The following is a 144,179-nucleotide window of genomic DNA, read 5'->3' as shown; positions in this document are numbered from 1 at the left end:
GACAGTAGCAGCAGGTTTACAGGACTTACCACAAGATCCTCACGGAGTGGTGGAGACGCCCCTGCCTCTGAACCTCGCCACACAAAAGGACTGCAAGGAGGGTCCTGTGCAAGAACATCTAGCAGGGGCCGCAGCCGACGGCAGATAGGTAGACTTACCTGCCGTTGCCTGGGAGATCCATTTATTTAAGGCATCACCTGTAAAGGGAAGGTTTTCTACACCCTTTTTGGAATTAGCGTCCGCTGACCATTGACGTAACCATAAAGCTCTGCGTGCCGAAACAGCCATAGCAGTAGTGCCCCCCCCGCATAGTGCCAGATACAGAAGTAATATCCCCCCAGCAGTTCCAGATACAAATAATGTCCACCAGCAGTGCCAGATACACAAATAATACCCCCAGCAGTGCCAGGTACACAAATAATGCCCCCCCAGCAGTGCCAGATACACAAATAATGCCCCTGAGAAGTGCCAGATACACAAATAATGTCCCTCAGCAGTGCCAGATACACAAATAATGTCCCTTAGCAGTGCCAGATACACAAGTAATGTCCCTCAGCAGTGCCAGATATACAAATAATGTCCCTCAGCAGTGCCAGATACACAAGTAATGTCCCTCAGCAGTGCCAGATACACAAATAATGCCACTCAGCAGTGCCAGATACACAAATAATACCCCAGCAGTGCCAGATACACAAATAATGCCCCCCCAGCAGTGCCAGATACACAAATAATGCCCCCCAGCAGTGCAAGATACACAAATAATGCCCCTGAGCAGTGCCAGATACACAAATAATGTCCCTCAGCAGTGCCAGATACACAAATAATGTCCCTCAGCAGTGCCAGATACACAAGTAATGTCCCTCAGCAGTGCCAGATACACAAATAATACCCCCAGCAGTGCCAGATACACAAATAATGCCAGTCAGCAGTGCCAGATACACAAATAATGCCACTCAGCAGTGCCACATACACAAACAATGCCAAATAATACCCCCAGCAGTGCCAGATACACAAATAATGCCACTCAGCAGTGCCAGATACACAAATAATACCCCCAGCAGAGCCAGATACACAAATAATGCCAGTCAGCAATGCCAGATACACAAATAATGCCACTCAGCAGTGCCACATACACAAACAATGCCAAATAATACCCCCAGCAGTGCCAGATACACAAATAATGCCACTCAGCAGTGCCAGATACACAAATAATGCCCCTCAGCAGTGTCAGATACACAGATAATGTCCCCCAGCAGTGCCAAATACACAAATAATACCCCCCCCCCCCAGCAGTGCCAAAACAAACTGTACAGTCACATTATGCTCCAATATGCTCCATTAGCAGGGGCGGATTGGGAACAAAAAGCGGCCCTGGAAAAATCTGTACTAGTGGCCCCACATGGGCAGCACCAGAGGTGTAAGGTCTAGCCATGGGCCATGGCAGCAGCACTCTCCCCCCAAGACTATCCAGATAGCGGGCATGTCCAGCATCAAGGGGGAAGTTAAAAGGAAATAAAATTAATTATTATGAGCACATTATATGATACACCGTCAGAATTTAGGAAACTATATAATTCTTTAGAAAGATATATTTTCTTGCTTATTACACCAACCGTATCCCAATCACTATTCACTCGATCTTATATGTCAGCCAAGCAGGCAGACAGAGCATACACTAGATCATCTGCAATCACAGGCCAAGTGGCAAAGTCATTTTCATATATGCAAATTATTTTGCATCTTATTCATTATGTCTATAAAAAGGACCACATGTCCTGAAACAAAACAGGCCCCACGGGTGCATCGGCCCACCGGGAATCTTCCCTGAAAACCCTATGCCCAATCCGCCTCTGTCCATCAGTATACACCTGCATTGTGCTGATTTTTGCAACCATTGCCACACCTATTTAGACTCTAAATATGTGTGGAAATGGCTGCAAAAATCAGCACAATGCAGGTGTATACTGATGGAGCATATTGGAGCATTATGAGGTTGTGGCACAGCCACATTATGCTCCATCATAATACACAGGCATTGTGCTGACTGCAGCTGTCACACACACAGAAACCTTGAATAATACTGTATGACTGCTGGCACTAACCGACTACTGTAAATGCTGCTATCTGGGGTGCAGACTCCATCACTCTCCATGTGGCAGCTCAGGGGCACAGATGGAGGATGTATTGGTGGTGCCATCAGCTCTCCCGCGTACACCCACTCCTGGCCACGCACAGCCCCTGCTGGCCACGCACAGCTGCGCATGGATGCCACCCACTCCTCGAGTCCCTGCAATGTCACTATTCTGGGTGAGATGAGCGGCTGGATAACGCCCGCCGCAAGCAAGCTACTTTGATTAGAGCGGCGAGCTACCCATCGCTCGCGAGCGACGGGTTTGGCGATTGCTGGTCTAAACCATCAATAACAGAATCAGACCACTTTACCATTGCCCTGGAAATCCACCAACAAACTATTGTGGGGCGCTGTGCCGCACCCGCTGACGTATAAATTGCCTTGAGAGTGGTCTCAATTTTATGGTCAGCTGGTTCTTTTAGGGATATAGGGCCTAATACAGAGTTGTTCGCAGCAGCAAATTTGTTAGCAGTTGGGCAAAACCATGTGCACTGCAGGAGGGGCAGATATAACATGTTCAGAGAGAGTTAGATTTGGGTGGGGTGTGTTCAAACTGAAATCTAAATTGTAGTGTAAAAATAAAGCAGCCAGTATTTACCCTGCACAGAAACAAAATAACCCACCCAAATCTAACTGTTTCTGCAAATGTTATATCTGCCACACCTGCAGTGCAAATGGTTTTGCCCAACTGCTAACAAATTTGCTGCTGTGATCAACTCTGAATTAACCCCATAGCCCCTGGTACCGGCAGTACCAATTTCTTAGACAGTTTGGTCACAGACATATCGACCAACAGGGTTTTTTCCCAGACCTTCCTGTCCTCAGCGGGGTGGGGAAAGGTAGTTAAAAAGTAAAAACCTCTGAGGAATTTAACATTTCTTATCCGGGTTTAAACATACTTCCCTGGCCAGGGAGTTTAATTCTCTAGACACAGGAAAAGTTGCTGAGGTCTTTGGTCTAACATTAAAGTACAACTCTTCATCCTGTTCTGACTCCTGATCTGGGATTTGAAGGGGGACAGAGAGCTGTCCTCATCCATATCATCATCATCATCCACATCAGGCTGAACAGAGGGCCTAATTCTGAGTTGATCGCAGCAGCAATTTTGTTAGCAGTTGGGCAAAACCATGGGGGTAATTCCAAGTTGATCGCAGCAGGAATTCTGTTAGCAGTTGGGCAAAACCATGTGCACTGCAGGAGAGGCAGATTTAACATGTGCAGAGAGAGTTAGATTTGGGTGGGGTGTGTTCAATCTGCAATCTAAACTGCAGTGTAAAAATAAAGCAGCCACTATTTACCCGCCACAGAAACAAAATAACCCACCCAAATCTAACTCTCTCTGCAAATGTTATATCTGCCCCCCCTGCAGTGCACATGGTTTTGCCCAACTGCTAAAAAATGTCCTGCTGCGATCAACTTGGAATTACCCCCCATGTGTACTGCAGGAGTGGCAGATATAACATGTGCAGAGAGAGACAGATTTGGGTGGGGTGCGTTCAAACTGAAATCTAAATTGCAGTGTAAAAATAAAGCAGACACTATTTACCCTGCACAGAAACAATATAACCCACCCAAATCTAACTCTCTCAGCAAATGTTATATCTGTCCCCCCTGCAGTGCACATGGTTTTGCACAATTGCTAACAAACTTGCTGCTGCGATCAACTCAGAATTACCCCCAGAATCAGACTGGAGCACCTGTGGCAGTGAGCGTTTATGTGAAACCAAGAGAGGGGGCTGAGAAGACTTTCTGGTATCTGCTGCTTTGGCCATAGAATCAATAGACTGCTTCAACACCTGTCTCTCTGTTAGGCGCGGCGGTTTTTGTCTGCGCTCTGACCGAGCAGCGGTCACGGCCGCTGCGCCTCTCGCTCTGTATGCTCCCGCACGGCGCCTAGCAACGCCGGGACGCCGTGCGCGCGATAGCCGCTGGGTCCCTGGCAACGCTAGGACGCCGTGCGCCCAGGGCCGCCGGGTCCATGGCAACGGGGACGCCACAGGCGGACCGCGTTCCCCGTTGCCATGAGAGTACTCACACCTGTTCTCCCCTGCTCGTGCAGCAAGGCAGCTGCACGACATTCATCAATCAGGCTCTGCACTGCCATTGGAGGGTTCCCTGTTATATGCCTCCTCAGTGCCTCACACAGACGCCGGTGATAGCTTCCTGCATGCTGTTCCTGCCTGGTAACGTCTGTTCCTGATTTAGCTGTATCTGGTCGATCCTGCTCCCTGTGCTCCCGAGTCCTGGAGTTCTGAAGCCGGTCCTGGGAATCCTTCCTGTCCAAAACGAACCTGTTGCAGTCATCCGAGGGTTCTCGTTATTTGGGGTTCTCTCCCGGTTTCGTGAGTAGCGGCTTCTGCCGCGAGTTGCGGCCTAGGCCGCTTTTACTTTGTATTACTTTTGTGTTGGAGGTTTTTGCGGCGGTTTCCGCTTTTCACTGTCCTCCCCGGAACTCGGCGGTGCCGTGTGGGGGAACGGACAGTGGTATCTTTTGTTGTCCTTTTTCCTTGGCGGCGTGCCGCACATACCTTTAGTTTTAGGGTTGTTAGTAGCCCCTAGCTTCTGTTTGTTTTAGTTAGAGGTCCCCTTGTTATTACCCTGTCTCGGTTCACGCTTTGTCTCTCTCTAAGACCTGGGGGCATCGGAGTTGGGCAGACCTAATCCGCCCTTCAAACGCGGCTGCCGTGGGCCCAAGAAACCATAGTCGTTCAGGCGTGAGTCGACCACACGGGTGAGACAACGGAGGTAGGGTGCTAGGGGCAATTCCCGTACCTCTCCTTAGTTCAGCGTCACGTTCTGGTGCTCTGAACTTGCATCACTACATCTCTCCAGTTCTGAGCATCAGGAACGTAACATTATCACCGGCCATAAAAAAAAAAGAGAGAGAGTTAATTTTTTCTTTTGTATTGGTGGGCCTAGAAATTCGGCCTCATGAATCCGGCAGTTTTAGGTCCAAATCCCAGCCAGCTTTTGGCCAACCAGATTCAGGAACTAACTCAGATGGTTCAGGACCTTACTCTTCGGGTGAGATCGCAGGAAGATCTTCTGCGAGCCTCCCCGAGTATGGTTCCAGAACCAAAAATGCATTTACCTGACCGTTTTTCGGGTAACCGAAAGGATTTTTTTAATTTTAAGGAAGCTTGTAAGCTTTATTTTCGTTTAAGGCCCCGTTCCTCTGGTACTGAGTCTCAACGGGTCGGGATTGTGATGTCTTTACTCCAAGGTGATCCACAGACCTGGGCTTTTGGGCTAAGAGCGGATGATGTTGCCTTGCTATCAGTAGATGCCTTTTTTAAGTCCTCAGGCCTTTTGTATGATGACCCTGATAGAGAAGCATCAGCTGAGAGCCACCTGCGTGCACTTAAGCAAGGGAAAAATCCAGCAGAGGCGTATTGTACCGAGTTTCGCCGTTGGTCGAACGACTGTGGCTGGAATGACCCGGCCCTGCGCAGTCAGTTTCGCCTCGGTTTTTCTGAAGTTATTAAAGACAGTCTCCTTCAGTACCCCGCTCCTGAGACTCTAGACAAACTCATGGAGCTCGCTATTAAAATTGATAGTCGTCTCCGAGAGCGGAGGGCTGAAAGAGGAGCTACTTTTAGGCCTAGTCCATGTGTATATACTTTTCCTGAGGACATCGAGGAGCCCATGCAAATGGGTCTCTCCCGGCTGTCCCCAGAGGAAAGAACCAGAAGGCTAAAATCTGGTCTTTGTTTGTATTGTGGTGGCAAGGGACATATCGCACGTAATTGCCCGAATAAGCAGGGAAACGCTCTGACCAAGTGAGTAGTGAGGGGGTTCACTTGGGTCTGCAGTTAATCTCCTCTAATGATTCCTTATTAGTTCCTGTAAAAATTTCCTTTGGTAGCCTCAGTTCGTTGGTGTCGGCCTTCGTCGACAGTGGAGCTGCGGGAAATTTCATGGATCTTGGTTGGGCTCAGGCTTTAGGCGTTCCACAGATACCCTTGGATAAACGTATCACCATGCACGGCTTGGATGGTGGTCCGCTTTCTAATGGGGTTATCACTCACCGCACACCTCCAGTACAACTGACAGTGGGGGCCCTACATTCAGAGAAAATCGAATTTTACCTTACCCATTGTCCGGCTGTCCCCGTAGTTTTGGGTCACCCCTGGCTTGCCTTTCATAATCCCACCATAGATTGGCGGTCTGGGGAGATTTCCCAATGGGGTCCCTTTTGTGTTAAGGAGTGTATTTTCCGTCCAGTCCGGGTTGCGGCAGTCACCCCAGAACTTATTCCTTTGGAATATCAGGACTTTGCCGATGTTTTCTCCAAGGGTAATGCGGATGTACTGCCTCCCCATCAGTCCTATGACTGCGCTATTGATTTAGTTCCCGGTGCCTCTTTACCTAAAGGGAGATTATATGCCCTGTCCGGGCCGGAAACCACGGCAATGAATGATTATATTCAGGAGAGCCTAAAAAAAGGCTTCATTAGGCCCTCGAAATCTCCATTAAGTGCAGGGTTCTTTTTTGTTGAGAAAAAAGATGGGTCGCTCAGACCATGTATTGATTTTCGGGCTCTGAATAAAATTTCTGTTAAAAACACCTACCCCTTGCCATTGATTTCAGTACTGTTTGATCAGCTCCGGTCTGCCGTTATCTTCTCCAAGATCGATCTTAGAGGGGCTTACAATCTCATCCGAATAAAATCTGGGGATGAGTGGAAGACGGCTTTCAGCACACAGTCAGGTCATTATGAATACCTGGTGATGCCGTTTGGGCTGTCAAATGCTCCTGCGGTATTTCAAGATCTCATTAATGACGTCCTTCGTGACTTCCTAGGAAAGTTCGTAGTCGTTTATTTAGACGACATTTTGATTTACTCTGAGTCTGTTGAACAACATATTACCCATGTGCGACTGGTCCTTCAAAAATTACGGGAGAATCATTTATACGCCAAACTGGAGAAATGTGATTTCCACATCACAGAAGTGTCCTTCCTGGGGTATATTATTTCTCCCAAGGGGTTTTTCATGGAACCAAAAAAACTCCAGGCCATCCTAAATTGGGCACAACCCACGAACTTAAAAGCAATTCAGCGCTTTTTAGGGTTTGCAAATTATTATAGGCGTTTTATTCATACCTTCTCTGATTTGGTCGCTCCTGTAGTAGGCTAGTAGCATTGACTAAGAAAGGAGCGGACCCTTCCAATTGGTCGCCTGAAGCCGAGTCTGCCTTTCTGGCCTTAAAGCAGGCCTTTGTCTCAGCTCCTGTTCTCAGGCACCCCAACCCGGAGCTCCCCTTTATTGTCGAGGTAGATGCCTCAGAGGTTGGAGTGGGGGCTATCCTTTCTCAGGAAGACCCGGAGTCTCAGGAATTACACCCTTGTGCCTTCATGTCCAGGAAATTCTCCTCCGCAGAATCCAACTATGATGTTGGTAATCGAGAATTGTTGGCAGTTAAATGGGCTTTCGAGGAGTGGAGGCATTGGCTGGAAGGAGCTAGGCATACCATTACAGTGTTTACTGACCACAAGAACCTGCAGTATATTGAGTCAGCTAAACGGCTTAATGCTCGACAGGCACGTTGGGCGCTGTTTTTTACTCGTTTCAGGTTTATTATCACTTTCAGGCCCGGTTCCAAGAATACAAAAGCTGATGCCTTGTCACGTTGTTTTCTTCCGGTTCACAATAACCATCCGGCTACTTCCCCCATAGTTCCGTCGTCTGTCATCCGGGCAGGCCTCACACAGGATTTATTTACACAGCTAGTCCAGCTTCAGCAGCAGGCTCCCAAAGTTACTCCTGCGGACCGTCTCTTCGTCCCTGAATTTCTGAGAGGCACTGTTCTAGCGGAGTTTCATGATAACAAAGTTTCCGGTCATCCGGGTGTTACTAAAACCTTGGAATTAATTTCTCGCTCGGTGTGGTGGCCTAATCTTTCCAAGGACGTAAGGGAATTTGTCCTTTCTTGTCAGGTCTGCGCTCAGCACAAGATATCCCGATCGTTGCCAGTCGGGCAACTCATGCCTTTAGCCATCCCTCTTAGGCCATGGTCACACATTTCCATGGATTTTGTGGTGGACCTTCCTCTTTCATCTGGATTCCGGGTCATTTGGGTGGTGGTAGACCGTTTTAGTAAGATGGCCCACTTCATTGCTCTTCCCCGATTACCCTCCGCTCAAGTTTTGGCAGTTTTGTTTCTCCGCCATGTCTTCAGGCTCCATGGTTTACCCATGGATATTGTCTCTGACTGGGGACCACAATTCATTGCCCGTTTCTGGAAATGTTTTTGTGCCTCATTAAATATGAAGCTCTCTTTAACATCTGGATACCATCCACAGTCTATCGGACAAACTGAACGTGTTAATCAGTCATTAAAGCAGTATTTACGGCTGTATTCGGCCAAACTTCAGAATGATTGGTCTGAATTTCTTCCTTTGGCCGAGTTTGCCTATAATAACTCTTGCCATTCTTCCACCAAGGAGTCTCCTTTCTTTTCGGTCCTGGGCTTTCATCCTAGAGCCAATTCCTTTTATCCTCATTTTCCGGGCTCTTCGTTGACCTTAACTTCCCGCCTCAGAATAATTTGGAAAAAGGTGCACCTTGCCCTGAAGAAGGCTGCCTTCCGAGAGAAATTTTTTTCGGATAGGTTCCGACGCCCGTGCACTCTTAAGATGGGAGATAAGGTGTGGTTGTCAACCCGTAACATCAAGCTCCGACAACCCTCGGCTAGATTGGGACCCAAATTTATTGGACCGTTTCTTATTGTCAAGAAAGTCAATCCAGTGGCTTTTTCGGCTGCGGTTGCCTAAATCACTTAAAGTTGGCAACACTTTCCACTGCTCTCTTTTGAAGAAATATATTGTTTCCAGGAGGATCCCCCGGAAGATTTCCCAGGGTAGACTTCCGGTGGATGTTCAGGGTCAACAAGAGTTCCTGGTAGAGAAGGTTTTAGATTCTAAGCTTTCTCGTGGCCGACTTTATTTTTTGGTCCACTGGAAAGGTTATGGCCTTGAAGAAAGGTCTTGGGTGTTGGATAAGGATTTACATGCTCCTAAACTTAAAAAGATATTCTTTCAGGAGTTTCCTCAGAAACCCGGCTCTAGGGGTTCTTTAACCCCTCCTCAAGGGGGGGGGGGTACTGTTAGGCGCGGCGGTTTTTGTCCGCGCTCTGACCGAGCAGCAGTCACGGCCGCCGCGCCTCTCGCTCTGTATGCTCCCGCATGGCGCCTAGCAACGCCGGGACGCCGTGCGCGCAATAGCCGCCGGGTCCCTGGCAACGCTAGGACGCCGTGCGCCCAGGGCTGCCGGGTCCATGGCAGCAGGGACGCCACAGGCGGACCGCGTTCCCCGTTGCCATGAGAGTACTCACACCTGTTCTCCCCTGCTCGTGCAGCAAGGCAGCTGCACGACATTCATCAATCAGGCTCTGCACTGCCATTGGAGGGTTCCCTGTTATATGCCTCCTCAGTGCCTCACACAGACGCCGGTGATAGCTTCCTGCATGCTGTTCCTGCCTGGTAACGTCTGTTCCTGATTTAGCTGTATCTGGTCGATCCTGCTCCCTGTGCTCCCGAGTCCTGGAGTTCTGAAGCCGGTCCTGGGAATCCTTCCTGTCCAAAACGAACCTGTTGCAGTCATCTGAGGGTTCTCGTTATTTGGGGTTCTCTCCCGGTTTCGTGAGTAGCGGCTTCTGCCGCGAGTTGCGGCCTAGGCCGCTTTTACTTTGTATTACTTTTGTGTTGGAGGTTTTTGCGGCGGTTTCCGCTTTTCACTGTCCTCCCCGGAACTCGGCGGTGCCGTGTGGGGGAACGGACAGTGGTATCTTTTGTTGTCCTTTTTCCTTGGCGGCGTGCCGCACATACCTTTAGTTTTAGGGTTGTTAGTAGCCCCTAGCTTCTGTTTGTTTTAGTTAGAGGTCCCCTTGTTATTACCCTGTCTCGGTTCACGCTTTGTCTCTCTCTAAGACCTGGGGGCATCGGAGTTGGGCAGACCTAATCCGCCCTTCAAACGCGGCTGCCGTGGGCCCAAGAAACCATAGTCGTTCAGGCGTGAGTCGACCACACGGGTGAGACAACGGAGGTAGGGTGCTAGGGGCTATTCCCGTACCTCTCCTTAGTTCAGCGTCACGTTCTGGTGCTCTGAACTTGCATCACTACATCTCTCCAGTTCTGAGCATCAGGAACGTAACACTCTCCTTTTAGCTGCAGCTTATTCTAAATTGACATTGTGAATCATGCATTTAAAATTGTCTAACCAGTCAGGTGCCTGTGAACTGTGCCCCTGTGGAGATAAGGAGCATTGAGGGACCCTGCTGATGAAGGGGTAGAGTTACTAGAAGCACACATAACCATGTCCACAGACATATTGACACAAGTGAAAATACAGCACAGCTCACTGAAAACGCCTCCACACAGAACCTAAAGAGCCCTTGGAGTGACGCTGAGGAAACGGAGACCAGCACACAAACGCAGCTTCAGTGAATGTAAGTATATATCTAATATAAATGCTGCTGCACTGTCGCTGAAGAGCTCCTCCCCTACTATGACCCCCTGGTACCAGGACAGAAGTCTGTAACCGTGCGGGTCTCCGGAGGAGCAGCGTACATGCAGCCTTGATCCGCAGCATTAGGAAATGGTGCCTTCCCGCCTCTGGTCCCGCTCCGGGAAGCCCCGCCCCTTGCAATGGCGCGCGGTCCCTGTGATATGAATTATTTACATAGTAAAAATCTGACAGTGCACACAAAGCCTTTCCTGACAGTGAGTACTGCTGAGGAGAGCCAGTTCTGTCTGCGGCGCGCACCGCAGCTCATGGCCCGTGACCGCCGCGTGACCTGCCACCAACTGCACCGGGGACCCGCTAACCAGGACCCCAGTGTAACACTCACCACCCCTTGAACTTCAGCAGCTGTTAGAGGGTGGCAGCAAGCTGCCAGTGTGGGCACATATACTATGTGTGACCAGCACCTCAGCAGCTCAGTGTCCTGTCAGCTGGGATTACGACCCATTAACCCTCAGGAGGTTGGTTCGGTCCCCCCTCTAAGTCCCACGAAGTAGGTAGCCTGGTTGCCAACCATGGCTACCTGAAAATAACTAACTAAAATAAAAAAAAAATAAAGGAAATTCTCTGGAGCTCCACCCGGAGAAATGCACCCGGCTCCTTAGGCACAGTTTCCTAGACTGAGTCTGGTAGGAGGGGCATATAGGGTAGGAGCCAGCACACACATACACACACTAAAGGTTTTAAAGTGCCAGGCTCCAGTGGACCTGATCTATACCCCATGGTACTAAAGTACAGAGCCCCAATATCCACTAGGACGCTAGAGAAAATATAACTATATACTGGTAGGTTAACCGACTCCTAGCAAAATTAAAACCTGGGGTGAATGTGTGTGCGTGTACATGTGATAGGGAATATAGAGTGTAAGCTCCATTAGGGCAGGGACTGATGTGAATGGCCAAATATTCTCTGTAAAGAGCTGCAGAATATGTATGCGCTAAATAAATAACTGGTAATAAATAATTGCCTTTCATATCCAGTACTCAATATTCTTTATTTAACACCACTTTAGGCATTGACAATCTTAAGTAACTTTCGGAGGATCTGTCAGCTACTTTCACATTAGTCTCCTCTTTGGCCAAAGTTACAGTAAAGGGCCCCATACACTAGACCGATAATGCCCGATTTCAGCCCAATTCGGGCATTCGGCCTGATATATTGGGTGAAATCAGGCATTTTTGGTGTGATTTTCCCCCGATCCGATGCGCGTTCCCGTGTGCATCGGATCGGATCCCCCTAGATCCGACATATCACGAGTGCTGCACTTGTTATATGTCGGATCCCGCAGTAAATGGATGGGAAAGTAAAAGATACATTGTATGCAAAAAAAAAACTGCATATGATATATCTAATACTATCCTGCCAACTGGGAGGCTGCCGGGAGGTTAGAGGAAATCTTTTATGACATGACGTACCGTCAGGGGCGTCAGAACGTTTTTCAGTTGGGGGGGCAAGATAAAATCTCAATTTGGCGCCCCTAATTTATGGCTACCTTAGACAGGTCACACGTACCTGTACGAAACTCTATGGAGTAGCAGTTGAGTGAGTGACCCCTTATATACATTATGTCTGGTAGAGCTCCCTTACACACAATATCCTTTTAAAGGGCCTAATTCAGATCTGATCGTAGATGTGCTAAATTTAGCACATCTACGATCAGTTTCTCATACATGCGGGGGGGATGTCCAGCACAGGGCTAGTCCACCCAGCATGTCTGGCTCTGCCCCCCCCCCTCCCCCCACCTGCACGGGTGCGAAAGCATCACACAGCGGTGATGATTTTGCACCTGGCTAGTATCTCCCTTCCAACGCAGCCGTCGCGTCCCACCCCCACAACGGGCCGGACACACCTGTGTTGTCTGGACCACACCCAGCCAATGGTGTTCTTACGCCGTTGGCACGCCCTCTCACGCCCTGCAACCACCTCTGCCTATCAATCAGGCAGAGGTGATCGCAGCCCAGAGATGCTGTCAGCATCTCACTGGGCTACCGAGGTGCGTGCGCACTCCACAAAGAGATTCAGACTGCGATCACTGCCGCTGCAGCAATCCAGTCTGAATTACCCCCTACGCCCCTTATATACATTATGTCTGGTAGAGCCTCTTACACACATTATGCCTGACAGATTCCATTATATACACTGTAGAACGTCCCCAGTGCCAGATATACATATGCTCCCAGTGCCAGATATACATATATGCCCCCCATGCCAGATATACACACATGCCCCCCCGTGCCAGATATACACATATGCCCCCCGTGCCAGATATACACATATGCCCCCTGTGCCAGATATACATATGCCCCCTGTGCCAGATATACAAATGCCCCCAGTGCCAGATATACAAATACCCCCAGTGCCAGTTATACATATATCCCCCCAGTGCCAGTTATACATATATCCCCCCAGTGCCAGTTATACATATGCCCCCAGAGCCAGTTATACATATGTGCCCCTCATGCCAGTTATACATATGTGCCCCCAGTGCCAGTTATACATATGTGCCCCCAGAGCCAGTTATACATATGTGCCCCCAGTGCCAGTTATACATGACTCCAGAGCCAGTTATACATATATGCCCCCAGATCCAGTTATACATATATGCCCCCAGAGCCAGTTATTCATATGCCTCCAGAGCCAGTTATACATATATGCCCCAGAGCCAGTTATACTTATGTGCCCCCAGTGCTAGTTATACATATGCCTCCAGAGCCAGTTATACATATATGCCCCCAGAGCCAGTTATACATATATGCCCCCAGAGCCAGTTATACATATGTGCCCCCAGTGCTAGTTATACATATGCCTCCAGAGCCAGTTATACATATATGCCCCCAGAGCCACTTATACATATATGCCCCCAGAGCCAGTTATACATATGTGCTCCCAGGGACAGATATACATATGTGCTCCCAGTGACAGATATACATATGTGCCCCCAGTGCCAGATATACATATGTGCCCCCAGTGCCAGATATACATATGTGCCCCCAGTGCCAGATTGTCACGATCCGGGTATCTGGACGCCATTTCTTACCCATCAGATGCCTCCTAAGGCTGGCTCAGCGCTCCAGGACCGGATCCCATCTGTTATCCTGATGTGTACATTCCTGTATCCTCTCCTGTCACTCTGGGACGCTGTCACAGTAAACGCCATATTACACCTGGCATGGCGTCTCCCGCGGCCTCCGCCGCCGTCCCTGAACTTCTGCATGCAGAGTGTCTGAGTGGCGATTACGTCAGCCGCGGCCTCCGCTGTGTCCGCGTGGTTGGATGTGCATCTGTCAGCCTGGCGCCTCCTGTCTCCGGTGGCCGGCGCCGCCATTACTGTTTTCATTACCACATGGATTACAAACCAAACTTCCCTCCAAGTGTCTGCATGGGCGCAGCCATCTTGGATTCTGTCAGCTGATCATTTCCACCAATCTGTTCTCAGTATTGATAATCTGCATAATTGCCTAGCCAATCCCTTCCTTGCTGCAGGTATAAATACACTGTGCCTGAGCAAGGAAGGCGTCAGTGCTTTGGTTGTCAAACCTAGTTCCTGTTTGTCTCTCTCCTGTGATTGTCTTCCAGGTTCCAGCTCCTGTCTCAAGACTTCCACCATAGAGACCCGCACCAGCATTCCACCTGCGGTGTAGCCTGACTCTCCAATCCATTGTGGATTCATCTGTTTCCAGCTACAACATTACCTGCTTCCAGCTCAGCTTCCAGCAGAGTACAGCTTCCCTTAAAGGGCCGGTGTCCTTTCTACACTTTACCACTCTCCACCGGTATTATTATTTCTCCGCTCTCAAGTTCTACATTTCAGTTCATATTTCATCGCTCCCAAGTTCATTTATTATTTAACTGGTTCCAGCCAGTGTCCACTCCGTGCTAACAACAGTCTGGTTCCAGCCAGTATCCACAGCAGCTGTTTTATCTTCAGCAACCCAGCTTTTCCTGGAACACCAGCTGGCACAATCCTGGGTTATCTCCATTGCTACAGTCGGGCCTGGTAAGGACTTTCCATCTAGAAGATCATAAGAACTATCTCACACTACCAGTGCCCTGTGGCTCCTGCCATCCTGTAGTACCCAGGAACTGTATTTATTCTTTGCTGACTTTTACGTTTTCTTTTACTGCTGCTGTGTTGCGGAGTTGTCATAATAAACATCATTGACTTTTATCCAAGTTGTCGTGGTCACGCCTTCGGGCAGTTATTATTCATGTTACTTACATGTCCAGGGGTCTGATACAACCTCCCAGGTTCCGGTACATCTCAGCCCCTACAACTGAGGCTGCCTCCCGTCAGCTCAGGCCCTCAGTTGTGACAGTAAGCACTGACCTAATGAATCCAGCCGGAGACCAGGATCAAGCGGCCAGGCCGATGCAAGAACTGGCAGCCCGACTAGAACATCAGGAGGCTGCACAGGGCCACATCATCCGCTGTCTCCAGGATCTCTCTACTCGGCTGGATGGGATTCAGACAACTCTCCGTGGATCAGGCGCGTCTGGTGCGTCAACCACAGTGACTCCAGCTATAACCCCACCCACCTTACCCATTTCTGCTCCACGTCTTCATCTTCCAACGCCAGCAAAATTTGACGGATCTCCAAGATTCTGCAGGGGATTTCTCAACCAGTGTGAGATTCAGTTTGAGCTACAACCTGGCAATTTTCCCTGTGACCGTACAAAAATTGCCTACATTATTTCTCTTCTCAGTGGCTCAGCCCTTGATTGGGCATCACCGTTATGGGAGAGGTCCGACACCCTGCTATCTTCCTACACTGCCTTCGTGTCAACATTCAGGCGCATCTTCGACGAGCCAGGCCGGGTAACCTCAGCTTCATCCGAGATTCTCCGTTTACGCCATGGGTCACGTACTGTAGGACAATATCTGATACAGTTCCAGATCCTGGCATCCGAACTGGCATGGAACGACGAGGCCCTGTATGCTGCATTCTGGCATGGCTTATCTGAGCGTATTAAAGATGAGTTAGCTACCAGAGACTTACCTTCTAAGTTAGATGAGCTAATCTCACTCTGCACGAAAGTTGATTTACGTTTCAGAGAGAGAGCAACTGAGCGTGGAAGATCATCTGCTCCAAAATCTTCTGCTCCTCCTCCTCGTCAACTGTCACCATCTAAAGATGAGCCCATGCAACTTGGCCGTTCCCGTTTAACTCCTGCTGAGCGCCGAAGACGTCTCTCCGAATTTCTCTGTCTCTATTGTGCAGCTCCGTCTCACACCATTAATGCCTGTCCCAAACGTCCGGGAAACTCCAAATCCTAGCTCGCCAAGGAGAGGGCCGGCTAGGAGTAATGATCTCCTCTCCATCTCCTCAAGATTGTAATCTCCCAGTCTCGCTTCAAGTTGCTCAACGTTATCGGAACGTCATTGCCCTCCTTGATTCCGGAGCAGCTGGGAACTTTATTACCGAAGCCTATGTTAAACGGTGGTCCCTACCCACCGAGAGACTTCCTTCGTCCATTTCTTTAACTGCCGTGGATGGCAGCAAAATTTTTGATGCAGTTATTTCTTTAAGGACTCTACCAGTTCGTCTGAGAGTGGGAGTTCTTCATTCCGAACTTATTTCTTTTTTAGTGATTCCAAGAGCCACACATCCTGTGGTCCTGGGCCTTCCATGGCTCCGTCTTCACAATCCTACAATTGATTGGACGACTACGCAAATCCTGGCATGGGGTTCCTCCTGTGCTGAGACATGTTTGTTTAAAGTATTGCCTGTCTGTTCTTCCTCCCCCAGGTCGTCTGATGTTCCACCTCCTCCATATCAAGATTTCACGGATGTGTTCAGTAAAGCTTCTGCTGATATCCTTCCTCCTCATAGAGAATGGGACTGTCCGATTGATCTCGTTCCAGGGAAGGTTCCACCTCGAGGCCGAACTTATCCGTTGTCTCTGCCTGAGACGCATTCTATGGAGGAATATATTAAAGAGAACCTAGCAAAGGGGTTCATTCGACCTTCTTCTTCTCCAGCCGGCGCAGGCTTCTTTTTTGTAAAAAAGAAAGATGGTGGTCTGCGGCCGTGCATCGACTACAGAGGTTTGAACGACATTACCATCAAGAACCGTTATCCTTTACCCCTGATTACTGAGCTCTTTGACAGAGTTAGCGGAGCTACCATCTTTACAAAGCTGGACTTGCGAGGTGCATACAATCTCATCCGGATCCGTGAGGGTGACGAGTGGAAGACCGCCTTTAACACCCGTGACGGACATTATGAGTACCTCGTCATGCCCTTCGGATTGAGCAATGCTCCAGCTGTCTTCCAGCATTTTGTCAATGAGATCTTCAGAGACATTCTATATCATCATGTCGTGGTCTATCTAGACGATATCCTCATTTTTGCCAACGATTTAGAGGAACATCGTTTTTGGGTTAAAGAGGTTCTGTCCCGTCTCCGTGTCAATCATCTCTATTGCAAATTAGAAAAATGCGTCTTTGAAGTCAAGTCCATTCCGTTTCTAGGGTACATTGTGTCCGGTTCCGGACTAGAGATGGATCCTGAGAAACTACAAGCAATCCAAAATTGGCCGGTACCCTTAACCCTCAAAGGGGTCCAAAGGTTCTTAGGGTTCGCCAACTATTACCGAAAGTTTATACGAGACTTTTCCACCATTGTGGCGCCTATTACTGCTTTCACTAAGAAGGGTGCTAACCCGTCCAAGTGGTCTGAAGAAGCCATGCAAGCATTTCATCTTTTAAAACAAAGGTTCATCTCTGCGCCTGTTCTGAAACAGCCTGACATCGACTCTCCTTTCATCTTAGAGGTGGATGCCTCCTCCGTTGGAGTAGGAGCGGTGTTATCTCAGAGGGCTAAAGATGGCCATTTACACCCTTGCAGTTTCTTCTCCCGGAAGTTCTCCCCAGCTGAGCGCAACTATGCCATTGGCGACCAGGAGTTGCTAGCCATCAAGCTCGCTCTAGAAGAGTGGAGGTATCTGTTGGAGGGAGCTTCTCATTCAATCACCATACTTACAGACCACAAGAACCTTTTATACCTGAAGGGCGCACAATGTCTCAACCCTCGTCAGGCCAGATAGGCACTTTTCTTTTCCAGGTTCGACTTTAAACTCCAGTTCTGTCCGGGCTCTCAGAATCGCAAGGCCGATGCCCTTTCCCGCTCATGGGAGCAAGAAAATAAGTCAGAGTCTTCAGACAAGCATCCTATTATAAATCCGTTGGCATTCTCCACGGTAGGGATGGACTCTACGCCCCCATCAGGGAAAAGTTTTGTGAAGCCGATGCTAAGGAAGAAGCTCATGCATTGGGCCCATGCTTCCCGTTTTGCCGGACATACAGGTATCCAAAAAACCCTGGAGTTTATCTCTAGGTCCTATTGGTGGCCAACTCTGAAAAAGGACGTCTTGGAGTTTATTGCATCTTGCCCAAAGTGTGCCCAACATAAAGTATCCCGCCAGTCGCCTGCGGGGCAACTGGTTCCACTATCCGTTCCCCGTCGACCATGGACCCACTTGTCGATGGATTTCATTACTGACTTACCCATGTGCAAAAGTTCAATACCATCTGGGTGGTAGTTGACCGGTTCACCAAGATGGCACACTTCATTCCTCTCACCGGTCTTCCGTCAGCTTCCAAGTTGGCTCAAGTATTCATACAAGAGATCTTCCGACTCCACGGTCTTCCTGAAGAAATTATCTCAGATCGAGGAGTTAAATTCACAGCCAAATTCTGGCGAAGTTTATGTCAAGTCCTCCAAGTCAAGCTAAAGTTTTCCACGGCTTACCATCCTCAGACCAATGGTCAAACCGAGAGGGTGAATCAGGACTTGGAGGCCTTCCTCCGCATCTATGTGTCCTCCTCTCAAGATGACAGGGTTCAATTACTTCCCTGGGCCGAGTTCTGTCATAACAACCAGTATCATTCTTCATCTGCTTCAACACCATTCTTCACTAACTTTGGATTCCACCCTAAAGTCCCTGAGTTCCAACCGCTTCCAGCAACTTCTGTTCCCGCAGTGGATATCACCTTGCATCAGTTTGCCAATATCTGGAAGAGCGTACGATCAGCTCTGCTCAAGGCATCGTTCAGGTACAAGAAGTTTGCGGATAAGAAGCGTCGAGCAGTTCCTGCTCTCAAGGTGGGTGATCGGGTATGGTTATCCACGAAGAATTTGAGGTTAAGAGTTCCCAGTATGAAGTTTGCACCTCGCTATATCGGTCCTTTCAAGATTGAACAAGTCATCAATCCTGTTGCTTACAGACTCCAGTTGCCTCCCTTCTTAAAAATACCCAGGACATTCCATGTTTCCCTGTTGAAACCGCTGATCTTGAATCGGTTTCATTCCTCACTTCCTCCAACTCCGAAAGTCCAAACTCAACGAGGCGTTGAGTATGAAGTGGCCAAGATCCTGGACTCACGTCACCGTTACGGTCAACTACAATATCTTATTGACTGGAAGGGTTATGGTCCTGAGGAACGTTCATGGACCAATGCTTCTGATGTCCATGCTCCTGCCTTGGTCCGGAGATTCCATTCCAAGTTTCCTCAAAAGCCAAAGAAGTGTCCTGGGGCCACTCCTAAAGGGGGGGGTGCTGTCACGATCCGGATATCTGGACGCCATTTCTTACCCATCAGATGCCTCCTAAGGCTGGCTCAGCGCTCCAGGACCGGATCCCATCTGTTATCCTGATGTGTACATTCCTGTATCCTCTCCTGTCACTCTGGGACGCTGTCACAGTAAACGCCATATTACACCTGGCATGGCGTCTCCCGCGGCCTCCGCCGCCGTCCCTGAACTTCTGCATGCAGAGTGTCTGAGTGGCGATTACGTCAGCCGCGGCCTCCGCTGTGTCCGCGTGGTTGGATGTGCATCTGTCAGCCTGGCGCCTCCTGTCTCCGGTGGCCGGCGCCGCCATTACTGTTTTCATTACCACATGGATTACAAACCAAACTTCCCTCCAAGTGTCTGCATGGGCGCAGCCATCTTGGATTCTGTCAGCTGATCATTTCCACCAATCTGTTCTCAGTATTGATAATCTGCATAATTGCCTAGCCAATCCCTTCCTTCCTGCAGGTATAAATACACTGTGCCTGAGCAAGGAAGGCGTCAGTGCTTTGGTTGTCAAACCTAGTTCCTGTTTGTCTCTCTCCTGTGATTGTCTTCCAGGTTCCAGCTCCTGTCTCAAGACTTCCACCATAGAGACCCGCACCAGCATTCCACCTGCGGTGTAGCCTGACTCTCCAATCCATTGTGGATTCATCTGTTTCCAGCTACAACATTACCTGCTTCCAGCTCAGCTTCCAGCAGAGTACAGCTTCCCTTAAAGGGCCGGTGTCCTTTCTACACTTTACCACTCTCCACCGGTATTATTATTTCTCCGCTCTCAAGTTCTACATTTCAGTTCATATTTCATCGCTCCCAAGTTCATTTATTATTTAACTGGTTCCAGCCAGTATCCACTCCGTGCTAACAACAGTCTGGTTCCAGCCAGTATCCACAGCAGCTGTTTTATCTTCAGCAACCCAGCTTTTCCTGGAACACCAGCTGGCACAATCCTGGGTTATCTCCATTGCTACAGTCGGGCCTGGTAAGGACTTTCCATCTAGAAGATCATAAGAACTATCTCACACTACCAGTGCCCTGTGGCTCCTGCCATCCTGTAGTACCCAGGAACTGTATTTATTCTTTGCTGACTTTTACGTTTTCTTTTACTGCTGCTGTGTTGCGGAGTTGTCATAATAAACATCATTGACTTTTATCCAAGTTGTCGTGGTCACGCCTTCGGGCAGTTATTATTCATGTTACTTACATGTCCAGGGGTCTGATACAACCTCCCAGGTTCCGGTACATCTCAGCCCCTACAACTGAGGCTGCCTCCCGTCAGCTCAGGCCCTCAGTTGTGACACAGATATACATATATGCCCCGAGTGCCTGATATACATATATGCCCCCAGAGCCAGTTATACATATGTCCCCAGTGCAAGATATACATATGTCCCCAGGAACACATACCCCCACAGGACGCCGGCTGGGCGGGCGGGTGGACGGACAAGCAGGAGCGGGTGGCCCCCGCATTTTCAAACAAGTCTCCTAGTCTCAGTATCTCCGCTGCGACGTCCGGGGCCGGCCCCAGCACAGCTTGCGCATATGTAATGAGCGGCTTGACGTCATGACGCTCCGCCGCTCATTACATATGCGTGATCATCAGAGCGCTACATGGGAGGAGGGGAGCAGAAGCACTGGCTGTCACTGTCAATGACCGTGACAGTCAGTGAATCGCGGTCTGCGTGCGGCACCTATCTCAGCCGCGTACTGTACAGGGATGGAGCGGCGTGTAGCGCTGCCGCTCGTATCGGCGGCGGCAGGCGCCTCTCTCATGTTTGGGGGGAGCGAGCTGCCCCCTTGCCCCCCCCCCTCCCCATTCCGACGCCTCTGCATACCGTCATGTCGTATAAGTGTATGGGGCCCTTAACATCCTCAACCTTGTGTTCCTCTGCTATATCCAATTTACTCACAATTGCTGGCTTTTTATCTGCTGAAATAGCTTGTTGGCTATGCCTTACATGGAGCACACACAGTACTGATTTACCATCTTCCATATATTTTACTGCTGCTGACTTTATTTATAAATAGAAAAGGTGCTTCTTTATGTGCAGGAGCACAACTCTTCACAAGACAGTTAACTTAAACTTCCTTTCAGCTGCAGTTTGTGACCTCTTCATATTCATATACAGTGACGGACTGGGGTTGTTTTACAGAACTGCCATTTTATTGTACGCGCATGAAAAAGGAGCATGCTTACAGCTCACAGGTGCGAGCTACAAATCATGGGGGCATGGCCTTGTACCATGCCCCACCTTCCTATGCCAAGCAGCCAGAGTGCCGGGAGGCGGAGCTGCTGGGCCAGCCTTGGTCTCGCTGCATGGTCGGACTGGCCCATCAGCCCTTCTGGCATTTGTCAGAAGAGCCAGATGGGCAGTCCAGTCAGGGACGGATCTAAACTGTTCCTTTAGGAGGGAAGGGGGGCTTTAAAAATTAATAGACTCCTCTCTCTACTCATAACTCCTCCCACTTCCAGTCCAGCTCCTCACATTTTTTAGACTGTCATGTCATCCCCTGTTGTTGCTCCTAGTCAGTGAGGAGGAGGCTGAGAGAGAAGGGCCCTGGGAGGAGCAGGCAGTTCCAGATTATGGTTCACATGGGCCTGGAGCTGAAATTTATGAAGGGCCTTATTGTGTGCTACCGCCGGGACTGTGACCTGTGCCGTGGTGATATGACCAATGTTGTGGGTGGGGTGTTTCTTTTTACTTTACAATAATTTGTATATTTAAGGAAGAACATGTAAGCAGTGCACTAGAAAGATTGATAATATTGTGTCTGAAATAATCTACCTTTGCAAACATAATTAGTGTACACTACCCTCTGTGAAACAGCGGGCAGATGGACTGTTCAACTAACTCACAGCAGGGGTCTGTATAGATAGAGACATCTGGTTACAACAGTTACGGTCCGAGTGTGAGCTAGCAGGTATGAGGTCTCCGATGCCAGAATCCCAACACTGGTTAGAAAACCGATGCCAGGATCCTGACATTGATTACAATGCTTGCGCTGGAATCCAGACTGTCTGCATCCCAAACGTAAGTATGCCAGGGCTGGTTAGGGTTAAATTTAAGCACTAGAGGGAGAGTTAGGGTTAATCTGCAGGGAGGGAGGGAGGGTTAAGCACAAAACAGGCAGAGTTAGGATTAAGCATTAAGGGGGAGGGTTAGGGTTAGGCTGTGGGGAGGGAGGGTTAAGGGGCTAGAGGAGGAGGTTTAGAATACTTACCTAGCAGGTGTCGGGATTCTGTGCGTCAGGATGCCACTGTCGGTCTACTGACTGCTGGCATCCCAAGCGTCAGGATAACAATACCATCCCGTTATGTGTCCTGGACCATGTCATGGGAAGTAAGCTGTCTGTGCATGCCGAGAGAGCTTACCTGAGATTTATATTGGCAGTAGTGGCTTAACAAGGGAGCTGTCTAGTGAAATCATGCAGTATAACTGCCACCCATGTCACTGCTAAGGGCTTAATGCAGGGGGCAGATTTCTAATACACAGAATAGATTACCACTGAGTAATATACTCTGATTTTGTAGTACCAATATGTGATGCAAATACATGTACTGATTGTTCTTGTATCAGGCATTTTGTTTACCTGCTAAAACCCCTTTCTCCTTCTAAGAATTTACAGCACCCATTAAAAATAGCTTAATGGGTAAATGACAACTGTCTAGTCTGACCGGTGAATATCTGTAGAAATAAAACCGGGACAGGGCTACAGTTTGATCACTCACATTGTACTGTAGCCATAATCGTTGCAGGCAGTCACAGCACCATCACAGTGGGTTCTGTATATACTGGGGTCATTCCGAGTTGATCGCTCGCTAGCTATTTTTTGCAGCGCTGCGAACAGATAGTCGTTTCTGAAGCTCTCACTTCAGCCTGTCCGGGACTGGAATTGACTTCAGACACCCACCCTGCAAACGCTTCGACACACCTGCGTTTTTCCAAACACTCCCAGAAAATGGTCAGATGATACCCACAAATGCCTTCTTCCTGTCAATCTCCTTGCGATCGGCTGTGCAAATGGATTCTTCGTAAAATCCATCGCTCAGCAACGATCCGCTTTGTACCCGTACGACGCGCCTGCGCACTGCGGTGCATACGCATGCGCAGTTCTGACCTGATTGCAGCGCAGCAAAAAATCCTAGCGTGCGATCAGGTCGGCATGACCCCCATAGTTCATTACCTTCTTTCATTCTCTGGAACTTACACATTGGAGAGACTACTGTTATAAAATACCAGCACATGCACTGAATGGGGATACCTGATTCTTTGTCCTGGAGAAGCATTTAGTTGGACAGGACTAATTCTTGCAAATGATGATGGCTGCACTTTATAAGGAGGGAGAGGACGACTTACCGCCGCCTTACTTTGTTCAACCAATAACGGAGACAAGACAACTTTGTTTCTTGGGTAAATCAAAAGGTCACCGCTTTATTGATTAAATACATAATCACAACCAAAACAAGCGCAGGTCAAGGAAAGGGAAGCGGTGCGTCAGGCTCACGCAACATTGTACCACCTGGGTCATGCCCGTCCCCACCTTGGGGGTACGCGACCATGCCCCTTACAATTTTGGTACTACCCGGGGCATGCTCAACCCCTCCATGTGGTTGTGGGACCACGCCCCCTACCATTTTGGGACCAGATACCATCCGCATAGCACCCTACTCTGGCGTGCAACCAGTATGGCCCCTGCCGTATTAATGCTGGAACCAGGCGTGCGGCCACCTATTGGTGAATATGCGAGGCATTCTGTAAATCCCCTACTTTCATGCCTTGTGCACCGCTTCCTCCCCGCCACACGAGGTCCCCGCAGGTCGGGGACCGAAGCCCCACCCCGCGCTAACAATTTACTCGCTCCAGGGCGTCCTGCAAGGAGTTGTTGAAAATGTCCAGGCCTATGTCAGACAGGTGCACCCCATCGCTCCTGTACAAGCCTCTGCTTTTCCCGGCCAGCTCGCTGTGCTGAACGACACTACCACCACTGGATGTCACCTACTTGCTGATGGCTGCATTTACAGTACCTTCTTACGGGCCCTGTCAAAGCCTGACCAAAAACTGGTTCCTCTCCAGGCCAGCATTGGAATGATTTTTGACCACACTATGTGTACATTGCTCCACTGCCCCTTTATCCATATAATATCCTCCCAAGCCATCCTAATAATGTCTAGCAACTTGATCTTGCCCAGATCATTCCCGCCAAGGTGCAACACTATCATGTCCGGCCACCCTGCCGTTCGCACAGCCTTGCGCAATGTCTCTCTAGCCTGCTTCCATGCCATGCCCCTGTTGCCGTACCAAAATACCTTCCCTGCTTCCTGTTGCAGCCCTAGCTGCCGCCCATATGGCCTTATTGCAGCATGCTACCCTGCCCAATGCACGTATGAATGGTCCATGATCCAAATCTTCCTCTTCATACCGATCCCTATGAAGCACGCGGTGGGGGGGAGAGGGAGGTGTCAGCAGGTTACAACAGTAGCTCTTGTGACGTTGGCGCTACCACTGGCCTGACATACATTTTATAACTGTCTGACCTCCGCCTCCCCAGTCCCTTTATTTCTTTCATGGAGCGCCCTTGATTGGCTGCGGATGTTGCCGCGCCAATCCTGAAGGAATGTGTACCATACTTGCATGCGTTCCAGCCCAATGCTGTGAAGCATCTCTTAAAAACTGCTGCAAACTGTACCTGGTGAGGGCCGCCCTATCTGCGTGAATAAGAAAATTCTCCTCCCCTGCCTGGCCTGACCTCCCCGAACTTGAGCACTGCCACGACCGGTCAAACTGCTGTGTCCCGATGCCTGGCAAGCCGGATCCATCTCCCTTTTCCCCCTGGGTCTGTCTTTGACCTGTGAAACCTGCACAAAACCATGTCTTCATTTACCACCACGTTTTTGAATAGCAGGCCGGTTCCTCCTGTCCTGCCTGATTCCGCTACCAGCTCCCCCACTCTAAACGCTCTGCCAAACGCCATAGTAATAGCTGTCCTGAACAGCTCTGCCTTGTACTTATTGCTGCACACACCCGGTATGACGCGGGTAGTACTCCTGAGCCTTTCCTCAGTTATTGGCTCGCGCGTATCCGGCCTCCTTGGTTCTGTGCTGGCCCATCCCCTCATTATGGTGCGCACTAAAAAAAACTTTAGTATCATTTCCTTTGCCATGCAACTTGGAAAATAAGGAAATACCTGCTAGTGTGGTACTGGCCATGGCTTTAGACACCCCTTCCTGCCTCATCTTACCCAGGAAGGACAGTAACTGCCGCAGGGGGTCTTGCCCTTCCAAGGCTCCTCTCCCCTGAAATTGCTGCCACTTCCCCCATGCTGCCCTGTAGGCTTTCCACGTCTTGGGTGCCAGGGACCTTTCCACCAGCTCACTTAGACAGGCTCGACTATCTGCCAAAGATGAGAGTGGCAAGTTAAGCCTTTTTCTTGCTCAAGCGATACTGCTGCCCTAAATAGCTCTGTCATATTACCGCCGCGGCCGCCGGGGTTGTCCCTCCGAGGCTGCTGGCTGCCCGGACGGCCGTCCCCGCTGGCGGCCTCTGCCTTCCGGCGCTCCATCCGGCGCCCGTAGTGAGGACGTCACGGGTGCGCCCGACGCTCACTGGGGACGGGTGACGTCATCAGCGCCTCACCAATCGGGTGCTGGCGGGAAGTACAAATTCAGACGCCGGGCAGAGCTCCGGCGCCTGAGTATCATCGCTACTACTGCTGTACCTGTGATCTCCAGACCTCCGTGCCTCAGCATTTCCGTGCTTCAGCATCTCAGTGATCTATCTCCGTGCCTCAGCACCTCCGTGCCTCAGCACCTCCGTGCCTCAGCATCTCCGGGCCTCAGCACCTCCGTGCCTCCAGCACCTCCGTGCCCCAGCACCTCTGTGCCTCCAGCACCTCCGTGCCCCAGCACCTCCGTGCCTCCAGCACCTCCGTGCCCCAGCACCTCCGTGCCTCAGCACCTCCGTGCCTCCAGCACCTCCGTGCCTCAGCGCCTCCGTGCCTCAGCACCTCTGTGCCTCCAAGCACCTCAGCGTCTCTAAGCGCCTCAGCGCCTTCAAACACCTCAGTACCTCTTGCATTTCAGTGCCTCTAGCACCTCAGTGCCTCTAGCACCACAACACCGCTCACAGCGAGCTTTTGGTACTCTCCACCAATTCATCAGCACCTTTACAAGTCTTGTCTTTCAGGAGTCCTTCAAGCGCCCACCCGTACCTTCTGCCTACCGTCCGAATCCCGCATGAGGAAGACCTACATCCGTCCTTCTCTTCTGCGACCCAGTAGCGGTTCCTCTTCCCGGTCACCGGAAGAAACCCCGAGTCCACAACCCTTCCAAACCAGGTCAGTGATAAGCTCCCATTTCTGACGTGACAGCGCGTCTGCGACCACATTCTGCTCGCCGGGCACATGCATTGCCCTGAATGTGATGTTGTGACGGAGCCATGTCGCCACTATGGCTCGCAGTAATTTTACTACCGGGCAGGGCCGTCTTAACAGCAGTGTAGGCCCCTGGGCACAGCAATGCACTGGGGCCCCTACCCATCCTCCAGTTTTAGGGGTGGGGGGTTCTATCAGCAGCAGCTTTGATGTCCCGTGGGCAGTAGGGGGTGTTCTATCTTCCGCTCAGCATGTAGGACCTGGAGCAGTAATTTCTGCTAATTACTCCTTTACTGCACAGATGCGGCTAAACTGTAGAAGGGGGCATTGGGCTGAATGAAGAAACCCTGGTACATGACTACCAGGGTGGTAGGGCAGGGTTTAATATGCAGGGGAGGGGTGTATAGTGGAGTGGGCTTAATATTCATCATTTTCTGGTGGGAGTGCAGCTTGCTTGACTGCAGATATTTCAAGTTCCTGAAAATAGATTTCTTAGCTTTCTTTTTTTTTTCAAAAATGTTTTTATTTTCAATTTTCCTTTTAAACATTTTCATTACAATGTCAACAAAGCAGTAATTGGAATAATAAGTAAGAAAGCAATACAGTAGAAAATGACTGTAGTACAAAATGTTGTATCCAGAATATAGAGTCCGTACAGTATCAAAACGTTATGTAATCGATCAGGAGAGAAAAAGAAAAAAAAAGAAATAATCTTCCAAGGAGAGAGAGTAAAGAAAGAGAAGAAGATGAGAAAAAGGTATAGAAGAGTGGGAAAAGGAAAATGAACAGATGTATGATGTAAAGGAAGGAGGATAGGGAAGGGATCGCCTGTAGCCCCGCAACACCAAAAAGGGGGGGGGGGAGGAAGAGGATGTTAACTCAATCGAATGGGGGGTTCAGATAGAAATACTGCAGTTTCATACCATAGAGTTGTACGAAAACAATTATGAATCTGAGTTTTTGTTGAAATGTTTAAAGTATCAATACAGGATTCCCAAACCTCGAAAAATTTCTCTATGCGTTGTTCTTCGTGTAGTGAAGTTTCCATCCAATCCATTTTGAACACGTGAAAAAGTTTATTTTTAAACATTTGTAAGGAAGGGGGGGATGGATGTATCCATTGTTGTAAGATACATTTTTTCGCCACAGCTGATAGGATCAACAATAGCTTGCGACAACCCGGAGATATTCTAGAAGTGGTTGTCAATATGCCAAAAATGGCCCATTCAGGGGACAATGGTAGAAAATTATCCAAATCTGAAATGGCGAATTGTTTTATTTAAAGCCAGAATTTTTTAATATAAGTACAATCCCACAAGCAGTGAAAAAGAGTAGCCTCAGGTCGAGTACATTTTGAACATGTCGAAGTGGAAGACATCCCCACCAACTGACAACGAGACGGTGATAAGTATCCCCTATAAAAAATTTTGAAGAACATTTCCTGGTACATACTGGCTGGAAGGGTACGATTGGAATATAAAAGCGCTTTTAGAATGATTGCTTCACTAAGATCAGGAAAGTGTCTCTGTCACATCCCAGCGAGTGAGACCGGCGTTCTGAGTATAGGTTGAAGATGGTAACTGCAAGGGGGGAGTGGAGAAGGGCCACAGGCGATCCAGGAGAAGAGGAGAAAGAAAAAAAAAGAAGGAAAGAGTAAAGAGCACCAAAAATAACACATAAACAAACTGTAATACATCATAAAAATAGTAAGCATGTAATTATTGTGATAATTCCAATAGCGTATCAATAGGAGGCCAACCCCTCCTTCATAATGGGGGTAGGAAACTATTATTTTTCCGTGAAACCAGAGTAAAGTGTAAATAGCCAAGATGGTGAACCATCAATTCATCCATTTGGAGGTGGATTTTTAGAGGAACCTTGCAACGGAATCTTAAGATGATCTCTAGCTTGGTCAGGAGTATCAAAAGTAAGGGTCTTCCCATCAGTGAAGACCCACAGTTTAGCTGGGTATAGAAGGGCAAATTTAACATTTTCAGTGAACAGATGTTTGCATATTGGGGTGAATTCTTTCCTACTCTGAGCCACAGAGGCCGAAAAGTCCTGAAATATCAGCACTTTAAAGTTTCGCACTTCAAGAGTGCGCTTTTTCCTGTATGCCATGAGTATGTTCTCTTTATCCCTAAAATTGAGAAATTTGGCAATGACAGGACGAGGGCGTATTTGGGATGAGGGGGGACCTCTATCAGGGCTGATACGATGCGCCCTTTCAATAATCACTGTTCCCGAGGTACTAGGAACATTAAGGATTTGAATTATATCAACACTTAATAAATCCAAAAGATCTGAACCAGATATTGATTCTGGGATGCCTATAAATCTAAGATTGCTCCGCCTATCTCTGTTTTCAAGTTCATCAACCTTTGAGGTCAAGAAAGCTATTTGTTGATAGTGGGAGTCATCAGAATTTTGCAGAGATACAATAGCATCTTCTGCCGTACTAACACGTTGTTCCACTTCCACTAATTGTTTGGTATGTGATTCTAAATGGGACAAGACCGTGTTTAAAGTTGTTTGGATTGCATCCAACTTTTTCTCCAGAGTTGGGTTTAAAGGTACGGAGCCTTCCACAGAAAGAGAAGGTATAATGGGTGAGGAGGAAAGATCTTGAGAAGCTGAGGGAGGTGAGCGGTTGGGCTGGGGTGTATTTACCTTTTCCCTAGCAGAAGGGGTTTTGGATTGAGATTTCCCGTTCCTGACCATAGTATCAGTTGGATATTTGTCTACAAATTTGTCCATACTACGGGACAATAACCAGGTTAGCTAGAGATTCTGTACCACCTATGGATGAAGACCTTTGAGACAGTTACATTACTATAAATATACAGAGGATCAAGGTTAAATTCAATCACTGAATCTGTAAAGATTAGGCTGCACTTATTGGGTTAGGTGCTACTTATCAGGATCAGTACCTTTGGGTCACACACAGCAACACAGTTAATCTGTAGCAGTCCTGTAAAGCCTAAAACCAATAAATAAAGGAGATAAAAAGGGGGAGAAAGGGGGATGGGGGGGGGGAAAAGGGGGAGGGGGAGAAAAATAAACCACTAAAACAGTATCCAATGGGATCCACACAAATATGTAGCTGAAAGTAAATGTAGTATATAGAGGGTTATGATCCTGGAATCAGCGTAGTTTGCAATGAAGTAACAGTAATGTGGAGTATACTATTTATCCACAAATCACGTTACACTTGCCGAGATCCTACCAGTATAGTTGAGCGACACAAGACGGTAACGTCTGTCCCCTGTGATCAGTACTATTTATCGTAGTAAGAGGATAGCACACAGCACAGTTGGTAATCCCTGTAAAATCGTTATTCGCAAGCTATTACAAAGTAATGGGGGAGAAGTATATATTACTAGAGACTACAGTAATGACTGCTTCGCAAATTAACAGTAGCTAAGGCAATCACAAATATAAAACAGTATAATATGTGAATATGTAGTAAAGCGGCCTTATAATAATAAAGAAAAAAAAAATTAAAAGCCACCAATATATATATTAGCTTCCAGAAGGAAACAAATGATCCCAACAATGAACAATAGGTATACATATATATATATATGCACTAGGTACTAGAGATGTGCACTTGAAATTTTTCGGGTTTTGTGTTTTGGTTTTGGGTTCGGTTCCGCGGCCGTGTTTTGGGTTCGACCGCGTTTTGGCAAAACCTCACCGAATTTTTTTTGTCGGATTCGGGTGTGTTTTGGATTCGGGTGTTTTTTTCAAAAAACCCTAAAAAACAGCTTAAATCATAGAATTTGGGGGTCATTTTGATCCCAAAGAATTATTAACCTCAAAAACCATAATTTCCACTCATTTTCAGTCTATTCTGAACACCTCACACCTCACAATATTATTTTTAGTCCTAAAATTTGCACCGAGGTCGCTGGATGACTAAGCTAAGCGACCCTAGTGGCCGACACAAACACCTGGCCCATCTAGGAGTGGCACTGCAGTGTCACGCAGGATGGCCCTTCCAAAAAACACTCCCCAAACAGCACATGACGCAAAGAAGAAAAAAAGAGGCGCAATGAGGTAGCTGTGTGAGTAAGCTAAGCGACCCTAGTGGCCGACACAAACACCTGGCCCATCTAGGAGTGGCACTGCAGTGTCACGCAGGATGGCCCTTCCAAAAAACACTCCCCAAACAGCACATGACGCAAAGAAGAAAAAAAGAGGCGCAATGAGGTAGCTGTGTGAGTAAGCTAAGCGACCCTAGTGGCCGACACAAACACCTGGCCCATCTAGGAGTGGCACTGCAGTGTCACGCAGGATGGCCCTTCCAAAAAACACTCCCCAAACAGCACATGACGCAAAGAAGAAAAAAAGAGGCGCAATGAGGTAGCTGTGTGAGTAAGCTAAGCGACCCTAGTGGCCGACACAAACACCTGGCCCATCTAGGAGTGGCACTGCAGTGTCACGCAGGATGGCCCTTCCAAAAAACACTCCCCAAACAGCACATGACGCAAAGAAGAAAAAAAGAGGCGCAATGAGGTAGCTGTGTGAGTAAGCTAAGCGACCCTAGTGGCCGACACAAACACCTGGCCCATCTAGGAGTGGCACTGCAGTGTCACGCAGGATGGCTCTTCCAAAAAACACTCCCCAAACAGCACATGACGCAAAGAAGAAAAAAAGAGGCGCAATGAGGTAGCTGTGTGAGTAAGCTAAGCGACCCTAGTGGCCGACACAAACACCTGGCCCATCTAGGAGTGGCACTGCAGTGTCACGCATGATGGCCCTTCCAAAAAACACTCCCCAAACAGCACATGACGCAAAGAAGAAAAAAAGAGGCGCAATGAGGTAGCTGTGTGAGTAAGCTAAGCGACCCTAGTGGCCGACACAAACACCTGGCCCATCTAGGAGTGGCACTGCAGTGTCACGCAGGATGGCCCTTCCAAAAAACACTCCCCAAACAGCACATGACGCAAAGAAGAAAAAAAGAAGCGCAATGAGGTAGCTGTATGAGTAAGCTAAGCGACCCCAGTGGCCGACACAAACACCTGGCCCATCTAGGAGTGGCACTGCAGTGTCACGCAGGATGGCCCTTCCAAAAAACACTCCCCAAACAGCACATGACGCAAAGAAGAAAAAAAGAGGCGCAATGAGGTAGCTGTGTGAGTAAGCTAAGCGACCCTAGTTGCCGACACAAACACCTGGCCCATCTAGGAGTGGCACTGCAGTGTCACGCAGGATGGCCCTTCCAAAAAACACTCCCCAAACAGCACATGACGCAAAGAAGAAAAAAAGAGGCGCAATGAGGTAGCTGTGTGAGTAAGCTAAGCGACCCTAGTGGCCGACACAAACACCTGGCCCATCTAGGAGTGGCACTGCAGTGTCACGCAGGATGGCCCTTCCAAAAAACACTCCCCAAACAGCACATGACGCAAAGAAGAAAAAAAGAGGCGCAATGAGGTAGCTGTGTGAGTAAGCTAAGCGACCCTAGTGGCCGACACAAACACCTGGCCCATCTAGGAGTGGCACTGCAGTGTCACGCAGGATGGCCCTTCCAAAAAACACTCCCCAAACAGCACATGACGCAAAGAAGAAAAAAAGAGGCGCAATGAGGTAGCTGTGTGAGTAAGCTAAGCGACCCTAGTGGCCGACACAAACACCTGGCCCATCTAGGAGTGGCACTGCAGTGTCACGCAGGATGGCCCTTCCAAAAAACACTCCCCAAACAGCACATGACGCAAAGAAGAAAAAAAGAGGCGCAATGAGGTAGCTGTGTGAGTAAGCTAAGCGACCCTAGTGGCCGACACAAACACCTGGCCCATCTAGGAGTGGCACTGCAGTGTCACGCAGGATGGCCCTTCCAAAAAACACTCCCCAAACAGCACATGACGCAAAGAAAAATGAAAGAAAAAAGAGGTGCAAGATGGAATTGTCCTTGGGCCCTCCCACTCACCCTTATGTTGTATAAACAGGACATGCACACTTTAACCAACCCATCATTTCAGTGACAGGGTCTGCCACACGACTGTGACTGAAATGACGGGTTGGTTTGGACCCCCACCGAAAAAGAAGCAATTAATCTCTCCTTGCACAAACTGGCTCTACAGAGGCAAGATGTCCACCTCATCATCATCCTCCGATATATCACCGTGTACATCCCGCTCCTCACAGATTATCAATTCGTCCCCACTGGAATCCACCATCTCAGCTCCCTGTGTACTTTGTGGAGGCAATTGCTGCTGGTCAATGTCTCCACGGAGGAATTGATTATAATTCATTTTAATGAACATCATCTTCTCCACATTTTCTGGAAGTAACCTCGTACGCCGATTGCTGACAAGGTGAGCGGCGGCACTAAACACTCTTTCGGAGTACACACTTGTGGGAGGGCAACTTAGGTAGAATAAAGCCAGTTTGTGCAAGGGCCTCCAAATTGCCTCTTTTTCCTGCCAGTATAAGTACGGACTGTCTGACGTGCCTACTTGGATGCGGTCACTCATATAATCCTCCACCATTCTTTCAATGGGGAGAGAATCATATGCAGTGACAGTAGACGACATGTCCGTAATCGTTGTCAGGTCCTTCAGTCCGGACCAGATGTCAGCATCAGCAGTCGCTCCAGACTGCCCTGCATCACCGCCAGCGGGTGGGCTCGGAATTCTGAGCCTTTTCCTCGCACCCCCAGTTGCGGGAGAATGTGAAGGAGGAGATGTTGACAGGTCGCGTTCCGCTTGACTTGACAATTTTGTCACCAGCAGGTCTTTGAACCCCAGCAGACTTGTGTGTGCCGGAAAGAGAGATCCAAGGTAGGTTTTAAATCTAGGATCGAGCACGGTGGCCAAAATGTAGTGCTCTGATTTCAACAGATTGACCACCCGTGAATCCTTGTTAAGCGAATTAAGGGCTCCATCCACAAGTCCCACATGCCTAGCGGAATCGCTCCCTTTTAGCTCCTCCTTCAATGCCTCCAGCTTCTGCTGCAAAAGCCTGATGAGGGGAATGACCTGACTCAGGCTGGCAGTGTCTGAACTGACTTCACGTGTGGCAATTTCAAAAGGTTGCAGAACCTTGCACAACGTTGAAATCATTCTCCACTGCGCTTGAGACAGGTACATTCCACCTCCTATATCGTGCTCAATTGTATAGGCTTGAATGGCCTTTTGCTGCTCCTCCAACCTCTGAAGCATATATAGGGTTGAATTCCACCTCGTTACCACTTCTTGCTTCAGATGATGGCAGGGCAGGTTCAGGCGTTTTTGGTGGTGCTCCAGTCTTCTGTACGTGGTGCCTGTACGCCGAAAGTGTCCCGCAATTCTTCTGGCCACCGACAGCATCTCTTGCACTCCCCTGTCGTTTTTTTAAAAATTCTGCACCACCAAATTCAAGGTATGTGCAAAACATGGGACGTGCAGGAATTTGCCCATATTTAATGCACACACAATATTGCGTGGCGTTGTCCGATGCCACAAATCCACAGGAGAGTCCAATTGGGGTAAGCCATTCCGCGATGATCTTCCTCAGTTGCCGTAAGAGGTTTTCAGCTGTGTGCGTATTCTGGAAACCGGTGATACAAAGCGTAGCCTGCCTAGGAAAGAGTTGGCGTTTGCGAGATGCTGCTACTGGTGCCGCCGCTGCTGTTCTTGCGGCGGGAGTCCATACATCTACCCTGTGGGCTGTCACAGTCATATAGTCCTGACCCTGCCCTGCTCCACTTGTCCACATGTCCGTGGTTAAGTGGACATTGGGTACAGCTGCATTTTTTAGGACACTGGTGAGTCTTTTTCTGACGTCCGTGTACATTCTCGGTATCGCCTGCCTAGAGAAGTGGAACCTAGATGGTATTTGGTAACGGGGGCACACTACCTCAAGAAATTGTCTAGTTCCATGTGAACTAACGGCGCATACCGGACGCACGTCTAACACCAACATAGTTGTCAAGGCCTCAGTTATCCGCTTTGCAACAGGATGACTGCTGTGATATTTCATCTTCCTCGCAAAGGACTGTTGGACAGTCAATTGCTTGGTGGAAGTAGTAAAAGTGGGCTTACGACTTCCCCTCTGGGATGACCATCGACTCCCAGCAGCAACAACAGCAGCGCCAGCAGCAGTAGGCGTTACACGCAAGGATGCATCGGAGGAATCCCAGGCAGGAGAGGACTCGTCAGAATTGCCAGTGACATGGCCTGCAGGACTATTGGCATTCCTGGGGAAGGAGGAAATTGACACTGAGGGAGTTGGTGGGGTGGTTTGCGTGAGCTTGGTTACAAGAGGAAGGGATTTACTGGTCAGTGGACTGCTTCCGCTGTCGCCCAAAGTTTTTGAACTTGTCACTGACTTATTATGAATGTGCTGCAGGTGACGTATAAGGGAGGATGTTCCGAGGTGGTTAACGTCCTTACCCCTACTTATTACAGCTTGACAAAGGCAACACACGGCTTGACAAATGTTGTCCGCATTTCTGTTGAAATACTTCCACACCGAAGAGCTGATTTTTTTTGTATTTTCACCAGGCATGCCAACGGCCATATTCCTCCCACGGACAACAGGTGTCTCCCCGGGTGCCTGACTTAAACCACCTCACCATCAGAATCCTCCTTGTCAATTTCCTCCCCAGCGCCAGCAACACCCATATCCTCCTCATCCTGGTGTACTTCAACACTGACATCTTCAATCTGACTATCAGGAACTGGACTGCGGGTGCTCCTTCCAGCACTTGCAGGGGGCGTGCAAATGGTGGAAGGCGCATGCTCTTCACGTCCAGTGTTGGGAAGGTCAGGCATCGCAACCGACACAATTGGACTCTCCTTGTGGATTTAGGATTTCGAAGAACGCACAGTTCTTTGCGGTGCTTTTGCCAGCTTGAGTCTTTTCATTTTTCTAGCGAGAGGCTGAGTGCTTCCATCCTCATGTGAAGCTGAACCACTAGCCATGAACATAGGCCAGGGCCTCAGCCGTTCCTTGCCACTCCGTGTGGTAAATGGCATATTGGCAAGTTTACGCTTCTCCTCCGACAATTTTATTTTAGATTTTTGAGTCCTTTTTTTACTGATATTTGGTGTTTTGGATTTTACATGCTCTGTACTATGACATTGGGCATCGGCCTTGGCAGACGATGTTGCTGGCATTTCATCGTCTCGGCCATGACTAGTGGCAGCAGCTTCAGCACGAGGTGGAAGTCGATCTTGATCTTTCCCTAATTTTGGAACCTCAACATTTTTGTTCTCCATATTTTAATAGCCACAACTAAAAGGCACCTCAGGTAAACAATGGAGATGGATGGATACTAGTATACTTATGGATGGACGAGCGACTGCAGACACAGAGGTAGCTACAGCCGTGGACTACCGTACTGTGTCTGCTGCTAATATAGACTGGATGATAATGAGATAAAATTAAAATATATATATATCACACTAGTACTGCAGCCGGACAGGTATATATTATGTAATGACGGACCTGCTGGACACTGTCTGTCAGACTCAGCACTGCAGACTCCTAAAGTAAACTACTAGTATCAAGAAGATAGAAAAAAAAAATTAACCACGGGTAGGTGGTATACAATTATGGATGGACGAGCGACTGCCGACACAGAGGTAGCTACAGCCGTGGACTACCGTACTGTGTCTGCTGCTAATATAGACTGGATGATAATGAGATAAAATTAAAATATATATATATATCACACTAGTACTGCAGCCGGACAGGTATATATTATGTAATGACGGACCTGCTGGACACTGTCTGTCAGCACTGCAGACTCCTAAAGTAAGCTACTAGTATCAAGAAGATAGAAAAAAAAAAAACCACGGGTAGGTGGTATACAATTATGGATGGACGAGCGACTGCCGACACAGAGGTAGCTACAGCCGTGGAATACCGTACTGTGTCTGCTGCTAATATAGACTGGATGATAATGAGATAAAATTAAAATATATATATATATATCACACTAGTACTGCAGCCGGACAGGTATATATTATGTAATGACGGACCTGCTGGACACTGTCTGTCAGACTCAGCACTGCAGACTCCTAAAGTAAGCTACTAGTATCAAGAAGATAGAAAAAATAAATAAACCATGGGTAGGTGGTATACAATTATGGATGGACGAGCGACTGCCGACACAGAGGTAGCTACAGCCGTGGACTACCGTACTGTGTCTGCTGCTAATATAGACTGGATGATAATGAGATAAAATTAAAATATATATATATATCACACTAGTACTGCAGCCGGACAGGTATATATTATGTAATGACGGACCTGCTGGACACTGTCTGTCAGCACTGCAGACTCCTAAAGTAAGCTACTAGTATCAAGAAGATAAAAAAAAAAAAACCACGGGTAGGTGGTATACAATTATGGATGGACGAGCGACTGCCGACACAGAGGTAGCTACAGCCGTGGACTACCGTACTGTGTCTGCTGCTAATATAGACTGGATGATAATGAGATAAAATTAAAATATATATATATATATATCACACTAGTACTGCAGCCGGACAGGTATATATTATGTAATGACGGACCTGCTGGACACTGTCTGTCAGACTCAGCACTGCAGACTCCTAAAGTAAGCTACTAGTATCAAGAAGATAGAAAAAAAAATAAACCACGGGTAGGTGGTATACAATTATGGATGGACGAGCGACTGCCGACACAGAGGTAGCTACAGCCGTGGACTACCGTACTGTGTCTGCTGCTAATATAGACTGGATGATAATGAGATAAAATTAAAATATATATATATATATCACACTAGTACTGCAGCCGGACAGGTATATATTATGTAATGACGGACCTGCTGGACACTGTCTGCAGAATGCGTTTATAAAAACACCACACGACGAGTGTTTAACTTTTTCAGGCAGACAATCACAATATACTGGTGGTCAGCAGACAATCACAATACTGGTGGTCAGTGGTCACTGGTCAGTCACACTGGCAGTGGCACTCTGGCAGCAAAAGTGTGCACTGTACTTAAAATATGTACTCCTGCTATAACTGCTCCCCAGTCTCCCCCACAATTAAGCTGTGTGAGCAGTGAGCACTCAGCACAGTCAGATGATGATATACAGTATATGATGCAGCACACTGGGCTGAGCACAGATATGGTATGTGTGACTGTGTCACACTGTGTATCGTTTTTTTTCAGGCAGAGAACGGATTAATTAAACTGGTGGCACTGGTCACTGGTCACACTATCAGCAGCAAGTAGTACTCCTCCTATATGCTCCCCAAAATTTGTGTCTCTCTCTAGTACTAGTCACTCTAAACGGAGAGGACGCCAGCCACGTCCTCTCCCTATCAATCTCAATGCACGTGTGAAAATGGCGGCGACGCGCGGCTCCTTATATAGAATCCGAGTCTCGCGATAGAATCCGAGCCTCGCGAGAATCCGACAGCGGGATGATGACGTTCGGGCGCGCTCGGGTTAACCGAGCAAGGCGGGAAGATCCGAGTCGCTCGGCCCCGTGTGAAAAAAACTGAAGTTCGGGCGGGTTCGGATTCCGAGGAACCGAACCCGCTCATCTCTACTAGGTACAGAGCTGTGGTCAAGGAAGTTTGTCACCACTTTAACATCTGTTATGGTAAAATATTTAGAAACCTCCACAGTCACTGTTAGTAGTAGGTTTTCTGACGTATGTCAGACTAGAAGGAAAATATTGGCCCTTATAGCTGGACACCACAAGATGGCAGTGTTTGCTTTCTATAACAAGGTTGAGTGAAGTAGCATCAATTTATGAGACAGTGAACTGTAGTGGATCCTGGAAATATTTGCAGTAATAGGAATGTCATATCCAGCGTTTTTACAGTCACACTAAATAATAAGTTCCTTGGTATAGTTAGGCTGTGTTCTGGTCTGAAGTATAGAGTGGAGACGAGAATATAGAGCAGAAGTACAGGAGGGTAGAAGGGAAGAGAATTAGAAATAGATAAAAAGAAAAGAAGAGAGGGGTAATTAGTACCAGAGTAATCAATACGTGGTTAGTAGAGGCAGTGTCACTCCGTCCGTCACCGATTCTGGTACCGAGGGTTCTAATGGACGAGTGATGAGCAGGGGTAAGCAGCAAGCCGAACGGTTCCAGTTAATGTAGTCAGCCCCTTAGGTTGTCGCAACAATTCAGCGGGCAGCTCTAGTAGTATTCAATATGTTAGCAGGGTAAGTTCAGTAAATTAGCCAGGCAAGGCTGTGTCCCCGGGGGGTATGCCTGTTCTTACCGGAGCGTTACTGCGTTGTCATCATATGGGGGAGCATAGGGAGTTCATCAGAGGGCGCCTCTAGAGTCTTAGGCAAAAGTAAGAGATCCTCCGTCCCCTCTCTCTGCCCGACAGTGAGTAACCGTATAGCAGCCGCTATAAATACAGGGAGTGGGGCTCCGGGAGCAGTCGTCTTCAGCAGCGTTGGCCAAAACGCACAGATCAGCAAGGTCCCGGTCACTGCTCACCCTACGTCGGCTCTGTTATCGAACGGGAGACCAGTTAAGGGATTCCGCTGCTTTCCCCAAGGTATGACCAAGGTGTCCTGTAAGGCAGCGCTGAGTCAAAGCAGATAATGGCTGCTTTCCTCGCCACGAGGCATATGGAGGCCCAGACTTTGCGGGCTGGATTCCGGTGGATATATTTTTCCGTCGTCCCCGATATGTAGCTTGTTGCGTACGGCTAGCCTTCCCACAGATCGCAGTATGGGCTGCCTTTGTTAATCAGCCGTTTTAAGGAAGGATGGTGGAGGATTCTGTATAGGGGAGACGGAGGGAATACTAAAACGCGGCCATCTCGATGCTCCGCCCACCGGAAGTCCGATTTCTTAGCTTTCAATGGTATAAGTAACTGGAGAGTCCCACCTTTCAGGAGGAGGTTCTAGGGACTTAGGGATCAGCGCTCAGGAGCCAGAGCAATTCACCAACGAAAATATAAAACTGCATATTAGGCGTGTGGAGCTGGAGCAGGGACCAGCTGCTTGAAGGCTGATATCTCTGGTTCTGGGCATAGAAAAAACAAACTGCCAGTATCCACCAAAAGTGGAGAGTCACAGCTTTAGGATTATACCCTTATAAAAACTCGAAGTCAGACAGAACCTGAGATACAGTATCTGGCTGGAAAGAGCAATTAACAGGCTTGGATGGGGACCACTGCTTTCAAGTCGGATATCTCCGGTTCCCCAGTGCCGATTTTCAAAAATCTGGTACCCCTGGAAAGAGGGGACCCTCAGCTATCAGCCTAGGGCCCTTATACTCCTGGGGCCCTTGGGCAATAACCCATTGAGCCCATACGAAAAGACGGCCCTGCTACCGGGGGTGACGAAGCGGACTGATTGTTTATTGCTTGCACCACTCCCATGTTGTCACACAAAAACTGAATGCGTCTGTTTGCCAGCCTATGGCCCCAGATGCCTACCGCTACTACTATGGGAAATAACTCTAGGGCTGCCAGGTTCTTTGTGAGGCCTTTCTCTTTCCAACTGTCTGGCCATGACTCTGCCTACCATTCGCCCTGCCAATATGCGCCAAAACCGGTGGCCCCTGCCGCATCAGTGAACAACTCCAAAGCGTGGCTTGACTGCGCAGCCTTAAGCCATATACGTACCCTCTTGAACTGCTGCAAAAACCCCTCCCATACCAACAAAACGTCTTTGAGGTCCCTATTGATGCGTATGAGGTGGTGCCTTCTTTTCACGCCAGCAGTGGCCCTTTCCAAGGGTCTCTTGAAAATGTTACTCATGGGAATTACCCGGCAGGCAAAATTGAGGAGGCCTAGCAACGATTGCATCTTCTCTAGGTTAACTTTGCTAGCCCTTGTGCATGCCCTTATTTCGCGGCCTAGCTTCTCCACCTTCCTGGCCGGAAGCCGGCACTCCATTCTCACTGTGTCTATCTCTATGCCCAGGTAAGAAATGTTTGTTTTTGGGCCTTCAGACTTTTCTGTGGCAAATGGGACCCCAAATTCACCTAACATAGGGGGTAATTCTGAGTTGATCGCAGCAGGAACTTTGTTAGCAGTTGGACAAAACCATGTGCAATGCAGGGGAGGCAGATATAACATGTGCAGAGAGAGTTAGATTTGGGTGTGGTGTGTTCAATCTGCAATCTAAATTGCAGTGTAAAAATAAAGCAGCCAGTATTTACCCCGCACAGAAACAAAATAACCCACCCAAATCTAACTCTCTCTGCACATGTTATAACTGCCTCATCTGCAGTGCACATGGTTTTGCCCAACTGCTAACAAAGTTCCTGCTGCGATCAACTCAGAATTACCCCCATAAGCTCTAACTCCTGCAGCAACCGGCCGCATTGATCAGACTGCACTGAACCCGCCAGCAGAAAACCATCTAAGTAATGCACCCCAGCCCTGCACCCTGCTCGCGCCTCCAGGCACCATTGCGGGAATGAGCTGAATGTTTCGAACAGTGCGCAGGATATGGCACAACCCATGGTCAGGTGTTTGTCTATAAAAAAATATCTATCAAAGCAAAACCCCATGAGATGGAAACTCTCTGGGTGCAGGGGGAGCAACTTAAATGCTGATTCAATGTCTAGTTTTGCTAACAAGGCTCCTTTACCCTGCCTTTTCACCATTGCAATTGCCTGATCAAATGACTGGTATTGCAGGGAACACTGCTCCTCGTCCAGGGCTTCGTTTACTGACGCCCCTTCCGGGAAAGATAGGTGCTGAATGAGCCTAAACTTCCCCGTCGCTTTCTTTAATACTAAGCCCAAAGGTGAAATTACTAAACCCAGCAGCGGAGGGGCCTTGAACGGACCTGCCATCCTATCCAGGACCACTGCCTCTGGCTGCGCACGGATGGAGTACAGGTTCTTGGTGCATACGCTTGGGGCGACGTACTTCCTTATAGGGATCCTAAATCCCCCCAGGAAGCCCTCCAGCAGCAGCTTGGCTTCTGCCCATTTGGGGTATCTGGACAGCCACTCCCAGATTCCCCCTAGCGTCACTGGGTTAGATGCTTTTGACAGAGACAGTCGCTTCGGATACCTTCTCTCCTTGCTGCTCTTTCTGCTTAAAGCACTCTTTTGCTGGGCGATTCCCGCTACAGAGGGTGCAAGCATGTTTAAACCTACAGGAGGTTCTGGTACAACGCGCATCATTAACGGCGTAGCATTTAAGCTTGTCTTGCTTGTGCGTACCAGGCCTCCCTGCTAGCTTTTGCACCGTGCTACCTTTCTTGGCTCCGATTCTTGCTTGCGCTTTAAACCATAGTCCTATATTGCTTGCGACAAACTTAATGGGCTTCTGCCCCTGCGCTCTGAGCCTTAGCGCCTCGTCATACCTGCGCCAAGCTTGTCCTCCTTGCCCCATGTACATGGAATAGATGAGGTTGATGTATTTCATCATATTCATCGCCATGTCAGGGTACGCGAGCACGTAACAGCCTGAGTATGCCAACATTCCGGATACCCAATGCTCAATGGTTTTATAGGATTATTTCTGCCAACCCCCTTTCTCGCTACCTTTTTCCTTCTCCAACCAGCCCTCCTCAGTAAGGGAGCATATATCTACAAAATCTCCTTTCACAATCTCCTTCCTGAGCTGCATAGGTAGGTGCAAGTCTAGCGCGCCTAGCTCATGGTCCACCGCTCCTCCCTGTTGCAAGAAACCTGACTTAATCATCTCAGCTTGCCCTATTCTGCTCAATACCGCATCAGCCCCTGGGGCTGCCAACTTCTTTTTCTTAATATTCTCACACGCCAAGCGCAGATGCTGATTTAGCTCTTTACACTTCTCATCATCCGCTGCTTCAGACCTGCTTTCCCCCCCTTCAGCCTGCGTGCTAACACTGGCCACCAATAGCCCCGGCCTTTGCCCAGTGCTCTGTATACCGCCATGCGCTCCACCCGCTATATTGGCAACTACCACACTTTGCATGCTATTACCCTGCACTAACATTTCATTAACAGCATATATAGTACAAGCATTTGTTATCTCACCATTCCTGTGTGACGATCCGTTGCTTCCCAGCGCCGCGCTTGCATGGGCGATGACCTCTGTCCCAGGAGCCCCTGCTTTCATGCTGGACGAGGCGAGGACCATGACGCTCTTGGGTACGCCTTGGTTCATCGTTTCCCCTCCGCTGGCTTCCGTCAGAAGGGCATGTATCATTTCCTTGTTGCCAAAACTCTCCTGCCATCTGCCTTCCACCCCTGCGATTGCCTGCTGTTCACTGGAAGGGGTAACGAGGTCATGGTAACCCCTCCTGGGGGGGGGGGGGGGGGAGGGAATCGGTGAAGTAACCCTGTCTACCCTCCCACGTTCCGTTGTCCTCTGATGTTGCCTGCTGATGCTCCATATATCTCCGACGGATGTGGGTGAGTCCTGGGTGCCGCACGGGGCTGTTGTATTTCTGGGTTTCCGCAAGAAAGTCCCACATTTCCCGCATCTCTGGCGACCGTGGTCGGCTCCCTCTGCTGCCCCTGCTCTCTCCCCTGTGCCTCAAAATGTGCCTGCTGACTGCCCAAGATGGAGGCGAGTGCTGCTGGCGATGCGATCTTGTGGGTAGTTGCGTGCATGCCTGCTGTACCCTGCTGCTGCCTTGCGCCCCCAATTCGTGCCCATCCAACTCCGTTATCTCTGGCAACACATCCACCAGCATGCGCTGGCTCTCATTATCCATTTCTGCATCCGCTACCCTGGATGTGATTGAACCTGTGTGCTCCACACTCTTGCTCGGATGTCCCAGCCGATCTGCCTGTGTGTCTTTCCGCCCTCCGACCACCAGATGGAGCCCTTCTGCTCCCTTTACTCTGGCTGTGCTGCTGTCTCACTGGACAGGAAGTACTTTGTTCCCACTTGCCTCATGCTCCCTGTAGCGAGCTGGTCGATTTCTGCTCCTCCCAGGATGAGCTGCTGCATCTCCAAATGCCTAATTGTTGCACTGGACTGCTGGGGCTGTGTGATTATGTGTGATTAACCTCCATGCCCTCTCACTGTATATGATGTAGCTGCTGCTGCCCCCTCCATCTGCCTGGCTGTGCCTAGAGGCAAACCCTCCTGCTGAATATGTCCTGGTCTCTGGATCTGCTTTGCTGTGGCTGGAGGTGAGCTGCTGCTGCTGGGGCTCCCTGTGTTTGCCTGGATGTGGCTGGAAGCAACCCCCTATGCTGAATATGCTCTGGACTCTGGCTCTGCTTTGATCTGGCTGAAGGTGAGCTGAGCTGGAAGTAAGCTGCTGCTGTATCTTGTCCTTGCCGGGAGGTGAATGCACACAGCCCCCCCCCCCCCAAGCCTGCTGCTACCCCCCTTCCCTGCAATTAACCCCGCCGTTCTGACCGGCCAGGTGCTAAAAGGGGGATCGGTGTGCTGGCTGCCACCCCCCCCTGCTGGGGGTTCCCGCCGTTGGCCCCCGTACCTGGCTGCGGCGGCCATCTTTGGCTACCTTTGCCCCTTATATCTCAAACAGGGTGCCGATGCAGCAGGTCCTGACCCCTGGAAGAGGCTTCCGTAATGACAGAGACTGGAATGAAGATACTTATAAATCTCCAGCGACGGCATACTATTCAGTGGGCGGAGCTTAGCACGGCGAATGCGCAGTAGGGACCCGTTCGCTCGGCTGCGACATAAAGCAGCAAGTGAATGGGTCAGAATGACCCCCAAAATACATACATGTCATCTGACTAGTCCCAGAAGCAACCTTCTTTTGCCAGATGGCATCCACTTAATCACAGCGATTGAGCAGCAGCACACTAAAGAGTCAGAATGACTCATTACAAAGCCACCGGCTAGCCGCGGGTCTCTTCACAGCAGATGCGCTGACATCGCAGCTCACCCCTGTGCCAAGAGCTGCATCAACAGAAAGTTCCTAAGTGGGCGTGGCTGTATCTGTAAGTTAGGGAAAGTGTTTGGCCCAATCGCTCCCCCCCCCAAATCCGGCCCTGAGTCCAGCCCTGTTCATATCATTCTGATCATATTGCAACATTAGGAATCCATAGATATTTGTGCAGTCTTCTGTATGTCTTGTACCTGCGTTATGGGACAAGAGATCACCATAACTCCAACTTTAGGTACAACTTTATCATGGGAAACTATAACCCTCTGGGAGGATGGCACACCTGTAGATATAATTGAAAGCTTCTGGCCTGGCTGCCATAGCCCCACCTAGGAAGCCCCCCAGATGTGGGCACACTCTTTTTCTTTCATGTGTGGGCAGATGTCTTCAGCCAAACACTAAATCAGTGGCTCACCACCCTTACCTAGCTAACTCCACCACAAAATATATATAAAGATTTTAATTATTTACACATTTATAGTGGACAAAAATGGGGTAAGAAACTGTAACAGGGATATTTTAGGTGACAATTTATCAGTATGTATTGTTACCTAATTATTTATAGCATAAGTGTCGATAAGCATAAAATGTTCGGACCTAGGTTTATTATATATTGGTGGGTAATTGAACTCTGATAGTGGGGACCAGAACCTACTGGAAGGTTCTGGAAATAGTGCTTCCATGCCAGAAAAAGCTCAAGGACCGAATGGGAGCTGAGGAGATGGCAATGGTTGGGGAGACCGCAAAGTGGAGAGGTAAAGGACTGTTGACCTAGTTAGGGGGCCTGTGTCTTGAGGTTTGAGGCTGTCATGGCAGGAACCAGTTTATTGAGAAACCACCAGGATCTCAAAAAGAGAGTGTAGTGGAGACATCAGTCGGGGATGAATCAGAGGTAAAATGAAGGAGCTGATGTACCTGTGAGAATGGTCCTGCACTGGGGGAACCTCAGAGAAACTGCGATACTGAAGAACCTGAGCTGAAAGGCGAGGGTGGAGATAGGGATTGAAGCTCCGAAGCAAGCCCCACCCATGTGCCAATATTGACACATTAAGGGTGGACCGCTAGGAGGAGAACTCACCGATGGCAAGCTGGCTGGAGACATTTTAGCTGCAGAGTTGGGAAAGAGTTCTTACACCATTGTATCATTTCATAGAGGAGGATTTAGCAAGTAAATATTCTGCATATAGATAATCAGATTACTTGCAGTCTACCAGGAGTGAAATATAAGTATATTTCTCTTTTGGAACTCTATAGGGAAGGAGGCACAGTCAACAGCAATTTCAAAAGGTGAGTGACTTATTTTCAAGAGTCATAAACAATGCACAATGCGTGAGTCTTTTAACCACTTGCCTGGCATGGTCGCATGAGTTGTGACAACACCAGGCTGGGCTTTCCCTGACATGGTCGGAATCTGATGCGACCAGTGAGAGGAACCTGCCAGCCCTCCTTCGACCGCAGCAGCTCTGCACCCAGTATATCCTGATCACTGTTAAATACAGTGATCGGGCAGCCCTGCAGCATTTCCCCCACCCGGCGGAAACTATCCCTCCCTCTGTCCAGATCACTGTGTGCAATGATCGGGCCATATGCAGCTCTGCCCTCCCTCCTGCCTCCTCCTCCTGTTCCGATCACTGCAGCCACCAGAAAATCAGGCAGGCAGCTCAGCATCACCCCTCCTGCCAGCATTAAAAAAAACAAAAAACACAGCTGCGGCTCAGCACCCCCTCTTGTCCCGATCACTGTGGCCAGCAGTGACAGGGCAGCTCGGCGTCATCCCCTCCCTCCTTACAGCTCTCCCCCCATACATCTCTCCCCAATTACCGCCATCGGAATCAATAGTCGCAAATTTTCGATGGTGACCGATGTTCAGATGTTTAAATAAATTATATAAATTATATATTTTTTGAATATTAAAAAAAAAAAAATTGGTTTTCTTTCTTTCATTCCAATAAAAACTTTGTTGACAAGTTTAAAAACAGGTTTTTCACCTAATTCTGTAAATAAAAAAAAAATCATTTTCGGGGGAGGGGGGGGGGGGGGATAGGATTTTCATTACGTCAACCTCCTGTAACGGTTCAAACCAGTCCGATTGGAGGAACTGCAGCACCAAATTGAGATCCCGAGGTGCCGTGGGAGGCACAAAGGGAGGCTGGATATGCAGAACACCTTTCAAGAACATCTGGAGAGAAGCCAATTCTTTCTGAAAGTAAATAGACAAGGCCGACATCTGGACTTTTATGGAGCTTAGGCAGTGTCGGACTGGGGCATGTAGGGCCCACCGGGGGAAATGCAGTGGTAGGGGGCCATTTTAGGGGTGTGGTCAGTCAGCAGAGGGGGTGTGGGCTGCCACCTCATTGGTTTGACTAACCATTAGAGAGTGCAACGCCTGGGCCCCTTCAGAAATATATACAGTAAATTCAGCTGCTGCTTGCATGATAATGTACCAGATTAATAACAGATTAATAACAGCAATGCACTGTAGAAAATACACCATAGTCCAGTAAAAGGTAACATATGTATAATGTATAATTCAGTACATAGTCTGGGACATGATCCTTAGAGCAGGAGGTGGAGGTCCAGGCAGTGGGGCCCACCGGTGGTTTCCCCTGTACCCCTGTGGGCCAGTCCAAGCCTGAGTTTAGGCATAGGCCCACATCCACTCCCGACTGCAAAATAAGCAGGAGATGTCCCAGATGAAAGTCCACCGAAGAATATTGTCTGCTCTCACACCAAGAGACATACTTCTTCCATATACGGTGGTAATGTTAAGACATCACCCCCTTCCTGGCCTGGATCATAGTCAGGATGACCTTGTCAGGAATCCCTCTCCTGGCTAGAATCAGCCGTTCAACTTCCATGCCATTAAACGTAGCTGTGGTAAATCTTGATAAACGAACTGGCCCTATTGCAGAAGATCCTCGCAAAGTGGTAGAGGCAACGGATCTTCGATCAGCATCTCGAGAAGATCCGCGTACCAGTCCCTTCGAGGCCAGTCTGGAGCAATGAGGATTGCTTGAAACTTTTCCCTTTCTATTCTTTTTAGAATTCTTGGGATCAGAGGAAGTGGATGAAACACGTACACCAGCTGGTAGACCCACGGAGTTGTCAGAGCATATACCGCCACTGCTTGTGGGTTTCTCGACCTGGAACAATACCTTGAGCTTCTTGTTGAGTCGAGAGGCCATCATGTCGATATGCGGCTATCCCCACCGACATGTCAACCACCGGGACACCTCCGGGTGGAGGCCCCACTCCCCCGGGTGCAGGTCGTGTCTGCTGTGGAAGTCTGCTTTCCGGAATGAAGACCGCCAACAACACCAAGGTGTGTTTTTCCGCCCATAGGAGAATTCTGACACCTCTGACATTGCTGCTCTGCTTTTCTTTCCGCCCTATCGGTTTATGTATGTTACCGCCGTTACATTGTCCAACTGGACTTGAATGGCCTTATTCCAAAGTAGATATGAGGCCTGCAGAAGGGCGTTGTAGATTGCCCTGAGTTCCAAGATGTTTATTGGAAGGACTACTTCCCGACTTGACCATCTTCCTTGAAACTGCATCCCCTGGGTGTCTGCTCCCCAACCTCTGAGGCTTGCGTCTATGGTTCGCAGAATCCAATTCTGAATCCCGAACCCCCGACGAGATGAGAAGTCTGTAACCACCATAAAAGGGAGATTCTGGCTCTTGGTGACAGACAGATCCCCTGGTGCATGTGAAGATGCGATCCAGACCATTTGTCCAACAGATCCAGCTGGAAGGGCCTCGCATGAAACCTTCCGTACTGAAGTGCCTCGTAAGAGGCCACCATTTTCCCCAGAAGGTGAATGCACAGATGCACCAAGATCCGGGTTGGCTTCAGAACAGCCCGAACCATCAACTGGATTACCATAGTCTTCTCCACGGGAAGGAACTCTCTGAGACTCTGTGCCCAGTATCATTCCCAGGAAAGGAAGCCTCTGCGTCGGTTCAAGGTGAGATTTTGGTAAGTTCAGAATCCACCCGTGATCCACGAGTAGTCTGGTTGAGAGGCCAAATCTGTCCAACAACCGCTCCCTGTACAGTGCCTTTATCAGAAGATCGTCCAGGTATGGAATTATGTTCACTCCATGTTTGTGGAGTAGAAACATAATCTCTGCCATCACTTTGGTGAACACTCTCGGTGCCGTGGAGAGACCAAATGGCAGGGCCTGGAACTCTGGTGGCTGTAGAAGAAACTCTGTTTTTTTCCCTTAAACTTGGCTGTCTGAAAGGACTGTAGATTAGGTACTGACTAGGCCTTCCTGGCTGGGGGAGCTGCAGAAGGAAGATATGTGGACTTAGCCGCAGTAGCTTTGGAGATCCATTTGTCTAGTTCATCTCTAAATAAGGCCTCTACTGTGAAGGGTAGTCCTTCCATGCCTTTCCTGGAGACCGCATCCGCAGTCCACTGGTGTAGCCATAAGCCTCTGCGTGCTGACACTGCCATAGCAGTGGTGCGTGCATTAAGCAAGCCTATTTCTTTTATGGCTTCCACCACAATGTTCGCAGAGTCCTGTAGGAGCAAAATGATCTCCCCCTGAGGCAAGGTATCTAACCCCTCAAGTAGGTTACCCGACCATTTGGCGATGGCCTTAGTAATCCACCCACATGCTATAGTGGGTCTCTGGGCCACCCCAAAAGCTGTATACAAGGATTTGAGTGTAGTCTCAATTTTAGGATCAGCCGTGTCTTTTATGGAGGCTGCACCCGGGACAGGCAATACAATTTTCCGTGACAGCCTTGATACTGATGCATCCACTATCGGTGGATTTTCCCATTTTTTACTATCCTCAGGATGAAAAGAAAAAGATGATAGCAACTATTTAGGGATTTGAAATTTCCTATCAGAATTAACTCATGGTTCTTCAAACAGGGTATTTAGTTCCTTTGACACAGGAAAAGTGGCTGAGGATTTCTTTTTTTATATTAAAATAAGATTCCTCAGTCTCCTCTGTCACCTTATCAGGGATATGCAGAACTTCTCTGATAGCCTCTATGAGAGCTTCTATTCCCCTCCTCCATGTCTGACCCTTCATCATCAGAGTCAGACTGCTGGATATGTATGTTTTTGCGGACAAATGGCAGGGGAATGAGACGCTGGTTTGGGTACTGAGTCTCTCTTTATAAAATCAGTCATCGATTATATAAAGTATTGCTTCGCGCTCTAATTGCGGGACAATTTAATAGAAATATTGGAAATCATTCCCTTAATGGAGTCCAGCCAAGCTGGCTCTGTCCCACTAGCCTATGACACCCTGGTACCACTGAGGTAATCTGGAGTCTCTCCGGAGGAGCTGCACGTCCCTGTCGGTCAGCATCTGTGTCAGCTGCAGAGGGAAAATGGTGCTGGTGAGCTGCTGGATCTGCTCATAGTGAAGCCCTGCCCCTTCAATGGCGCGCGGTCTTCCCGCTCTTTTTTTATACTGGCTGAGGTAATTTTGTGCCTAAAATGGAGTCAGCCACCTTTTAAGTCTGTAATGCCAGTCTGGGTACTGTGTACACATATAGTGTACTGAGATTCAGTTCGCCCCTCAGAAGCTGTGCGTCTGCACTGTGTACTGAGTCTGGAGACCCAGCCACCCCCTGTAGAAGCCATGCCTCTCCATACCCTCATGCCGCCATAATGGCCGGTGACCCGCTAACAGGGACGCCGGCTTAGTACTCACCACTCTTCATTCTTCTGGCTCTGTTAGGGGTGGCAGCGTGCTGCGTGAATGTACGCTTGCCGTGGTGGGGATTGCAAATAGTTCCCTCAGGAGCTAGTGTTCTGTCAGCGGGGAACGGGACCATTAACCCTTCAAGAGGTTGGGCTGTTTCCCCCCCCTAAGTCCCACGAAGCATGCAGGCTGGTGCCATCCAGTCCTGCCTGAAAATAACAAACAGATAAAATAAATGCAGAAAACTTTTCAGGAGCTTCCAACGACGTGTCCGGCTCCTCCAGGCACATTTTCTAAACCGAGTCTGGTAGGAGGGGCATAGAGGGAGGAGTCAGCGCACACTATCAGAGTCTTAAAGTGCCCATGGCTCCTAGTGGACCCGTCTATACCCCATGGTACTAAATGTATTCTCAGTATCCCCAAGGATGTAAGAGAAATTGCCAGTTAAGTGGCTAAAGTCACTCAAATGCTCTAGCCCAGTCATTCAGCGTGGCCTGCACAGACCTCCTAACACTAACTCAATTCTTACAGCCCTGACTTTCACCTGGCCACTTGCTGGCATCAGGAGCACTGGTAACAATTTTTTCCCAGCTAAATAGAGAAGTCACTTCCTGGAGTGGCTGAGGTAGAGCCCATACCCTGCTCCCAAGAATACCCAGATTCTGGACTACACCCGGGCTGTAAAAATACAGAGATATATGTAGCGCTTGGGGTTTTGGGACAGATATAAACACCATACACTGTGGTCAGCTGCAATTATTCATATTTATTAAAAAAGAAACACAACTAAAAATGTACGTTATGGTAAGAACTTACCGTTGATAACGGTATTTCTCTTAAGTCCACAGGATCCACATGATAACAATGGGATATGATGAAGCGACAGCGGATTTGCACCAAATCGGTCAAAGCTTTTCCAGCCTCCCAGCATGCAACGGGCCCGTCCATATATTTCCGCCTCCTTGCTCAGGCAAATCAGTTGTATTCCAAAACTCAAGGCAGGAGCAACCATAGATAGCCCTAATCAGGCGATATGAACACACATGCACACCCTTCCGTACAAGAAAGAAGAGGTTAAAGAGTAAAAGGATCCTTAAATCAGGTGCATCAGGGTGGACTTAGGAGAAATACCGTTATCAACGGTAAGTTCTTACCATAACGTATATTTCTCCGGAAGGGTCCACAGGATAACAATGGGATTTCCCAAAGCAATTTAGTGGTGGGGACGTTCCTGATTGAACAGGAGAATCCTTTGCCCAAATTCAGCGTCATGAGAGGCAAAGGTATCCAAGGCATAATGTCTAATGAATGTGTTAATGGAAGACCATGTGGCTGCCTTACTTATCTGTTCTGCTGAAGCACCACGTTGTGCTGCCCATGATGGACCTACCTTACGAGTAGAGTGAGCAGAGACATTAGCCGGAACAGGCAGATCAGCCTGAGAATATGCTTCTGAAATCGTCATCCGAAGCCATCTTGCCAGTGTCTGCTTATCAGCAGGCCATCCTCTCTTGTGAAATCCGTAGAGAATGAAGAGAGAATGTCTTTCTGGTGGCCCTGGTATGAGCTACGTAGATCCTTAATGCACGGACCACGTCCAGCGATGCATCTCCCGCAGAAAGGCCCAGTACCTGGAACGCCGGGACTACAATTTCTTCATTAAGGTGGAATTTAAACACCACCTTCGGAAGATACCCAGATCTAGTTCTGAGAACTGCTTTATCTGGCTAAAAAATCATAAAAGGGGAACGACACGATAATGCCCCTAAATCTGATACTCTTCTAACTGACGCCATAGCCAGTAGAAAGAGAACTTTAGCTGTCAACCATTTAAGATCCACTTTATTAAGTGGTTCAAACGGGGCAACTTGAAGGGCTTTCAGGACTAGACTTAAGTCCCAAGGCACTGTAGGAGGAACAAAAGGAGGTTGAATGCACAGCATTCCCTGGAAAAAAAGTATGCACATCCTGTAAATTGGTAATTTTCTTTTGTAACCATACAGTCAATGCCGACACTTGCACTCTCAAGGAAGCCACCCTCAAACCTTTATCCATTCCTGCCTGAAGGAATGCTAAGACCCTGGAAACTCTGAAAGCCTTCTAGCTTTTCCTTGAGACCGAAAGAGCCGAAAAGCCGAAACTTTAGGTTGGAAATTGTATGTGGAAGGAAACTTAACCTTCTTGGAGTCTGCTTCTGACTCCAGAATATCTGTAAATTCTTTACCAAAAAGAATATCTCTAGAAAAAGGTAACGATTCCAAAACCTTCTGAATCAGCTTTCCACGTACGTAGCCAAACTGCTCTGCGAGCCGCTATTGTTGAAGCTGATGCCCTGGAGACAATAGTACCCATATCCAATGCTGCTTCTTCCAGGAACATTGCAGCCTGTTTTATATGAGCTATTTGGGATTTTTGCTCTCTAGAAGCTATAGAAAAATCCCCCTCCAATGCATCAGCCCAGGCAGCCACTGCCTTTGCCATCCAAGCTGAATCCATGGCGGGCCTTATGACTGCCCCAGACAGGGAAAAAAAATTTTAGAAAACCATCCACTCTCCTATCCGTGACATCATTTAATGATGTTGAAGGCAAAGGTAATGTAGATTTTCGCACTAATCGAATTACATGCGTGTCTACTCTAGGAGCCACCTCCCTTTTTAAACAATCCCCAGCTGGAAGAGGATAATTGGAATTCCATTTCTTAGGAATTCAAAACTGCTTATTGGGCGTCGGCCAAACCTCTTCCGTAATTTCCGTCAGCTGATCTGACCCTGGAAACTCAGTTTTAACTGTATTGGGATGTTTAAACACAGGTGCCTTGGTTTTTAACACAGGCTCTGCTGATCCTCTAGGGATATAATGGCTTTCATTGCTTTAATTAACTCAGCTACAGTGGGGATTGAAAGTTTGGGCACCCCAGGCAAAAATTCATTTTAATGTGCAAAAATAAGCCACGGAAAGATGGAAAAATCTCCAAAAGGCATCAAATTACAGATTAGACATTCTTATAACATGTCAAAAAAAGTTTGATTTTATTTCCATCATTTACACTTTCAAGAGAACAGAAAACAAAAAATGGCATCTGCCCCCTTTGGACAGCTGAGACCTAGCAGTGTCATGGATTGTTCTCAATCATCGTCTGGAAAGACCAGGTGATGTCAATCTCAAAAGGTTTTAAAAGCCCAGACTCATCTGACCTTGCTCCAACAATCAGCACCATGGGTTCCTCTAAGCAGTTGTGTAGAACACTGAAACTGAGAATAGTTGACGCTCACAAAGCAGGAGAAGGCTATAAGAAGATAGCAAAGCGTTATCAGATGCCCATATCCTCTGTTCGGAATGTAATTAAGAAATGGCAGTCATCACGAACAGTGGAAGTTAAAGCAAGATCTGGAAGACCAAGAAAAATATCAGACAGAACAGCTCGCAGGATTGTGAGAAAAGCAAGTCAAAATCCACGTTTGACTGCACTATCCCTCCAGGAAGATATGGCAGACACTGGAGTTGTGGTACACTATTCCACAATAAAGAGATACTTGTACAAATATGGTCTTCATGGAAGAGTCATCAGAAGAAAACCTCTTCTACGTCCTCACCACAAAAATCAGCGTTTGAAGTTTGCAAATGAACATATAGACAAGCCTGATGCATTTTGGAATAAAGTTCTGTGGACCGATGAGGTTAAAATCGAACTTTTTGGCCGGAATGAGCAAAGGTACTTTGGAGAAGGAAGGGCAAAGAATTTAATGAAAAGAACCTCTGCCCAACTGTTAAGCATGGGGGTGGATCAATCATGCTTTGGGGTTGTATTGCAGCCAGTGGCACAGGGAACATTTCACGAGTAGAAGGAAAAATGGATTCAATAAGATTCCAGCAAATTTTGGACGCTAACTTGATGCCATCTGTGAAAAAGCTGAAGTTAAAGAGAGGCTGGCTTCTACAAATGGATAATGATCCTAAACACACCTCAAAATCCACGGTGGATTACATCAAGAGGCATAAACTGAAGGTTTTGCCATGGCCTTCACAATCTCCTGACCTCAACATAATTGAAAATCTATGGATAGACCTTAAAAGAGCAGTGCATCACAGACAGCCCAGGAATCTCAAAGAACTGGAAGACTTTTGTAAGGAAGAATGGGGGAAGATACCTCAAAACAAGAATTGAAAGACTCTTGGCTGGCTACAAAAAGTGTTTACAAGCTGTGATACTTGCCAAAGGGGACAGTACAAGGTATTAACTCTACAGGGTGCCCAAACTTTTGCAGATGCCATTTTTTGTTTTCTGTTCTTTTGAAAGTGTAAATGATGGAAATAAAATCAAACTTTTTTTGACATGTTATAAGACTGTCTAATCTGTAATTTGATGCCTTTTGGAGATTTTTTTCCATCTTTCCTTGGCTTCTTTTTTTGCACATTAAAATTAATTTTTGCCTGGGGTGCCCAAACTTTCAATCCCCACTGTATATCCACTGAGCTGAGACCTTCCTCCTCGTATAATTAATTGTGCTTTCATCTTCCGATGAATCCTCATCTGAATCATGTGTAGCCTGTGAAGGTGAAAATTTACTTACCACCGGTTTATCAGCTTGTTTCTTTTGAGAAGCTGCTGCTGGAAGTGATACACCATAGGCGGGGAACTCCACGTAAGGTTTAATAGTGTAACCTGTCCCTGGTACAAGAGTTGGAGGAATTATCCGTTCAGCTAGACTGGATAAAGTCTGTGCAAACACAGCCCAAGGTGGATCCATCTGTACCTGAATCTGCCTTGTATTTTTCATTAACCCCTAATGAAAGCTAAAACAATTTGCACACAAACCATCCTAAACCAGATCCTGAGAGGATAACACATTTGTGCAAGACAAACATGATATGAGTATTGGTGTTGCTGTGAGTGTACCTTCCTCATGTTTGCTGCTCTTAGCCATGATAAATAATCAATACTTCCACAGTGTACTACACAATTTGTGACTGTAATCACTTTAAATTTCCTAAAGTGATATACGATCCGACCCTACCCATGCACCAGCATTGAGGATCGGAATAAACAAACTGACAGAAATATAGTAAAGTCAGCAATCACACTAGCAATCACTCACCTGTTATACATTAGTATATTAAGCAATATGAGCACATCATTAACTACAACTACATTTTAAGTATGTAGGAGAACATAATACTGCATCATGTTTAAACAGATCTAACGTATTCAGACGCAAATGCGAAAGAAACAACAGTACATGTATACAGACTCATATGCAATAGGCACTTATCTAACTATTCGTACTCAAAAGGTAGATAGAGACTTAGTGCTGTATAACCCGTACTCAGTAGAGTGGCATACAGGGAGGCTCACCTCGCTTCCATGACCGATCAATACGTTAGCGAATGTTGAGTGGATCAAGATGCTACTAGTGTACACTGCCGCACCATGAACCTATAGTGAACACAGACGCTCGGTGAACATGGATGCACCAGTCACACAGCCGCCTATGCTGCGACTGGGTCCCCTACGTATACAGCTTCTGAGATGGAAGCGGGAAACAGTTCATGGCGGGAGACTTGGAGGAAACTGGTCATGAACCGGGTGGAGGGGCGACCAGGACAGCGTCTGACTCCCCATTGCTGACATCAACCCTAGGGATCATGGCCTCATACTATTCCTGGAGCCACTGATCCCTAAGGCTTAGCGCTGGTGCACCCAAGGTGGCAGCCGCGTCAGCAACTGTTAGGTGGTCTCCTTCCCAAAACAGTGCGGCTGTGTCCGTATTCCCCTTCTAAGCGGAACCAATGCCTTACCTTCTCCCCATGCTCCGGCCACAGCCTGGTAACATCTGCTGGACCTGCTAGTATATCCGACACAGACACCCGCCGAAACAGCACTGTACTCATAGGTAAGCTTTGTCACGACCCGGCGGAGAGTTGTAGGAGCGACTCTTTCTAAGGTACATGTAAGACGCTGTTTGGAAAGATCACTCAAAAAAATAGTAAGACTATAAAAATAAAATAAGAAAGCTTAGGGCTGCTAAAAACCAGCAGCCCTCTGACCAACAAACAACTGATTTGCCTGAGCAAAGAGGCGGGGATATATGGATGGTCCCGTTGCATGCTGGGAGGCCGGAAAAGCTTTGACCGATTGGTGCAAATCCGCTGTCGCTTCATCATATCACATTGTTATCCTGTGGATAACCTGTGGACCCTGCCGGAGAATACAAACATAAAAGGACACAAGTAGATATTGGCTGGCAAGCTCCTGGATTAATGTAAGCGGTTGCTATATATATATATATATATATATATATACACACAGTCTCTGTCCCTCATTTAATGTAGTGGATAATAGGGAGGCTTATCCCTTTAAGGCATGTAGATATATTGATTCCAAATCAAGGCATATATCTGCAAATTTGGTATAGTATCCAGCAGAGAGAGATTGTTATCCCAACACAGATGTGTAGTCCGCGTATACCTGCTTGTTCAGAATCCTTGCTAGCAGCAGGTAAAGCAGTATGGGATTCCAGTGGTCCGGATATGGAACATCCAAAGAAACAATATCCAATATGCATTTAAGTTCCTTGATATATGCTTAACGCATTTATGTGTGGAATAACCCACACTTTCATCAGGAGCATGTTAGCCTGAAACAGAGGGTTCTCCCAGGATCCAAGCCACTTTTTAACTCCTTGAGCCGTGGCACCCGAGTCTCTCTGTCACACTGCCAAAATACACTATATTATTTATATCTATATATCTTTATCTATCTATATATTATATCAGAATGGTCAAGCGGCACTCGGACAAATTTCACAGACACAGAGCTTACTTCAACGATTCAAGATTTATTATCTCGTCATCAGGAAAGACACATATGCAAAAACAGTACTGACTTTATATACCCCATCTCCACATGTGTAACTCCCGCCACTGGAACCCCCGGAAGATGCCCATTATGGACGTCGTAAACAGGTATCTGTTGGCCAGGTAACCAAACTAAACAAATACCGTGATTATTCCCACTACAAGCAGTATAATAATTGCATATACAATTTCAGAAGGCTAGTAACGCATAGCACATATCTTGTTTATTATGTAACAGATTCTCGCCCATCTGCAATAATACATAATCTACCTAATGATTAATCATACCATATATATTATGTTGCAGCAGCTGAACAAAATAATACATTGTAACCATTTTCTCCTCTTATCGCCTTAACATACTGTATTGTGATGTTGAGTGATTGTGATAGACCAAACATAGTAGTATTTGGTAACAAGTAGTTAGAGAACCCTCCAATTGAAGAACAGATATCAGACAATCCTTTTTGTATCCTCATAATAAATTTTTTTCTATCATAATGTCTATTTGTTGTTCCACCACGAACTCATCACTGCATATGCGTTTTGCCCTCATGAATTGTGAAAAAAGGGAATCCCGTATTTGCATGTTTTGGGGAGAAAACTTGTAGCGTGAAATAGTGTGTTACAATCAGTGGCTTTGTGAAAGAGTGTTGTACTGATCAGCCCATTTACAATTTCCACTGCTATGTCCAGAAAATTAACCTTACTTCTGTTGATACTGTATGTAAACTTGACAGGAGTATTGGAGGCATTATGTGTTTCAATGAACTGAATGAATTGACCCTCAGTGCCTGTCCATATAATGGAAGGTCATCAATGTAGCGACAGTAGGTGTGTATGTATCTTGATATCTCAGTTTTAAAGAAGATTTCTCTTTCAGCTATTATCATGTAGGCATTAGCGTACGATGGGGCCACATTCGACCCCATCGCACACCTGGATATCTGAAGGTAAAATTTACCATTATATAAAAAGCAATTGTGTATCAATATCATCCCTAAAAGTTTCAACAACAAATTTACATCTGGACCTTTATACCGAACATTATCAGCCACAAGTGTCTGTACAGTTTTAAGGCCTTTATCATCAGGGATGATGGTATACACGTTTGAAATGTCAATACTACACAAAAAATACATCCTGTTGGTACCTCGGAGATACCATTAAGTATATTTAAAAAGGCTGTAGTATCAAGCAAAAATACGGGACTGTTGACAATGCATGGCTATAGTAATGCTTCTAAATAAGTGGAGCTTGCCTGAAACAAGGATCACCTAGCTGCTAGATGGGCCGCCCTCGTGGACACACAGGGTCTTTATGCAGCTTGCGCAGGGTATACAATAACGGAACCACAGGATTAGTAGGAATTAACGCTGAGCATAATTCTTGTGAAATAATGCCCTCTTTAACAGCAGATGATAGTAATACTGACAATTCAGAACTACAATCAGCAGTAGAATCACCTCTTATTAACCTATAGTCCTTTGCATCAGATAGTTATCGTTCAATTTCAGTCAAATACATAGACAAATCTTGTACCACTATAGCCCCACCCTTATCAGCAAGGCATATAATGATATCCAGTGTCGGACTGGGGCATGAAGGGCCCACCGGAGGAACGCAGTGATAGGGGCCATACTTAAGGGTGTGGCCAGCCTACAAAAGGGGTGTGGCCAGCCTCTACAGAGGCTTGAAATACACAATAGTGTAGTGCAGTGTAAAGCAACATATCTACCATGTATAATACAAGTGCACAGTCTGGAACCTGATCCTTAGAGGAAGGAGTGGGCACTCAGGCAGTGGGGCCTACTGGTGGTTTCCCTGGTACCGCTGTGGGCCAGTCCGACCCTGATATCAGAATAAGTAGATGAATCATGTAAAGCATCCCGCTCTGTTTTACTCAAATTACTATGTATAATATTCTCTCTGCCAAACTCATTTTGTGAGATAGACCAAAAGGTAAAAACTAACATCCTACAGAAAGTTTTAATAGATGCATTGTTGGACATAGGTCTAAAAGTACTTTTTTTCTTGTGAGTTAAGTACTTGTGATGGTATATCAGGCTCAGGTTGTGTCTGTGCCTTTTGCAAGGTTTTTTCTCCACACAAAAAATTAGTGTAATTCGAGTTGCTGTTGGAGCTTGTATTCCTCTACCTCCCATTGCAAATCTCTGTAAGGAGCAGTTGGAACAAACTACATTCCCAGGCTTAGTACTTTTGTTTCCACCACTTTTAAAGGATGAGAGGAGAAATTAAATACTAGAGGAGGTCTGCCAACCTTTCCTCTGCCTTTCCCCTTGGCCTCCTTGTCTCCTAAATGTCATCCGCGACCGGTGAGCTGTGTCCGCGTTTGTATGCCTAAAGGGGACGATGGCCCTGTGGCTTCCAGACCGGTTTGCCCATCAAAATCATTAGTCCTGTTTCCACTGATTACTTGAGATGTTCCTACAGCTTTTATATATATATATATATATATATACACCAAGGACTGGCACTCCTGATATTTAAAAAAAAAACAGGCGCTGGTGTCTTCACTTATATCACGGTATATACATACAACTTCTATGGTGCGGCACTCAGCATAAAGAGTAGTCAGCAGACCAAGATATAGTTATCTAACTATATCTTGGTCTGCTGACTACTCTTTATGCTGAGTGCTGCACCATAGAAGTTGTGTGTGTGTGTGTGTGTGTGTGTGTGTGTGTGTGTGTGTGTGTGTGTGTGTGTGTGTGTATATATATATATATAAATCTATACACACACGCACACACACGCCAAGGATAGGAATTGGCTCAAGCTGCTCATAACTGATGGATGAAATGTGATTATAGTGTAATATTGCACCATACATATAACTACTCACAAGTTATATTACTTAGCATCCAACAGATGATTGTATAACTACAGAAAGCTAAATGACTTCCTGGGAAAGAGGGAGCAGTTCTAAGAATATTGAAAGGGCAAATGATATAAACAGGATAAAATGATGCAAAGGTTATTCTAGATAACAGAGGGAACTAAGAATTATATTATTGGTTCATAACACAAGTGTGTATGAGTAATTGATTGGGGATTTGGTGAAGAAAGAGTGCATTAAGGGTTAGGTATACTGTACTCTTTCAAGGGATCAACTGTATTGGGTTGAATATTAGTTGATAAGGGGTAGTTGATTCCATAACCATTTCACGTGTTTTTAATGCTATAACCTTTCTCCTAAACTCATACTTTGTCACAGTGGTCTCCTTAAAGTTCCCTTCACAAAACTTTGCAGTGTCATATCTAATTAGACATACCTTATTTCTCTTTAAGACATTAGTGGCCCAGCTTAAACATGCCACTGTAGTTACATCCTTGCAAAACTACTTTCAGGTAGCCAAGGACAGAACCTTTGCCTTGGTGTTCTGCAGCTGACAGCTTAACATCCCCCAAAATAAAATATACATTTTATGGGGTCTATTCAATTGAAGTCGGAACTGCCGTTTAGTCGGAAAGACGTCAGTTTCCGACTTTATTTGGTTGAATCAGGATTCAACTTATTCAATGCAGCTGCCGTTTTTCCGACTTGTCGGAAAACACATGATTTGGCGGAATTTGGAGCGGATCCACGTGTTTTGTCAAATTAGCGGACAATTCCAACAGGATTTTGGCCCGCTTTCGACAATGCTGATCCGACTTAAAGAAAAGTCAGATCAGCATTGTCGGAAATGGGCAAAACCTGTCGGAACTGCCCAGTAATTGAATACTGCACTGTCGGATCCTCTCCGTCGGAGAGGATCCAACATGCATTGAATAATATTGCAAATATGTATTGTATTACATTATACTTTATTTTCTTCAAAACACTCCACTTTTTTCGACTGGGACCACTAAGATCTTTCTGTAATCAATGTCCATCACCACAACAAGGAAATTGATGCACTGCACCTATGAATGCATCCTCTATGGGGGCTGAAGGAGGATACCATGGGCTTGATGTAATGAAGTCCGAGTTGACCAGAGTTGCGGACTCCCGGCCAAACTCAGATGTTTTCTTAAAGTGACAATCATTTACAAGGCATGGTTTTGCCATGCACATGATTGCCACTTAAAAAAAAAAAAAAATGTTAGAGTTCAGCCGGGAACCTGCTCCACCAGCAAACTCGGACTTCATTACATCCGGCCCCAGATGTAATTTGCAAGAACAGACAGCCATGGTCTAAGGGTCTGGAGCTACTATTTGTATTTTTAAAAAACTAATGTGTTTAAAGTCAAATGTGATAATTTATTTAGAGACCACCCAAGCTTTTCCCTACCTTCATGGCATTGTAGTTTTATATACTAAGACGCATACCTGCGCATCTGAAAGTGCAAGCTTTTCCCACCCACTGTTGCACATATCTCCCAACTATCCCGATTTCCCACTTTCCGACTGAAGTGGGTGGCTGGGAGGTTGTATGATGCAAATCGTATTGAAAATACGAGTAGTATATGCAGTTTGTTTTGCCCCCGCTGCAAAATGCAGTGAACTACAACTTTAAAAAGCATGAAGTGGGGTTGTATCTATGTTCCTTCGTGATCAGGACCAGGAAGTGACAGCACGAGAGGGCAGAAGAGAACTTCTGCCCTTATAGCACCTTAATGTTTTATCCATCCTCCATTTGTTTGAAGTTATTTTGTTTTATCTATGCACCATTGCATGCCCACCATTCTTTGGGCATAGTGGCTCGCTCTGCTTCGCTCGCCACAGGTTACTATTCCAAATAGTTGGTGACATGGACCCAGGGGCTTATGGGAAAGTTCCTCCCCACGAAGGGTTATTAGATGCTACCATGGAGTGGGGCCACAATGACAAAGATGCTGCACCATGGCCTCCTGCCCATCAGACCAGTTTTGTTCCCTCAAGTTCTCTCCTGGAGCGGAGTTATAGAAAGATGGCAAGTATGAATTACCTGCCTGTGGCATATTTAGTAGAAATTGCCCAACCATCATTAAGGTAAATAACCTTCCATCATACAGTGCAATGTATCTCTATTACTGAGTTATACGTGGTTGAGTTACATTATTATGACCATTTCCTACATTGGACGTCGGGTTAGGGTGAACGTCTGCTACAAAAGGTGCGTGTGCAGCATGGACAGCTGCTAGATGGGCTGAACTGTAGACACACATCTGGCAGCCCTCAGGTTATTTTTAACTGTGAGCTGCTCCAATGTTGCATGTCGGTCATCCCTCATGCACCTTTGTAGCTGGCCTACATGCTACAGTGGAGCAGCTCACCGTCAAAAATAACCCGGGGTCTACCAGACGTTGTCTAAAATGACAGTTCAGCCAGTCTAGCTGCTGTCCGTGCTGCACACAGCAGTTACACTGGCTATTAGCTGGTGGTCATAATAATGTGACTTGACAGTGTACAAGCAGTAGGCATTTTAGTGAAGACTAGTGGAGCTCACCCACTATGGTTTCTGCAATTGATACACAGTTCTCACTATTGTTCACCAGTGAGTTAATTTATTAAATGTATGCTTCGCAAAGCCACCGATTATCTACGTTTTTTCCTCTAGAAATTCAAACAGCAATACTGTTAAGTGTAAACTACAAAAATGGTGATAACTGGCACCCTTGTAAAGCCACCATTTAGTTAATAAACTCACGTTAACCACGGTGTGACAATGGCACCCTGAAATGTGATGAAACCCCATGGTGTTTTTTTCTCCAACGTCCTAGAGGATGCTGGGGACTCCGTAATGACCATGGGGATAGACGGGCTCCGCAGGAGACATGGGCACTTTAAGAAAGACTTTAGCTCTGGGTGTGCACTGGCTCCTCCCTCTATGCCCCTCCTCCAGACCTCAGTTTGATACTGTGCCCAGTGGAGACTGGGTGCTTTTCAGGAGCTCTCCTGAGCTTTCTGACAGAAAGTATTTTGTTAGGTTTTTTATTTTCAGGGAGCACTGCTGGCAACAGACTCCCTGCATCGAGGGACTGCAGTGGCAAACGCAGGATTTGCATGGGGGGGTTTCCAGAACTGGGTGGAGCCAATCACGGGGGTGGGGACTGAGGTGACCCAGTATATGCTGGGTCCGTAAAACTAGTGTGTGTGTGTGTGTATATATATATATATATATATATATACACACACATATCTACATATATATATATACATATACACACACATACATATACATAGCATATTAAACATGCATACATATAAATATATATATATATATACACACATACAGTACACGTATATATACACATGTATATATATCATATGTGTGTGTGTTTATATGTATGTATGTACATGTGTATATATGTATGCACATGGATATATATGTACTATAATTAAAATAAAGTAAACTTTTATTGCACTTACAAGTGCCACCAGGAAGACAGCAGGCTGCAGAGGATGCTAGACAGCCATTAATAATACTCATGCAGCTAAAAAAAAAAAAAAAAATTTTAGTGGAGGGGGGTTTCTGGGTGCTCGGAACCCCCCCCCCCCCCTGGGTGCGCCACTGGACTGAGGGGAGAGAAGCAGCCCTACTCTCTGAGTTGCAAGGTCCTGCTTCTTAGGCTACTGGACACCATTAGCTCCAGAGGGATTGGTACGCAGGATCTCACCCTCGCCGTCCGTCCCAGAGCCACGCCGCCGCCCCCCTCGCAGAGCCGGAAGATAGAAGCCGGGTGAGTATGAGAAGAAAAGAAGACTTCAGAGGCGGCAGAAGACTTCATGATCTTCACTGAGGTAACGCACAGCACTGCAGCTGTGCGCCATTGCTCCCATACACCTCACATACTCCGGTCACTGTAAGGGTGCAGGGCGCAGGGCCGCCCTGGGCAGCAATATACCGTATATACTCGAGTATAAGTCGACCCGAATATAAGCCGAGGCACCTAATTTTACCCCAAAAACCTGGGGAAACTTATTGACTCGAGTATAAGCCTATGGTGGGAAATGCAGCTCTAGCCGTACACAGCCCTCAGTGCCAGATATGCCCTCATACTGCCAGATATGCCCCCACAGTGCCAGATATGCCCCACAGTGCCAGATGTGCCTGATATGCCCCACAGTGCCAGATATGCCCCACAGTGCCAGATGTGCCTGATATGCCCCAAAGTGCCAGATATGCCCCACAGTGCCAGATGTGCCTGATATGCCCCACAGTGCCAGATATGCCCCATAGTGCCAGATGTGCCAGATATGCCCCACAGTGCCAGATATGCCCCACAGTGCTAGATGTGCCAGATATGCCCCACAGTGCCAGATATGCCCCATAGTGCCAGATATGCCCCACAGTGCCAGATGTGCCAGATATGCCCCACAGTGCCAGATGTGCCCCACAGTGCCAGATGTGCCCCACAGTGCCAGATATGCCCCACAGTGCTAGATACTTACCCTCCGTCGCTCCCGCGCTGTCTTCTGAAGGAGGGACACGGAGAGCGCAGTGCGCGGCTCTCCTGTGTCCCTCCCGCGTCTCCGGCGGCAGTGGCGTGTGTTAAAGGAAGTGCCGGTTCGTGCACTTCCTTTAACACACACACCGCCGGAGATGCAGGAGGGACACAGGAGAGCCGCGCGCCGCGCTCTCCGTGTCCCTCCTAACGCTGACTCGATTATAAGCCGAGGTGGCTTTTTCAGCACAAAAAAACGTGCTGAAAAAGTCGGCTTATAATCGAGTATATACGGTAAACCTCGTTTTGGCAAAAATATAACATATATACAACTGGGCACTGTATATATGTATGAGCCCCCGCCAATTTTACAGTTTAAGCGGGACAGAAGCCCGCCGCCGAGGGGGCGGGGCTTCTCCCTCAGCACTCACCAGCGCCATTTTTTCTCCACAGCACCGCTGAGAGGAAGCTCCCCGGACTCTCCCCTGCTTATACCACGGTGGACAAGAGGGTTGAAAAGAGAGGGGGGGCACATAATTCGGCGCAAATTACATACAGCAGCGCTACTGGGTAAACATTAAGTTACTGTGTTATTCCTGGGTTATATAGCGCTGGGGTGTGTGCTGGCATACTCTCTCTCTGTCTCTCCAAAGGGCCTTGTGGGGGAACTGTCTTCAGAAAGAGCATTCCCTGTGTGTGTGGTGTGTCGGTACGTGTGTGTCGACAAGTCTGAGGAAGAAGGCTATGTTAGAGAGGAGCGGGAGCAAATGAATGTGGTGTCTCCGCCGACAGCGCCGACACCTGACTGGATGGATATGTGGAATGTTTTAAATGCTAGTGTAAACTCTTTGCACAAAAGATTAGACAAGGCTGAAGCTTTGGGACAGTCAGGGTCTCAACCCATGCCTGATCCTATGTCGCAGGGACCGTCAGGGTCTCATAAGCGCCCACTATCCCAGATTGTTGACACAGATACCGAAACGGATTCTGACTCCAGTGTCGATTACGATGATGCAAAGTTACAGCCAAAATTGGCAAAATCCATTCGATATATGATTATGGCAATAAAAGATGTTTTGCACATCACAGAGGAACCCCCTGTCCCTGACAAGAGGGTACATATGTACAAGGGAAAGAAGCCTGAGGTAACCTTTCCCCCCTCACACGAGCTGAACGAGTTATGTGAAAAAGCTTGGGAATCTCCAGATAAAAGACTGCAGATTTCCAAAAGGATTCTTATGGCGTATCCTTTCCCGTCAATGGATAGGTTACGATGGGAATCCTCCCCTAGGGTGGACAAAGCATTAACACGCTTATCCAAGAAGGTAGCCCTCCCGTCCCAGGATACGGCTACCCTCAAAGATTCTGCTGATTGCAAACAGGAGATTACCCTGAAGTCCATTTATACACATTCAGGTACCTTACTCAGACCGGCAATTGCGTCGGCCTGGGTGTGTAGTGCTGTAGCGGCATGGACGGATACCTTATCTGAGGGGATGGATACCCTAGATAAGGATACTATTTTATTGACCCTGGGGCATATAAGAGATGCTGTCCTATATATGAGAGATGCTCAAAGAGACATTAGTCTACTGGGTTCTAGAATAAACGCTATGTCGATTTCTGCCAGAAGAGTCCTATGGACACGGCAATGGACAGGTGATGCCGACTCAAAAAGGCATATGGAGGTTTTACCTTACAGGGGTGAGGAATTGTTTGGGGAAGATCTCTCGGACCTAGTCTCCACAGCTACAGCGGGAAAATCAATTTTTTTACCTTATGTTCCCTCACAGCATAAGAAAGCTCTGCATTATCAAATGCAGTCCTTTCGGTCACAAAGAAACAAGAAAGTGCGAAGTGCGTTCTTTCTTGCCAGAGGTAGGGGCAGAGGAAAAAAGCTGCACAACACAGCTAGTTCCCAGGAACAGAAGTCCTCCCCGGCCTCTACAAAATCTACCGCATGACGCTGGGGCTCCATTGGCGGAGTCCGTCCCAGTGGGGGCATGTCTTCGGAGTTTCAGCCACATCTGGGTTCACTCCCAGGTGGATCCCTGGGCAATAGAAATTGTTTCTCAGGGTTACAAGCTGGAATTCGAAGAAGTGCCTCCTCGCCGATTTTTCAAATCGGCCCTACCAACTTCTCCCCAGGAAAGGAAGATAGTGTTATATGCAATACAAAAATTGTATCTTCAACAGGTGGTGGTCAAGGTTCCCCTCCTCCAACAAGGAAAGGGATATTACTAGACCATGTTTGTAGTCCCGAAACCGGACGGTTCGGTCAGACCCATATTAAATTTGAAATCCCTGAACCTATACTTGAAAAGGTTCAAGTTCAAGATGGAATCGCTAAGAGCGGTCATCGCAAGCCTGGAAGGGGGGGATTTTATGGTGTCCCTGGACATAAAGGATGCATACCTTCATGTCCCCATTTATCCACCTCATCAGGCGTACCTCAGATTTGCGGTCATTACCAATTCAGACGCTGCCGTTTGCTCTCTCCGCGGCCCCAAGAATTTTCACCAAGGTAATGGCGGAAATGATGGTGCTCCTGCGCAAGCAAGGTGTCACAATTATCCCGTACTTGGACGATCTCCTCATAAAAGCGAGATCAAGAGAGCAGTTGCTAAACAGCGTATCACTTTCACTGAAAGTGTTACAGCAACATGGCTGGATTCTCAATATCCCGAAGTCGCAGTTGGTTCCTACGACTCGTCTGTCTTTCTTGGGCATGATTCTGGACACGGACCAGAAGAGGGTTTATCTCCCGATAGAAAGGCCCAGGAACTCATGACTGTTGTCAGGAACCTATTGAAACCAAAACAGGTGTCAGTGCATCACTGCACTCGAGTCCTGGGAAAGATGGTGGCATCATACGAGGCCATTCCCTTCGGCAGGTTCCATGCGAGGACTTTCCAATGGGACCTACTGGACAAGTGGTCCGGGTCACATTTACAGATGCATCGGTTGATCACCCTGTCCCCCAGGGCCAGGATATCACTCCTGTGGTGGCTGCAGAGTGCTCACCTTCTAGAGGGCCGCAGATTCGGCATTCAGGGCTGGATCCTGGTGACCACAGACGCAAGCCTCCGAGGTTGGGGAGCAGTCACACAGGGAAGAAATTTCCAAGGTCTTTGGTCAAGTCAAGAGACTTGTCTTCACATCAACATCCTGGAACTAAGGGCCATATACAACGCCCTACGTCAAGCAGAGACCTTACTTCATGACCAACCGATTCTGATCCAGTCAGACAACGTCACCACAGTGGCTCATGTAAACCGCCAAGGCGGCACTAGGAGCAGAGTGGCGATGGCAGAAGCCACCAGAATTCTTCGCTGGGCGGAGAATCACATAAGCGCACTGTCAGCAGTGTTCATTCCGGGAGTGGACAACTGGGAAGCAGACTTCCTCAGCAGACACGACCTACATCTGGGAGAGCGGGGACTTCATCAGGAAGTCTTCGCACAGATTACAAGTCGGTGGGAACTGCCACAGATAGACATGATGGCGTCCCGCCTCAACAAAAAGCTACAGAGGTATTGCGCAAGGTCAAGAGACCCTCAGGCAGTAGCTGTAGACGCCCTAGTGACACCGTGGGTGTTCCGGTCGGTCTATGTATTTCCTCCTCTTCCTCTCATACCCAAGGTGTTTAGGATAATAAGACAAAGAGGAGTGAGAACAATCCTCATTGTTCCAGATTGGCCACGGAGGACCTGGTATCCGGATCTGCAGGAAATGCTCACAGAAGATCCGTGGCCTCTTCCTCTAAGACAGGACCTGTTGCAGCAGGGGCCCTGTCTGTTCCAAGACTTACCGCGGCTGCTTTTGATGGCATGGCGGTTGAACGCCGGATCCTAGCAGAGAAAGGCATTCCGGTTGAGGTCATCCCTACGCTGATAAAGGCTAGGAAGGATGTAACGTCAAAACATTATCACCGTATATGGCGAAAATATGTTTCTTGGTGTGAGGCCAGGAATGCTCCTACAGAAGAATTCCATCTGGGCCATGTCCTTCACTTCCTACAAACTGGAGTGAATTTGGGCCTAAAATTAGGCTCTATGAAGGTCCAGATTTCAGCCTTATCCATTATCTTTCAAAAAGAATTGGCTTCTCTTCCAGAAGTTCAGACTTTTGTAAAAGGAGTGCTGCATATTTAGCCTCCTTTTGTGCCTCCGGTGGCACCTTGGGACCTTAACGTGGTGTTAAGTTTTCTAAAATCACACTGGTTTGAACCACTTAAAACGGTGGAGTTGAAATATCTCACATGGAAGGTGGTCATGTTGTTAGCCTTGGCTTCGGCTAGGCGAGTTTCGGAATTGGCGGATTTATCACATAAAAGCCCATATGTGGTTTTCCATATGGATAGAGCGGAGTTGCGGACCCGTCCTCAATTCCTACCTAAGGTGGTCTCATCCTTTCATATGAACCAACCTATTGTGGCGCCTGTGGCTACGCGTGACTTGGAGGATTCCGAGTTACTTGATGTGGTCAGGGCTTTGAAAATTTACGTGGCCAGGATGGCTAGAGTCAGGAAAACTGAAGCGCTGTTTGTCCTGTATGCAACCAACAAGATTGGTGCCCCTGCTTCAAAGCAGACTATTGCTTGCTGGATTTGTAACACGATTCAGCAAGCGCATTCTACGGCTGGATTGCCGTTACCGAAATCGGTCAAAGCCCATTCCACCAGGAAAGTGGGCTCTTCTTGGGCGGCTGCCCGAGGGGTCTCGGCACTACAGCTGTGTCGAGCTGCTACTTGGTCGGGTTCAAACACCTTTGCAAAATACTATAAGTTTGATACCCTGGCTGAGGAGGACCTCATGTTTGCTCAGTCGGTGCTGCAGAGTCATCCGCACTCTCCCGCCCGTTTGGGAGCTTTGGTATAATCCCCATGGTCCTTACGGAGTCCCCAGCATCCTCTAGGACGTTAGAGAAAATAAGATTTTAAACCTACCGGAAAATCTTTTTCTCGTAGTCCGTAGAGGATGCTGGGCGCCCGTCCCAAGTGCGGACTACTTCTGCAATACTTGTATATAGTTATTGCTTCAATAAGGGTTATGTTATAGTTGCATCGGTCCTGCACTGATGCTATGTTGTTTTTTCATACTGTTAACTGGGTAGTTTTTTTACAAGTTATACGGTTTGATTGGTGTGGCTGGTATGAATCTTGCCCTGGATTAACAAAATCCTTTCCTCGTACTGTCCGTCTCCTCTGGGCACAGTTTCTCTAACTGAGGTCTGGAGGAGGGGCATAGAGGGAGGAGCCAGTGCACACCCAGAACTAAAGTCTTTCTTAAAGTGCCCATGTCTCCTGCGGAGCCCGTCTATCCCCATGGTCCTTACGGAGTCCCCAGCATCCTCTACGGACTACGAGAAAAAGATTTACCGGAAGGTTTAAAATCTTATTTAAAGTATCAGAAAGTAAACAGCTACTGTACAGTTCAGGCAACTACACTGTGGGCCTTATTCAGACCAGATCGCTTCTGCAAATTTGTTAGCAGTTGGGCAAAACCATGTGCACTACAGGGGGGGCAGATATAACATGTGCAGAGAGAGCTAGATTTGGGTGGGATATTTTGTTTCTGTATAGGGTAAATACTGGCTGCTTTATTTTTACACTTAGTTTAGATTTCAGTTTGAACACACCCCACCCAAATCCAACTCTCTTACAAATTATATCTGCCCCTCCTGCAGTGCACATGGGGGGTAATTCTGAGTTGATCGCAGCAGGATCTTTGTTAGCAGTTGGGCAAAACCATGTGCACTGCAGGGGAGGCAGATATAACATGTGCAGAGAGAGATAGATTTGGGTGTGGTGAGTTCAATCTGCAATCTAAATTGCAGTGTAAAAATAAAGCAGCCATAAAGCAACCCTGCACAGAAACAAAATAACCCACCCAAATCTAACTCTCTCTGCAAATGTTATATCTGCCCCCCCTGCAGTGCACATGGTTTTGCCCAACTGCTAAAAAAATTCCTGCTGCGATCAACTTGGAATTACCCCCATGGTTTTGCCCAACTGCTAACATATTTGCTGCTGCGATCAACTCTGAATTAGGCCCTATGTAGCTTGAGAAAGAGCTCATATTGTGGTTTCCCAAAATGTTCTTTCAAAGAGCGTATGGCTCGGCATACTGTAGGTCCAACATAAGACTGACCCCATAGGGCAAACATAGCGGAACAGCTGGTCGCACGCCACTTTCAGGAGATCCATGGTCTAGCAACATTGCGCTCTAAAATAATGTACTGGATTCCCTCTTTGACATGTGGAGGCAATTAGGACAAGCATTTATTAAAAAGAGAGACGAAATGGATAGCTATATTGCTTACTTTACAACCATGGGGTTTTAACGAGATGGCCAGCTTTAATAGTTTCCTTTAATTAATAGACATAACTTCCCTTAGTTCATTCTCTTTACTGTATGTGGTAACTAGTTTGATATTTTTTCAGTTAGAACTTATAAGCATGACTGTTTATAGCAACGTTAATAATATATAAAGTATCTATCTATTATATATCTAATATAGTAAGCCAACAGTTCTCTGTTGTTCGATACAATGTAGTATTGGATAATAGTATGCCGTCTGCTTTTTCCTTATTGGTTAGTGCAATAGGCAGGGCCAGATTAACAATGGGGCAGATGGAACTACAGCTCCAGGCCCAAGATAAAAATAGGCCCATCACCATGACAGCATGATGATGATTAACTGCCCAGCTGGCCACATGGTTGCCATAAATGATAAGAATTTAAATTCTATTTCTAATTAGCTCACAAAGTGATGTTGTTTTCGACTTTTACGTATTTTGAGAGACATAGGGGTATATGCAATTGCGGTCGAATTCCCGAAATTGTCGAATTTCGGGACTTTTTCGCCCAAAAAAAAAAATCGCCAATGCAATTCAGTACTTTCCGTCCAAAAAACGGACTTTCAAAATTCGACTTTTTGAAATTCGACTTTTGTCAAATTCGACTTTTCTGCAATGATACAAGTGCTGCAATTCGACCAAAGTATATTCAATTGAAGTTTGGAAATTCGACAACAGTGCTTTTAGACAGTAAATTCGACTTTTTCAATCCGCCACACTTTGGTGGGTGAAACTAATAAAAAAAATTTAAAACATGTTTTTTTGTGTGTTTTTTTTTATTGATAATAGCATATCTATTTATATTAGAAGGGATTAGGTACTTGGTTTGTCTTTTTTGGAGGCACAAGTATTATTTATATATTTTTTAAAACAATATTTTTTTTTATTTTTTTTAGATGGAATGGTAAAATTCAGAAAAAAAATGGCGTGGGGTCCCCCCTCCAAAGCATAACCAGCCTCAGGCTCTTCGAGCTGGTCCTGGTTCTAAAAATGCGGGGGAAAAATGGACAGGGGATCCCCCGTATTTTTAAAACCAGCACCGGGCTCTGCGCCTGGTGCTGGTGCAAAAAATACGGGGGACAAAAAGAGTAGGGGTCCCCCGTATTTTTTACACCAGCATCGGGCTCCACTAGCTGGACAGATAATGCCACAGCCGGGGGTCACTTTTATACAGTGCCTTGCGGCCGTGGCATTAAATATCCAACTAGTCACCCCTGGCTGGGGTACCCTGGGGGAGTGGGGACCCCTTCAATCAAGGGGTCCCCCCCAGCCACCCAAGGGCCAGGGGTGAAGCCCGAGGCTGTCCCCCCCATCCAAGGGCTGTGGATGGGGGGCTGATAGCCTTGTCAAAATTGAAAGAATATTGTTTTTTCCAGTAGTACTACAAGTCCCAGCAAGCCTCCCCCGCAAGCTGGTACTTGGAGAACCACAAGTACCAGCATGCGGAAGAAAAACGGGCCCGCTGGTACCTGTAGTACTACTGGGAAAAAAATACCCAAATAAAAACAGGAGACACACACCGTGACAAGTACAACTTTATTATACACTGCCGACACACACATACTTACCTATGTTGACACGCCGACTGCCACAGTCTCCGACGATCCGAGGGTACCTGTGAAAAAAATTATACTCACCTGCCAGTGTCCAGAGATAAATCCACGTCCAGAGATAAAATCCTCGTACTTGGCAAAAAAAAAAAACACGAACACCCGTACCATGCCGGACTGAAAGGGGTCCCATGTTGACACATGAGACCCCTTTCCACGAATGCAGACACCCCCGTGACAGCTGTCACAGAAGTGTCTCTTCAGCCAATCAGCGAGTGCAACGTCCTTGCACTCTGCTGATTGGCTCTGCGTGCGTCTGACCTCAGACAGCGCATCGCAAAGCCTCTCCATTATATTCAATGGTGGGAACTTTGCGTCAGCGGTGAGGTCACCCGCGGTCAGCAGCTGACCGTGGGTAACCCCACCGCTACCCGTAAAGTTCCCACCATTGAAAGTAATGGAGAGGCTTTGCGATGCGCTGTCTGAGGTCACACGCGCACAGCCAATCAGGTGAGCGCCACGGAAGTAGCGCTTCCTGATTGGCTGAAGGGACCTCAGTGACAGGAGTCACGTGATGTCCCGGCATTTGGGGAAAGGGGTCCCATGTGTCAACATGGGACCCCTTTCAGTCCGGTGGTACGGGTGTTCGTGTTTTTTTTTTGCCAAGTACAAGGATTATCTCTGGACGTGGATTTATCTCTGGACACTGGCAGGTGAGTATAATTTTTTTCACAGGTACCCTCGGATCGTCGGAGACTGTGGCAGTCGGCGTGTCAACATAGGTAAGTATGTGTGTGTCGGCAGTGTGTAATAAAGTTGTACTTGTCACGGTGTGTGTCTCCTGTTTTTATTTGGGTATTTTTTTCCCAGTAGTACTACAGGTACCAGTGGGCCCGTTTTTCTCCCGCATGCTGGTACTTGTGGTTCTCCAAGTACCAGCTTGCGGGGGAGGCTTGCTGGGACTTGTAGTACTATTGGAAAAAACAATATTCTGACATTTTACTCAAGGCTATCAGCCTCCCATCCGCAGCCCTTGGATGGGGGGGACAGCCTCGGGCTTCACCCCTGGCCCTTGGGTGGCTGGGGGGGGACCCCTTGATTGAAGGGGTCCCCACTCCCCCAGGGTACCCCGGCCAGGGGTGACTAGTTGGATATTTAATGCCACGGCCGCAGGGCACTGTATAAAAGTGACCCCCGGCTGTGGCATTATCTGTCCAGCTAGTGGAGCCCGATGCTGGTGTAAAAAATACGGGGGACCCCTACTCTTTTTGTCCCCCGTATTTTTTGCACCAGGCGCAGAGCCCGGTGCTGGTTTTAAAAATACGGGGGATCCCCTGTCAATTTTTTTCCCGCATTTTTAGAACCAGGACCAGCTTGAAGAGCCCGAGGCTGGTTATGCTTTGGAGGGGGGACCCCACGCCATTTTTTTCCGGGTTTTTCCCGTTTTTTTAAATCGCTGCAAAATCCGGCAAATCGGCCGTTTTTCGCCCGCGGGACTGTCGAATCCGTTTTTCATTGAATATGGTGAATTCCGGAAGCCACCAGCCGGAATTCACCTGTCGAATTGTGTCGAATTAAAAAACGGCGATAATTTGCCGCGATTCGCCGCTAATTGCATATACCCCATAGGGGCTTATAGTGTAGGGAGTGTACACACCCATATGTCACTGGCCACACCTCCTCAACTTCTCAAAATACTGTAGGCCCTTGATCATTTTCAGCCCCAGCTCTGGCAATAGGTGCCGACATTGTTTTTACTACACAAATTGAGCTACTGTGGTGATGGTGCTCACATTATTGGACACACCCCCTTAGGGAGTCTGTTGTGACGACAGTGCATCGCACACATTATTACATCTTTACAACCCCCGCCAGGCTTCGTGTGAGGATGGACACTGGGTGAGAACTTTACTAAGGTGGGAGTTTTTTAGAACTGGTTTTTATTTTTTTATTTTTAATAAATTTGCAAAAATCTCAAAAAAAAATTTCATGTTGTTATTATGGGGTATTGTGTGTAGAATTTTGAGGGGGAAAAAATGAATTTATTCCATTTTGGAATAAGGCTGTAACATAACAAAATGTGGAAAAAGTGATGCGCTGTCAATACTTTCCGGATGCACTGTATAGTTAAAATCGCAAGGAAAGTTAGTGCAAATCGCAAGGTGTTAGCCACCTTGCGATCCTGATTTGATCCTGATGCGCACTCCCACAAGGTCGATATCGCAAGGCTAGATAGTCAAGATTGACTTGCCTACACAGTCTATCTAGCCTTGCGATACCGACACTGTGGGAGTACGTATCGGGATCGAATCAGGATCGCAAGGTGGTTAAAGGGCCCCATACACTACCGCGACATGTCCGTCTGACATGTCGTGGGCGATCACCCCCGGCTGCCTCCCGGGGGGCAGGATCATCAAAGAAACATAAGGGCCCTCATTCCGAGTTGTTTGCTCGCTAGCTGCTTTTAGCAGCATTGCACACGCTAAGCCGCCGCCCTCTGGGAGTGTATCTTAGCTTAGCAGAATTGCGAACGAAAGATTAGCAGAATTGCGAATAGAAAATTCTTAGCAGTTTCTGAGTAGCTCCAGACTTACTCAGCCATTGCGATCAGTTCAGTCAGTTTCGTTCCTGGTTTGACGTCACAAACACACCCAGCGTTCGCCCAGACACTCCCCCGTTTCTTCAGACACTCCCACGTTTTTCCCAGAAACGCCAGCGTTTTTTCGCACACTCCCATAAAACGGCCAGTTTCTGCCCAGAAACACCCACTTCCTGTCAATCACACTACGATCACCAGAACGATGAAACATCCTCGTTATGCCGTGAGTAAAATACCTAACTTTTGAGTAAAATAACTAAGCGCATGCGCTCTGCAAACCTTGCACATGCGCAGTAAGCGACTAATCGCAATATAGCGAAACTCGGCAACGAGCGAACAACTCGGAATGAGGGCCAATATGCTGTCCTTTTGCATACGATGGATCTTGGCCGATCCTGGGCGATCCCAGTCATGTCTGCGGGGTCGGACCAGATTGAATGTGCAGCACATTCAACCTGGAGGATCCAATCCGATGCACACGGGGACATGCATTGGATTGGATCGTAAACGCCTCCAAAATGCCTGATTTCATCCGCTATATCGGGCCGAATGCTGGAAATCGGATGAAATCGGGCATTATTGTTCTAGTGTATGGGGCCCCTTACACCTTGCGATTTGCACTAACTTTCCTTGCGATTTTGACTATACTTTGTACTAGATAGTACACTAGAGAGTCAAGATAGACTGTGTGGACAAGTCAATCTAGTGTACTATCTAGTACGAAGTATAGTCAAAATTGTCAGTTACTGTAATCAAAATCGTACATAGTGAAAATCAAAAGCACAGATAGTCAAAAGCGGTGCTTCTGGGTTCTGGGGCAGATCAAGGGAAATCACAGTCAAAATTGAGTATAGTCAATATCTCACCGTGTGTATGCACCTTTATAGTGTGTACCCACTACGTCACTGAAGACGTCGCTAGCATCTTCTAGCATGTGAATGCACTTGCTGATGCCAGTTCCCCCGCCGGGTCCCGTCGCTGCCGATGTCACTGGGTACACACATCATCTAGTGTGTACACAGCTTTAATCTTTAAGTAGTGCCTGTACAATCTCTTCAGAAATAAAAATAGAAGTGTACCAACTTAATATCATCTGAACAATAATAGGATGTCCAAATTTCTGAAGAAAAAAAATCCTTTTCATCTTACAGTATGTGTACTAATGTCAAAGATTAATTAAAATTATGACATGGATAACAGAATAAAAGGCACCGTTCGTTTCTTAATGTTTGTTTGGCAACTATGACTGCCTCCAATTGATTCTTGTAACTTCTTGCACCTACCTATTTGCTGGCAGTTTTTACCACTCTTCCATTACACTTTGTTGAAGCTCGTGTCGGATTGTAGTGTTTGTAGGATTACTTTTCCCAGTGGTAAATTTCAGCTCTCAAAAGATTTTCAAATGGATTGAGATCAGGGCTCATTGCTGGCCAGTTTAAAACAGTCCATATTTTCCTTTTCATCCATTCTTTTGTGCTTTTGAATGTGTGATCTTCAATCAAACCTAGGGGTAAATGTATGAATCGATGATATGGAGGGGAAGAGGTATCAGCGCATGGTATGTGCGCTGATACTACTTCCCCCTCATGTTTTAATGCTGTGGTGCGTGCACGGTGACAAGGCACATAGCGCCCCTGTCCATATCTGCGCTGCTATTTGAAAGACAGCATGCAGATGTGCAGGGTAATGTATGAACGGTCAGCAATGCTAACTGTTCCAACACCTGCAGTGATCGATTTTAACAGCTGCTGGTGGTGATTCCCTATCTCCACAGCAGGGACAGAGCTGTCCCTGGTTATAGTGGGCGCCACCTCCGGGCTGCAGGGGAGATCTCGCAAGACTTGCAAGATCTCGCACATGCCCAATGAGCTGGCTGGGGTGGAGAGAAACAGCACATCAGTACTAGGCTGATGCGCTGTTGAGGCTGACAGGGATCGCCGAAGGGGGGAGTTTTCACTCCCCCGCTCCAGCAGCCGATGTTCATACATCTCGGTGCTAGTGTTTTCCGCTTTGCCTCGGTATAGAGGCGAATCGGGAAAAGTGATACCGGCACGATATGTGCTTGTATCATACATTTACCCCCTAGTGTTTTACACGGAGTACAACATTTCTTCCCAAAATGACCTTGTAATCCTGATTTCATAATCTCCTCAATACGTTGAAGGCCTCCAGCATCAGGAGCAGCAAAAGCTGCCCTACAACATTATGGATCCTCGACCATGATTAACAGAAGGTAGGCTGTTCTTCCCCTACCTTGGTCCATAAAGAAATCACTGATCTGCCAAAGAGTTCGATTGGCCTTTTTAAAAATGTATCAAAGGTGACTAATTTCTAATTTATCTCACACTTGAGCTTTTTTTAATTATTATTATTATTATTGATTTGAATTGCTTAAAAGGGTGCCAATAATTATGTCATCGCAATCACTTTTATAGTTTTTCCTGTAATTGCTTTCTAAAATGTTATTGTGTTATCCCTAGCAGCTCTGTGTTAATTATGAGCGTCTACAGACTAAAACAGTTTCACTACATTTCTTTTTAAAATGATGTACTGTAATAATTGTACAGATTGTATTTAACATTTAAGGCTTCCAAGAATGTTGACCAAAACTGCACATAAATACACACGTACACACACTCTGTGCTTCTTACCCTTAGGAAAAGTGAATGAATTACAAAGGAGGTGTATAGCACATGACAGACGTGAGGTTAAATTGTGGATTGCAAGTGCTGCTGTGCTCGGAAAGTAAACAGTTAAGAATACAACAAATGAATAGTTCAAAGTTGAAATATAAACTGGAATCAGTGTAAAAATAATAAAAAACAAAAGCAAAAACAACAAGTATACAGAACAACATACTACTAGGAGTATGATAGCCAAGGCCAAATCTGCAATCTGCGAAAGCATTTCCAGAAGAAAAATAAAAGTAATCATCAATAAAACATAGCATATTGCAGCATAACCCATAGAGGAGCATGATATACACTACACATATCCCACTCATGAAGTCTGGTTCACATAATCAGCTTCATTGTAAATATGAAGTTATCTAAACAAAGCAAAATTATGGTTTTGTCTATATTGTCATGAACGAATGACAAGTAGAGGAGGTGGATATAAGGTGTCACAGTGTCAAATTTGACAACATTTATTAATTAATGAAAAATGATAACCAGCATGTGTATTTCAGCACAGAACAATGTTTAGAGTATTTTAAGTTACATTTAAATGATTCTTTTGTGTTTTGAAAATGTTTATATAGTAAAATATTAAATGTAGTTGGGGGGGAGGGGGTTTTAGCGACCAATGGTGTCTAAAAGAGTCACACTTTAGGTGAATAATTTAAGAATAAAATGCAATTTATTAATATGTAAAATTTAAAATGACAGAACTTTTTCTAAAAAATGGGATAAAAAACTATACATACAGATATATAATACCAGTTAAAAATGAATAAATAATAAAAAGATTCCTTAACTTGGTATGTAGTCACTGCCAGATAGCCCAACGCGTTTCGTCCTTAAGACTTCATCAAGGGGTCTTAAGGACGAAACGCGTTGGGCTATCTGGCAGTGACTACATACCAAGTTAAGGAATCTTTTTATTATTTATTCATTTTTAACTGGTATTATATATCTGTATGTATAGTTTTTTATCCCATTTTTTAGAAAAAGTTCTGTCATTTTAAATTTTACATATTAATAAATTGCATTTTATTCTTAAATTATTCACCTAAAGTGTGACTCTTTTAGACACCATTGGTCGCTAAAACCCCCTCCCCCCCAACTACATTGAATTCTCATATACAGGGAACCGCCATCCCTGTTAGGGGGTAAGCAGACGCCCTTTTAAATATCTAGGGAGTGTCAGATCGATATTGTTTACATTTATATTCAGGTTCATTTAACGTTGGCAAACACAAGTGGCGCAATAATTTTTCTATTTCTATAGTAAAATATTAGGTAAAAAAACCACTTGCAACTGCTATCTGCAAATTCTAAAGCACAATTTACATCAATATAAATCACCTGAAAAAAGATTTTACTATTTATAAATCTTTAAATACATTTTTATTCATTTTATTCATTTTACATTAAAGTAAGGACTTTAAAAGAGTTCTCACTAACTCTGGAGATATGAAATAAAAACAGAAATTTCTGACATAGATACCCATGAAAACTTAAGACGATTTTCTAATTGAACAGTAGAAATAGAATGTCACGGTCATAGGTTTGTGTCACGGAAAAGAGTTGCACTAATTAGTTTGCAATTGATTGAATTTGTAACTTAAAGTTTGCAAGGTCAGGGAAACGAAACTTTGGAGAAAGTCAATATTATGCGGTCTCTCAAATCAAACTCGACAATTCATTGTTGTGTCAATGTTGTCATTACATGCCCATACACACTAGAAGACTTGAAAGAAGTGGAATCCCTGATAAACGATATTCAGTGTATACACCGAGCATTTTTACAAACAATCTGAACAAAGGGGGTGATTCAGATCTGATCGTAGATGTGCTAAATTTAGCACATCTACGATCAGTTTGTCAAAGTCAGAAAAATGTCTCTATGCACGTTGCCATATTTGCACCGCACACTGGTCCGTGCTGCGCATGCGTACGCTCTCCCGTGAAGGCGCATACCCGCAATAGCGTGCACTCGCAGGCGCGGTATGCGTATTTACGGTAGAGTTTATGTAGTCGTAGCGTGCGACTCATTCGTTACATATTTTCACAATTAATGTAGTTTATAGATCATGGTCCCTTTGATAGTTTCTGAAAGTTTGGTTAATATAGAAGGTCCCTGAGCTAAGGAATCCCTCTTTGTATCGTACAAAGGGTCTAACAGGAATCATACAGCAGTGTTTGGTACCCATCGGAAGAGTATTTAATTAGCAATATTCCGGTGTTGGTTTGGAGCGTATTAATCGCTCGTGCGAATAGTTATGGACATAAGAAGTTTATGTCCATTTCTACTATTTACTCATACTCAGGTATGCGGCGGGAAACCTAGTTCCCCACCCACCTGAGCTGTTTGAAATCGTCACAGCCCACCTGTATGAATCAACCTATGACCTTTTGTTATGATGCAGGGCCGAATTCCGACGTCCAATGGACAATGGGATTGTAGGGACTGTAGGATTGCATTGTGTGTGGGGCATAAATAGGCAGGCCGACCACATCCAGCTCTCACTCTTCAACGGTTCTCATTGCTGAAAATCGGGTGCTGGATGTCCAGGCGCATGCGATCGTTTACCCTTGTGCGTAAGTTTCTCTCCGTTATCATTGTCTTTCTGTGAGCCAATTTCTCTCATCTCTCTCCGTCTCTCTCTCTCTCTTTCCCTTCTCTCTCTCTCTCGTATCTCCCCTAGACTAGTATTGTATTGTATTAGATAGTATTGTTTAGTTCTGTGGTTAGGAAGTCTCTGTTATATTGTAGTGTATCATTTGTACTGTTATCCCCTTTTTACAAGTAGACTAGATATAATACAGTTAATAGGCTTTGGAACCTAAACCAGTATCTGTGTATTTTCTATAGTGTTAAGTGTTCACTTGAGCGTCGGTGACGCTCAAGCAGCTTTGTAGTTAGTCAGGTTACACAAGGTTGCACTTACACCCTGTATTCACATTAAGGTATTCTGTGTATTTCTTTGGTATAAGGTTTAGACATAAAGGTATAGCATTGTGAGCGTCTGCGCCGCTGGTGATCTCCTCGTGGTCTCGAGCGTCCGCTACGCCATAGCGAATCATTACTCTAGTCATAGCCAATAACGTGTCCTGTGATTGCTGGGCCGTGAGCGAACGTGACGCTTGAGCGTCTCGCCTACGGCTGAGCGATCGTTACGCAACTAGCGTACCATTACGGTACTTCTTAAGTAAACAGCGTACAGTGTTCTTAGCTTCATAAAGGGTTGTTTATACGACAAGGGAATTTAGCATTGTCAATTGGGGACTCGTCCTATCCTTCTCATATCTGCACTAGGTAGATCAGCAGACATTATCCATCAGCAAAGGGCGGGATCATATTCCTTGCAGTGCTGATTGGATAAGCGTCTGCTTCGCTTAGATAAAGAGTGCTGAAGGAATCCGGGAACCGGAAGTAAGAACAAAACGCTTGTGTCTTTTAAAACTGTTTTATTTTTCTTCTGTCTTGCGTATACACGCACGCATACATTTATCTGTATTTCTTTTTCAAATTTCGTATATCACTATTCCTGTTTGCCAAGTTTTATAGTTGATAGAAAGTGCAAAAAGAGATTTGCTGTTATTTCATAGTAGAGGTAATAGTTAAAGTATAGACCAACACACGGCTTGTCTGGGAGATAAGACAGTCAGTGTGGTGTGCGGTAGATGATCAGGGATCATCTACATTGATAAAGGTAGAAATTGTGTTACGGTGGATCTTTGTTTTGCGTACACGTGTCCCTAACAAAAGACTTGCGTACGCAATCCAAACGGCAGACGCACGCAGCGTACATTACGCAACGTAGCGTCTGGTTACGCCCACGTAGCTCAAGTCACGAAAAGTTGAATTAGCGCAAAGCGATAATTAGCGCAAAGGCGATAAGTAACGCACAGCGGTAAATAACGCGACGCGGTAAAATAACGCAAATCTATTTTTGGAAAATCTGAAATCTAGTTTAACAGATCCTGCTCCTAATTAGTAACACTGTTGGACTGAAGACAATTTCTGCGCAGAAATAGAATATAGAAACAAAAGTGTACATGTGTTGAGTGAGTGTGGTTTTGTATACAAAAGTTTATATAACTTTAAGGTGGAACCAAAAGGAAAGTCGGGTACTCGTCAAGGGACACACGTGTAAGTGACATATACGGTGGCTAGGGAGGCATCCCTGGTTAAATAATATTTGAGCATTAGAGTATAGCGGACCATAAGGTAACAGACCAGGAGGTCATTAACAGAAGGTAACAAGACCAGGAGGTCGTAAGGTACTAAAGAGGTCCGCTATAAAAGTCCAGTGGCACAACGCCTGGGGTGTTGGTGCAGAACCCATATAGGCCATAAGCTCTTGCTGAAGGAATCGCGGCCGGAAACATCGATTCCATTGATCTTTCAGTACATGACAAGTAGTGCTTGTGTACTGAACGATTGGACCACACGTAATTGTGTGCAGTAGTTAGTAATCTGACCTAATACCATTAGAGTAAAGTGGTCACAAACGCTATCTGTACATTCTGACGTGATTTGTGTAATTTTTTATTTTTGGAAGGGAAGTTCGCTGGTCACTCAGGAACTATCTAACAACCCCACCTTTACTGGAAAGAGTAAGTGTCCTGCGGGTAACCCTCATATGTTCCAGTAAACTGAAGGTTCCATAGGGGCCCTGTATCGAGTACGCCAGCACCATATCGGTGTGATCAGGTCGTATTGGTCGAGGTGGGCGAGTGAGTGGGGTACTCGGTAAACCGCCACCGCCGGCCTACTGCGGAGTAATTTGGTTGTCTGTAAAGGCTTGCTGAAAACCTTGATACAGAAATCCAAGGAGGACTAAGCAACACCTGCAGACTATGGGGGCCAGTTGCTCAGGTAGGGGGCGATCAACCCTGGTTCAGGTTGATTCTGTGAACCGACCAGTTGGGTCGGCACGATATGTAATGTGTGAAAAATATGGAAGTCACACCGAATCTTTATGTGATGAATGGGAGAGAATGACTGTACAAGACAGGGACAAATTCCCAAGAATAGGTAGCTTCAGTCCAGACGTGTTACAAAATTTAAGAAGGAGGATATGTCTCGTAAAATCATCAAAGAGACGAATTCAGCATCATGATTACTTACAGTTATGGCACCAGGAAGGTGAGATACAGAGAGGTTTGGCTCTGGCGGCGGGATCTGGGGCAGTCAGGAAGCTGATAGCCACAGCTCCACCTCCACCATACATTGCAGGAGAGAAGTTGATTACGGAGAGAAACGCACTGGGTTGTAAAACACAAACTCTTAGTAACCCTGTAAATGTTAATGATGTTAACCAAATAACTCATGCAAGTATTAACCCGTGCAAGATGTACCCTGTTTTGAACCTTCCTCAGGAGTGTGATCAAGAAGAAGATTCGGCAACAATTTCAGCGCTCTCTCTAGCGGCCACCATATCAGAAACCACAGTAGGAACTGCACCACCCACGAGATTAGTTAAGGCCCCTAGCGGAGGGATAGGTGAGGTCGTGTCAACGGGTAAGTACGGCACCATGCATTACACTGAAACAATTGTACCACAAGTTGTAGAATCTACGCAGAATGAGGCTGTTAGAATTGCTCCTGTAAAGGTGATAGTAGTTCCCAATGGGAAAACAGATGCATCAGGAGCCACACCCGTCAGGAACATTGCCATGTATTGCCCGTTCACTAGAATGGAATTGAGGACCATAGTGTCTGAATTCCCAGACCCCAGAAAAGATTTAGTGGCAAGCCAAAAATACATCAGGGATCTAGGAAACACTTTAGAGCCCAATAATAAGGATTGGCAGATAGTGCTAAGAGCTTGCTTACCTTCCAATGTCGACTCAGTTAAATTCTTGGCTGATTGTGGACTAGATAAAGATGTACCGCTTACAGATGTGTACGACCAGGATAATGTAAAAAGGATAAATTTACAGCTAAAGGAGTATTTCCCAGCCGTTGTTAAATGGAATAAAATATTTTCCATTAAGCAAAAGGAGTCCGAAACGGCAGCAGAATATTTCCACCGGGCACTATCAGAAATGGCAAAATACACTGGTATAGAAGACATTAAGACCAACCCAAACCATCGAGAAGTAGCAGTATCTGTACTGATGGATGGTTTGAAAGAAACATTAAAAGCTAGGGTACAGACCACACAACCATGTTGGCGAGGTCTGTCAGTGTCCACCTTGAGAGAGGCTGCTGTTGATCACGACAAAAACATCACTAGACACAGGGAGTCGCAAAGTGATAAGTTGATGTCCGTAAGTATACAGGCGCTGACCACAAGGCAGCCTGCGTATGTACCACCGAATCCTGTGGGTAAGGCAAGTGTAATAACATGTTTTTCTTGTAACAGACCGGGACACTTTGCACGAGAATGTAGAACAAAGAATGTACAAAGATCTTTTCAACCCCCTAGACAACAACACAACACACGACATTGGGAGCAGGGTCCACAGAGGCGGAGTTTTGAGCCACATACAGGGGAAACAAAAAGATATCCCCCGAACAGAGACTGGCAGGCCTCTGGTAGTTCCCAGCTAACTCCCCCACAAGTAGTTGCTGCCAATGGGATTCAGGGAGGTCAGCATACCCAATAGGGGTGTGGCCACACCTGTAATCTGCAGCCAGTTAAATTGATTGCCAGTCTTGGAAGCGAACCAGAGATTGCAATCAATGTAGCTGGTAAAACTCTAAACTTTCTTGTAGACACAGGGGCGGCCAAGTCAGTGATAAATTCGACAGTGGGCATGAGAACCACTGGTAGGACAATTCCAGCCATGGGAGTAACAGGAGTAGTCCAGCACTACCCTGTTAGCAAACCAGCCGAGATTACAATAGGGCCTTTGCATACCAAGCATTCCTTTTTGCTGGCTGCATCGGCACCAACTAATCTCCTGGGGAGAGACTTACTATGTAAAATGGGTTGCGTCATTTATTGTACTCCTGAAGGTGTATTCTTGGACATTCCTGAGAATCACGCTCAGGAGGTACGAGACATGTTAGACTCCCCATCAAAATTAATGTCACATTCCATTATGACAAATAGGAACCCATCCCAAGTAGAAGAGATGACCTCTCAGATACCAGAGTCACTTTGGACAAAAGATGGACAGGACACTGGATTAATGGCAAACGTAGCTCCAGTAGTTGTACAAGTAAAAGATGGTAGGATAGCTCCAAAAATCCCACAGTATCCTCTGAAGCCAGAGGTGGAGTTAGGAGTTTTCCCAGTAATAGAACGCTTGCTGCAACAGGGCATTCTGGTAAGAACGTCCAGCACAGCCAATAGTCCCATCTTCCCTGTTAAAAAGAGTGGGGGGAGGGGTTACAGGCTAGTGCAGGATCTAAGGGGGATTAACAAAATAGTTGAGAGTCAGTTCCCCGTAGTGCCTAATCCAGCTGTCATCCTAATGCAAATTCCTCCCACTGCCAAATTTTTCACTGTTATTGACCTCTGCTCCGCTTTCTTTTCGGTACCTCTGCACCCTGACAGCCAATATTTGTTTGCATTCACATACAGAGGAGTCCAATACACGTGGACTCGGTTACCCCAAGGTTTCATAGATAGTCCAAGTATATTTTCTCAGGCTTTGCATGATTGTTTACAGTCTTTCCAACCAGACAGTGGATCAGTATTGATACAGTATGTGGACGATTTATTACTGTGTTCAGATTCACTGGAAGCATCTCTGAAGGATACGAAACAGCTCCTGTTTCATCTTTCAGACACAGGTCACAAGGTTTCCAAAGACAAGTTACAATTATGCCAAACTAAGGTAAAATATTTGGGACACTGTCTAACACAAGGACTGAGACACCTGACCGCTGATAGAATCCAAGCCATTAGAGACATGACACTGCCACAAACCCAGCAACAGATCAGGACGTTTTTAGGAATGTGTGGGTATTGCCGTAACTGGATCCCAGGGTTTTCCATATTGGCGTTACCTTTGCAGGAAATGGTCTCTTCAAACAAACCTGACCGGATTTCGCATACAGACGAATCCGAAACAGCATTTGAGAGACTCAAACAGTGCCTAACGCAGGCACCAGCACTAGGTATGCCAGACTATGGGAAACCCTTTGAACTATACGGAACAGAAAGTGCTGGGTGCGCAGCAGGTGTACTAACCCAAAAACACGGTGACGCCAGCAGGCCAGTCGCATACTACAGCGCCCAGCTAGACACGGTAGCGCGATCCCTCCCCACATGCTTGCGTAGCGTTGCGGCGATAGCATTGCTAGTGACGAAAAGCGAAGATGTCGTGCTAGGCCACAACCTCACAATCCATACACCACATGCGGTATCTGCCTTATTGAATTCTGCCCAAACCAGACACGTCTCATCAGCAAGGTTTACAAGATGGGAATTGGCATTAATGGCCCCAGTAAACATCACCATAAGGAGATGCAGTGCATTAAATCCTGCAACATTTCTCCCAGGTGTGCCTGGTCAGGCACAAAGGGTGGAAGGTGAGAGTGATGGGGAAGGAGGATTTAATGCAAAGGGAGGTACACATGATTGTATGGAATATTTGACCCAAAATTTTACCGCAAGGCCTGACATCAGTGACAATCCACTGGAAGATGCAGAACTAACGTTCTACACGGACGGTAGTTGTCATAGACAGTCAGACTCGGGAGACTTGTGTACTGGATACGCAGTCGTAGATGACCAAGGCACCATAGAAGCGGAACCGCTAGGCCCACCTCACTCAGCCCAGGTTGCTGAACTGGTCGCCCTAACCAGAGCATGTGAATTGGCTAAGGGTAAGTCAGCCAATATCTACACCGATTCTAGATACGCCTTCGGGGTAGTACATGATTTCGGAGCCCTATGGCGGCTCAGAAATTTCATGACGGCGGCTGGTACACCGATAGCGCATGCAGCTCACATAAAAAGGCTTCTAACAGCGATACAGGAACCCGACAGAGTGGCTGTTATCAAATGTAAAGCACATACATATAGCCAAGACCCAATATCCCTTGGTAACGGCCGAGCAGACGAAGCCGCAAAGCTTGCAGCTGCTACCCCCATACAGACAGACACCACACAACTGATGGTATTTAACACCATCAACACACAGAAGTTGTGTGAGATGCAGAATTTGTGTTCCACACAGGAAAGAGCAGTCTGGAAGGCAAAGGGATATGGCCAGGAGTCCTCAGGGCTCTGGACGGATGGACATGGTAAACCAGTGGCCCCCAGGGCATACCTTCCATGTCTGGCTGAAGCAGCTCACGGGCTGACTCATCTAGGCAAGGAGGGGATGTGCAAATTGGTAAGAGCATACTGGTGCGCCCCAGGATTCTCCTCTCATGCGAGTAAAAGAGCAATGTCATGCCTTACCTGTCTGAGAAAGAATATTGGAAAAGCAATACCTACAGAACCATCCCATATCCCACCTGCCGGCGGCCCTTTCCAGGTAATACAAATTGACTTCATTCAATTACCCCCATGTCGAAATTTGAAATATGTACTTGTTTGTATAGATGTTTTCTCGAATTGGGTCGAAGCTTTCCCAGCAGCTACAAATACCGCTATGTTTACAGCTAAGAAAATTGTGCAGGAATTTGTATGTAGATATGGTATCCCTAGAATCATTGAAAGTGATAGGGGTACCCATTTTACAGGTGATGTCTTTCAAGGAATGTGTAAGTTGATGGGAATTGATAGCAAGCTGCACACTCCGTACCGTCCACAGGCGAGCGCGAAGGTCGAAAGAGTGAACAGCACTATTAAAAATAAATTGAGTAAAGTAATGGCAGAGACAGGATTGACGTGGCCAGAAGCTTTACCCATTGTTTTGTATAGCATCAGAACCACTCCCAGGTCCCCTCTTAATCTGTCTCCTTTTGAAATCTTGTTTGGTCGACAACCGCATGTCATGATTAACCCTCAGGATGATTTGAAATGTAACAATGAAGTAACTGTAAAGTACTTGATTAACATGAGTAAGCAGTTGAGGAATCAAAATGATAATCTGAAGTTGATGATTCCTGATTTACCAGATAGTAATTGTCATGACATTGAACCTGGGGATTATGTAATGATACGAAATTTTCTACGCTCAGGTTGTCTTATTGATAGATGGGAAGGACCATACCAGGTCTTATTGACTAGCACCACAGCATTGAAGGTGGCTGAGAGAGAGACTTGGGTCCATTCATCCCACTGCAAAAAGGTTGCTGATCCAGAGAAGTCCCGTGATAAGGAACAGACGGTAGAGGTTGTATCACTGGAGTGTCTGTTCCAGGAGGACTGAGGCGGCACCTGAGCCTTGAAGACCGAAAGCAGTTGTCGACTCCCTTCTCCCTTTTATTGTTTTTCTCCACTTCCCATCCCCTCTTCCTTGAAATTTCTTTTTCCCCCTTCTCATTCTTCTCTATTTCCTCCTCAAAGATGGACTTGCCCCAAGAGACTGTGATCCGGATTTTGATGTTAACCATGATGTTGACCAGAGCAGTCTGTTCCGGCGAGAGTACCATAGAGGTCGAGAGAGGTTCTGGAATGGGTTCCGATTATGATGATGGAGGCGTAGTTTTCCAAGATCAACCAAACCAACAAGCAAAGGCGAGTATCAGAAAACGATCCGATAGAAGAAATTGTGATGGATTGTTAGCTGAAGAAAATTGTATCTGTAGGCTCTGTGATAATCTGGTTGAAGATGGATGCATAAAGAAATGCCAATCTAGTTTTAATATCCATATAGACCGGCATCCATTGAGTGACTATCACTCCTTAGTGGGTAACGTGTTAAACCAAACAGATTGTTGGGTATGCTCTCAAGTACCTCAGGGTCACAGCAAATCAGGGCTAGTACCATTTCCTTTAACGTTAGGGGAGGTACTTGAGCTAAGTGGTGGGAGACCGGTGGACCGGAGGTTTAATATCTCCAGCCCTCCTAGTTTGAAGCTCCACCAATACCATGTGGATAGGTCCCTCTTATGTTTCAATATCTCCAATCCCAGAAAACCGGGAAATTGGGAAGTGTCATGGAGCAACCATACCATGACCTTTTCACACAGAGCAGATAGAATGCCTACAGATACAGAGCTGGTACGCCACATAGCCAGTAGAGGAAAATCTTTCCGGTATCGATATACCTTAGGAAATAGGATTACTAGAGTTGGAGAGGTATCACCAGGATACTGTGCACATATCGTACAAACTGATACGTGCATTAGGCAGATGGAAGAATTAGGGTCAGGAGATTTCACCTGGAAGGTTTGTAACATGGTCATGTCCTTCTCCGTCCCATATGTTCTCCCCGATGATGCATATTTCATATGCGGGAGAAAGGCGTACAAGTGGCTTGCCCCAAACTCTGAAGGATTGTGTTATATTGGAAAAGTATTGCCTGAAGTGATGACTGTTACACATGACAAAATGAAGGACATACACCGTGGTGCCCAAGCTCCTTATACTCACACTCATTACGAGCACCGAGTTAAAAGACAACTGTCAGAAAGGTTAGAGCATCCGGCCTCTGATCTTATCCATGAATCCACCGGGATTCAGGTCCTGGTCGCGTTAGATTTCACTCGCACCGCTCGGGGAGTGATGAATTATAGATACATTTCCGCACTCGCCAATTTGTTAGATAATATCACTGAAATGTATGATGACACGTTTAGATACACTGGAAGAGAACTTCAAACTTATAAAACAGAACTAGTTCAGCATAGGATGGTTCTTAATTATCTTACAGCAGTAACAGGCGGATATTGTGTTACATTAGCAACACAGTACGGCATAAAGTGTTGCACGTATATCACCAATAGCACCGAGGATCCGGTAGAGGTCATAGACCAAAAGATGGACGATATTCTCCAATTGAAGTGGGAATTTCGTCGAAAACACAATCTCACCCTTGCTGCTGTAGGTAATGAGCTGACTGGTTGGGTGTCATGGTTGAACCCGCGAAATTGGTTCTCCGGTTTGGGGGACTGGGCTCAAGGAGTCATAATGGATGTTGGAAAGTTTCTACTATGTATCTTGGGTGTCGTTATATCGATTGGATTGATATTTAGATGCGGACAGGCTTTAATGAGGTGCAAACAAAGTACAAGAGTGATGAGCTTGAGGAGTGAGGAAACCGTAATTAACCTGGATTTGATTTATGACCCAATGATAGAAACCAGGATGTGATGAAAATGCGATTATACGGTCCGTTTCTTTCACCTGTTTTTCTGCTTTTCTCCAAGATACAAAGACCCCCTTGGACGAGGAAGCTGACGAGACGAGATGTATACAGACAACGGATTGACCAAAGAAGAAGATTTGACAACTTTAAATATGGACACTTGATGAACTTTGCCATGGATCCCCAGTTTCCCTAGTACTTTTAAACTCACGCTAGCCCAACATTTTTGTGTAAATCTGATGGCTCAGACAAAGCTATTTGCTCATGCCCAAGGAGCAATACAGCGCAAAGAAGACGACTCTCAACAGATACCGAACACAACTTCGACGACAGATGTACATTTCCCTGACATAGAATATCATTGCATTTTCCATAAGTGTTCTTTATCTTCATCTCTACAACCCTCAGGTAATGACACACATAGACGATAGGGAATACAGGCACAGATATCAGCAACCACATACCTCCCCCATTCATGTATCATCAACTAAAATGTGCTCCCCATTTTGTTCAAAATCCGAAAAGAGCTCGGTAAAGTTTGACAGCCCATCCACAGACCTGTACCACAGGATAAGAAGGAATTCAAATGTATACTTCGCAATACCTCGAAGCTTGATTTACCACACGTACGGCACGATGATACATGACCCTCCAAACATGGATTCATACACACATGCTTCTGCTATCTCACTAGGTCATACCCTCTTCACACCTTCTCCTCTCTCCTCCCTTACCCAACCATGGAAATCAATTAACCCCTGACTTGCATTTTTCTCCTTAAATGTTTTGTGGCAGTTATTATTGACTGCCAAAGGGTGGACTGTCAAAGTCAGAAAAATGTCTCTATGCACGTTGCCATATTTGCACCGCACACTGGTCCGTGCTGCGCATGCGTACGCTCTCCCGTGAAGGCGCATACCCGCAATAGCGTGCACTCGCAGGCGCGGTATGCGTATTTACGGTAGAGTTTATGTAGTCGTAGCGTGCGACTCATTCGTTACATATTTTCACAATTAATGTAGTTTATAGATCATGGTCCCTTTGATAGTTTCTGAAAGTTTGGTTAATATAGAAGGTCCCTGAGCTAAGGAATCCCTCTTTGTATCGTACGAAGGGTCTAACAGGAATCATACAGCAGTGTTTGGTACCCATCGGAAGAGTATTTAATTAGCAATATTCCGGTGTTGGTTTGGAGCGTATTAATCGCTCGTGCGAATAGTTATGGACATAAGAAGTTTATGTCCATTTCTACTATTTACTCATACTCAGGTATGCGGCGGGAAACCTAGTTCCCCACCCACCTGAGCTGTTTGAAATCGTCACAGCCCACCTGTATGAATCAACCTATGACCTTTTGTTATGATGCAGGGCCGAATTCCGACGTCCAATGGACAATGGGATTGTAGGGACTGTAGGATTGCATTGTGTGTGGGGCATAAATAGGCAGGCCGACCACATCCAGCTCTCACTCTTCAACGGTTCTCATTGCTGAAAATCGGGTGCTGGATGTCCAGGCGCATGCGATCGTTTACCCTTGTGCGTAAGTTTCTCTCCGTTATCATTGTCTTTCTGTGAGCCAATTTCTCTCATCTCTCTCCGTCTCTCTCTCTCTCTTTCCCTTCTCTCTCTCTCTCGTATCTCCCCTAGACTAGTATTGTATTGTATTAGATAGTATTGTTTAGTTCTGTGGTTAGGAAGTCTCTGTTATATTGTAGTGTATCATTTGTACTGTTATCCCCTTTTTACAAGTAGACTAGATATAATACAGTTAATAGGCTTTGGAACCTAAACCAGTATCTGTGTATTTTCTATAGTGTTAAGTGTTCACTTGAGCGTCGGTGACGCTCAAGCAGCTTTGTAGTTAGTCAGGTTACACAAGGTTGCACTTACACCCTGTATTCACATTAAGGTATTCTGTGTATTTCTTTGGTATAAGGTTTAGACATAAAGGTATAGCATTGTGAGCGTCTGCGCCGCTGGTGATCTCCTCGTGGTCTCGAGCGTCCGCTACGCCATAGCGAATCATTACTCTAGTCATAGCCAATAACGTGTCCTGTGATTGCTGGGCCGTGAGCGAACGTGACGCTTGAGCGTCTCGCCTACGGCTGAGCGATCGTTACGCAACTAGCGTACCATTACGGTACTTCTTAAGTAAACAGCGTACAGTGTTCTTAGCTTCATAAAGGGTTGTTTATACGACAAGGGAATTTAGCATTGTCAAGTTTCTCAGACATGCGGGGGGATGCCCAACACAGGGCTAGTCCGCCCCGCATGTCTGGCCCTAAAGCAAGGGTGGCACGCCGTTCGCACGCCCCCTCCCGCCCCGCGACTGTCTCTGCCTGTCAATCAGGCAGAGGCGACTGCAGCCCAGAGATGCTTTTAGCATCTCACTGGGCTCCCGGGGTGCGCACACAGCGGCCGCACTCCACAAAATGATTCAGTCTGAATTAGCCCCGAAGAACGATGTGCTGAGAATCGTTTGTGAAGCTGGTTTTAGCGCCTTATTTATTATGGTGGCCAGTGTACACATCAGTTCCAGATCTTTCAAAATTGGTCAAATCGCTTATATTGAACTTCGTTCGTTGCATACACACATGCCAATATGAGCGATTTCTCAGTGACGTAGTGAAAATTTAGCTGCATGCATGTACAACCGACTACCTGCTTTAAATAAGCGTGGGTGCACACATTATTCATTGTTCGCTGTGTACACACTAGACAATTTGAACGATAGATCGCTCAAAGCCATCGTTATCGCTCAAATCACTGGAAAAAATCTTCTAGTGTATATGGGCCCTAACGATCACACACAAATAAGTTAGGGAATCCTAACTAATGCTGCTCCTCACCTCTATGGGGGAGAATTCAAGTGGTTTTTAGATGGTGCCCCATGGAGCAATTCAAATGTTGCTCCGCTTAGGCGCACACAACCAGCGGCACTGACATTACTGTTATGTTGTTTGGTCAGTTTGACGGGCTGGTAACTAGTCTGAGGGTGATATTCAATTGTTATATCATGCCCAATCTTCCATCTAAAGTGATGGGAGATTGCGGGGCGATGTTTAATTGATCCCAGTCATCACAAATATTGCGCCCATAGCAGTCGGGTTTAGCCGCATAAAGCAGCAAAACCCGACTAAACTAGTGGGTTCAAAACATGAAAACTGCCATGTGGGCACCCAAACGGTTCCCTTCTCGCGCACTTCAGCTCGCCACGCCCAGGGGGTACAAGCTGAAATGCAGACGCCGGCAGTCATCGCTCCCGAACAAAGCTACAATTGAATAGTTCCGTTTGGGCGCTATCTACTGGCTGCTGGTGGAAAAACATTTGAATTCCGCCCTATGTATAAATAGGATTTTAATTACCTACCGTTAAATCCTTTTCTCGTACTCCGTAGGGGACACTGGGAATCCATATAGTACTATGGATGTATAGACTGGTCCACTAGGAGCCATGGGCACTATAAAAGTTTGAATGTGTGTGCTGTCTTCCTCCCTCTATGCCCCTCCTACCAGACTCAGTCTAGGAAACTGTGCCCAAGGAGACGGACATACTTTGAGAGAAGGATATAGAAAAGGAAAGTGGTGAGAATTCGAACCAGCACAACCAGAACAAGAGGAAAGCCATACTAACCAAACTTGTAAACAAGGACTGCAGCAATTGAACCAAACAACATTACTGAACCAAGTAACAACAGGAAGAACGAAGCACCAGGCGGGCATCCAGTATCCCCTACAGACTATGAGAAAAGGATTTACCGGTAGGTAATTAAAATCCTATTTTCTCTTACGTCCTAGGGGATACTGGGAATCCATTTAGTACCATGGGGAAGTACCAAAGCTCCCAAACCAGGTTGGAGAGTGCTGAGGTTCCTGCAGAACTGATTGACCAAACTGAAGGTCCTCAGAGGCCAAAGTATCGAACTTGTAAAACTTAGCAAACGTGTTCGAACCCAACCAAGTAGCTACTCGGCAGAGCTGTTAAGCCAGGACACCCCGGGCAGCTGCCTAAGGGGAACCCACCTATCAGGTTTCTGATTTTGTCTGTCCCTGGAGGGGGCACTAGTGGGTCAGTGTTGGAATGATGTATGAAACGTGGAGGCTGAATAAAAGTCCTGCGCAACACAGGAGCTGAAATAAAAGCCTGTTTCATTTTATCAAAAGCAGACAGTGCTTCTTCAGACCACTGGGAAAGATTTCCCCCTTTCCGAGTAAGGCAGGTAATTGGGGCTATTAATGTAGACACCTCTAATAAACTTTCTGTAATAATTGGCAAAGCCAATGAAACGCTGAACTGACTTGAGTGTTGTTGGGAGAGACCAGTTCTCTATCGCTTCTAATTTAGCTGGATCCATTTGAATGTCAGTTCCTGAAATAATATATCCTAGAAAAGATATTGAAGAAGCTTCAAACGTGCACTTAGATAATTTACTGTACAGATGATTCTGTCGAAGACGTCGAAGAACCTCTTTCACCTGCTGACGGTGGGAAACCAAATCACGGGAAAATATCAAGATGTCATCGAGGTAAACTTCCACACACTTATACAGGAGATCTCTGAACACTTCGTTGACAAAGTTCTGAAACACAGCCGGGGCATTACTCAAACCGAAGGGCATCACTAGATATTCGTGGTGGCCATCACGAGTATTGAAGGCGGTTTTCCATTCATCGCCACTTCGGATACTGATGAGATTATAAGCCCCGCGGAGATCTAATTTAGTGAACTCTGTAATAAGGGGCAACGGGTAGCTATATTTAATCGTAATGTCATTTAAACCCCGATAATCAATGCACGGGCGTAATCCCCCATCTTTCTTCTTAACGAAGAAGAATCCCGCACCGGCTAGAGAGGAGCATGGACGGATAAACCCCTTTTGTAGATTCTGCTTTATGTATTCACTCATTGCTTGAGTCTCAGGAACTGAGAGAGGGTAAGTGCGTCCTCTAGGTGGCTTGCTGCCTGGAACTAAATCAATAGGGCAATCCCATTCTCGATGGGGAGGCAGGATATCAGTGGCTTTTTCACTGAAGACATCAGCGAATTCCTGGTAGGCCTCTGGAAGACCAGACTGAAGTTTTACACTTGAAGATCTCATTGGATGAACTGAAGCTAGGCATGAATGAAAACAGGAAGAGCTCCATGCCATTAACTGTAATGTAGACCAGTCAAATTGTGGATTGTGCAATTGGCGCCAGGGCATACCCAGTACGACCTCATAGGTAGCTTTTGGTATGACCAGGAATCCAATGAGTTCGGAATGAAGAAAGCCTACTCCCAGAACTACGGGCTTAGTTTGCTGAGTGATGGAACCTTCAGCAATACAACTTCCATCCATGGCAGTAAGAAAAACTGGACGGGACAGCTTTAAGACTGGAAGATGAAATCTATCCACTGCAGCTTGCATGATAAAGTTCCCAGCAGCTCCACAATCCACTACGGCAGACAAAGACTGGAGATCATTCTGAATTTCCAGAGTAACAGGCAATATAAAATCTTGAGATGAAGGAGCTTTGATTAAGGTCCCTACCTTGACTCCTCCTTTACAAGCTAGGACCTGGTGTTTCCCGAACGAGCAGGACAGGAACCAATCTGATGACCAGCAACAGCACAATAGAGACACAGCCTTTCCCTTAACCTTCTTGACCGCTCCTCAGGTGTTAAGCAAAACTTATTTACCTGCATGGGTTCATCAGCAGTAATGGGTAAAGACTGTACCGGAGGCATAACTCGATGCTTGCAAAGATCACTTCGGGAGCGTTCACTGGCTCGCTCGCATAAACGTAAATCCAACTTAACACATAAGGAAATCAGGGACTCCAGTTGCTCTGGTAGATCTCGAGTAGTTAACTCATCCTTTATGCGGTCAGAGAGACCATGCCAGAAGGCGGCAACCAGCGCCTGGTTGTTCCACTTCACCTCTGATGCCAATGTCTGGAACTGGGTGACATACTGTCCGACAGTACGCGTTCCCTGGCGGATCTGAAAGAGGTCTGAAGAAGCGGAGGTTGTACGCCCAGGTTCATCAAAGATGCATCGGAATGCAGCAACAAATTCTGTGTAGTTATTCAGCAGTGCATCTGCTCGCTCCCATAGCGGGGAGACCCAATTCAGGGCAGGGCCAGTCAACAGAGAAACAATGCATGCGACCTTTGCCCTGGGTGTTGGAAAGTTCTGTGGCAGCAATTCAAAGTGGACTTCACACTGATTCAGGAATCCACGACACATTTTAGGATTACCGTCAAATTTGCTTGGTGTAGGAAGATGAATACGAGACATTGAAGCAGGAGCAACTGGAGAACTGGAAACTGAGGAACTGGAGACTGGAACAGAAACTAGAGGCGACACTGGAGGAACTGGAGTTGAAAAGGACTGCTGCAGAGTGTCCAATTGGGAAGACATTCCTTGTAAAAATTGTATAATCTGCTGCTGTGCAGCCTCTTGACCATCTAGTCGGGACACCAGACTTTGGAGCGCCCCTGACCCCACACTCTGACCACCGTCCGGGTCCATGGGCCTCGAACAAACTGTCAGGTTTCTGATTTTGTCTATCCCCGGAGGGGGCACTAGTGGGTCAGTGTTGGAATGATGTATGAAACGTGGAGGCTGAATAAAAGTCCTGCGCATATGCGCTGATGTGTAATAAATACAAAGGTCACAGAGCAATGATATAACAGTAGATGGTACGTAGCATTGGTAGTAGCAGAAATGAAATGATAAACAGTAACTGAATCCAAGGTAGTAATAAAAAGTCTCTGGCAACACAAATATATATTGAAGATAAGTTGATGGCAGAATGCAGAAGGTTTAAAGCAAATAAAGTCTCTGTCAACAAAACGTGAAACAACTTGGTAACTGGATGCAAATGGATTGGTAAACAGAACTCCGGTATTACTTGAAAAGCACACAGTCTCTGTATAGCTCAAGTTCTTATAACCACACAAGGCTCAGGCAGGAGACAGTCCCAATACAACAAGCTTGCACAAGTTGGTATACTCTTAACGAGGTGCACAGGTTAAGCAATGAAACAAACACCTGAGAAGAGTCTCTTACTACTGATGTGCTGCGGAGGCTGTGGCTGGAGTTTGTAGCAAAACGGAAGAAGTGCGGAGTGATGAATGAGAACGATGAGATGAAGCACAGGGAACCACTGGAGACAGGAACACGGGAACCAGGAGAACTTGACACACCAATGTGACTCGTTGTCTGAGGCGATGTGACTGAGCCACGGACTGGAACTTATACCCCTTGCTCTGCCGTGATTGGTTGCTGAACTCTGAGGGTAAGCACAGCACTGGATTGGATGCCTGGGTCAGCTGAGTGCAGGTGTCATGGCGGCGCCCATGCAGGCCGGACGCCGGCATACAGCAAGGCACAAACAGGACTTAGATCACGGGTACTCAGCGACACGGTAGCTGATGCTCGCAGTCAGCGCATCCATGCAGCCGCGACTGGGGCTGTGACCTCCGGAGGCCTGCACACCAGTGTGCTGGTAAGTGAGACGCTGCTGAACGCCGATTCATGACACCACCGACCTAGTAGAGTGGGCTTGAACAGATGTCAGAATCGGCACACCTGCCATGGAATAAGTATGTTGGCTAGTGAGCCTGATCCAGCGTGCAATGGACTGCTTCGAAGCAGGACACCCAATTTTATTGGGATCATAAAGAACGAACAGAAAGTCCAATATTCTGTGACGAGCTGTTCTCTTCACATAGACCTTCAAAGCCCTTACGACATCCAAAGATTTTGAAGTAGCAGAGGCATCCGCAACAGCCAGAACTACAATAGCTTAGATGACGTGAAACGCGGACACCACCTTAGGAAGAAATTGCTGACGAGTTCAGAGTTCAGCTCTGTACTCATGGAAAATTAAGTAGGGGTTCTTGTAAGACAACGCCCCCAGCTCCGACACACGTCTTGCTCAGTAGCGGATCTTGCCACGGGCAAATAGGACTTTTGCCCGGGGCGCCGCCTTCCGTAGGGCGCCGGCGCCATCCGGAGGGTGCCGCACCATGGCAAGATCTGCTACTGTGCCCCCCGCTGTGAAGGGAACTAGACGCTACCCGTCTAGTTTCCCTTTGAGGAAAGGACCTTTGCTGTGCGGTCATCGCGCACCGCACAGCATTGTGGGACTGGCACAGACGCGAGGGGTCGTAATTGACCTCTAGTGTCTATGCTGTGCTATGGGAGAGACGTCATGACGTCTCTCCCATAGATCCGAGGAGAGGAGCGGCGCCGGCGGAGGTCTGCAGCGGTCGGGAATCAGGAGCGGGGATAGTAAGTATTCTTTTTTTTTTGTCTTTCAGCGGCGCTACTCTACAGGGGGCACAAATGGGGGCGTAACTGACCACGCCCCCGTATTAAGCCATGCCCCTGTTTTTGCCCGGGGCACCACTAGGGCAAGAACCAGCCCTGGTCTTGCTGAAGCCAAGGCCAACAGTGTGACAGTCTTCCATGTAAGGTACTTTAAGGAACTGCAGTAACAAATTGAGATCCCAAGGTGCCGTAGGAGGCACAAAGGGAGGCTGTAAGTGCAGAAAAACCTTTCAAGAACTTCTGGACCTCAGGGAGAGAAGCTAATTGTTTCTGAAAGAAAATAGACAAAGCCAAATTCTGAACTTTAATGGAGCCTAAGCGTAGCCCCACGTCAACTCCCGACTGCAGAAACATCAGGAAACGTCCCAGATGAAATTCCACCATGGAATAATGTCTGCTCTCACACCAAGAGACATATTTCTTCCAAATAAGATGGTAATGTTTAGACGTTACCCACTTTCTGGTTTGGATCATAGTCGGGATGACCTTGTCAGGAATCCCTCCCCTGGCTAGAATCAACCGTTCAACTTCCATGCCATTAAACACAGCCATGGTAAGTCTTTATAGATGAACGGGCCCTGCTGCAGAAGATCCTCTCAAAGAGGCAGAGGCCACGGATCTTTGATCAACATCTCTAGAAGATCCGCATACCAGGCCCTTCGTGGCCAGTCCGGAGCAATGAGGATTGCTTGAACCTTTTCCATTTTTATTCTTTTTAGAATTCTTGGGATCAGAGGAATGGGAGGAAACACGTACACCAGATGGTAAACCCACGGAGTTGTCAGGGCGTCCACCGCTACTGCATGTGGGTCCCTCGACCTGGAATTATACCGCTTGAGCTTCTTGTTGAGTCGAGAGGCCATCATGTCGATCTGTGGATACCCTTATCGATGTGTTAACCCCCGGAACACCTCCGGATGGAGGCCCCATTCCCCCGTACCTGCTGAGGAAGTCTGCTTCCCAGTTGTCTACTCCCGGAATGAAGATTGACGACAACGCCAGGGCATGTTTTTCCGACCAGAGGAGAATTCTTGACACCTCTGACATTGCAGCTCTATTTTTCGTTCCGCCCTGTCGATTTACATAAGTCACATTGTCCGACTGGACTTGAATGGCCTGATTCTGAAGGAGAGATGAGGTCTGCAGAAGGGCATTGTAGATTACCCTGAGTTCCAGGATGTTTATTGGAAGGACGACTTCCTGATTTGACCATCTCCCCTGAAACTGCACCCCCTGGGTGACTGCTCCCCAACCACTGAGGCTTGCATCTGTGGTTAGCAGAATCCATTTCTGAATCCCGAACCTCCGACCCTTAACTAGGTGAGAAGTCTGTAGCCACCACAGGAGGGAGATCCCGGCTTTTGGTGACAGACGAATCCTCTGGTGCATGTGAAGATGCAATCCGGACCATTTGTCCAACAGATCCAGCTGGAAGGGCCCCGTATGAAACCTTCCGTACTGAATTGCTCCGTAGAAAGCCACCATTTTCCCCAGAAGGAGTATGCAGAGATGCACGGAGATTCGGGTCGGCTTCAAGACGGCCCGAACAATCGACTGGATTACCATTGCCTTTTTCAAGTGAAGGAATACTTTCTGAGACTCTGTGTCCAGTAGCATTCCCAGGAACTGAAGCCTCTGCATTGGTTTTAGGTGAGATTTTGGCAGGTTCAGAATCCACCCATGATCCAGGAGTAATCTCGTTGAGAGGGCAATGTTCTCCAACAGTTGTTCCCTGGACAGTGCAGAAGATCTCAAAGTACGAAACTATGTTCACTCCCTGTCTGCGGAGCAACATCACTTTGGTGGACACCCTCGGTGCTGTGGAGAGACCAAATGGCAGGGCCTGAAACTGGTAGTGGCAGTCCTGCAGAGCAAACCATAGATAAGCCTGATGAGGCGGCCAGATCGCAATGTGAAGGTACGCATCTTTGACATCCAGAGACACTAGGAATTCCCCCTCTTCCACACCTGAGATTACAGCTCTCAACGACTCCATCTTGAATTTGAACACACATAAGTATGGGTTCAATGACTTGAGGTTCAGAATCTGTCTTACAGAACCGTCCGGTTTCGATACTACAAACAGGCTGGAATAGAAACCCTTGTTGTGTAGATGAGATGGAACTGGAATAATGACCTGGGTCTGTAACAGTTTTTGAATGGCGTCGTGTAAGTTTTCTCTCGCCTCTTGTGAAACTGGGAAGCCTGATTTGAAGAATCTGTGAGGTGGGAGCTCCTGGAACTCCAGTCTGTAGCCTTGGGATGTAAAGTCTATGACCCAGGGATCCTGGCAGTACCCTGTCCAGATGTGACTGAATGATTTTAGCCGGGCTCCCACTCTCATGTCTTCCAGGCATCGTGGTCCACTGTCATGCGGAAGGTTTTGAGGAAGCAGAGCCTGAGCCCTGCTCCTGTGAACTAGCAGTCGCTGGTTTGCGTGATTTACCTCTAGAACCTCTTGCGGCTGTAGAAGAACCTCTGACCTTGCCCCTAAACTTGGCAGTCCGAAAGGACTGTAGATTAGGTCCTTAGTAGGCCTTCCTAGCTGGCGGAGCTGCAGAAGGTAGGTATGTGGACTTACCCGCAGCAGCTCAGGAGATCCATTTGTCGAGTTAATCTCCAAATTAGGCCTCTCCTGTCCTGGAGTCCGCATCAGCAGTCCACTGACGTAGCCATGATCCTCTGCGTGTCGACACTGCCATAGCTGTAGTGCGTGCATTAAGCAAACCTATTTCTTTTATGGCTTTTACCATAAAGTTTGCAGAGTCTTGTATATATTGCAGGAGCAAAATAATTTTCTCTTGATTTAAGGTGTCTAATCCCTCAATTAAATTACCCGACCATTTAGCAATGGCTCTTGTAATCCACCGACATGCTATAGTGGGTCCCTGGGCCACCCAGGCAGCAGTATACAAGGATTTGAGTGTATTCTCAATCTTGCGATAAGCTGCATCTTTTAGGGATGCTGCACCAGGCACAGGTAGCACAATTTTACGTGAGAGCTTGGAGACTGAGGCATCCACTATCAGTGGATTTTCCCATTTTTTCCTATCCTCAGGAGGAAAAGGAAAAGTGATAACTGCCTGGGAATCTGAAATTTCTTATCTGGATTAACGCACAGGTATTTAGTTCCTTTGATACAGGAAACGTGGCTGAGGATATTTTCTTAATTTTAAAGTAAGATTCCTCACTCTCCTCTGTCACCTTATCAGGGATATTTAGAACTTCTCTGATAGCATCTATGGGAGCCTCTACACCCTGTGACAAGGGGCTAGATGCATCATTGCTTGGAGAGTGATAAAATGGAAAAATAAAAAGTACCAGCCAATCAGGTCCTAACTGCCATGTCACAGGCTGTGTATGATAACTAGCAGTTAAGAGCTGATTGGCTGTTACTTTTTCACTCTCCATTTTATCACTTTCCAAGCGATGATGCATCTGGCCCATAGTACCCTCCCCTACCTCTGTGTCCACCTCCCCTTCCTCCATTTCTGACTCTTCCTCATCAAGGTCAGAATGCAGTATATGGGCCAAAGTAAGTTTTTGCGGTTAAATGGTAGAGGACTGAGACGCTGGTCTGAGTACTGAGTCCTTTTTTCATAAACTCATCCACAGACTGCCTTAAGTATTGCGTCTCTTTCTCATTACGAGACAATTTTGTAGAAATGGTGGAAATCATTCCCCTAATGAAGTCCAGCCATGCTGGCTCTGCCCCACTAGCCTGGGAAGGGATACTACACTGAGTACACACTAGAGAACCCCCTGGAGAAGAGGAACACTGTGCCTTACATGAAATACACTCTTTGCCTGACATACTGCAGCAGTGACAGCACACACACACACACACACACACACACACACGAAAAGGTTAAGAGCATAATTAACCCACAAAGAGCCCTTACAGAGAGACACAGAGAGAGTATGGAACCAGCACACGGCGCCCTTAATGCTAATGCCAAGCTTAGCTGGGTCGCAGACTAAGTACCTAGATTAGGAACTTAGTACAGTAGAAATCGCTTCCCCCCTGCTATAACCCCTTAGTACCGCTGAGGTAAACTGGAGGCTTTCCGGAGGATCTGTGCGTCCCTGTCAGTCAGCGTCTGTGTCAGCTGCAGTAAGGAAAATGGCCCTTGTGAGCTGCTGGATCCGCTCATAGTGTAGCCCCGCCCCTTCTATGGCACGCAGTCTTCCCGCTCTTCTTTATACTGGCTTTGTGTCTGTGTGCATAAAATGGAGTAAGCCCCCTTTTATGGCTGTGGTGCCAGTCTGGGTACTGTGTACACTATAGTGTACTTAGTCAGGAGACTCAGTCTGCCCCGTCTAGAAGCCGTGCGCCTCCGTACCCTCATGCCGCCATAATGGCCAGTGACCCGCTAACCGAGATGCCGGCTTAGTACTCACCACTCTTCATTCTTCTGGCTCTGTTAGGGGTGGCGGCGTGCTGCGGGAATGTATGCTTGCCGTGGTGGGGCTTGCGAATAGTTCCCTCAGGAGATATCGCCCTGTCAGCGGGGAACAGGACCATTAACCCTTAATGGGGTTGGGCCATCCCCCCTTCCTTCCCCAAGTCCCATGAAGCAGGCAGGCTGGTGCCATCCAGTCCTGCCTGAAAATAACAAACTTTTTAAAATAAATGCAGACAACACTTCAGGAGCTTTCAGATACGTGACCGTCTCTTCCAGGCACATTTTCTAAACTGAGTCTGGTAGGAGGGGCATAGAGGGAGGAGCCAGCACACACATTCAAACTTCTATAGTGACCATGGCTCCTAGTGGACCCATCTATGCCCCCATGGTACTAAATGGATTCCCAGTATCCCCTAGGACGTAAGAGAAATGATGTTAAAATTATAAAAGTTGCTATCACTCACACTTAAGAAAGGTACATTTGGTGAATTGCCTCATTGGGGAAATTAAATTGTTCCAGGTGTCTAATTTTCCTGTCTAAACGGGACTTTTTAGGCACCCAAATGATTGTCACTATTCATTTGTTGTTTGGGCGCACATGCATATCGTGCACGTCATGCCCAAACAGACCCGGGTTTAACCGCCTAAAATGGCTAAACTCCTGCTTTCGGCATCCAAACTCCTGTTTAGATTACCAAAATGCAGAGTTTGCACCACAGGAGGCTGCGAGAAAAAAAGTGTGTACTCCGTGGCTGCTGGGCGCCAGAACGGCAGAACAATTGAATTGCTTCCATCAGATACCATCTAGTGGCTGCTGCAAATAAAACTGAGTGGAGTATGTGTTTGGGGGGACAGTGTACGGGTATAAATTCATTGTTTTCCTTTTATGCAAAAGTTGCTCATTTCAACATACAATGCAAACTCTTGTAGTTAGGGCTTGTTATATAGATTGGTGATCAGCCTTCTGTTCTCTGAGCCACTTATGGCATTCCCTACCAAACCATTCCACAGGGGAAGTTATAATGTAGACTACAAATGTTGTCTGTGGTGGAAATGTCTCTGAGTGAGTGTGGATAAGCTTCTTATCATCAAACACTTACATGTGGCAGAATTCATTACATTTTAAAGACTCTACTGTGGCATAGGAAGCCAACTACGATTAACAGAATGGTCCGAAAAAAATATCTCAGATTATGTTCCCTTCTATAATTTATACATGGATTTTACCCAATGATGGCTTTCTGTATGTGGACCGGAACTATATTATTGCGGGAGGCCAGAAAAGTGTGGTGTTCCCATCCCTTGCTTTTTCTATTCAATCCACATTTTAACCACTTAACTGATGATTTTCCCCCCAAAAAAAACTGAAATTGTTGGGGTTTTATTTATTATTGAATTAGGTGAAGAACATGAATTTAACCTTATCCAAAATGATTTTAGTAAAAAAAATAAAAAAAATAGGATTTTCATTACCTACCGGTAAATCTTTTTCTCGTAGTCCGTAGGGGATACTGGGAATCCATTTAGTACCATGGGGTATAGACGGGTCCACTAGAAGCTATGGGCACTTTAAGATATTGATAGTGTGCGCTGGCTACTCCCTCTATGCCCCTCCTACCAGACTCAGTCTAGGAAACTGTGCCAGAGGAGACAGACATACTTTGAGAGAAGGATAGATATGAAAGTGGTGAGATTACGAACCAGAACACACATAACAAGAGGAAAGCCATGCTAACCAAACCTGAAACAGGAACAGCAACAGCTGAACCAACCAGAATACTTAACTAAGTAACAGTGAAGGAAGAATGAAGCACCGGACGGGCGCCCAGTATTCCCTACGGATTACGAGTAAAGGATGTACTGGTAGGTAATTAAAATCCTATTTTATCTTACATCATAGGGGATACTGGGAATCCATTTAGTACCATGGGGAAGTACCAAAGCTCCCAAACCGGGTGGGAGAGTGCTGAGGTTCCTGCAGAACTGACTGACCAAACGGAAGGTCCCCAGAGGCCAAAATATCAAACTTGTAAAACTTTGCAAACGTGTTCGAACCTGACCAAGTAGCTACTCGGCAGAGCTGTAAAGCAGATACACTGCCAAAGAAGAACCCACCGACCTAGTAGAGTGGGCCTGTACAGATTTTGGAATCGGAAAACCTGCCGTGGAATAAGCATGCTGGATAGTGAGCCTGATCCAGCGAGCAATGGACTGCTTTGAAGCAGGACACCCAATCTTATTCTGATCATAAAGAACGAACAAGTCCGATTTCCCGAGACGAACAGTCCGCTTCACATATACCTTCAAAGCCCTTACAACATCCAAAGACTTTGAAGTAGCCGAGGAGTCCGTAACAACTGGAACCACTATAGGTTGGTTGATGTGAAATGCGGACACCACCTTAGGAAGAAATTGCTGACGAGTCCCGACACTCTAACACTCGCCTTGCTGAAGCCAAGGCCAACAGTGTGATGATCTTCCATGTAAAATACTTTACGTCTACCTCCTGTATCCGTTCAGACCAGTCCGATTGGAGGAACTGCAGCACCAAATTGAGATCCCAAGGTGCCGTGGGGGGCACAAAAGGAGGTTGGATGTGCAGAAAACCTTTTAAGAACGTCTGGACCTCAGGGAGAGAAGCCAATTGTTTCTGAAAGAAAACAGACAAGGCCGAAATCTGGACTTTTACTGAGCATAGGCATAGGCCCACATCCACTCCCGACTGCAGAAAAAGCAGGAAACGTCCAAGATGAAATTCCACTGTGGAATAATGTCTGCTTTCACACCAAGATACATATTTTTTCCAGATACGATGGTTATGTTTAGACGTTACCCCCTTTCTGGCTTGGATCATAGTCGGGATGACCTTGTCAGGAATCCCTCTTTTGGCTAGGATCAGCCGTTCAACTTCCATGCCATTAAACGTAGCTGTGGTAAGTCTTTACAGACGAACGGGCCCTGCTGCAGGAGATCCTCTCAAAGAGGCAGAGGCCATGGATCTTCGATCAACATCTCAAGAAGATCCACATACCAGGCCCTTCGTGGCCAGTCCAGAGCAATGAGGATTGCTTGAACCTTTTCCTTTTTTATTCTTTTTAGAATTCTTGGGATCAGAGGTAGTGGAGGAAACACGTACAGCAGCTGGTAAACCCATGGAGTTGTCAGGGTGTCCACCTCCACTGCTTGAGGGTCTCTCGACCGGGAACAACATTGCTTGAGCTTTTTGTTGAGTCGAGATGCCATCATACGATCTGTGGGTAACCCCACCGACGCGTCAGCCACTGGAACACCTCCGGGTGGAGGCCCCACTCCCCCGGGTGCAGGTCATGCCTGCTGAGGAAGTCTGCTTCCCAGTTGTCCATTCCCGGAATGAAGACCGCCGACAACGCCACTGCGTGTTTTTCCACCCAGAGGAGTATTCTTGACACCTCTGACATTGCGGCTCTGCTTTTCGTTCCGCATGGTCGGTTTATGTACATCATCACCGTCACATTGTCCGACTGGACCTGAATGGCCTGATTCTGAAGAAGATACGAGACCTGTAGAGGAGCATTGTAGATGGCTCTGAGTTACAGGATGTTTATCGGAAGGACGACCTCCAGATTTGACCATCTTCCCTGAAACTGTATCCCTTGGGTGACTGTGCCCCCACCTCTGAGACTTGTGTCTGTGGTTAGTAGAACCCAATTCTGAATTCCGAACCTCCGACCCCCGACTTGGTGAGACGTTTTTAGCCACCACAGGAGGGATATCCTGGCTTTTGGTGACAGACTAATCCTCTGGTGCATGTGAAGATGCGATCCAGACCATTTGTCCAACAGATCCAATTGGAAGGGCCTCACGTGAAACCTTCCATACTGAGTTGCCTCATAAGAGGCCACCATTTTCCTCAAAAGGCGTATGCAGAGATGCACAGAGATACGAATTGGCTTCAGGATAGCCCAAACCATCGACTGGATTAGCACTGCCTTTTCCAAGGGAAGGAATACTTTCTGAGACCCTCTGTCCAGTATCATTCCCAGAAAATTAAGCCTCTGTGTTGGTTCTAGGTGAGATTTTGGTAGATTCAGAATCTGGTTGAGAGACCAATGCTCTCCAACAACTGGTCCCTGGACGGTGCCTTTATCAGAAAATCATCCAGGTACGGAATTATGTTCACTCCTCGTTTGCGGAGAAGGAACATCATCTCTGCCATCACTTTGTTGCCATGGAGAGACCAAATGGCAGGGCCTGGAACTGGTAGTGACAGTCCTGCAGAGCAAATCGTAGATAGGCCTGATGAAGCGGCCAGATCGGGATGCGAAGGTTCGCATCCTTGATATCCAGGGACACTAGGAATTCCCCCTCCTCCAGACCTGAGATCACCGATTTCAGAGACTCCATCTTGAATTTGAACGCTCGTAAGTACGGTTTTAAGGACTTGAGGTTCAAAATCAGTCTTACCGAACCGTCCGGTTTCGGTACTACAAACAAGCTGGAATAGTAACTCTTGTTTAGTAGGTGAGGTGGAACTGGAACAATGACCTGGGTCTGTACAAGTTTTTGAATGGCGTCCTGTAAGGTTATACTTGCCCCTTGTTAAACTAGTAAGCCTGATTTGAAGAATCTGTGAGGTGGGAGCTCCTGGAACTCCAGTCTGTAGCCCTGAGATATAAGGTCTATGACTCAGGGATCCTGGCACGACCTTGTCCAGAAGTGACAGAAGAATTGTAGCCGGGCTCCCACCCACCAGTCTTCCAGGCATTGTGGTTCACCATCATGCTGAACTTTCTGAGGAAGCAGAGCCTGAGCCCTGTTCCTATGTACCAGCAGTCGCTGGTTTACCTCTAGCACCTCTGGTAGCGGTAGAAGGACCTCTGGCCTTGCCCCTAAACTTGGCAGTCCGAAAGGACTGTAAATTGGGTCCGGAGTAGGCCTTTCTAGCTGGAGGAGCTTCAGAGGGTAGGTATGTGGACTTACCCGCAGTAGCCTTGGAGATCCATTTGTCTAGTTCATCTCCAAATAAGGCTTTGCCTGTGAAGGGTAGGCCTTCCACGCCTTTCCTGGAGACCGTCTGCAGTCCACTGGTGTAGCCATAAGCCCCTGCGTGCCCACATTGACATAGCAGTAGTGCTATGTCTACTTCTTTTATGGCTTCCACCATAAAGTTCGAGGAGTGCTGTATATGTTGCAGGAACAAGATAACCTCCTCCTGAGGCAAGGTGTTTAATCCTTTAATCAGGTTACCCGACCATTTAGCAATAGCTCGCGTAATCCACCCACATGCTATAGAGGGTCTCTGGGACACCCCAGCAGCTGCATATAGGATTTGAGCATAGTCTCAATTTTACGATCAGCCGCGTCTTTTAGGGAGGCTGCACCCGGGACAGGCAAAACAATTTTCGTGAGAGCCTGGAGACTGATGCATCCACTATCGGTGGATTCTCCTATTTTTTCCTATCCTCAGGAGGTAAAGGAAACAATGATAACAACCGTTTAGAGATTTGAAATTTCCTATCAGGATTAACCCACGGTTCTTCAAACAGGGTATTTAGTTCCTTTGACACAGGACAAGTGGCTGAGGATTTCTTTTTTATAGTAAAAGGAGATTTATGGTAAGAACTTACCTTTGTTAAATCTTTTCTGCGAGGTACACTGGGTTCCACAGGGAATACCATCGGGGTGTAGAGTAGGATCTTGATCCGAGGCACCAACAGGCTAAAAGCTTTGACTGTTCCCAGAATGCATAGCGCCGCCTCCTCTATAACCCTGCCTCCGTGCACAGGAGCTCAGTTTTGTTAACCAGTCCAATGTAGTAGCAGGTAAAAGAGAAGACAACCGTTAGTAGCCAAAGACACCACATTCTCACGACAGGAGAAGGTATCAGCGGCTAATGCCATACAAACCCAAAGAAGCTTAGTGCATCAGGGTGGGTGCCCTGTGGAACCCAGTGTACCTCGCAGAAAGAGATTTAACAAAGGTAAGTTCTTACCATAAATCTCCTTTTCTGCTGCGGGGTACACTGGGGTTCCACAGGGAATAACATCGGGGATGTCCTAAAGCAGTTCCTCATGGGAGGGGACGCACTGTAGCAGGCACAAGAACCCGGCGTTCAAAGGAAGACGGAAGTATTGAAGGCATAGAACCTTAGGAACATGTTCACTGAGGACCACGTCGCCCCCTTGCAATTGTTCAAGGGTTGCACCACGGCGGGCCGCCCAAGAAGGTACAACTGACCGAGTAGAATGGGCCTTGATAGTAGCAGGAGCTGGACGACCAGCCTGTACATAAGCATGTGCAATCACCATTCTAATCCATCTGGCCAGGGTCTGCTTGTGAGCAGGCCAGCCACGTTTGTGAAAACCAAACAGTACAAAGAGAGAATCAGACTTTCTAACAGAAGCTGTCCTCTTCACACAGATACAGAGAGCCCGTACCACATCCAAAGACCGCTCTTTGGAAGACAGTTCAGGAGAGACAGAGGCCGGAACCACAATCTCCAGATTAAGGTGGAAAGAAGATACCACTTTAGGTAGATACCCGGGACGTGTTTGAAGAACCGCCCGCTCATGGTGAAAAATCAGATAGCGGGACCTACAAGACAAGGCACCCAAATCCGATACCTGTCTAGCAGAGGCAATAGCCAGCAGAAACAAGACCTTAAGAGAAAGCCACTTAAGGTCTGCAGATTCAAGAGGCTCAAACGGAGACTCTTGCAATGCCTCGAAAACCACCGACAAATCCCAAGGAGCCACAGGCGGGACGTAAGGAGGTTGAATCCGTAACACACCCTGAGTGAATGTATGAACATCTGGCAGAGTCACAATTTTTCTCTGAAACCAAACAGACAAGGCAGAAATATGAACCATGAGGGAGGCCAGATGAAGGCCTAAGTCCAGGCCCTGTTGTAGAAAGGCCAAAAGTTTGGCCGTACTAAACTTGTAAGCATCATGATTGTTATCCGCACACCAAGCAAAGTAGGAATTCCAGACCCTATGGTAAATCCGAGCCGAAGCTGATTTCCAGGCCTTCAACATGGTTTAAATGACCGCCTCGGAAAGTCCTTTGGCCCTTAGAACCAAAGCTTCAAGAGCCACGCCGTCAAAGCCAATCGGGCCAAATCCGGATATACACAGGGGCCCTGAACGAGGAGGTCTGGGTGCTGTGGAAGTAGAAGGGGACACTATCGATAGACCCTGAAGGTCTGAGAACCAATGCAGTCTGGGCCATGCTGGGGAATCAGAAGCAGGAGTCCTCCTTCTTGCTTGAACTTCCTTATTACCCTCGGCAGAAGTGACACCGGAGGGAACAAGTACGGCAGCCGAAAGTTCCATGGAATTGCCAGTGCGTGCACGAACGCTACTTGAGGATCCCTTGTCCTTGCTCCTAAGACCGGAACCTTGTGATTGTGTCAGACGCCATCAGGTCTACATTTGGGAGACCCCACTTGTCCACTAGGAGTTGAAATACTTCTGGATGGAGGCTCCACTCTCCGGCGTTTACGTCCCGACGACTGAGGAAGTCCGCTTCCCAGTTTTGGACCCCCAGAATGAACACTGCCGATATGGCTGGCAGATGGTGTTCCGCCCACTGAAGAAACCTTGATACTTCCCTCATTGCCATGCGGCTTTGGGTGCCGCCTTGATGATTTATATACGCCACCATGGTGGCGTTGTCCAACTGTACCTGAAAAGGCCTGTTCTGTATTAAATGCTTGCCCAGGTTCAGAGCATTGAACACCGCTCGCAGTTCCAGAATGTTTATCGGGAGGAGACTCCTCCTTGGTCCACCGACCCTAAAGGGAGTGTTGCTGGCATCCGTTGTCAGGAGGACCCAGTTGGAGATCCAGAAGGGACGACTCCTGCTCAATCGATGGTCATGCAGCCACTAGCTCAGTGACAGACGGACCTCTGGAGACAAGGAGATCATGTGAGACCTGATCCGTCCCACTTGGCTAGAATCAGTTTCTGTAGAGGGCGGGAATGGAATTAAGCGTACTCCACCATGTCAAAAGCCGACACCATGAGACCTAGCACTTGCATCGCCGAGTGTAGCGACACTTGCGGACGAGATAGGAAGCATCGAATCCTGTCCTGAAGTTTCAGGACCTTCTCCTGAGACAAGAACAACCTCTGGTTGTGAGTGTCCAACAATGCCCCTAGGTGCACCATGCTCTGAGCAGGGACCAGGGAAGACTTCTTCCAGTTGATGAGCCACCCGTGGGCTTGCAGAAACTGGAGCATCAGATCCAGATGACGTAGGAGAATTTCTGGGAAATTTGCCAGGATCAACAAGTCGCCCAGATACGGGAGGATCCAGACCCCTTGACGGCGAAGTACAGCTGTCTTTACCGCCATGACCTTTGTGAAGACATGCGGGGCAGTGGTCAGACCAAAAGGTAAAACCCGAAATTGATAATGTAGGTTGCCCACAGCAAACCTCAGGTACTGCTGATGCGACATTGCAATAGGAATATGCAGGTATGCATCCTGTATGTCCAGGGAGACCATATAATCCCCAGGCTCCAAGGCCAGAACAATAGAGCAAAGAGTTTCCATACAAAACTTGGAGACTCACAAATCTGTACAAGGACTTGAGGTTGAGAATGGGCCGAGAGGACCCGTTCGGTTTTGGGACTAGGAACAGCGGTGAAAAATATCCCTTGCCTCTCTGAGCCAGAGGCACCTGTACCAGCACTCCTGTGTCCAGGAGGGACTATACCACTGAATGAGGAGTTTTTGCCTTCATCTGATCCAAAGGGACATCTGTCAGGCAAAATCGATGAGGGGGACGATTCTTGAAGGATATGGCGTATCCGCGAGTGACGACTTCCCGTACCCAGGCGTCTGAAGTGGTCTTCAACCATTCCTAGGTAAATTCTAGAAGTCGGCCTCCCACTCTGGGATCCCCCAGAGTGAGGCCCGCCCCGTCATGCAGCAGGCTTGTCAGTTTTGGTAGCAGGTTGATGGGCAGCACAGGCTTGTTTAGGCTTGGGCTTAGCGGTTTTGGAAGTGCGAGCCTGTTTCGGGTACGCCTGACCTTTGGCTTTACCTGAAGGACGAAAGGAAGTACTCTTAACCTTCGGCACCGAAGGAGCAGTACTAGGTAGACACGCTGTTTTAGTAGAAGCTAAGTCAGCCACTATCTTGTTGAGGTCCTCTCCAAAAAGAATGTCTCCCTTAAAAGGGAGCACCTCCAGGGTTTTCTTAAGTGTCCAGGTCCACAGACCAGGACCGTAGCCATAGGATCCGGCGAGCCAAAATGGACGTAGTAGAAGCCTTGGCCGCCAGAACACCAGCATCAGAAGCCGCCTAAATGTAATGAGATGCTGTGGCAATATACGAGAGATACTGTCTAGCATGATCAGAAAAGTGGAAGGCAGCTCCGCTTCCACCTCCTGAGCCCACGCTTCAAATAGCCTCTGCAGCCCATGTCGCTGCAATAGTGGGCCGATACACAGCTCCTGCGAGGGTGTAAATTGCCTTCAAGGAACCCTCCACACGCTTATCCGTCTGTGTTTTCAGAGAAGTGACGGTAGTTACAGGCAGAGCTGAGGATACCACCAGCCGTGCCACTTGCAAATCCACTGGCGGGATTGTTTCCCAATTTTTATTTAGCTCCGCAGTGAGGGGATAGCGAGCTAGCATCTTCTTGTGAGGTGTGAATTTCTTTCCTGGATTTTCCCAGGATTTCTGACGTATGTCAACTAAATGGTCAGAGTGAGGTAAAACTTGTTTAAAACGACCTTCTGACGTTTAAACCTGTCCGGTTTTTTAGAGGTAGCATCAGGCTCTGGGTCATCAGTAATGTAAAGAATCATTCTGATAGCCTCCAATAAGTCAGGAACATCCCCCTGTGAGACAGATTCCCCATCAGAAGTATCTAGATCAGAGTCTGTGGGGTCAGTATACACGCCATCCTCATCAGACAAGGTGTCTGGGACGTGGGTGGATTGTGAGGAAGTAATGGCCCGCTAAGAGGTCCACTTGGTCTTAGGCAGGTGAGGGTTAGATTTCTGTTTAGTCAATGAGTGGTTCAATTGCTGTAACTGAGTGGACAGTTGATCTGCTCATGGCGGATTAACCACAGGGACAATATGCGGTTGTACCGGCACGTGAGGTCCGTAAGTCTCGTTACCAGCGTACTTAATAACATGGAGAAAGTAGACCGAGGCGGGTCATTATGAACCCCTGTTGCTACAGACCCACTGGGGGGTAGAGAACCCCCCAGAACCTGAACCCTCTGCTGCTATATTTTCCTCTAATGTGTCTGCAGCGTCATCACCACGCATTGTGGGATCAGCCCCAGCTCCGTCGCCCTTGTAGCGGACATACCTGAAAGCTCAATTCATGGGCAACCCAGTACAATATCAGCAGCCTAATACCTTAACAAGAACCCCCTGTGCAGTGTATTAGCACAAACAGAGACTTCAAGAGGTATATGGAAACTGAAAATCACAGAGAAAAATACTCAATAAGTATATACTGTGAAACACCTATATGAACTAATACCCCTGACGCACTTAGCCCCCTGCAGGGTACAGAATATAGGGATAGCAATCTGAGTGAGATACACAAAATGGAAGTCACGCAGCAACTGTATATGCCCACATGTCACAACTGAGGGCCTGAGCTGACGGGAGGCAGCCTCAGTTGTAGGGGCTGAGATGTAACGGAACCTGGGAGGTTGTATCAGACCCCTAGACATGTAAGTAACATGTAGAATAACTGCCCGAAGGCGTAACCACGACAACCAGGATAAAAGTCAATGATGTTTATTATGACAAACTCCGTAACACAGCAGCAGTAAAAGGAAACATAAAAGTCAACAGAGGATAAATACAATTCCTGGGTACTACAGGGTGGCAAGGGCCACAGGCACTGGTAGTGTGAGATAGTTCTTATAATCTTCTAGTTGGAAAGTCCTTACCAGGCCTGACTGTAGCAATGGAGAGAACCCAGGATCGTACCAGCTGATGTTCCAGGAAAGGCTGGGCTGCTGAAGGTAAAACGGCTGCTGTGGATACTGGCTGGAACCAGACTGTTGTTGGTACGGAGTGGATACTGGCTGGAACCAGTTAAATAATAAACGAACTTGAGAGCTATGAAATAATAATGAAGTTTGGAGTTTGAGAGCGGTGAAATAATAATACCGGTGGAGAGTGGTAAACTGCAGAAAAGGACACCGGCCCTTTAAGAGAAGCTATACACTGCTGGAAGCTGGGCTGGAAGCAGGTGATTGTTTGAGAGCGGTGAAATAATAATGAAGTTTGGAGTTTGAGAGCGGTGAAATAATAATACCGGTGGAGAGTGGTAAACTGCAGAAAAGGACACCGGCCCTTTAAGAGAAGCTATACACTGCTGGAAGCTGGGCTGGAAGCAGGTGATTGTTTGAGAGCGGTGAAATAATAATGAAGTTTGGAGTTTGAGAGCGGTGAAATAATAATACCGGTGGAGAGTGGTAAACTGCAGAAAAGGACACCGGCCCTTTAAGAGAAGCTATACACTGCTGGAAGCTGGGCTGGAAGCAGGTGATTGTTTGAGCTGGAAACAGGTGAGTCCAGAATGGATCGGAAAGTCAGGCTACACCGCAGATGGAATGCTGGTGCGGGTCTCTATAGCAGAAGTCTGGAGACAGGAGCTGGAACCTGGAAGACAACCACAGGAGAGAGACAAACTGGAACTAGGTTAGACAACCAAAGCACTGACGCCTTCCTTGCTCAGGCACAACCCATTTATACCTGCAGCAAGGAAGGCATTGGCTAGGCAATTATGCAAATTAATAATACTGACAACGGATTGGTAGGAATGATCAGCTGACAGAATCCAAGATGGCTGCGCCCATGCAGACACTTGGAGGGAAGTTTGGATTGTAATCCATGTGGTCTGGAAAACAGTAATGGCGACGCCGGCCACAGGAGACAGGAGACGCCAGACTGACAAGCGCACATTTAACCACGCGGGCACAGCGGAGGCCGCGGCTGATGAAATCACCACTCTGACATTCTGCATGTGGAAACTCAGGAACAGCGGGATCCGGTCCTGGAACGCTGAGCCAGCCTTAGGAGGCATCTGAAGGGTAAGTAATGGCGTCCAGATACCCGGATCGTGACACCACACACACAGTCACATGTACAATGCAGAAATTATAAATAAAACTGCACTGGACTAGCAATACTAAGTAATACTAAGTAAAGCTATACAGATTAATAGATATATCAATGCACAGTAAAACACTGGATGTATATCACAGGGAACTTCTACTACATTACCCTGAATAAATGCACTGTTTCTTAACTAACACTGTCAACAGACATGTAGAATACTTAAGTGTCCTGTAAAATGCACAGCGCTGACATGCAGACGGCTTTACAGAGGAGGATTTGGCCAAACAGTCCCAGGATAAGCTCAGCATGTGAAGATGGCGCCCAAACGCTGACAGGGAGTGAGGTGAGTGAGAGAGAGAGATGCAGCTCCAGGGTGGGAACATTTACTCTAAATGGCATCCTGGGGGAGGGGCTACAGGTCAGAGCCTTATACCCTTGTTGAACTTCACCACCGGGTACTGTGGGCCATAGACAAATGTTTTTTAGTAAAACCGACCTGTGCCCTTGCCCTGGTGGTCTAGTGGGGTCCTTGTACTGCCACAGTGTCTACGCCAGCGCGCGCTGCCCACCTCCCACCGGCCGCGATGGATCGCGATTTCTAGCGGGTCCCGCCTGGGGGACCCACTTACCTCCTCCCGAAGTGTGGCCACGCGATCCTGGAGAGCTGCGGTGGTGTGTGTGTGCCTGACTGAAGAAAACCGGAGCCTCCGTTGTAAGTACCCAACAACCAGGGTGCGGGAGTATACAGCGCCGCTGGGGGAGGTGATGGAGCTGCAGCAGGATATGTCTGACTGACATCTAACACTAACAGTGTCTCTGCTGCTGCCCTTAAAGTCTTCAAAATTCACTTAAAAAAGCTCTTCTGAGTGCTGCTGGTGCAGCCCTGCCCGTTGTTTGCCAACTACAAAACTGAGCTCCTATGCATGGAGGCAGGGTTATAGAGGAGGCGGCACTATGCATTCTGGGAACAGTCAAAGCTTTTAGCCTGTTGGTGCTTCGGATCAAGATCCGACTCTACACCCCGATGTTATTCCCTGTGGAACCCAGTGTACCACGCAGCAGAAAATAAGATTCCTCACTCTCCTCTGTCACCTTATCAGGGATATTCAGAACTACTCTGTTAGCCTCTATGAGAGTCTCTATTCCCTGCGACAGAGTACCCTCCCCCACCTCTGAGTCCACCTCACCCTCCTCCATGTTTGACCCCTCATAAGAGTCAGACTGCAGGACATGGGCCAAAGTACGTTTTTGCAGACAAGTGGCAGGGTACTGAGACGCTGGTACTGAGGGGCTAATGCAAACCTGTTCGCTGCTGTGCATTTTAGGGGGCACGGTCTGAGCAATGCAGGCATGCCCGGACCGCTGCGACCCGGGCAACGAGTAGCTCCCTGCCAGCGCGCAGGAGCTGCGCTGGCTGGGAGCTATTCTTCAACCGCTTGCTGACCCTACCCCGCCGCAATGTTTTTGGACTTGTGCGGCGGGGTAGGGCCTGACATGCGGGGCAGAGTAGCCCTGTGCTGGGCGTCCCCTCGCATGTCAGTGAAGCTTATTGTAGATGTGCTAAATTTATCACATCTACGATCAGGTCTTAATCACCCCGAGTCTCTTTTCATAAACTCAGTCATAGATTGTCTTAAGTATTGCGTCTCTTTCTTATTCCGAGATAAACTTAGTAGAGATTGTGGAAATCATTCCCCTAATGAAGTCCAGCCATGCTGGTTCCGCCCCCCTAGCCTGGGAAGGATACTACACTGAGTACACATTAGTGAACACCCTGGAGAAGAGGAACACTGTGCCTTACATGAAACACACTCTTTGCCTGACATACTGTAACAGTGGCAGCACACACAGACACACACACAAAGGTTAAATGCACAATTAACCCACAAAGAGCCCTTCCAGTGAGACACAGAGGGAGTGTGGAACCAGCACACAGCGCCCTTAACGCTAATGCCAAGCTTAGCCGGGCCGCAGACTACGTACCTAGATTAAGGACTTACAGAATGCTGGCCCCATATTTAAGCACACTTTACTGGCATTTACACTTATCTATGTACCAATTAGTATATGCCAGGATAAGACAACATATCATTGCAGCATCCTGTATATAGAACTGGTCAGAATAGCAAGTAATGAGATCACAAGACTAGATTAAGCCGATCAGTATTAAAGTGAAAAGGTGGTGAAAAGGGGTTGTGGAGTCTTAACAGTGATGATGTCACCAGTCATTATACTGACCTCATTATTACCCCTTTTCCACTAGCTCAAAAAACACGGGTAAATGCGCGCCCCCGTGCATTTACCCGTGTATTTTGAGCTTGTGGAAACGGCTCCCTCAGAAAAAACCCGGATCCAGTGACCCGGGAATCCTACCCGGGTAGCTACCTGGGTAGGACACGGGAATGATCCGGGTAAGGTGTAGTGTAAACGGAAGCAGTGTCGATGCGACACGGTTCCCGTTTACACTGTATGGAAGGGCGGCGCTAGGAGATCATGTGATCTCCCAGCGCCGCCCCTGCTGTGTCACCAGCAGCATCACCAACCCGGCAATATGCCGGGATGGTGACTGCTGATGGGAAAGGGGCCGATGCGGGTCGCAGCCGGGTAGCATCCGTGTCAGGCTCCCAGGCTGCGACCCGCATCGTAGATGGAAAAAGGGCAAATGCCAGCACCAGGAACCCAATACAGGTGAAATGCTATTCGCAGCAACTGACCCATGTGGGCGACATCTTCACTGTTGTCCTCCTGACAGCATACCGGGGAAGGATTGTACAACACAATCATAATATACACAGTACTGGGTAATTGTGTAATGTACTGAAGACCTTGCAAACGATGGGGGTCATTCCGAGTTGTTCGCTCGCAAGCTGCTTTTAGCAGCTTTGCACACGCTAAGCCGCCGCCTACTGGGAGTGAATCTTAGCTTCTTAAAATTGCGAACGAAAGATTCGCAATGTTGCGATAAGACATCTCTGTGCAGTTTCTGAGTAACTCGAAACTTACTCGGCATCTGCGATCAGTTCAGTGCTTGTCGTTCCTGGTTTGACGTCACAAACACACCCAGCGTTCGCCCAGACACTCCTCCGTTTCTCCAGCCACTCCCGCGTTTTTCCCAGAAACGGTAGCGTTTTTTCACACACTCCCATAAAACGTCCAGTTTCCGCCCAGAAACACCCACTTTATGTCAATCACAGTACGATCACCAAAACGAAGAAAAAAACGTGAGTAAAATTCCTAACTGCATAGCAAATTTACTTGGCGCAGTCGCAGTGCGAACATTGCGCATGCGCACTAAGAGGAAAATCGCTGCGATGCGAAGAAATTTACCGAGCGAACAACTCGGAATGACCCCCCATGTACAGTATATTTTATATAAGTTGAAATTTTAGGGTTATAGAAAAAATACATTTCGAAATATCGAACAATAGGTTGTAAAATTCCGCTGCATGGCCTTACCTCATCATCTGGTAACAGCCCCCACGGCAATCCAATCAGTTTTCCTATGGGCATATTAAGGTAAGAAGTACAGACACTTGTGATCTTGACAAAGGTCTCAAATAAACAGTTGATCGTCTGTCTGCTGCACAAAATAAAATATCATTGCCACATGTGTGAATCTGAAAAGTGCTGTATTTCTTTAAATTTGGATTTTTTTCCCCACATGCACATATTATATATATTTACACACAGTGGTTTAAGTGGATATATTTAAAAGTGGTGGAATGGACAATAATTGTCTGGCAGGAAGCACTTTACAATGTGAAGCGATGGGGACTTTGATAGATTCAAATTATATTTTACACTAAATTTTAGGTGCTTGTTAACAGTAGTAAATACTCCCATCTAGGAGTGGCACTGCAGTGTCAGGCAGGATGGCCCTTCCAAAAAATACTCCCCAAACAGCACATGACGCAAAGAAAAAAAGAGGCGCAATGAGGTAGCTGTGTGAGTAAGCTAAGCGACCCTAGTGGCCGACACAAACACCTGGCCCGTCTAGGAGTGGCACTGCAGTGTCAGGCAGGATGGCCCTTCCAAAAAATACTCCCCAAACAGCACATGACGCAAAGAAAAAAAGAGGCGCAATGAGGTAGCTGTGTGAGTAAGCTAAGCGACCCTAGTGGCCGACACAAACACCTGGCCCGTCTAGGAGTGGCACTGCAGTGTCAGGCAGGATGGCCCTTCCAAAAAATACTCCCCAAACAGCACATGACGCAAAGAAAAAAAGAGGCGCAATGAGGTAGCTGTGTGAGTAAGCTAAGCGACCCTAGTGGCCGACACAAACACCTGGCCCATCTAGGAGTGGCACTGCAGTGTCAGGCAGGATGTCCCTTCCAAAAAATACTCCCCAAACAGCACATGACGCAAAGAAAGAAAGAGGCGCAATGAGGTAGCTGTGTGAGTAAGCTAAGCGACCCTAGTGGCCGGCACAAACACCTGGCCCATCTCACGCAGGATTGCCCTTCCAAAAAATACTCCCCAAACAGCACATGACGCAAAGAAAAAAAGAGGCGCAAGCTCTTCCCGTCCAGTGTTGGGAAGGTCAGGCATCGCAACCGACACAATTGGACTCTCCTTTGGGATTTGGGATTTCGAAGAACGCACAGTTCTTTGCTGTGCTTTTGCCGCAAGTCTTTTCTTTTTTCTAGCGAGAGGATGAGTGCTTCCATCCTCATGTGAAGCTGAACCACTAGCCATGAACATAGGCCAGGGCCTCAGCCGTTCCTTGCCACTCCGTGTCGTAAATGGCATATTGGCAAGTTTACGCTTCTCCTCAGACGCCTTTAATTTTGATTTTTGGGTCATTTTTTTACTGATCTTTTGTGTTTTGGATTTTACATGCTCTGTACTATGACATTGGGCATCGGCCTTGGCAGACGACGTTGATGGCATTTCATCGTCTCGGCCATGACTAGTGGCAGCAGCTTCAGCACGAGGTGGAAGTGGATCTTGATCTTTCCCTATTTTTTTTAACCTCCACATTTTTGTTCTCCATATTTTGCGCACAACTAAAAGCCACCACAGGTATACAATGTAGATGGGTGGATAGTATAGTATTATATTACTTATGGACGACGAGTGACGACACAGAGGTAGGTACAGCCGTGGCCTACCGTACTGCTGCTTATATATATAATATACTGTATAACGGACCTGGTGGACACTGTCAGCAGACTGCTAAACTAGTATGAAGAAAAAAACAACAACACAGGTATACAATGTAGATGGATGGATAGTATAGTATTATATTACTTATGGACGACGAGTGCACTGATGACACAGAGGTAGGTACAGCCGTGGCCTACCGTACTGCTGCTTATATATATAATATACTGTATAACGGACCTGGTGGACACTGTCAGCAGACTGCTAAACTAGTATGAAGAAAAAAAAAACAACACAGGTATACAATGTAGATGGATGGATAGTATAGTATTATATTACTTATGGACGACAAGTGCACTGACGACACAGAGGTAGGTACAGCCGTGGCCTACCGTACTGCTGCTTATATATATAATATACTGTATAACGGACCTGGTGGACACTGTCAGCAGACTGCTAAACTAGTATGAAGAAAAAAACAACAACACAGGTTTACAATGTAGATGGATGGATAGTATAGTATTATATTACTTATGGACGACGAGTGCACTGACGACACAGAGGTAGGTACAGCCGTGGCCTACCGTACTGCTGCTTATATATATAATATACTGTATAACGGACCTGGTGGACACTGTCAGCAGACTGCTAAACTAGTATGAAGAAAAAAAAAAAAACACAGGAGTGTTTTTCAGGCAGACAAACGTATACTGGACTGGTGGTCACTGTCAGCAAAACTGTGCACTGTACTCCTGCTATAACTGCTCCCCAGTCCCCACAATTAGGCAGTGTGAGCAGAGCAGTGCACTCAGCACAGATATATCATGCAGCAGTGCAGCACACTGAGTGAGCACAGATATGGTGGTCGGAGCGTTTTTTTTCAGGCATAGAAACAAAGGATTAAACTCACTGGTGGTATAATCAAAACCCTGCACTGTACTCCCTAACAGCTGCTCCCCGTCCCCAATCCTCCCCACAATTATTACTAACTAAGTCACTCTGTGTTCTACTATAACGGAGAGGACGCCAGCCACGTCCTCTCCCTATCAATCTCAATGCACGTGTGAAAATGGCGGCGACGCGCGGCTCCTTATATAGAATCCGAGTCGCGCGAGAATCCGACAGCGGGTTGATGACGTTCGGGCGCGCTCGGGTTAACCGAGCAAGGCGGGAGGATCCGAGTCGCTCGGACCCGTGTAAAAAAAAAGGTGAAGTTCGGGCGGGTCGGATTCCGAGGATCCGAACCCGCTCATCACTAGTAAATACAAAGACATGTTAAGTCAGTGGTTTCCAAACTTTTTTGAATCACGGCGCCCTAGAATAATCAGAATTTTTTTCACGGCACCCCTAGGTCAAAAATTTCTTATTGAGAAATTTAGAAAGAAATATTACATTAAGTAGATCGCATTCATATGTCATCCTTAGGGTCAGTTGTGTGGTGAGGGACAAGATTTGCTGCTGTTTGGTCACATATTTTATGACTGGCAGCCACCAGCACTGGTTTTGCCTATTATATTGACCGTGAATAATTTGAATTGGTCCTGGACCAGCAACCCAGGGCACCCCTGCAAGTGTCCCGAGGCACCCCAGGGAGCCACGGCACACAGTTTGGGAACCTCTGTGTTAAGTGATTCGAGGCTATCACCTCTGTCTCCCCTCCTATGTCTCATGAGACTGGGAATAGTGGGGGTAATTCTGAGTTGATCGCAGCAGGAACTTTGTTAGCAGTTGGGCAAAACCATGGCCCTCATTCCGAGTTGATCGGTCGCAAGGCGAATTTAGCAGAGTTACACACGCTAAGCCGCCGCCTACTGGGAGTGAATCTTAGCTTCTTAAAATTGCGACCGATGTATTCGCAATATTGCGATTACTAACTACTTAGCAGTTTCTGAGTAGCTCCAGACTTACTCTGCCTGTGCGATCAGTTCAGTGCTTGTCGTTCCTGTTTGACGTCACAAACACACCCAGCGTTCGCCCAGGCACTCCCACCGTTTCTCCGGCCACTCCTGCGTTTTTTCCGGAAACGGTAGCGTTTTCAGCCACACGCCCCTGAAACGCCGTGTTTCCGCCCAGTAACACCCATTTCCTGTCAATCACATTACGATCGCCGGAGCGAAGAAAAAGCCGTGAGTAAAAATACTTTCTTCATAGTAAAGATACTTGGCGCAGTCGCAGTGCGAATATTGCGCATGCGCACTAAGCGGAATTTCACTGCGATGCGATGAAAAAGAACGAGCGAACAACTCGGAATGAGGGCCCATGTGCACTGCAGGGGAGGCAGATATAACGTGCAGAGAGAGTTAGACTTGGGTGTGGTGTGTTCAATCTGCAATCTAGATTGCAGTGTAAAAATAAAGCAGCCAGTATTTACCCTGCACAGAAACAAAATAACCCACCCAAATCTAACTCTCTCTGCACATGTTATATCTGCCTCCCCTGCAGTGGACATGGTTTTGCCCAACTGCTAACAAAGTTCTTGCTGCGATCAACTCAGAATTACCCCCAGTGAGCCTAATTCAGAGTTGATCGCAGTAGCAAATTTGTTAGCAGTTGGGCAAAACCACATGCACTGCAGGGGGGGCAGATATAACATCTGCAGAGAGAGTTAGATTTGGGTGTGGTGTGTTCAAACTGAAATCTAAATTGCAGTGTAAAAATAAAGCAGGCAGTATTTACCCTACACAGAAACAATATAACCCACCCAAATCTACCTCTCTCTGCAAATGTTGTATCTGCCCCCCCCCCCCCCCCCCCTGCAGTGCACATGGTTTTGCCCAACTGCTAACAAATTTGCAGCTGCGATCAACTCTGAATTGCCTTCAATGTCCAGTATGTAGAACAGGGGTGGCCAACCAGTCAGTGACAAAGAGTCAAAAAAAACCTTGGCCCTCATTCCGAGTTGATCGCTCGCAAGGCGATTTTAGCAGAGTTGCTCACGCTAAGCCGCCGCCTACTGGGAGTGAATCTTAGCATCTTAAAATTGCGACCGAAGTAATCGCAATATTGCGATTACACACCTCGTAGCAGTTTCTGAGTAGCTCCAGACTTACTCGGCATCTGCGATCAGTTCAGTGCTTGTGGTTCCTGGTTTGACGTCACAAACACACCCAGCGTTCGCCCAGACACTCCCCCGTTTCTCCGGCCACTCCTGCGTTTTTTCCGGAAACGGTAGCGTTTTTTCCCACACGCCCATAAAACGGCCTGTTTCCGCCCAGTAACACCCATTTCCTGTCAATCACATTACGATCGCCAGAACGATGAAAAAGCCGTGAGTAAAATTACTAAGTGCATAGCAAATTTACTTGGCGCAGTCGCAGTGCGAACATTGCGCATGCGCACTAAGCGGAAAATCGCTGCGATGCGATGAAATTTACCGAGCGAACAACTCGGAATGAGGGCCCTTGTTAGGTACGTCAAAGAGCCGACATCGAGCCAATGGTGCGCATGCAAAAATGGAATGTGGCCTTGTGCCTGCTAGACCACACCCCTGGTATAAAAATAGGAATTTAATACCTACCGGTAAATTCTTTTCTCCTAGTCCGTAGAGGATGCTGGGGACTCCAAAAGGACCATGGGGTATAGACGGGATCCGCAGGAGACATGGGCACTTTAAAAGACTTTAACTGGGTGTGAACTAGCTCCTCCCTTTATGCCCCTCCTCCAGACCTCAGTTATAGGAACTGTGCCCAGGGGAGACGGACATTTCGAGGAAAAGGATTTATGTTAAACCAAAAGGTGAGATACACACCAGCTCACACCACAAACACACCGTACAACTGGATTAGCAGGAAAACCAGATAACAGTATGAACGAAAAAAGCAGCAACAAGCTGAATATAACCGATACACAACCATCGTGTAATCGAAAACAACAACCAATAACACAACTGCAAGTAACAGTCCGCACTGGGATGGGCGCCGAGCATCCTCTACGGACTAGGAGAAAAGGAATTTACCGGTAGGTATTAAAATCCTATTTTCTCTTACGTCCTAGAGGATGCTGGGGACTCCAAAAGGACCATGGGGTCTATACCAAAGCTCCAGACCAGGCGGGAGAGTGCGGACGACTCTGCAGCACCGATTGAGCAAACATGAGGTCCTCCTCAGCCAGGGAATCAAACTTATAGAACTTAGCAAAAGTGTTTGAACCCGACCACGTAGCTGCTCGGCAAAGTTGTAGTGCCGAGACCCCTCGGGCAGCCGCCCAAGACGAGCCCACCTTCCTGGTAGAATGGGCCTTTACTGACTTCGGCAATGGCAACCCAGCCGAAGAGTGAGCATGCTGAATAGTATTACAAATCCAGCGCGCAATAGTCTGCTAGGAAGCAGGATTTCCAATCTTGTTGGAAGCATACAGGACAAACAGTGTTTCCGTTTTCCTAACAAGAGCCGTCCTGGTGACATAAATTTTTAAAGCTCTTATGACATCAAGAGATTTTGGGACTGCGACAGCCTCCGTAGCCACAGGCACCATAATAGGTTGATTTATGTGAAACGAAGAAACCACCTTCGGCAGAAATTGTTGACGAGTCCTCAATTCCGCTCTATCCACATGAAAAATCAAATATGGGCTCTTGTGAGACAAAGCCGCCAATTCTGACACTCGTCTGGCAGACGCCAAGGCCTAAAGCATGACCACTTTCCAAGTGAGGAACTTTAACTCAACCTTTCGTAAAGGTTCAAACCAGTGAGACATAAGAAACTGTAACACTACTTCAAGATCCCACGGGGCCACAGGTGGCACAAACGGAGGATGGATATGCAGCACTCCCTTCACGAAAGTCTGAACCTCAGGAAGGGAGGCCAATTCTTTCTGAAAGAAAATAGATAAAGCCGAAATCTGCACTTTGATGGAACCCAATTTCAGGCCAGCATCCACGCCTGCCTGTAAAAAGTGGAGGAAACGACCCATGTGGAACTCCTCCGCAGGAGCTGTTTTAGTTTCACACCACGACACATATTTTCTCCAAATACGGTGATAATGTTTTGCAGTTACCTCCTTTCTAGCCTTAAGGAGAGTGGGGATGACTTCCCTGGGAATACCTTTCTGAGCTAAGATTTGGCGTTCAACCTCCACGCCGTCAAACGCAGCCGTGGTAAGTCCGGAAACACGCAGGGCCCCTGCAGTAACAGGTCCTCTCTTAGAGGAAGTGGCCAAGGATCTTCTACTAGTAATTCCTGAAGATCTGGATACCAGGCCCTCCGTGGCCAATCTGGAACAACGAGTATTGCCTGAATCCTTGTTCGTCTTATAATCCTCAACACTCTTGGAATGAGAGGAAGAGGAGGGAACACATACACCGTTTGAAACACCCACGGAGTTACCAGGGCGTCCACTGCACTGGCTTGGGGTCCCTCGACCTGGAACAATACTTCGGAAGCTTCTTGTTGAGGCGAGACGCCATCATGTCTATTTGAGGAATTCCCCAACGCCTTGTCACTTCTGCAAATACCTCTTGATGAAGGGCCCACTCTCCTGGATGGAGATTGTGTCTGCTGAGGAAGTCTGCTTCCCAGTTGTCCACGCCCGGAAGGAAGACTGCTGACAGAGCACTCACGTGCTGTTCCGCCCAGCGGAGAACTCTTGTGGCCTCCGCCATCGCCGCCTTGCTCTTTGTTCCACCCTGGCGGTTTACGTACGCCACCGCTGTTATGTTGTCCGACTGGATCAGGACAGGGAGACCCTAAAGAAGGTTCTTCGCTTGCAGGAGGCCGTTATAAATGGCTCTTAACTCGAGAACATTTATGTGGAGACAAGACTCCTGGTTTGACCATTTTCCCTGGAAACTTCTTCCTTGTGTGACTGCACCCCAGCCCCGGAGACTTGCATCTGTGGTCAGCAGGACCCAGTCCTGGATTCCGAAACGGCGTCCCTCTAGAAGGTGAGAACCTTGCAGCCACCACAGGAGAGAAATTCTGGTCCTGGAAGATAGACTTATCTTTCGGTGCATGTGCAGGTGAGACCCAGACCATTTGTTCAGCAGATCCCACTGAAACACCCGGGCATGAAACCTGCCAAACGGAATGCTTCATAAGCCGCAACCATCTTTCCTAGCACTCGAGTGCATTGATGAATCGACACGCTTGTCGGTCTCAGAAGCTCCTTGGCCATGCTCTGGATTTCCAGAGCTTTGTCCGCCGGAAGAAACACCCTCCGTAGTTCCGTGTCTAGAATCATGCCCAAGAAGGGCAGCCGATTCGCCGGAATCAAGTGAGACTTTGGCAAATTTAGAATCCAACCATGATGTTGCAGAACCGACAGGGAGAGTTCCACATTTCTTAGCAATTGTTCCTTTGATCTCGCCTTTATCAGGAGATCGTCCAAGTACGGGATAATTGTGACCCCCTGCTTGCGTAGGAGTACCATCATTTCCGCCATTACCTTGGTGAAAACCCTCGGGCCGTGGAAAGCCCAAACGGCAACGTCTGAAATTGGTAATGACAATCCTGCACCGCAAATCTTAGGAAGGCCTGTTGAGGAGGATATATCAGGACGTGTAAGTAGGCATCCTTTATGTCGACTGATGCCATAAACTCCCCTCCTTCTAGGCTGGAGATCACAGCTCGAAGAGATTCCATCTTGAGCTTGAAAATTTTCAAGTATGGATTGAGGGATTTTAGGTTCAGAATTGGTCTGACTGAGCCGTCCGGCTTCGGCACGACAAAGAGGCTCGAATAGAACCCTTCCCCCCGTTGGGACGGGGGAACCGGTACAATGACCCTCTGTTGACACAGCTTTTGTATCGCAGCATTTACCACTTCCCTTTCTGGAAAAGAAACTGGCAAGGCGACTTGAAAAAGCGGGGAGGGGGCATCTCCTGAAACTCCAGTTTGTATCCTTGGGACACTATGTCTAAGACCCAAGGATCCAGGGCCGATTGAAACCAGACCTGACTGAAGAATCTGAGACGGCCCCCCACCGGCACGGACTCCCGCAGGGGAGCCCCAGTGTCATGCGGTGGTCTTGGTAGAGGCGGGGGAGGACTTTTGGTCCTGGGTGACAGACACGGCTGGCAACCTCTTTCCCCTTCCTCTACCCTTCGAAGCCAGGAAGGACGAGCCCTTTCCTTTTTTGTATTTATTAGGCCGAAAGGACTGCATCTGATAATGAGGCGCCTTTTTCTGTTGTGTGGGAACATAAGGAAGAAAAGATGACTTACCCGCAGTAGCGGTAGACACCAGGTCAGCAAGGCCCTCACCAAACAAGACACCACCTTTAAAAGGAAAAGCTTCCATAGCTTTCTTGGAGTTGGCATCAGCATTCCATTGATGAATCCACAGCGCCCTCCTGGACGAGACCGCCATGGCATTGGCTCTTGATACCAAGAGGCCAATATCCCTCGCAGCATCCTTTAGGTAATCTGCAGCGTCCTTGATATAACCAAGAGTTAAAAGAATGTTATCCTTATCAAGAATATCCATATCAGAAGCTAAATTATCAGCCCACTTAGCAATAGCACTACTCACCCACGCCGACGCCACAGAAGGCCTGAGTAGAGCACCAGTAGTAACGAAAATGGCCTTTCATTGTCGTCTCCAGCTTGCGATCCGCTGGATCCTTGAGGGCAGCCGTGTCAGGAGACGGTAGCGCCACCTTTTTGGACAATCGTGACAGAACCTTGTCCACATTGGGAGACGACTCCCATTTCTCCCTGTCGTCAGAGGGTAAAGGATATGCCATAAAAATTCTCTTGGGAATCTGCCACCATTTGTCAGGCGAGTACCAAGCCTTTTCACAAAGAGCGTTCAGTTCATGAGAGGGGGGAAACGTCACCTCAGGCTTTTTTCCCTTATACAAACAAACCCTCTTATCTGGAACAGGGGGCTCTTCAGAAATATGCAAAACATCTTTAATAGCAACAATCATGTACTGAATACTCTTAACTACTTTGGATGTAAAGTAGCCTCATTGAAGTCGACACTGGAATCAGAGTCTGTGTCGGTATCTGTATCTGCCATCTGGGTAAATGAACGTTTCTGTGACCCTGAGGTGGTCTGTACCTGAGACAAAGCGTCCTCCATGGATTTCCTCCATGTTTGTGTCTGAGAATCAGATTTATCTAGCCTCTTGGACAATAATGCCACGTTTGCAGTCAATGTACTCAACATATTCACCCAATCAGCAGTCGGCTGTGCCGACAAAGTCATTCCCAAATCTTTTTCTGCGCCCCCAGTAACTTCCTCCGGGGAGGAACACTCAGCCTCAGACATGTCGACACGCAGTACCGACACACCCGCACTGTCCAAAGAAAGGGGACAGACCCACAGGGAAGCCTGTAGAGGGAACACAGAGGGAGTATGCCAGCTCACACCCCAGCGCCCATTTACTACTAAACAAATAATATATGTTGGTTGCGCTGTAAAATATAAACATATAAAGCACCAAATTGCCTGTGTCCCCCCCCCCCCCCCCCCCCCGTTCTGCTCCCTTATTACTTGTAAGGAGCTTGGAGGTCCGGGCCAGCGTCTCTGCAGCGGCTGTGGAGAGATAAAATGGCGCAGGTGAGCTGTGCGGCTGAGCCCCGCCCCTTCCCGGCGCGCTGTAGTCCCGCTTAAATTTGAATTTATTTATACTGGCGGGGGTATCGTATATGGTGCCCGGGCACCGAATATGCATCTTGCCAGTGAAAAAAGATCCTCAGTAACTCCTGCCCAGTGCGCTCCCCCCCCCAGCGCCCTGCACCCTGTGAGTGCCGCTGGTGTGTGGGAGCATGGAGCGCAGCGCGACCGCTGCGCTGTACCTCCGTTACTGAAGTCTTCTGCCGTCACTGAAGTCTTCTGTTCTTCTAATACTCACCCGGCTTCTTTCTTCTGGCTTCTGTGAGGGGGGTGACGGCGCGGCTGCGGGAACAAGCAGCTAGGCGCACCAAGTGATCGAACCCTCTGGAGCTAATGGTGTCCAGTAGCCTAAGAAGCAGAGCCCTTAACTCAGAAGAAGTAGGTCTGACTTCTCTCCCCTCAGTCCCATGAAGCACGGAGCCTGTTGCCAGCAGGTCTCCCTGAAAATAAAAAAGCCTAACATAAAGTCTTTCCAGAGAAACTCAGTAGAGCTCCCCTAGTGTGTGTCCAGTCACTCCTGGGCACAGAATCTAACTGAGGTCTGGAGGAGGGGCATAGAGGGAGGAGTCAGTTCACATCCAGTTAAAGTCTTTTAGTGTGCCCATGTCTCCTGCGGATCCTGTCTATACCCCATGGTCCTTTTGGAGTCCCCAGCATCCTCTAGGACGTAAGAGAAATACATAAGAAAAGCCAGAACGACATAAAATAATTTTTTTAAAGCCAGATCCATTGAAAAAGCCACTTTCACAGAAAATAATTGAAAAAGCCAGATTCACATAATAAACTTCAGCTCCCCCATGTGTCACTCCTGCTAGCACCCTCCTATGTCATTCCAGCCAGCTCCCCCGTGTCACTCCAGCCAGCTCTCCCATGTGTCCCTACTGCCAACACCCTGCTGTGTCACTCCAGCCAGGTCACCCATGTGTCACTACTGCCAAGACCCTGCTGTGTCACTCCAGCCAGCTCCCCCATGTGTCACTCCAGCCAACACCCTCCTGTCACTCCAGCCAGCTCCCTCCTATGTCACTCCAGCCAGCTCCCCCATGTCACTCCTGCTAGCTCTCCCATGTTTCACTCCAGCCAACACCCTCCTGTCACTCCAGCCAGCTCTTCCATGTGTCACTCCTGCTAGCACCCTCCTATGTCACTCCGGCCAGCTCTCCCATGTGTCACTACTGCCAAGACCCTGCTGTGTCACTCCAGCCAGGTCTCCCATGTGTCACTACTGCCAAGACCCTGCTGTGTCACTCCAGCCAGGTCTCCCATGTGTCACTACTGCCAAGACCCTGCTGTGTCACTCCAGCCAGCTCCCTCATGTGTCACTCCAGCCAACACCCTCCTCTCACTCCAGCCAGCTCTTCCATGTGTCACTCCTGCTAGCACCCTACTATGTCACTCCAGCCAGGTCTCCCATGTGTCACTCCAACCAGCTCTACCATGTGTCTCTCCAGCCAGGTCTCCCATATGTCACTCCTGCCAGCTCTAACCCACCCTCATGTATCACTACAGCCCCACCATCAACTCGTGCCATTGCAGCAGTCCCTAATGTGTCCTCTGTTTGCTTGTGGGTGTCTCACCTCTAGTATCTGGCTCCTTCAGTTTTCCATCCCTGCAGTGCTGCTGCGTGTCTGGCTGGAGTGCAGCGGTTTCTGTATCTGTTGTGGTCACATGATTTAGAGTTTTGGGAGCCACATTTGAATAAAGAAAGAGCCACAGGTTGGCCACCGCTGATGTAGAAACTGAGCGCAATTCTGTGCAGTTCAAATTAATACTAGGACAAAGTACAAGCAGCAATAAATCCAGAAAAAAAATAAGAATGCCCCAGTGTCTTATTAGGAGAAAAGTGCTATATAAATATAATTATTCTTACTATATTACCCCCTTAATCTGACCCCATCATTAAAATGTTACCTGTATTACAAAACCTACCTATATAATAAGTTAAATGCTGACCATGGCATTATATCTCCTATATAATTTCCCAGATCTCTCACTCTGTGACTGTGTGGCTAACGCTGGGCGGAGTCACAGCGATGGGCAGAGTCACAGTCATAGAGTCACAGATCTGGCCAAAAACCTCTCCTCCATCTTCCTCGCGGTCAGAGCTGGATTAAGGGGGTGGCACAGGGGTCATACACCCCGGGCCCTCTGTTTTACAGGGCCCCCTGCAGGATCTGCTCCCACCTAGCTCTAGCACGGGATGAGAGAGATAACACAGCAGCAGTAGCTGGGCAGAGGGAGAAGAGAGACCTCCTGGCCAATCACAGAGAGCTTCTCCCCGGACTCCCCACCCCCTGCAAAGCACTGCTGGGAAGACTGGTGGTGTGCATGTGCCGGCCGAGAGCACTGCAGGGTGAGAGCAGAGGCAGCCAGGGGCATAGCTAGACCTTTGAGGGCCCCATAGCAAGATTTTGAAAGGGCCCCCCTGTGTTCTGCGAGAGCGACGGGTAGCACGCAGGAGTTAATGTTGAGTTGAAGGAAGTCAAAACAGCAGGGAGAGGGCAGGTCCTGACAGTGGAGGGTGGCACCAGGCAGGGTGGACACTGAGGTGTCAGCTTCTGGATAGGCGAGTGCTGTGGTTTTATATTTGTTGGTATACATATATATATATATATATATATATATATATATATATGACATTTGTGGCTTGCTGGAGGTCATTTTGCAGGGCTCTGGTAGCGCTCCTCCTGCACAAAGGCGGAGGTAGCGGTCCTGATGCTGGGTTGTTGCCCTCCTACGGCCTCCTCCACGTCTCCTGATGTACTGGCCTGTCTCCTGGTAGCGCCAGGATATATCCTTCCAGCAGCAGCTGGAATCTTTGAAACAGAGCTTGCCTTGTTCTCAAATGATGCGGATTGCACGTATTGCTAGTGACAGGTCAAAATTGTCTGATGATTTGGACATTCTTATTACAAATTTTACAATACGTGGCTATAATCCTAAAACCTTGAGGTCACAAAAAGAGGAAGTTTTAGCTATTTCCCAACAGCACCTATTAGATCGTTAAAAACATGGGTAAGGGTATCCCATTCCCCAGTGATTTTTCTTCAGCTAGTCCGATCATTAAACGTGCCACCAGAGCCCTTTGGCCAATTGTATCATCTGACCGCGAGCTTAAATCACTGCATAAAACTACTCCCCTATTGTCATTTCGCAGAGGCAGAAATATACGTGATAGGGTGGTTAAGACAGATATCACCGGGATGGAGACCCCTCGAACCCCCAATGTGTATTACAAACCCCCTCGTTGCTATTGCTGCAATGGCTGTACCACCTGCAGGTATATGTTTACTTGCAAGGCATTCAAACACCCGCATTGTGGCCCTCACTCCGAGTTATTCGCTCACTAGCTGCTTTTAGCAGCATTGCAAACGCTAGGCCGCCGCCCTCTGGGAGTGTATATTAGCTTAGCAGAATAGCAAACGAAAGGTTAGCAGAACTGCTACTAAATAATTCCTTGCAGTTTCTGAGTAGCTCCAGACCTACTCCTAGATTACGATCAGCTCGGTCCGTTTAGTTCCTGGTTTGACGTCACAAACACGCCCTGCGTTCGGCCAGCCACTCCCGTTTCTCCAGCCACTCCTGCATTTTTACCTGGCACGCCTGCGTTTTTTAGCACACTCCCTGAAAACGGCCAGTTTCCGCCCAGAAACACCCACTTCCTGTCAATCACACTACGATCACTCGAGCAATGAAAAAACGTCGCTTGAGCTTGTGCAAATCCCCAAAGTTTTGTGATAAATTACTGAACGCATGCGCGCTGCGTACCATGCACATTTCCCACCTAATCGCTCCGTTGCGAAAAACGGCAACGAGCGAACAACTCGTGATAAGAGATTTGATATTAGATTTGTTCTGACTTGTTCAACGTCTTTTGTCATTTATGCCATAGTGTGCCCTTGTGGCCTATACTATATTGGACAAACTACCCGTAAATTTTCAGAGAGAATGGCTGCTCACCGATCAGCCATCAAGCTGACCCTAGAAGGGATATTAGTGGATCAACCGGTAGTGAAGCATTTTAAACAGGCTGGTCATTCTCTAGCATCCCTTCGTTACTTTATGTTTGATTATGTTCCACTATCCCTTTGGGGAGGCAATAGAGCCAAAGCCCTTTTATAGAAAGAAGCACGCTGGATTACCAGACTTGAAAAATTAAATTGGAATTCATTAGTATAGTCCTTTAGATGCTGTATAATGTTTCCCTGTTCACTAGTGCTTAGATTAGTGGTCCTTGATGCTCTTTATCCCAGTACTTTTGTTTCAGTGACCTGTATGGATAATTCTCTGTTATATTTGGTGTTTGTGAACATATATGTGGTTTATGTATTTTATGTATGATTAATTTGTTTTGTTTTTCTCCCCCTGCAGCTTCACTACATCTGTGGCAAAGCTCAGCCTCCTAGCCGCCCTGGAATGCAAGGCGCTGCCAAGTAGAACGCAAACCAGCTGTTCCCTTGACAACAGGCTGCGCTGGGCCCGGAAGTTCGGGGACGGAAGCTGGCCCGGAGAGCAGGACGCTGCGGGGATAGTAGAGAATGGCGTCCTTAATGTCGAAGGGTATTTATGTGGGTGAGTATTGTCCTTCTGTATGTACCTGTTTGTTGTGAAGTCCTGACGACGGGGCTACGCGCTCCGAAACATTGACTGTTATTGGATAATACATTTTCTCTTTTGCTACTTACATGGTCTCCGAGTGCCGCTTTCCTTGCTGGACATATATATATATATATATCAGTGACGTGCGGTGGGGTGAGGCAGGTGAGGCAGAGCCTTTCCTGCCATACCTACTGTTAGGCGCGGCGGTCTTCGGCCGTGCCCTGACTGAGCAGCGGTCACGGCCGCCGCGCCTCTCTCCTTCCCTGTCCCCCGCACGGCACCTAGCAACGCCAGGACGCCGTGCGCACGATAGCCGCCGGGTCCCTGGCAACGCAGGACGCCGTGCGTGCAGGGCCGCCGGGTGCATAGCAACGGGGACGCCACAGGTGGACCGCGTTCTCCGTTGCTAAGAATAGTTAATTAGGTTGCTCGTGCAGCAGGGCAGCTGCACGGCAACTAGTAATTAGGGTCTGGGGGCTGGTCCTGCTGGCCCTCCTGTTATTGGCCAGCATGGCCTTTTTATGTGAGCCAGCACAATTGCAGCCCCGCCGGTGATAGCTTCTTGTATGCTGTTCCTGCCTTGCAGAACTCTGTTCCTGTCAGCCGTGTTTGGTGGATCTTGCTCCCTGCCCTTTGGTACTTTGGAGGTCCGAAGCCGGTCCTGGGAATCCTTCTAGTCCTTGCGAACCTGTTTGTCATCTGGGGTTCTCACCCGGTTTCGTGAGTAGCGGCTTCTGCCGCGTGTTGCGGCCTATGCCGCTTAGTGTTTACTTTACTGTGAATTGGTGCATTTGCGGAGGTTTCCGCTTTCACTGTTCTCCCCGGAACTCGGCGGTGCCGTGTAGGGGAGTGGACAGTGGTTTCTTTGTAGTTCTTTTCCTTTGGCGGCGTGCCGCACATATGTTTAGTTTTTAGGTAGTTTATAGCCCCTAGCGTGGTTGTTTCAGTTAGAGGTCCCCTTGTTATTACCCTGTCTCAGTTCACGCCTTGTCTCTCTTTAAGACCTGAGGGGGCATCGGAGTTGGGCAGACCTAATCCGCCCTTCAAACGCGGCTGCCATGGGCCCAAGAAACCATAGTCGTTCAGGCGTGAATTGATAACACGGGTAAGACAACGGAGGTAGGGTGCTAGGGGCTATTTCCTTCCCATTTCCCAATCCCAGCATTCCGTCTTGGTGCTCAGGACTCACTACATAAGATCTCCCCTGTCCTGAGCATCAGGATCGTAACATTATCACCGGCCCACAAAAAAAAAGAAAAGGGGGTTTAATTTTTTCCGTTGTATTGGTGGGCCTAGAAATTCGGCCTCATGAATCCGGCAGGTTTAGGGCCAAACCCCAGTCAGCTTTTAGTTAACCAAATACAGGAATTAACTCAGATGGTTCAGGACCTTACTCTTCGGGTGAGATCGCAGGAAGATCTTTTGCGAGCCTCCCTGAGTATGGTTCCAGAACCAAAGATGCATTTACCTGACCGTTTTTCGGGTAACCGAAAAGATTTTTTTAATTTTAGGGAAGCTTGTAAGCTTTATTTTCATTTAAGGCCCCGTTCCTCTGGTACTGAGTCTCAGCGGGTCGGGATTGTGATGTCTCTACTTCAGGGTGATCCACAGACCTGGGCGTTTGGGCTAAGAGCGGATGATGCTGCTTTGTTATCAGTAGACGCCTTTTTTAAATCCTTAGGCCTCTTATATGACGACCCAGATAGAGAAGCATCAGCTGAGAGTCTCCTACGTGCCCTTAAGCAAGGCAAAAATCCAGCAGAGGTGTATTGTACCGAATTTCGCCGTTGGTCGAACGACTGTGGCTGGAATGACCCGGCCCTGCGCAGTCAGTTTCGCCTCGGTCTGTCGGAAGTGATTAAAGACAGTCTCCTTCAGTACCCCACTCCTGAGACTCTAGACAAACTCATGGAGCGCGCTATTAAAATTGATCGTCGTCTCCGAGAGCGGAGGGCTGAAAGAGGAACAACTTTTAGGCCTAATCCATGTGTATATACTTTTCCTGAGGACGTCGAGGAGCCCATGCAAATGGGTCTCTCCCGGCTGTCCCCAGAGGAAAGAATCAGAAGGTTAAGTTCTGGTCTTTGTTTGTATTGTGGTGGTAAGGGACATATCGCACGTAACTGCCCGAACAAGTTGGGAAACGCTCTGACCAAGTGAATTGTGAGGGGGTTCACTTGGGTCTGCAGTTAATCTCCTCTAATAATTCTCTATAAGTTCCGGTAAAGATTTCCTTTGGCAGCCTCAGTTCGTTGGTGTCGGCCTTCGTCGACAGTGGAGCTGCAGGAAATTTTATGGATTTAGCTTGGGCTAAGGCTTTAGGCGTTCCACTGATACCCTTAGATAGACGTATCACCATGCACGGCTTGGATGGGGGTCCGCTTTCCAATGGGGTTATTACTCACCGCACACCTCCAGTGTTGCTGACAGTGGGGGCCCTACATTTAGAAGAAATAGAATTTTACCTTACACATTGTCCGGCAGTTCCAGTAGTTTTGGGTCACCCCTGGCTTGCCTTTCATAATCCCATCATAGATTGGCGGTCTGGGTAGATTTCCCAATGGGGTCCTTTTTGTATTAAGGAGTGTATTTCCCATCCTGTCCGGGTTGCTGCAGTTACCCCAGAACTTATTCCTCTGGAATATCAGGATTTTGCTGATGTGTTCTCCAAGGGAAATGCGGACGTTCTGCCTCCCCATCGGTCCTATGACTGCGCTATAGATTTAGTTCCCGGGGCCACTTTACCTAAAGGGAGATTATATGCCCTCTCCGGGCCAGAAACCACGGCTATGGATAATTATATCCAGGAAAGCCTGAAAAAAGGCTTCAGTAGGCCTTCGAAATCTCCTTTGAGTGCAGGATTCTTTTTTGTTGAGAAAAAAGATGGGTCGCTCAGACCATGTATTGATTTTCGGGCTCTGAATAAAAATAAGAATTTACTTACCGATAATTCTATTTCTCGGAGTCCGTAGTGGATGCTGGGGTTCCTGAAAGGACCATGGGGAATAGCGGCTCCGCAGGAGACAGGGCACAAAAAGTAAAGCTTTACGATCAGGTGGTGTGTACTGGCTCCTCCCCCTATGACCCTCCTCCAAGCCTCAGTTAGGATACTGTGCCCGGACGAGCGTACACAATAAGGAAGGATTTATGAATCCCGGGTAAGACTCATACCAGCCACACCAATCACACCGTACAACCTGTGATCTAAACCCAGTTAACAGTATGATAACAGAGGAGCCTCTGAAAGATGGCTCCCTACAACAATAACCCGAATTAGGTAACAATAACTATGTACAATTATTGCAGATAATCCGCACTTGGGATGGGCGCCCAGCATCCACTACGGACTCCGAGAAATAGAATTATCGGTAAGTAAATTCTTATTTTCTCTATCGTCCTAGTGGATGCTGGGGTTCCTGAAAGGACCATGGGGATTATACCAAAGCTCCCAAACGGGCGGGAGAGTGCGGATGACTCTGCAGCACCGAATGAGAGAACTCCAGGTCCTCCTTAGCCAGGGTATCAAATTTGTAGAATTTTACAAACGTGTTCTCCCCCGACCACGTAGCCGCTCGGCAGAGTTGTAATGCCGAGACCCCTCGGGCAGCCGCCCAAGAAGAACCCACCTTCCTTGTGGAGTGGGCTTTTACCGATTTTGGCTGTGGCAGGCCTGCCACAGAATGTGCAAGCTGAATCGTACTACAAATCCAGCGAGCAATAGTCTGCTTAGACGCAGGAGCGCCCAACTTGTTGGGAGCATATAGTATAAACAGTGAGTCAGATTTCCTGACTCCAGCTGTCCTTGAAATGTATATTTTTAAAGCTCTGACAACGTCCAACAACTTGGAGTCCTCCAAGTCGCTTGTAGCCGCAGGCACTACAATAGGCTGGTTCAGATGAAATGCTGACACCACCTTAGGGAGAAAATGCGGACGAGTCCGCAGTTCTGCCCTGTCCGAATGGAAAATCAGATATGGGCTTTTGTAAGATAAAGCTGCCAGTTCTGACACTCTCCTGGCCGAAGCCAGTGCTAGTAGCATGGTCACTTTCCATGTGAGATATTTCAAATCCACAGTTTTTAGTGGTTCAAACCAATGAGATTTGAGAAAGTCCAAAACAACATTGAGATCCCACGGTGCCACTGGAGGCACCACAGGGGGCTGTATATGCAGCACTCCCTTAACAAAAGTCTGGACTTCAGGAACTGAAGCCAATTCTTTCTGGAAGAAAATCGACAGGGCCGAAATTTGAACCTTAATAGATCCCAATTTGAGACCCATAGACAATCCTGATTGCAGGAAATGTAGGAATCGACCCAGTTGAAATTCCTCCGTCGGAGCACTCCGATCCTCGCACCACGCAACATATTTTCGCCAAATGCGGTGATAATGTTGCGCGGTTACTTCCTTCCTTGCTTTAATCAAAGTAGGAATGACTTCTTCCGGCATGCCTTTTTCCTTTAGGATCCGGCGTTCAACCGCCATGCCGTCAAACGCAGCCACGGTAAGTCTTGAAACAGACAGGGACCCTGCTGAAGCAAGTCCCTTCTCAGAGGTAGAGGCCACGGATCTTCCGTGATCATCTCTTGAAGTTCCGGGTACCAAGTCCTTCTTGGCCAATCCGGAACCACTAGTATCGTTCTTACGCCTCTTTGCCGTATAATTCTCAATACTTTTGGTATGAGAGGCAGAGGAGGAAACACATACACCGACTGGTACACCCAAGGCGTTACCAGCGCGTCCACAGCTATTGCCTGCGGATCTCTTGACCTGGCGCAATACCTGTCCAGTTTTTTGTTGAGGCGAGACGCCATCATGTCCACCATTGGTCTTTCCCAACGGGTTACCAGCATGTGGAAAACTTCTGGATGAAGACCCCACTCTCCCGGGTGAAGGTCGTGTCTGCTGAGGAAGTCTGCTTCCCAGTTGTCCACTCCCGGGATGAACACTGCTGACAGTGCTATCACATGATTCTCTGCCCAGCGAAGAATCCTTGCAGCTTCTGCCATTGCACTCCTGCTTCTTGTGCCGCCCTGTCTGTTCACATGGGCGACTGCCGTGATGTTGTCCGACTGGATCAACACCGGTTTTCCTTGAAGCAGAGGTTCTGCCTGGCTTAGAGCATTGTAGATTGCTCTTAGTTCCAGAATGTTTATGTGAAGAGACGTTTCCAGGCTCGACCACACGCCCTGGAAGTTTCTTCCTTGTGTGACTGCTCCCCAGCCTCTCAGGCTGGCGTCCGTGGTCACCAGGATCCAATCCTGTATGCCGAATCTGCGGCCCTCCAATAGATGAGCACTCTGCAACCACCACAGAAGAGATACCCTTGTCCTTGGAGACAGGGTTATCCGCTGGTGCATCTAAAGATGCGACCCTGACCATTTGTCCAACAGATCCCTCTGGAAAATTCTTGCGTGGAATCTGCCGAATGGAATTGCTTCGTAAGAAGCCACCATTTTTCCCAGGACTCTTGTGCATTGATGTACAGACACCTTTCCTGGTTTTAGGAGGTTCCTGACAAGTTCGGATAACTCCTTGGCTTTTTCCTCCGGGAGAAAAACCTTTTTCTGAACCGTGTCCAGAATCATCCCTAGGAACAGCAGACGTGTTGTCGGAATTAACTGGGATTTTGGAATATTCAGAATCCACCCGTGCTGTTTTAGCACTTCTTGAGACAGTGCTAATCCCATCTCTAGCTGTTCTCTGGACCTTGCCCTTATTAGGAGATCGTCCAAGTATGGGATAATTAATACGCCTTTTCTTCGAAGAAGAATCATCATCTCGGCCATTACCTTGGTAAAGACCCGAGGTGCCGTGGACAATCCAAACGGCAGCGTCTGAAACTGATAGTGACAGTTCTGTACGACGAACCTGAGGTACCCCTGGTGTGAGGGGTAAATTGGAACGTGGAGATACGCATCCTTGATGTCCAAGGATACCATAAAGTCCCCTTCTTCCAGGTTCGCTATAACTGCTCTGAGTGACTCCATCTTGAACTTGAACTTCTTTATGTACAGGTTCAAGGATTTCAGATTTAGAATAGGTCTTACCGAGCCATCCGGCTTCGGTACCACAAATAGAGTGGAATAATACCCCTTTCCTTGTTGTAAAAGAGGTACCTTGACTATCACCTGCTGAGAGTACAGCTTGTGAATGGCTTCCAAGACCGTCACCCTGTCGGAGGGGGACGTTGGTAAAGCAGACTTCAGGAAACGGCGAGGTGGATCCGTCTCTAGTTCCAACCTGTACCCCTGAGATATTATCTGCAGGATCCAGGGATCTACCTGCGAGTGAGCCCACTGCGCGCTGAAAATCTTGAGACGACCCCCCACCGCCCCCGAGTCCGCTTGAGAAGCCCCAGCGTCATGCTGAGGCTTTTGTAGAAGCGGGGGAGGGCTTCTGTTCCTGGGAAGGAGCTGCCTGTTGCAGTCTCTTCCCCCTTCCTCTGCCTCGTGGCAGATATGAATATCCCTTTGCTCTCTTGTTTTTAAAGGAACGAAAGGGCTGCGGTTGAAAAGTCGGTGTCTTTTTCTGTTGGGGAGTGACTTGAGGTAAAAAGGTGGATTTCCCGGCTGTAGCCGTGGCCACCAAATCCGATAGACCGACACCAAATAACTCCTCCCCTTTATACGGCAAAACTTCCATATGCCGTTTTGAGTCCGCATCACCTGACCACTGTCGCGTCCATAAACTTCTTCTGGCCGAAATGGACATAGCACTTACCCGTGATGCCAGTGTGCAAATATCCCTCTGTGCATCACGCATATAAAGAAATGCATCCTTTATTTGCTCTAAAGACAGTAAAACATTGTCCCTATCCAGGGTATCAATATTTTCAATCAGGGACTCTGACCAAGCTACCCCAGCACTGCACATCCAGGCTGTCGCTATAGCTGGTCGTAGTATAACACCTGTATGTGTGTATATACTTTTTTGGATATTTTCCATCCTCCTATCTGCTGGATCTTTAAGTGCGGCCGTCTCAGGAGAGGGTAACGCCACTTGTTTTGATAAGCGTGTGAGCGCCTTGTCCACCCTAGGAGGTGTTTCCCAGCGCGCCCTAACCTCTGGCGGGAAAGGGTATAAAGCCAATAACTTCTTTGAAATTAGCATTTTTTTATCGGGGGCAACCCACGCTTCATCACACACCTCATTTAATTCATCTGATTCAGGAAAAACTATAGGTAGTTTTTTCACACCCCACATAATACCCTGTTTTGTGGTACCTGTAGTATCAGCAATATGTAACGCCTCCTTCATTGCCAAAATCATATAACGTGTGGCCCTACTGGAAAATACGGTTGATTCATCACCGTCGCCACTGGAATCAGTGCCTGTGTCTGGGTCTGTGTCGACCGACTGAGGCAAAGGGCGTTTTACAGCCCCTGACGGTGTTTGAGGCGCCTGGACAGGTGCTAATTGATTGTCCGGCCGTCTCATGTCGTCAAACGACTGCTTTAGCGTGTTGACACTATCCCGTAATTCCATAAATAAAGGCATCCATTCTGGTGTCGACCCCCTAGGGGGTGACATCCCCATATTTGGCAATTGCTCCGCCTCCACACCAATATCGTCCTCATACATGTCGACACACACGTACCGACCCACAGCAGACACACAGGGAATGCTCTTAAAGAAGACAGGACCCCACTAGCCCTTTGGGGAGACAGAGGGAGAGTTTGCCAGCACACACCAAAAAGCGCTATATATGACAGGGATAGCCTTATAATAAGTGCTCCCTGTATAGCTGCTTTAATAATATAATTTTGCCACAATTTTGCCCCCCCTCTCTTGTTTTACCCTGTTTCTGTAGTGCAGTGCAGGGGAGAGCCTGGGAGCCTTCCTGACCAGCGGAGCTGTGTGAGGAAAATGGCGCTGTGTGCTGAGGAGATAGGCCCCGCCCCTTTTTTGGCGGGCTCGTCTCCCGCTCTTTAGTGGATTCTGGCAGGGGTTAAATATCTCCATATAGCCCCCGGAGGCTATATGTGAGGTATTTTTAGCCAAAATAGGTTTTCATTTGCCTCCCAGGGCGCCCCCCTCCCAGCGCCCTGCACCCTCAGTGACTGCCGTGTGAAGTGTGCTGAGAGGAAAATGGCGCACAGCTGCAGTGCTGTGCGCTACCTTAAGAAGACTGAGGAGTCTTCTGCCGCCGATTCTGGACCTCTTCTCGTTTCAGCATCTGCAAGGGGGCCGGCGGCAAGGCTCCGGTGACCATCCAGGCTGTACCTGTGATCGTCCCTCTGGAGCTAATGTCCAGTAGCCAAGAAGCCAATCCATCCTGCACGCAGGTGAGTTCACTTCTTCTCCCCTAAGTCCCTCGTTGCAGTGATCCTGTTGCCAGCAGGACTCACTGTAAAATAAAAAACCTAAGCTAAACTTTTCTAAGCAGCTCTTTAGGAGAGCCACCTAGATTGCACCCTTCTCGGCCGGGCACAAAAATCTAACTGAGGCTTGGAGGAGGGTCATAGGGGGAGGAGCCAGTACACACCACCTGATCGTAAAGCTTTACTTTTTGTGCCCTGTCTCCTGCGGAGCCGCTATTCCCCATGGTCCTTTCAGGAACCCCAGCATCCACTAGGACGATAGAGAAATTTCTGTTAAAAACACCTACCCTTTGCCTTTGATTTCAGTACTTTTTGATCAGTTACGCTCTGCCGTTATCTTCTCAAAAATCGATCTTAGAGGAGCTTACAATCTCATCCGAATAAGATCTGGGGATGAGTGGAAGACGGCTTTCAGCACACAGTCGGGTCATTATGAATACCTGGTGATGCCCTTTGGGCTGTCAAATGCTCCTGCGGTATTTCAAGACCTCATCAATGATGTTCTTCGTGACTTTCTTGGAAAGTTCGTTGTCGTTTATTTAGACGACATTTTGATTTATTCTGAGTCTATGGAACAACATATTACCCATGTGCGTCTGGTTCTTCAAAAACTACGGGAGAATCATTTATACGCAAAACTAGAGAAATGTGATTTTCACATCACGGAAGTGTCCTTCTTGGGGTTTATTATTTCTCCCCAGGGATTTTTCATGGAACCGAAAAAACTCCAGGCCATCCTTAATTGGGCGCAACCCACAAATTTAAAAGCAATTCAGCGCTTTTTAGGGTTTGCAAACTATTATAGGCGGTTCATTCATACCTTTTCTGATTTGGTCGCTCCTATAGTAACATTGACTAAAAAAGGAGCGGACCCTTCCAATTGGTCGCCTGCAGCCGAGTCTGCCTTTCGGGCCTTAAAGCAGGCCTTTGTCTCCGCTCCTGTTCTCAGGCACCCTAACCCGGAGCTCCCCTTTATAGTCGAGGTAGATGCCTCAGAGGTTGGAGTGGGGGCTATCCTATCTCAGGAAGATCCGGAGTCTCAGGAATTACACCCTTGTGCCTTCATGTCCAGGAAATTCTCCTCCGCAGAATCCAACTATGACGTTGGTAATCGAGAATTGCTGGCAGTTAAATGGGCTTTCGAGGAGTGGAGGCATTGGCTGGAGGGAGCTAGGCATACTATTACAGTGTTTACTGACCATAAGAACCTGCAATATATTGAGTCAGCTAAACGGCTTAATGCTCGGCAGGCACGTTGGGCATTGTTTTTTACTCGTTTCAGGTTTATTATCACCTTCAGGCCCGGTTCCAAAAATACTAAAGCTGATGCCCTGTCACGTTGTTTTCTTCCGGTTCACAATAACCATCCTGCTACTACCCCCATAGTTCCATCATCTGTCATCCGGGCAGGCCTCACACAGGATTTATTTACTCAGTTAGTCCAGCTTCAACAACAGGCTCCTAAACCGACTCCTGCTGATCGTCTCTTTGTCCCTGAATTTCTGAGAGGCACTGTTTTAGCTGAGTTTCATGACAACAAAGTCTCTGGTCATCCAGGTATCACTAAGACCTTGGAGTTAGTCTCTCGCTCGGTGTGGTGGCCTAGTCTTTCTAAAGATGTAAGGGAATTTGTCCATTTCTGTCAGGTTTGTGCACGGCATAAGGTTCCTCGTTCATTGCCGATCGGGCAACTCGTACCTTTAGCCGTTCCTCTCAGACCATGGTCACATATATCCATGGATTTCGTGGTGGACCTTCCTCTTTCAGCCGGATTTCGAGTCATTTGGGTGGTAGTAGATCGTTTTAGTAAGATGGCTCATTTCATTGCTCTTCCCCGATTACCCTCTGCTCAAGGGTTGGCAGTCTTGTTTCTCCGTCATGTGTTCAGGCTCCATGGTTTGCCCAGGGATATTCTCTCTGATCGGGGTCCGCAATTCATTGCTCGTTTCTGGAAACATTTTTGTGCCTCATTAAATATGAAACTCTCTTTAACATCTGGGTACCATCCACAATCTAACGGACAAACCGAACGAGTTAACCAGTCATTAAAACAGTATTTACGGTTGTATTCGGCCAAACTCCAGAATGATTGGTCTGAATTTCTTCCGTTAGCCGAATTTGCTTATAATAACTCTTGTCATTCTTCCACCAAGCAGTCCCCATTCTTTTCAGTCTTTGGCTTTCATCCTAGAGCCAACTCTTTTTTTCCCTCATTCTCCAGTCTCCTCGTTGACCTTAACCTCCCATCTCAGAACAATTTGGAGAAAGGTGCACCTTGCCTTGAGAAAAGCTGCCTTCCGAGAAAAGAAATTTTCTGATAGGCTCCGACGTCCTTGCACTTTTAAGGTGGGAGATAAGGTATGGTTGTCAACTCGCAACATCAAGCTCCGACAACCTTCGGCTAGATTGGGACCCAAATTTATTGGACCATTCCTTATCATTAAGAAGGTCAACCCAGTTGCTTTTCGGCTATGCTTGCCGAGATCTCTCAAAATTGGCAATACTTTTCACTGTTCTCTTTTGAAACAGTATTTTTCTTCCAGGAGATTTCCTCGGAGGACTTCCCAGGGTAGATCTCCGGTCGATGTTCAGGGGCAACAAGAGTTCTTGGTGGAGAAGGTTTTAGATTCTAAGCTTTCTCGGGGTCGGCTCTATCTTTTGGTCCACTGGAAAGGTTATGGCCCTGAAGAAAGATCTTGGGTGTTGGATAAAGATTTACATGCTCCCAAGCTGAAGAGGATTTTCTTTCAGGAGTTTCCTCAGAAACCTGGCTCTAGGGGTTCTTTAACCCCTCCTCAAGGGGGGGTACTGTTAGGCGCGGCGGTCTTCGGCCGTGCCCTGACTGAGCAGCGGTCACGGCCACCGCGCCTCTCTCCTTCCCTGTCCCCCGCACGGCGCCTAGCAACGCCAGGACGCCGTGCGCACCATAGCCACCGGGTCCCTGGCAACGCAGGACGCCGTGCGTGCAGGGCCGCCGGGTGCATAGCAACGGGGACGCCACAGGTGGGCCGCGTTCCCCGTTGCTAAGAATAGTTAATTAGGTTGCTCGTGCAGCAGGGCAGCTGCACGGCAACTAGTAATTAGGGTCTGGGGGCTGGTCCTGCTGGCCCTCCTGTTATTGGCCAGCAGGGCCTTTTTATGTGAGCCAGCACACTGCAGCCCCGCCGGTGATAGCTTCTTGTATGCTGTT

The sequence above is a fragment of the Pseudophryne corroboree genome, chromosome 8, assembly GCF_028390025.1.
Source record: "Pseudophryne corroboree isolate aPseCor3 chromosome 8, aPseCor3.hap2, whole genome shotgun sequence".
Lineage (NCBI taxonomy): Eukaryota > Metazoa > Chordata > Amphibia > Anura > Myobatrachidae > Pseudophryne > Pseudophryne corroboree.
This window is presented reverse-complemented; position numbering follows the sequence as displayed.